The 144179-nt window shown below is 36.6% G+C and overlaps 4 long non-coding RNA genes across 6 annotated transcripts; 2 read left to right on the plus strand and 2 right to left on the minus strand.

The window, feature by feature from the left end:
• Positions 1 to 17907: 17907 nt before the first annotated feature.
• LOC103891007 (uncharacterized) lies at positions 17908 to 30766 on the minus strand. Its single transcript, XR_655282.1, has 3 exons — positions 30498 to 30766; positions 18171 to 18426; positions 17908 to 17962 (listed from the first exon to the last, which is right to left on the minus strand). It is a non-coding gene; the product is annotated as an uncharacterized LOC103891007 (long non-coding RNA).
• Positions 30767 to 51381: 20615 nt separating this feature from the next.
• LOC129060084 (uncharacterized) lies at positions 51382 to 83475 on the minus strand. Of its 2 annotated transcripts, XR_010140360.1 has the most exons (4): positions 83342 to 83475; positions 81247 to 81364; positions 74665 to 74860; positions 51406 to 51592 (listed from the first exon to the last, which is right to left on the minus strand). It is a non-coding gene; the product is annotated as an uncharacterized LOC129060084 (long non-coding RNA). The 2 variants fall into 2 exon arrangements; XR_010140361.1 differs by lacking the exon at positions 81247 to 81364 and having other exon boundaries at positions 51382 to 51592; positions 83342 to 83461.
• LOC129060085 (uncharacterized) lies at positions 83059 to 112227 on the plus strand. 2 transcript variants are annotated; one of them, XR_010140358.1, is made up of 4 exons: positions 83059 to 83591; positions 84158 to 84391; positions 85344 to 85456; positions 111812 to 112227. It is a non-coding gene; the product is annotated as an uncharacterized LOC129060085 (long non-coding RNA). The 2 variants fall into 2 exon arrangements; XR_010140359.1 differs by having other exon boundaries at positions 84197 to 84391.
• A 24867-nt stretch (positions 112228 to 137094) lies between these two features.
• Positions 137095 to 144125, plus strand: LOC103891008 (uncharacterized). Its single transcript, XR_655283.4, has 2 exons — positions 137095 to 137169; positions 143395 to 144125. It is a non-coding gene; the product is annotated as an uncharacterized LOC103891008 (long non-coding RNA).
• Positions 144126 to 144179: the final 54 nt, after the last annotated feature.

Genomic DNA, 144179 nt, shown 5'->3' on the forward strand with positions numbered 1-144179 from the left:
CTTTCAGCTAGAATGATTTGACAATCTTTGCCAGAACATGCAAAAATTTTATGAAGAGCTAAGTGAAATACTAGCCAATTCTTGCATATTTGCATATCTGACAGCTCCCATTTTCAGATTTTATTGATGAAATTAAGTACACTAAACAATAAAGTACTTTGGATTTTTTTTCTTTCTAATTTTCACTTGATTTTTTTTTTTCTCTCAAAGCTCCAGCAACGAGTAGGAAAGCATTTGTTATAATTCTGAGAAAGTATGAAAGTAGGGCTCAGCCAGGCTGGTGCTCTATTACCATATGTCTTGGAGGTCCACCTGTCTCTAGAATACTTAGGGACAAGGAAGATTCTGAACAATGGAATAAAATGGGTAATGTGGAACATTTGTTTTTCCTTAGTCAGACTGCCTCAGGGTGCTTGCATTATTCAGGGTGCGAATTTCTGTTACTTCTCACAGTATTTATGTATCAGTGTTTAGGTATAGTTACCCAAAACATTTCAAAGGCAAATGAGAATTACTTCGAAGGAATTGTACATTAGCCTCACCAATCTATGCTCCATTAATTCAATTGCTTTGTATGAGGGTCTGTGTATTGTAAACCAAACTCCAGTTTCAGATTTTCCTGAAGGAATGCAATCTGTCAAAAATCCTGTTTGTGTTTTACCCAAGGTCAAGAATATGATCTCAAGAGAAGGTATTACAAACAACTGGGGCAGTAATAATGACCTCATGTTATTTTTTTAAACCTAATAAAACCTTATAGATTAATAAAGATTTACAGCTTTCGTGGCATTTCCACATCCATTTTTTAAAAAATTATATAGAAAAGGAAACAGATTTGTAAACACTAAGTGCGTTGCCCAAGGTCACTCAACCATTAAACTGTAGAACACAAGTCTTTTGGCTCCTAGTCCTGTGTTTATTCTAGTACATTAAACAGTAGCTTGAAGAAATAGAGAGACAGAGGGAGAGTGAGAGGAAGGGAGAAGGCAATAAAAGGAAGAGATAAAAGGAAGAAGGATAATATACAAAAATTTCCATTTGCAGTATTAGATCTATTTGGAACAGACTATGCTTTCTTACTCGTCAAATCATTTTAGCATCAAAACAATTCTAGAAGTTAAATCACTTACACAAGAAGAACTGGAGGCTAGGTAAAATAACTAAGCCAGATTATATGGCGAGTAATTGACAGAGCTGAATTAACACTCAGGTCTTTTCATTAAGTCTAATGCTATTAAATGCTGTCTCGTTAGCATAGCCTAGCATAATATGTATGTGTGAGTATATGCATATAAACCCTCCTAGATATCTATAGGTAGGAGAATGATGATAATGAATGTTTATTTGAAGAATTTATAAATGTCTGTGCAAATATTAGAAATAATATCCTAAAAATGTATATATTCTTTTTTAGCATATTACCTAATATTTAGCCTTACAGATGATTAGAATGTCATTTATTCATCTTTTCAGCCCTCATTTAACTCATGTTAGGCTACAATGTACAAGCCCATTAAAAATGATTCATTACAGATTCTTCCCACAAACTTATAGTCTAATAGAGGAGCTGAAATGTCCACAGAAATTAATATAAATACAAAGTACTAATGGTCATAAAAAAGATATGCTTTAGATAATCAGAGATAATAATGCTTGAGTGTTTAGTTAAGTTTGGGGATGATTAGTAAATAACTGACTTTAAAGCCACTCCTGATGTCATGTTCTGTAAACTGAACAATAAGAATAGAGAAAAGAAGACAAACAAGAGACATTTTTGAAGTGGAATCAAGGAGTTCAGATACTGAATATGAGTGACATGGAAGAGGAACTGGTCTAGGATGATGGTAAAGTCCTGAATCTGAGTGCCCAAGAGAATACAGAGAAACACAAAGGAAACATACATTTAGATGGAAGAGTAGGAGGTTTGTTTTGAGACAGATTGTATTGTATACTAATCAGAAAACCAGATGACATTGAATCAATAAACACTTATATTTAATATTAGATGTTTTAAAAACAATTTTCCCAATCTTCCATCAGAGACTCTGACTCAAGACGTCACTGTCATCTTGGAGTTCTTATCATTGTTCTTCTGTTGCTTTTTGAGTTTTTTCCATTCTGTCTCTGCAATGTCTCATATCGGTTCCTTTCTCTTTTTTCCAAATACTCCCAGAGTATATTCTAGGTTGCGGGTACAATGAGGTATAGATATGCATACCTGGGTTTTACTATCTGGCTATTTCTCAGCCATCAGTTTGCAAGGACTCTAGCTCCACCCATCACAATTTCCTCCTTTCTCTGATATCTTGCGGTCTAGTCTGCTTTGTAAGCAGCTCCCAGTGGTATTGCTGTCACTTTGTCGCTGTTTTAGGCTGATGCTGTACTATTCCCCAGGGCCACTGTGATCACTTGGCAAGCTATTCAAGGACACATTCTAGTTACTTTTGCTTTGGCCACTACTTGAAGCAGTGCTGTTACACTCTAAATAGGATTGCTTCTGTAACCGGATCACAACAATCTGGTTCAACTTTTATGTAACAAAGTTGTGAGTTGTTTTTCAGTTGCCATGGACCCTGCAGGTTGAAGGTCACATAACCTGAGCATGCCCAGATGAACCAAGTGTGCAACCACAGGAGCAACGTAAGTGCTCAGACCAAGGAGGGGAGACTGAATTAAGAAGCCCCTTTCTGCCACCCCATGGCAAGATACAGCATCCAATCAGACTGAGTTGTGAAATGACTCCATGGCAGGATCCAGTCAGATCATGCCTCCTAGCATCACCTCATTGTAAGATCCAATCAGATCGCACTTCATTACCTTATGCTTATAAATTCTTTTCAAACCCCAGCTCAGGGAGAAGCATTTGAGCATTTTCTCCTGTCTTCTTGCCAGTTGACTCATAGTAAAGCTTTTCTTTTCTCGATAGCTGGTGCCATGGCATTGGTCTCTATGCACATTGGGCAACAAGCCCATTGATTGCTTGGTAACACTTTACTGTCCCTCTGTAAACAGGTGGGGGCATTGGCTCTGTCTCTGCTATGGTAGGCTCTTTCAAAAGGGTCTCCACTGCAATGCAGCTTGGGCCTCAAAGTGTTATTACTTTTGTTAAACTTTACTCATACTCAGTTTTACACTCCACAGGGCCTTATATAATTCAGGGTGGGCAGCTATTTGTGCTCTGCCTTGCCATCTTCAAACCCCATTCCAGAATCTGACTCAATGTGCTAGACCTCTTTATTTTTCATGAACTTGCTCCCTGGAGCCTCATAGAAACTCCCTTCCCTTTTTCCTCATCTTCCACATTAGGCATTTGGCTTCTGTTAGGTTCCTTGTAGTCAAATAAACAAAACAAGCCCGAACCCCAATTGTTGATACAGTTGAAATTCTTTTCTAAGGATGGTGCTTAACCTTCACAAGAAGAAGTAAGATTGGATTGGAATTAGGTCATGTCTGCTCATCAACGTCCCATATTCAATCTTCTTAGGGTCAATGGGGATAACTTTTTATAACTTACTAACTAAATCTAGAAGAAAAATATCACTTAAAATGCTGCCACCCTGAATTGATTTTTAGCACTTGTTCTCTGTTGTATCTTGTTTCGTGTTTAGAAAAATTGAATTAATTTGTCTGTTTTAAAAATATATTACTCTCTCTCTCTGTGTATATGTATATATATATATGAAATACATTGAGACATGACTGTGTTTTTCAGTTATCTTTGTTGAAAGTCAAAAGGCTATACTAGTCTTCCCTAATGAAGTCCCATTAAAAAGCCAGTAACAGCTATCAGAGTGAAGTCTAAGTACCAGGGAAGAATTAAGAAGCCCTTCTTGAACTTGCTCTAAACCTCATTCCCTTTTCAGTGGCTGAAATAATTAACCTTCTGTTCTATTCAAAGTGTCTCTAACTGGAGGGGTAGAAAATAGACTGGGGCAAAAGCAGAAAGTGAACCTGAGCTAGTCTAAAATTTATTTTAGTTTAAAAACATCTTGTAAGCTTACTCTCTGCCATATAAGTATTTTTAAAAATAAAATAAACAATTTAAATAATATTAAAATACTTCACTTTTATCTCCCAGCAAAGTCTGTGATCCAGGCAACTTGACATATATTGATGCCAAAGCTTCAGACATCTTCTGAGGTCCAGGAACTTTAGTTTGAAAGTAATTTTAGATAACCCATAGGAAAAGGTCCGCCAATGAGGGAGGACTCAGCAATATTTCCACATTTACCTATTTTGATACTTTTCTTCTGGGATATTCTTCCTTTTTTTCTTCTTGTACTTGGCCTTTTTACTTGATTTTCTCTTGCCTTTAACCCTATAGAAATGTATTTTGATCTCTTATTGTATAGCCGCTATTTCTATCCTCAACTTTTGCTACTCCTTAGTCAAAGCTTTTCTTTTCTAATAATTTGAGTTCCCCTTTGCTCCAGCCATTAACTTTTGCTGACTTCTTGGTTTTCAGATTAGACTCCTCTCCACCACTCATGAAACGTATTGTGAGTTAAGTTTGTTTTAATGAAACACTTGTGGCTTTTGTGTCCCGGGATAAATCTAAGGAAATAATGGAAAGCCTAAGAATTCCTTCACTATGACTACTTTAATGATAGTGAAAGCAATTTCTACCTAAGCATTAGGGTCAAGAGAACATATTTTTAAACTGAGTGCTTTCCTACAAGTCACATTTGACATCAAATCATTTGTTGCCTTTCTTGAAGTTGAAGGCCTTGGCTTTATAGACATTTTTTTTTTCTAACAAATATTTAGACATTCCAGCATTCACACTGATGAATTGTCTATGTGGCTGTACTAGTTGAAGAGAGACACCAAATTCAACATTTTAACCCATAAGGGGACTTTGATGTAAGTTCTCTAGTACATTTCAGCAGAAATAACCATATTGAACAGAATCTGTCAATTGACAAGACCTAGCAGAAAGACTGGCTGTAGAAGAGCAGCAAATTGATATCTAAAGAACATTGCTCTTGTTCAGTGTGCAGTGTTTATAAAAATATTATCAGCAGAGCACATTTTTAATCTAGTGAAAATTTGGCAGCACCGCTGAAATCCTTTCTAGCAGAGCATTCAGAATGACTTTAAATAAACAGAGCCAGCAGCCAGGAAATGCAAACTTCAGCAGATTTACTGCAGTAAGTGATAGCTACCAAAAGGCTCTTATCCCTGGTTGGAGTTAAATAATTTACTTTTCACTACCATTAAATGTTTTAAAATTATCTCTGTGCATTTATGTGTGTGTGTTTATTTCAGTATAATTATTCCTTCTTGCCACTCTTGATGTTAAATCCTGAAAATGGATCATGGTTCTCCCTAGGTTATTAGTATACAATTTACCCTGCAGTGAACTGCCCACTTCCAGAGTGTCTTTAACTAATTAGCAACCAGACATCACTAAATACAAATGTTAGAATGGAACCCGTTAACTCGAAGGCTTCTGTAAGCATATATGTAAAGCTTTGTTTTATTACTTTAGGTCAAGTTTAATAGCAAATTCTAACAGCTGGACTGTTCCACATATTTCTCAGTAGCCCATTTTTGTATTTTCTTGTTCATATATTTTTGCTCTTAATTTATTTTTTAATGAAAATTAGAAATGTAAAGTATCCTTTCCCATTTTTCCACCTATACAGAAATTTAACTCTTTTTCTACCTTTTCTTTCCTTATAAAGACACTTAGGTATTTTATCTTACACAGAAACAATGCCAAAATCTTGTATTTCAAATCATATTTCAGTTTTATTTATCCAACTTTTGTTCAACAGACTGAAATCTACTAGGCAATGAAGTATAACTTTCACATGCATTTTGGGTATTTGATGGGTTAATGTATTTGAAACACCTGCAATACTCCCTGGCATGTAGTTCATGCTATACACATGTGTGATGCTATTATTACTGTTCTTGTTATTTCATAAACAAGTCCCAATGAGATGAAATCATTTACCCAATGTGATATGTCCATTAGGAGCATCTAGTTAACATTTGATTCAAAGTTTTTACTTGTGATACTTGCTATTGTATTCTGCTTCTCCTATCTTGTTCTGAGGTTATGGTAAGTAAGTACAATTATATCTGTTTTACAGATGAAGAAATCTGCTCTGAGAAGTTAAGTGACTAGTTTGAATTCTTGAGCTTCTAAATCAACAGGTTTGAACAATAGTTTTGCATTTGAATGTCCAGCCCAGTGCTCTCACTATGATACCAGAAATAGATATATAAAAGCATAAATTTCAACTTGTATAATTGCTGAAATAGAACTGAGTTTTCGGCTTGACACGTGTACATTGGTTATATTTATTATTTTAAAATTCACTGCTTAAAAATGCAAAGCTCAAAGTATAATTAAGTATGGTGGGGATTGTTACCTCTTAGCAATATTGCCCACATTAACAGTGAAGGTTTGTTTCCCATATTCTCTGATCCCAGAAATGCTCATGTGTGAATCAGAGCATACTGGTTAATCTCTTTTATATTGATGGAATGCAATGATACTTGTGCTTAAAGTATAGTAATAGATTTATACTGAATGACAGTTTTAGTTTCAAGAAAGGAGACCAGTTGTTTGTTTAATAATTGAACTCTATAACTGCAAAATTCACCATCTACACATATTGTGTGAAGTACTTAGGATACTGGATTTACTTAGTCTGACTACATAAGAGAGGTACCTGTACACATTAGAAAATGTATACTTCCAGGCCTTAGAATCTTTAATGGTGGAAAATTTAAGATATGGTTTTAATTTTTATGGCTTAAACAATTGATTTCCCTCTTCTGAGAGTTGAAACTCAGGCTTTTTTATCTTCTAGTCAAATTTATTTTCAGGTTTCACATGCTGACAGTATGTTGTAAAAATTTATTATGCCCTATCAATATGATAAACATCCTGATTTTTATTATTTGTTATACCCTCCCTAAAATTCCCATACTGTTCCATTAAAAATAAAACTCCATATTTTGGCATTAAATTAAGTTGTCATAATTCTTCTTTCAAGTGTGAAATCACACTGGGTTGCTTTATCTTTTTAATTAAGTGTTAATCAATAGACTTTTATTCTATTTGAAGTGTTATAGAAGTTTCTCTGAAGATACTAACATAACTGCTTATTTGCATTCCCCAGAAACACTGTTTTTTAATGGTCAACAGTGGCCATATTTTATTGAGCAATGGATTCATATCGATGTCAGCAACAAAATATGTTTTATTAGATCATTTCTAAAGGAAATGGTGATTCAATCTCTTGAAAAAGTAAGAAAAAACTTCTCTCCATAATGCCAAGCAATTGGTGAATGATGCTTTTTCCTCTGATGGCATATTTCTTTCACTGAGTGTGTTAAATTAATGTTTACCTGCTATCATTTAGACATAACCATGTGCTTTTTGAAAAAATGGATTGATTGCTAATGCAAGAATATGCTTTTGCATTATAATTTAGCAACCACAATGCCAAAAAGTAAGATAAAACATGATGTCTGAGTTTTCAGCACTGATTATTACTTCTCTCAATGTTTTCTTCTAGGAACAACTGTCTGATGGTACCAATAAAAATTGCTAAAAAGCTCACAATTCCATACCTTACATAAAGTTATATTGTCTTTACCATATCCTCCTTCTCCTCTATATTGCTTTGTCACCTTTTTCTGGAGCAATTTAAAAAAACTTCAAAGATCCTTGACTCTCTTAAATGCCCACATGAATCATACCGAGCATATTAAATGTTCTTTTTCCCCACGTAATATAAAACTGATACATAACTGCTGTATACTTATAAAATACAGTTGACTAGAGGACATAATTTGTAAACCCTATGTATCTTAAAATTTGGTTTTCCAGTTTTCTTTTCATGTTTGTGTTGAATGCATTTTATGTGCGAACTTCAGATATTCCTAATGACCCTTAAAAAGTTTTAGGGCCCTTGCCCATGGGTCAGTGATGTTAATAATCATCTTTTTTCTTTGCTCTTCTGCCTCTACTTTACATTTTAGACTCATTTTTCTATCATTTCCATAGGTCTTTTTTTCATTGTCATTTTCATGTTCTCCTGCTCCTTCCCACTCCTCCAAAAGTAACCTATTTTTTGACACCTGTATCTTCCCAAATCTCCACTGCTTGTCACTTCTTTGGGGACATACTTCTTTTATCTCTCTTTTCAGTTGTATTTTCTCATTTATCAGTATGTATAAATTATGTACTCTCAGGTATCACTGTACGTGAAGTGCAGTCTATATATTTCCTTGGAGAACCATTGTCCTAATGATAGGGGTTTCTTCTCAGGAAAATATATCGCCAGTAAATATTTTCTAAACTCTTTGTCTATTTCACTTTGGGGTTAATATTTGCTGATATCTTTTCTAACTTTGACTATTTTTTCCCTTCTCATTCAATAAATCAGCAGATAGGCTTTTCGGGCATTATGCATTTTACTAAGTTTGTAAGTATAAATTAAAACTGTTTAAAATAGAGTGTGTATTAGTTTGCTATGGTTGCCAAAACAAAATACCATAGACTGGGTGACTTAAACAGCAGAATTTTTTTCTTATGGTTTTGGAGCCTGGAATTCTGAGATCAAGGTGTCGGCCTGATTGATTTCTTCTGAGGTCTCTTTTTTTGGCTTGCAAATGGCCGTCTTCTTTCTGTATGTTCACATGGTCTTTCCTCTGTGTGTGTTTGTGTCCTAATCTCCTCTTGCTATGAAACCAGTCAAACTGGACTGGGGCCCTCTCCAATAATTTCATTTAACCTTTATGTCCTTAAATAGGTCATTCTAAATACAGTAATATTCTGAAGTATTGGGAGTTAGGACTTCAACATATGAATTTTGGGGGAACACAGCAAGGTCCATTATGGAGGGCAATGAGAAATAAAATAAACATCACAATGCACACAACATTCATAAGATCCTGGCAACTGTCATGAAGAGGTGAGATTATAACTCTTACAATGAACTCACTTTGGTGAGTGGAGTATGTCTGCATTTACCACCTATGTGGGACCAGGCAATGTTCTTTTTCCATTATCACCTGTATCTTGCGAGGGCTCTTGGCCTAGAGTTATATTTATATTAATTTAACAGAAAAATGTATGTTAGCATTAAGTTATTAGCTTATGCTTGAAAAACCTTTTTTTTTTTTTTGCCTTGTCCATTCGTGCCATTCAGTGTCTAAAATCTTGAGATGTCATCTGCTTTGGTGACAGTGGCTAAAGACAACACATCCTCAAGTTTGTACACAACAGCACCTCCCTATTCTTCTCCCTGCTACTCCACTTCTTGTTACTCCAAGTCTGAACCACATAAAATAGATAGTATCCTTATCTTGTGGCTACTATAATCAGTTTGGTAAATTCTGAAGCACCTGAGTCCCGTGATGGTCTCCTTCAGTTACTCTAACACAGGAGAGGTAAAAATTTCCTTTTTCACTCCTTCAAACACAGTACAATACTGGAAATACAGTAGTAAATGAAGGAGTCAGTATTTATTCTCATAGAAATTTATTCTGTTGGGGAGAAAACAAATAGTAAATGGGAATACGTAAGTACTTATGAGAAAGAAAAGTGGCTTTTTGTATGAAAATAACAGGATGCACATCAATGATAGACTGGCTAAAGAAAATGTGGTACATATACCCATGGAATACTATGTGGCCATAAAAATGAATGAGATCATGTCCTTTGCAGAGACATGGATGGAGCTGAAAGCTGTTTTCTCAGCAAAGTAACACAGGAACAGAAAACCAAGTACCGCATGTTCTCACTTATAAGAGGGAGCTGAAAAATGAGAATGCATGGACACAGGGAGGGGAACAACATACACTGGGACCTGTCGGGAGAGGGTGGCGAGGGAGAGCATCAGGAAAAGTAGCTAATGCATACTGAGCTTAATACCTAGGTGATGGGTTGATAGGCGCAGCAAACCACCATGGCACATGTTTACCTATGTAACAAACTTGCACATCTGGCACATGCACCCCAGAACTTAAAATAAAAAAAAAAAACCAGGATGAAAGACCTCTATTGATAATTTGACAAATGCTGCTGATGGCACTGTGGGAACAAGATATGGATTTCAAGAGAGGAATATTCTAGACAGAGAAAACAATAGTAAAAGAGACCTAAAAAGTCAGGAATGGGAGGTTGCTTTACTTGTTCAAGGATGTGAATAGTCATTTATTCATTCAACAAGTATTTAAAGAATTTGTAAGCAGCTGCCATGTGTTAGACAGTACCTTAGGTTCTGATTCAAAAAAGAAAAAAAATAGATGTGGAAAGGGGAAGTAAGTGTACTTTAATCACATAAATATATGTGAAGTTATAATTGTGGTCAGTTTTGTGAAGAGGGATCCAAAAGTAATAAGAACCTCTCACAGGAAAATTTGAATAGTCCAAGCAAATTAGAATGAGCTTCATGGAGGAAATGACACTTAAATTTCTTTCTGAAGAATAAGAAGTTGTCTAGGTGAAGAGGACAAATACTGGCTGATATGGGAGTGTGATCAGACATTAGCGGTGGAGAGCTTTTTTTTTTCCTAAGAGTGGAAAATACTCTGCTGCAAGTATCCCCTTGAACATTCTAGAGACCTTTTTTTTTTTTTTTTTTTTTTTTTGCTGTATCATTCTGATTACTACCTACCCTTTGGGGCAAGCTGAGGTGATTTATCTCACTATGTCATTCATAAATCTGGATCGGGCTATTAACATTGCATTGGGTCTCCTGTAATTATCATAAGAGTTGTTTGAATAAGAGACCAGGTAATGCATTGTGTAGTCAGCATGGGGAAGGGGTTTGTCAGGGAAAGTGTGTCCTGAGCTGAGCCTGAAGAGGAAGAGATTTGATGTTAGGACAAATGATTGCTTTGCTCACTGTGGAAAGAGGCACAGGCTTAGAGGAGAGAGACTAATGGTTTAACATAATTAGCACAAAGCAAACATGTCAGTTAGTTAGTCCTGGTCCTCATCTTTAAAAAAGGTTGTGGTTATGCCTTCTTCTTGAGTTTCTAATACTCAAAATCATCCTGCTCTCTCCTTCCATTTCTTACATCTACTCCCCAAATCTAAATTGTTGCTGTTTCTCAATCTTTTATACATCATGTGGTCCTTCTTCCTTTACAGAGAGATCCCTTTCAATGATGCCTCAGTTATCTGTCACTGTCATTACTATAACTTTAAATTGTCAATTATCTACTCTTTCCAAAAGTTTCACCTGCCTTGGGCTTTTTCTGGATTGATTGTTTCAGTATAATGACTCCGTACCTCACTCCCAATAATATGCAATTTAATTAAAGATTATTTTAGTACTATTTTTGTAGGCTCTCATCTTGAATGTTATCACAAGTTTTTTCAACAAAAAAGCTTATATTCTAAGAAGCAGAATACTTGGCTTTATTTTAACTAGCCATGTGTATTTAAAAAAAAACTTGACAAATGAAAGAACTAATAGTCTAGTTTTCTTTTCTGTTATAGGTTTTTGTTTTCTTTTCCCTTCAAGGTAGAACAAAACCATATATAAATTGCTAATATTTTGAGGGTGAGGGATCTGTTTTATTCAGTGTCCATACTCAGCTTCCAGCCTTTATCTAGGTATAGAAAAAATGTTTAATAAATGAACGCATACATAATAAATGTGGAAAGGACAAATGGAGAAAGGTCTATATTAAATCTCTCAGTAAAGGCTTGTTGTACCATCATGTCACAGATACCATAATATTTTCTGTGGGTTCTATTCAGATTCTTTCTTGAAAAAGTTATTTTAAATCAAGCTTTTGTGTGCATCAATATCATGTAGAAAACTTGTGAAAGCATAGCTTCTGGGCCCCATTGTTGATTCAGTAGGTCTGGGATGATTTTTTTCGAACAAGTTCCCATGTTATGCTGTTGGTCTGGGGACCCCTCTTTGAGAATCTCTGCTTTGAATGAAATGTAACGAAAGAACAGGAAACAAAAAGAGAAGAATGGAAACCCTATTGGTCCTTTAAATAAGAGTACATTTTTCTCTTGCAATTTGGTTCCTCACCCTAGTGTGGTTGCTGCATAAACTCTTTTGATATGATTTACTGATTTCTACATTCTTCTTATTCATGTATTAAGATTTTTGGGGAAAGATTAATATTTAAAGTTTTTTTTTATAATTGAGAATACATAGACATAGATGATGAAAAGCTGCTCAATTTTAACTGCTTCCTGCATAGGTACAATAATTGCGACTCCTGGGTTCTTTAGAGACACATGAAAGAAGTGGTCATAATAATTTTACAGATTCAACTAAATAAAGAATAGTGTGCATATAATAATTTCATGAGGTAGAACATCAAATCGGTGCTATAAAATCAAATCAGCAAATCAAGATGGCTTATTTAACAAATGTATTGAGAAAGTTCGGTAACAACTTATTTTGTTTTATACTATTTATCAACATAAATTATAAATAAATAACGATGCAGATATTATATATTTTAAAAAGATGTATAAAGCTACTTGAAGAAAATAAATGTTCATCTTTTAAATTTTTTGATTTATATAGCTTACTTATTTATATATTACTTATTTAATCTTAGACAGTGACAATTTTCTTAATATTAACTTATGAAAGCAACCAGAAAACAAGATTGATAGGTTCAAGTAAACAAAAACAAATACACAAAAGGTACTCTGTAAAAACGACAATAAACATTGTTGTGGGCAGAAAGGAAAATTATTACAAACATTATAAAGGGCATTTTCACTCTGTTGCAAAGTCTTGGAGTTTTGTTTATTTTATGACACACTTCAAGTAAGTTATGCTAAGGAAATATTTATGGTCACATATAAAAGTACAATGTAAGAGTACATATCACAGAACTATTAATAATAGCAAAGGTTTGGTAACAACAGTGTGGGGCTGGAAAAATAAATAGAGCGCCTTGATGTAACAGAGTATCAAATAGCAATTTAAACGGTGTTATAGAAAAGTATTGTTATGAAAAATGTGCAGAATATGGTATGTATTGAAAAATATTACTACACAAAATTATATATACAAAAAGATTCTATTTTGTTTTTAAAATACCTGTTTCAGGACATATCAGATTGGGAAAATATAAACCAAAATTTTAATAGCACTTATCTCTGCATTATTGGATTATATGTGGTTTATTTTCTCCTTTTGACTTACTCGTATTTTCTCAGCATTTTATAACAAATTTGTCTCATTCCTGAAATTAAACCATGTTAAACATTTTGAATAATTGCATTATTTTTCTCACAAGCATTTAAATAAAATCCCTCTCAGTCCCATCCTGATCCTCAGCTTTGAACTGTTTCACTCTGCAGAGGGGAAAAGTTGAGAATTTATCTCTGGAGTCCTTAGGAATTTTCTCTGTGCAATTCACAACAGATTTGATTGGGTGTCCAGTGTAAACTTGACTCCACAGCCCTCCTTCTTCTCTGTCCTAGTTCTCATGTGAATACATAAAAATGTGACCCTCCAGAATTATTTTACATTTTAGCAGAAAGAAATGGTTTCAGTGGAGCTATCCTAACAGTGCTTTTGTATGTCTTGCTTAATAACTCCCTTTCCCTTAATTGAAAAAGGAAAGAAAAAAAATAAAGAATGGTGCTGGTTTGGAAATACTTTTAGAGATTGCTGTCTCCAACTGTGCTTGTTCTCGCTGTCTGTTATGGTCCATTAGATAAACATGGTGTTCAACAGTCAGGCGGTTGTTGATATATTTGGCAACACTGATAATGTGATCTATGTTTAGGAGGAAGTGGATGCGTCATTCCATGCGGGCATAGGTTTTCTGAAAGTGATTGTTCTTTTTACAAGAAAAAGTTAGATAAGTCATTGAACCTTAAATTCTCACTAAGAGTCTGAACATTTTTAATTTTTGTCATCTGAGGTTTTTTTTTTTTGGTGCTTTTATTGGAATTTCAGATTAATAGTTGGGCTTATTCTCAGAAGCAACCAGTACTAACTGAAAATAAATGCAAACCTGGTTGCTTCTGACTCTTGAGGGTGAAATTAGTATAATGAGAAAAATAGAGGTGCTTGTTATCTCGGTATATTTCTTTATTGTTCATCAATCAGTTTTTAGTGTTTTCATTTGTAACCTGCAAGTTTAAAAACAAACAGAAAAGAACGTCGAATCTTAAGGTTCTTTTTCTGTTTCTCTCCCTTATATCTATTTATCTATCTATTTATCAATTAATCTACCTACCTGCCTATCTACCTCTCTCTCTCTACATGCACATATACACATATGTACTATATTTAGACTATATATGTATAGTACATATGTATATGTATATTTAGTATGTATGTATATGTATATGCATATTTATGTGTATATTTGGACTATACATATATAGTCTAAATATAGTACATATATGTATGAATTTATACTATATATGCGTATTTATAGACATATACAGTCTCTTTATATATGTAGTCCTGAAGAAAGGATTGGAATATATTTCATCAAATAAAATAATAAAATATTTTGGACATAAAAGGGCATAAAGCCTGAGACATGGAATATCTTGTAATGTCCAGCTGAGTCCTAAATATCCTCAGTGATAGGATTTCAAGCATTTCTCTTGGGAAGTGATTCCATTATCTAATAGTTTTCATTGGGAGGAAATTTTTCCCAATAGGCTTAATGTTCCTCTTCTCAACTGGTTCCATTAAACCTAATTACCCCTTCCTAAAGCTGAGCAATTCCTCTCCTATTGGCATTTACCCCATTTTAATAGTGGAAAGCAACAATTAGCTCTTCAGCTGTCACAAAATCAGTATATTTTAAACCCTTTTGGTGTTTCTTTTTAAATGGTATACATACATGCATATGTATATGTGTATCACACATACAACTAGTCACCAAATTTGCTTTAGTGTTTACTTAATGCTGAAATCATATCAGTATTTCAGATGTGCTTACATGATAAGACATTATTGACCTTTCTCTTATAAATTCTTTATGTCCACAGGTGGCCACTAACAATATAGTAGCCTTCATTCACATTTTATAAAAATGGGTTATAGGTGACAAGCCACAGCTTAACAATCTCTAGCCTCTGTGAAAGTTGGCTTATGTCTATAGTTTGGGCTGGTGAAGATTCCAAGAAAAAAATGCCACTGACCCCATTCAGTTCCATCAAGAAAGGGAATTTTGTTTTATGGGGGAGATGGATGTTTTTACTTGTTCTCTAGAGAAGGGTGTTTAAAATCACTTCAGGTTGTTGGAATCTATATCCTGCGCTATCATGGCAGGAAGCTCAGTGATTTTTAAATTATTTACAAGTAAAATCCCCACCCCCTGTAGTTTTTATTTTTAGAGTGTCCATTTCAGGATTTTAATGCTGAGAAAGTGAAACTGCTCGCTCTTGTCATCTTCTTCCCTCTCTCTTCCTTTGACCTTCCCCCTTCGCCACCCCTTCCCTCCTAGTGCTCTGCTCCTTCCCATTTCCTTTCCTACCTCAAATCCCATTACCCACCACCATACCTTTTTTCCTTCTTTCTCTGACTCTGATTTTTCCCAGTTCTCTCTTAATGAGGTTTATTTGTGAGCCTCAAGCTTCATATTATTGTTCAGTCTATGGGTATCCTCCATGCTGGGGGCTCCTTCCTGGGCCCGTGAATGATGAGTTTAAGGTCTGAAAGAAGGATCTTTCTTCTTGCCGTCAAGTCACTTCTGTAGCCTATTGTGGTTTGCATAGTAGATGAATCTGGACTACATGGAAAAGATTTCCTAGAAGTGTCTATGGACTGACTGTGTTCCTCCCAAATTCATATGTTGAAGTCCTAATCCCCATCTTGATGGTATTTTGAGGTGGGGCCTTTGGGAGGTATTTAGGCTTAGATGAGATCATGAGGTTGGGGGCTACGTGATGGGATTAATGTCTTTCAAAGGAAATGAAGAAACACAGGAGCTTTCTCTCTCTCCATGCTCAGGTACTGAGGAAAGACCATGTGAGCACACAGCAAGAAGGTAACTGTCTATCAGGTAGGAAGAATGCCCTCACCAAGAACCCTATCGGCCAGTACCTTGATCTTAGACTTCCCAGCCTCCAGAACTGTGAGAAAATAAATGTCTGTTGTTGAAGCCACCACGTCCATGGTATTTTGTTGTAGCAGCCCAAACTGACTAAGACAAAGTATCTTCTTATCAAAGATCGGACTTTATATTTTTACTTGTGTTAGTATTTCATAATCCCAAAGTTCTACAACTTCCATATAACAAAAATTTTGAATTCGGTACAATGACCTTGTAAGTATTTCATTTATAACAAGCCTCTTTAAAATATATTTAGTTACCTTGCTCTAATTAGAAAGAATTTAAAATATACAATGATATCTTAGGTATGTTTATTTTTAGTGAGAATTGATTTGTTTGTTTTGTTTTGTTTTGAGATAGGGTCTCACTCTGTCACCCAGGCTGCTGGAGTGCAGTGACGGAATGCAGTGGCATGATTTCAGCTCACTGCAACCTCAACCTCCTGGGCTCAGGTGATTCTCCCATCTCAGCCTCCAAAGTAGCTGGGACTACAAGCACACACCACCACACCAACTAATTTTTGTATCTTTTGTAGAGACAAGGTGTCAGTTTACTGCCAGGCTGGTCTCGAACTCCAGGCTTAAGGCGGCCACCCATCTCAGCCACCCAAAGTGCTATGATTATAGGTGTGAGCCACCGTGCCTGGCTGTTGTTGTTTTTAGTCATGAAATATTCAACTTTGTCCAGCCTTCCTGGGCTACTCTAACAACTGTAATTGCTTTATAACTACTTAGTTATGGATTTCTGGAATCTGAAATTGAGGCCATAAGCAGAAATGACTAAAATATAGAATTCTTTCTCCTATCTTTATTTGTTCATCTAGATATTGGAACTGTATCATTAAATTTAAAGAGGGGAACTAGTATTGACAACAAATTAAATTATTTCAACCAAAACCACTTAATAGGTATGTTGACTGTTAGTCATTAACAAATCAGCTAAGAAAAAATAGTTTTATTTCCACTTTGTTGATTCAACAAATAATTTTCATATTTGTAATTCATATTGACATTCACAGATTCCTAGGATCTCTATTATCGGATACCTCATTTGTGCCTGTGATTATTTCTTCATCTATGCCTGACTTTGCCCTTTCCTAGCTGAATGTCCTTGAAAAAATCATTTGGCCTTTTTGTGTCTGTTTCCTCATCATGAGGTGGAAAAATACATAGAGTCAAATGTGTGAGGTTGTTTCCAGAAATTAATTTAAGTAAGCACTTTGAATACTACCAGACCATAGTAAGTTCTATGATGATGACGACAGATGCAGTTGAGAACTCATTTGCTAGCAGCATCCTAAATAACTCTGCTTCATGGAAGAAAAACTCTGTAAATACCAAAGATTAAGATCCTTGGTTTAAGACTCAAGGAATCTGTTTACAAGGTAAGTAAGCAAGAGAACAAAAACAAAACATAATTTATACAAGGCCCATTCAATCACAATCTTATCTTTTCAATTTCAAGTCTATCCCCTTTAAGTTTCCATGACATAAATATCAGCTGACATACACACAAGGTGACTCACCTTCTTCCCATTAAACTAGGTTGAGATTAAAAACAAACAAGCAAACAGCTGGAATGTGGCACGTGGGTCAGACCCTTCTGAGTCCAGTTGGGTAACTCAGCAGAGATCAGAATGATCTTCAAAAACCAACAAGCAATTGGCACGTATCTTCAGGCATGCTTGAAGTCTATGGGGCCAAATGGTAGAGTATCCTGGCAGAGCCAAAAAGTCTTCTTTTATGACACAGAAAAGAAAACTTCTTTCAAAGTAGTTATGCAACCCAGGAGAACACAATGCATCCACTGTGTGTGTCCTGGGACTGTCTATGAACACATTATTTCATATTTTTGTCTTCTGTAAACTTCAGCATTGATGATGAACATCATTTCAAGGAAATATCCCACTACTTTATCTCTGTAAAGACATCCATAGAGAATGTAAGTTATAATTTCCTTATTCATTTTTCTGGTTAGAGAAGGCATTTCTATTTTAATGGTCAATTATTATATTCTGAATTTCCCACAAGTCTCCTTTTCATATTTAAACTCTAGGGTTTTTTTTTTTTAATTCCTAAGATAAATAGAAAAGTCAAGGTTAGAAAATGTTCAAAACAATTGCTCACCTTATAAAATCTTGTTAGGGAAGTAATTTTGCTCATTTCATACTGTTGACATTTCTGAATTTCAGTAATCATTAATTTTTTTAAAGCTGCCAGCAGATATGTACAATACTCCTTTTAGATATTATTCCCATCAAAGACAGATTTCAATTACCTCTTTCACTCTTTGTGTCATTTCTCTATTATTTTGAAAATATTACTAATGCCTTCAAGTTCATTTGTATTCTGTAAGATTCTCCTTGTATCCAAGCAACTCCATCTGAAAAAATAATTTGTTTTTTTCATGAGAGATATATTCAGAACAAAACCCTGCATATATTTATGATTTTTTTGATAATAATTTTCATGATACTAATTTCCTGGAAAGGGATTTGCACTTTACGAACAGTGATTTCCTTTGAAACCTTCTCTGGTCTATGTCACCACAGTTATCTAAACAATTTAGATGTCCCTTTCTTGACTAAACTTTTAAAAAATGTTGATTCTGTTCTGTTTTTAGAAATGATACACATCATCAGATAATTTGTAAAACAGAAAATATATTAAAAAATAAAAACTTCCTTAAATAACCATGGGATAATCAAGGTTGTAGTAGACTGCCAAGTGAGTTATAAAAACTCCAGAATTAAGTCAGAATTAGACAGATAACCAAAGAATCTGTGGGGCACTTTGATGAACTCAAGTGAATCCTTACATTCGTCTTTACTGAGAAAACTGTTGGGAATGATTTCACTTCCATTTTTTTTTTTTAATATAAAGCATATCCTCCAGAGTGGCACATGCAGACATATTTTTTACACATGTGTATTTACTGTTAAGTACACAATACGCCTATGAGAACAACCATAGCTAATAGTTTAAAGAACTGTGCTTGGGGCGAAGGGGAGGAATGTGTGGCTGGAGACTTAGTTTGGCACGACTGAGAAGCACCCAAGCGGAGTAAGGACGGGTGTGTCGGCTGCTGCTAGGCGGCAGTTCTGGTACTTCTCAGTCATGACATTCGGGGTCAGGAAACTGAATTCTCATCAGCAAAAAGGGGATAATAGTAGTACTATATCTCTCATAATATTGTTACAAGAATTGCATATACTTATATTCACAAAATAAGTAAAATGTTTTGAACAGTGTCATGCAGTTATGTCCTATGCAGGTATTTTACTGTAATTGACTTTATTTTTGTTTTAGAGCAGTTTTGGGTCCACAGGAAAGTTGAGTGGAAAGTAGAGAGTTTCCATATCTCCCCTGCTCTCACACATGCACAGCCTCCCCCATGATCAACATTCCCCTCAGACTGGTACATTTGTTTACAATGGGTGAACCTACATTGACACATCATTGTCACCCAGAGTCCAAGTTTACATTAGGCTTTGCTCTTAGGTTGTACCTAATGAGTTTTGACAAATGTTTGATGACCTTTATTTTAATAATGAAAATGGTTTGGTTGCTAGGGACTAGATTGTGACACTTTTGTTACAAATATGAAGAAAGTCGGGAGATTGTTAATGAAATCCCTTTCTAGAGCAAAATTATAGAAAATGTGCCAGGTCTGCAGACTGGTAGGTCCCCCTCCAGTCCCTGAACTGCCCACTGGAGGTTATGATGAAGACACTCACTTGGTGGTTAAACTTGCATGACTTAATGAAGGAAAGAAAATGTGGTTTCTGTAAGAGGACATCCCGTAACTGGACCATGATGGTTCTTTGTAAGGTCACAATAAAGGGAGAAAGAAGTGGAAAAAATTTAAACTTTAGAAAAAGTAAAAAATCCTTATGTAGTAAAGATAAAATTTTGCTGTCATGCTATCTTGTAGGAGGCGCCAGTGGCATTTTGCTGAATTGCTTGTGATGAATTCTAAGAAAAAATAAAAGGTATTACTTTGAAGGAAAGGGGAATGCTGGCATGGAGATCATTGCCTGGAAGGAGAAGAGGCTGAAAATATAAATAGAGAAAAATCAATTTGGGTAAATTCATAAATCATTGATTTAGAATTAATGTATAGAAGACAGCGTTGGTAGGCTGGGAGCAGTGGCTCATGCCTGTTATCCCAGCACTTTGGGAGGATGAGGCGGGTGGATCACTTGTGGTCAGGAATTTGAGACCAGCCTGGCCAACAGGGCGAAAACCTGTCTCTACTAAAAATACAAAAGTTAGCCGGGCATGGTGGTGCGTGCCTGTAGTCCCAGCTACTCAGGAGGCTGAGGCACGAGGAGAATCTCATGAACCCGGGAGGCATAGGTTGCAGCTGAGATTGCATCACTGCATTCCAGCCTGGTTGACAGAAGTGAGACTGTGTCTCAAGGAAAACAAAAGACAGAGTTGGTTATTTGCACAATAGTGTAATACCTGTACAAATATAACCAATGTCTTTATCTTTCATGTAGATACCTCTCCACAGGCTACCACGTGAGTCTACAAAATGTGCCTTGCCCCAGTCAGCTGGAGCAAAGCCATATAAAATAGGCCTAGTTCAGACAGTGTTCTAAAAAGAAAACTACTAACAAAGGGGGCTTGGAACGGTTCCTTGGGATGTCAAAAATCAAATTAGCTTATTCTATTGTAATTGCTTATTTAAAATGGCAGAATCCCCCCTAGAATTGGAAATGTTCATTAATTTATTCAGCAAATATTTATTGAGCACCTACTACATGCCAGGTGGTCACAAGTTTAAAAGTAAGCAATTTAGACAAAGCCCATGCCCTCTTCTAGCTAACAGAAAATAAATACTGGGTGAAAGAATAAAAGAGAATTATGTGCATGTTACGCACTTGACAAGCATAAATGTATGTAACAGCTTTGGAATGTTCTCTGATGAAGTTCTGATATACCTTACCCATTTTTCTCCATTAAGCATGTGGTGAAGACACAGCCTGACTAGTAAAACTGTCTGTGTTCTGATATAATCTAGGTTTCTTTTCTCGTATTGACCAGAAGGTGTGAACATGTGTTGTATGAGTTGTGTATATTTGTGTGTGTGTGCATGTGTGTGTGTGAGAGAGCATGTACACTTTTGTGTCATTCTTCTCAAAATGTAGCACATGAACTGGAATTGAAGAAGAATTAGAGCTTTTGATTACTATTTGGATTATTTTCTTGGTCTTTACATATGCAACTGTTCAAGGCTTAATATAAGTTTGGTCTTTTTAATATAATGTTGTGCAGGAAGCTTTGCTTCCTTGTAATATGTTATGTGACATGAGGCTCATTTGCTTTCCCTATTATCCCAGGAAATGCTAGCATCTTTCTTGTGAGTATTCTGTGTCCTGGGTTTCCTACTGTGCAGCAGTGTAAAGAGAGTAGGGCAATGTAAACTTCTTTGAGAATCACTTCCTGACTGATTGGCGTCTAAGAAGAAACACGATCTGGAGCTTTGCACAGCACCAGGACTCTGCCTGTGAAACACTATTAAATCCACTATTACCCTTCTCCCTTCCACCCTTCCCCCAGGACTCTAAGGTGACGTTCCCACTTAACCCTTTCATGCCCAATAGTATGTAGGGCACACTACCAATGTCTGCAATGAATCATATGGTTTCAGAATAATTATTTTGATCACTTATATCCTTTCTTATTAAAAATGTCTGTGCATTTCTTAAAGAGGAAAGGGGTGAGGGAGGAAAGCTGAAATTTAGAGGAACTGTGTAGTTGTTTTACTTTTTCTTTTATTTAATCATCACATTTAATATTTCCTTATAATTCACATTTTAAAGAAAACAAATCCAAGGCTCAGAAAGGTCAACTAATTTACACACATGGCCTGGCTAAGAAGTGGCAGGGGCTGGATTAGAATCAAGGCATTTCTGACTCAGAGCCAGTGATTTTTCTACTACATACAGTAAGTTCCACCAAGTGGAAAATTAAGGTCTTAATAATACCAGCCAAGAAACACTGCATTAATTATAATGAATGTTTTATGCAGGGTAGTTTTTGGGTCTGAATCATGTGCATCGTTGCCATACATTTTTTATTTTATTTATTTTTTTACTTTGTGTGGAGACATCAGGGTTTATTAACCACTGCATCCAAGACTGAAGATCAGATAGTTAAAAAAAAAAAAAAGATGATATTTGAATGTGTAAATATTTGTTTTAGAATACACGGAGATAGTCTTTTTTTTCTGTCTTTCACCTAACCTTTCTTCCACATCTTAATTACACATTTTTTTTTATTGAGGCAACAAATTCCTTCCTCCTTAGATCCGTGCCCCACAACAACCCAGAGCCCAGAACATAAACAAAGACACATTTGGAAGCTCCTGCAGAGAGACCTATATCCAAGATCAGCAGATCCTGCAATTTGCTACTTCCTCCTCCCCCCTCTCCCCAGATGCAGGCTTATGTAAGTCTCCCTGAGGCATGTATGGTTTTAGGGAAAGGATTGAAAACTGTGGCTGGTGCTGTTAGTATTAGATGGCTGTAAATGAATAAATGGATAACAGGCAGCTCACTGATGGTATTCCAAGTATTAATAAATGAGTGCAATTGACACAGTTTGACACCAACACTTTGGAATTTATGACATGTAAAAAGGGAGAATATGAATCTGCCGCTTTCAACTTTTTAATGTAATTGGGATGCCTGAAGCCATTTTACCATCTGTAAGCTTCCCGTATTAGCCCTGATTTACTCCTGAATGTCCACAAAGCCTGGGACTTCATATAAAATTTTGAAAAGAGTTCAACATTGTAGCTTTTCTTTTAATATCTGAAACTTGTTATAGCATGTGCTGCTACTTCCAGGCAGTTTAGTGTCATTAAAGCAAATGCCATATAAACCTGACTTCCTATTTTTAACATTGTAGAATTCTATATTAAGTGCTATGAACAAAGAAGCACATCAGATGAATACTTTTTCCTTTAAAATGAAAAACTCCCTTAACCAGGATGTTCAGAACCCTCCCAAAATGGACTTGTTTTCAGCTTGTTCATCTTTTCCACCTCCCTACTGCTTTTTAAAAGTTTCATGTCCATTTTTGGTGACAATTTATTATTTGAAGTCATCTTCCAAGGGCAGGAAATATCTTTGTAGAAAAGAGTCCGAAATAAACTTCATGTGCAAAACAAACGTATCACAGAACAGTAGAGACAGTTCCTAAGCAGATTGTGTTCTAAAAGTTTGCCTAAAAGAATGCTGTTTGGAGCCTGGAACATATTTTTCATGGAAACACTATAGATGGCTGTTAAGTTCTAAGGTCAGTGTTTGAGGCCATGTGACCTGTGAAGTAATTGGATCGCAAAACTGCATTTTTTAAATACCACTTTGTGATAATTTAGGATATTATTTTGGTAACATCACACATTGTAACATGGAATCTAGAGCTACTGCATAGCATCATGAGCATGATAGTTTAACTAGGTTCCAGTCACACTGATCTCCTTGTTATTGCTCAACAAGGAGTAAGGACTGTGGTATGGGCATACAAATTGGGAGAGCGTGTGTGTTTAATGATGACTGTAGTCTGTGGAAGGATCAAGTCAATATCAAGTCATGCAGTTTGGAGTACCTCTCCCCTCCCACTTTTTTGATGTACATGTTTAAGTAAGAGTCTCAAAGTGTCAACATTTTTTGTTGGGTCTTTGTTGTGATTCATCACCATGTGATCCTGAGGCAGCGGATGTCTTGATAGGAAAATATTGATAGTGCAGAGCTGATATATTCCTTCCCCACTTTTACTTGAATTGCCCTGTGCTTCTTTAGGGTTCCCTGCACCCTCTTTTTCTCTCCCTCTCTTCCCACTCAGTGGTAGGGTCTAGGGCTGTAGAACACACCAGACAACTAATCTTGATTTAAGCAGACTACTTAGGGGGTTCTGATGCATACTAAAAGGTGACTCACTGGCCTGGAAAGTGTGCCTATAAAAGGTATCCTGGCCCCTATTGCTTCACCAACAATCAGCTAATTTGTTGTTGGCCTATTCCACCTTCTACATTTTCCACTGTCATAAATTCTTCGGCTGCTGCAACTGAACATGCTGGAGAGCCACCTTTCTTCTCTTAGACATCCGTGTAAAGATGTAAGCCTGGTTCAGAGGCAGCTTTGGTCCCACTTCATTACTTGTAGGTTCCTACAATAAAAGACTGTTCTTTCCTATATTTGCCATCTTCACCGTTTATGCTCAAGATGGTGGTTAGAAGCCAGACAATAGATAACGAAAAGAATGATAAATCACTGAGTGGTTGAAAACTAACACAAATATTTTATTAGATTTCTAGCTGTAGTAAATCAGCAAATCTCAATTCCTGAGTAGGTGAAGGTTGAATTGCCCAGGTGAGGAAAAGCAGGCTACTGAGCACTGCTCTGGGAGTCGGATCAGTAGGAGCCTGATCATATCTCAGAACAGGGCAGTATGAGCATCAGAGTTTGTGGAGAAAAGGGCAAAGTGGAAAGACATCTTACTAGTTTTTCAGCCCCTTTGGCTTTTAGAGGCAATTCTGGTGAGGGCTCAGAAAGAAAAGAAGAAAGCTGGGGAGAAAGCTCCATAGTTTTAGAGAGCACATAAATAATCATGTACAGGACGTTAGTAGAAATACGGATGTTCAGGATGATTTTGATGAAGCTTCAGACAGAAATGAGTTTTCCCAGAGGTCTCTTTGAAAGACTCAAGGCTTCTCCCTTTTGATCATGTCTCAGGTAGTCTTAAAGCACTCAGAATCCAGCATGTCAGCAAAGAAAATTTATGGCTATTTTACCAATCATAGAAACAATTTAAGTAAAGAGGAGTCGATTAAGCATTTGTAATATTTGCTTTTTAAACTGTGGCAGCAAAATCATTTTAGTGGATAACAATTCACATTAAAAATAGAACGAAAAAATAGAACATAATAAAATATATGAAAGTGGTGCAACTTAGATTTATTTTATGGATCTTTTATTTCCCTCCCTTCCTCTCTCCCTCCCTTCCTTCCTTCCTCTCTGTCTTTTCTCTTTCTTTTTCTCTTTCTTTCTTTCTTTCTCTTTCTTCTTCTTTCTTTCTTTCTGTTTCTTTCTCTCTCTCTTCCTTCCTTCCTACCTCCCTTCCTACCTTCCCTCCCTCCCTCCTTCGTCTCTCACTCCTCTTTCCTTCCTTCCCTCCTTCCTTTTCTCTCTTTCTGATATAAATTTGTATTCTGGGTCATGACGTGTGATGGTAAATTTTATGCGTCAACTTGACTGGAACACAAGATGTCCAGATATCTGATTAAACATTATGTCTGCATGTGTCTGTGAGAGTGTTTCTGGAAGAGATGGCATTTGAATTGGTAGAATGAGTAGAGCATATGGCCCTCCCCAAGGTATGTGGGCATCATGTAATTTGTTGAGGGCCTGAATAAAACAAAAAGATGAAGAAGGTTTGAGTTAACTCTGTCTGACTGCTTGAGCAGGACATCTGTTTTCTCCTAGTTCTGGTGTTGCTGGTTCCCAGACCTTCAGAATCTATAGCACTGGCTATCTGACTTCCAGGCCTTCAAACTATGCCACTGCTTTTCCTGGGTATCCAGCTTGCAGATAGCAAATCATGGACTTCTCAGTCTCTGTAATCATGTGACCCAATGCCTTATGGTAATTATAATACAGTAGTGCCCACTTATCCACAGGGAAATATGTTCCAAGACCCTTGGTGAATGCCTGAAATTGTGAATAGTACTGAACCCCATTTACACTATGTTTTTCCTATACTTACATACCTATGCTAAGGTTTAGTTTATAAATTAAGAACAGTAAGAAAGTAACAATAATTAATAATAAAATAGGCAAAGGATAACAATATACTATAATAAAAGTTATGTTATTATGGTCTCTATGTCTCCCAAAATCTCTTATTGTACTTTATTCACTCTTGTTCTTGTGATGATGTGGGATGACAAAATGCCTGTTTCTGAGACGAAGTGAGGTGAACGACATTGGTGTTGTGATGCAGCGTTTGGCTACGATTGAAAACTAATTAATAACTTAGAAATGGTTTATTTCTAGATTATTCTACTTAATATTTTTGAATTGCAGTAGGCTGCAGGTAATGAAAATCAAGGAAAGCAAAACCACAGAGGAGAGGGGACTACTGTAATAATATAATGATAATAATAATAATAGATTCTGGAAGAGTTTTGAGGTGCATGCTAGCAAAAGCCAATGTTTTTGTGAAGAGAGTTTTAAAGGCAACTCTAGTAAGACCTCAGAAACAGAAGAGGAAAGCTGAAGAGAGAGGTTCATCTTCTCATGGAACACTTAAATAATAGTGTAAAGAATGTTGGTGGAAATATGGTATTCATCTGCAAACCAGGAGGTTGGCCTCCACCAGAAATTGACTTGGCTGGCACTCTTGAACTTTCCAGCTTCCTGAACTGTGAGAAGTGAATTTCTGTTGTTAAAGCCATCCTGTCTATGGTATTTTTGTTATAGCAGCCCGAACTGACTACGACACAATGTAAAATGCATTTCTTACTAAGGGTCTTGGTCAAAAAGTTAGAAAGCTATTGGTCTGCACTTATGGTTTATTTCAGATATATAAAGTTGGTCATATTTTAGACATGGGTTAGAGAAATAGGGTATACAGATACAGATTATATTCTCTCAGGTTGAATTTCTGCAATAAGGGCTAGCCTCTTTATGGGGACAGTGGCTGGTAGATTTAGGTCATGTAATTAAATGTCTAAACTACCCACAGGCATCCAGAAGATAGAACATTTATCCTGTTATGTCATGCTCTCTCTGTAAAAACAAAACTCTTTGTTAAATCAACAAGCAGCACTATTAAGTAATTAAATCATTATAAAAATAATACCCAATTAGAAAATACTTAAATAAATATACCAGTATAATTAGATACCTTCTCATTAAACTTCAATTATCTTTAGCCTAATCCCAATTTTTTTTTTTTTTTCACAAATCAGAAGCTTTCAATCTGAATCATTTCATTTCCCCTTTGGGCTTGTCTACCATTTTTGTATTTAGCTTTCTTCTTTTATGCCTTTTTTTTTCTCAGAAATCTTTATGGTTTTCTCTTCTGCATGACCTTTTGCTATAATCAGAATAAAAGAAATTTGAATCCCTTGTGATGGCCTTTTCCTAATAATGAGTAATTTGCTTCCATATAACTACTTTTTTTCTCTCAGTCCCCTTTGAAGCCTGAAGCAAGTATAAAAGCTAATTTGAAATTAGCATACAATTGGGTTCCTTATTAGTCTCTATAGTCATTTTTGCAGGTGTATAGTTTGGCCTGGGTCATGGACCCCCGATAGAAAATTGCCTTTTTTTTTTCTTTTAAAGGCCCAAGCTTATATTTCTTTAGAACATATTAGAACATTGCTCAAAGCATGACATGCTGTTTAAGCAGAGATATGAATTGATAACTTCATAGTTAATGCACTTAACACTCTTCCTTTTTATTCTACATGACTTTCAAGGAAATATTAAATTACTCTAAACACATGCCTTTCAAAATTAATGGTAAAATACTTCACGGTAAATATGTCTTGATCAAGTACAGCATTCTATGGGGAAGGCATTTCAAAATAGCATTGGTATATAGAAAATGTCAGTGAATTACACCAAGCTTTTTCTCTAGAAGATTCTTCTTGAATTATCTATATACATATTTTAACGGTGACATTTTTAGCCAACTCAGTCACTAGTTCCTATATCAGGAAATTTTACCCTGGGGTCCACTGACCATCTAAAATTTTATGTGCAATGCATGAGTATTTATCTGGGGAAAGTCGCTACCGTTTTTTATGACTTCTTTTTTTAATGAAGTATAATATATAACAAAATGCATAGACCTTTAAAGGTGATTTCTAAGAGTTGTGTCAATTATATACATTTGTGTAGCTACAACTTAAAACAATACATAAAAGACTTCCATCACCCAAAGTTCTCTTGGGGCCTTTTCTAATCAATTTCCCATCCACCACCCAGTGCAACTGCTTACTGATACTTATCACTATAAATTATTTTTGTCTATTTTTGAACCTCATCTTAATGGAATCCTATAGTATATAATACTCATTAGTGTCTAGTTTCTGATTTTTTGAAATTCATCATAGTATTGCTTCAATCAATAACTTTTCTTCAATGTTGAGCAGTATTCTCCCATATGACTATCACACAATTTGACTATCTTTTTATCTATTCATGGACCTTTGGCTTGCTTTTGCATATTATAAATAAAGTTGCTATGAACACTCTTGTCCATGTCTTTTTGTGGACATTATCTTTTCATTTTGGGGGAGTAAGTAACTAGGAGTAGAATTGCTGGCTCATTAGATAGGTATTTTAACTTTATTAGAAACAGATCTGCAGCTTTTAATAAACCCTTAAAGGGACCTTGCATCCCCAAACTTAAAGTAGCCCTGCTTTTAGGGCATCTATACAAATGTTTTTGTTTATTTAAAAATATTTTCTCATTTCTCTTTAAGCTTCAGTTACAGACTCAATAAGATGAGTACTAGACTCTGCCTTATGCCTATAATGCATTAGGCTATCAGTACAAGTTGAAATTATTTAAAATAGTTTTTGTAGATACTTGGATAGTAGATTAATCACAATAGCTAAATTCCACTAGAATGTAAATTTTATGAGGGTAGAGACATTTCTCTGTTCACTGCTGTAACCCAAGCATCTAAGATGCTATCTGCATGGATCAGTTCAATAAATATGTGCTAAATGGAAGAATGAAGTATCAGCCATATGTTGGGAAACATTCTAATCACTTTATATGTAGTGTTTCACTTAATCCTTACAGCCAATCTTTGAGGTAATTCCTTTTATTACTCCCTTTTAAGTGGAGAAATTAGGCACAGAGAAGTTAGGCAATATGCCCCTTGTCACATAGCAAATAAGCCAGGATTTGAATACAAGTAGTTGTCCTTCCAAAGTCATAACTCTTAGCCAGGGAATTCAAAAAAACTACATTGCTTGTGTGTCTCTTGTTTTGTTTCAAGAAACCAAACAGCCTTTTTCTATTTGTTAATTGTATCACTTTTGAAGGAAAAGTCCTTAGGAGGAAATTCTGTGGATTGGTTTAGGATGGTGATGCTCATTTTCTTTCTCACAATTAACTGGACTTTTTTTCCCATTCTGATTTGTTCCCATAATGAGAGTTAGGGCTCCACTTCACCTGTATTATAAATAAAAGCCATGGAGGTCTATACATACAATCCCTGGATACTTTTCTTTTCTTTGTTTTGTTTCATTTTCACTTACATCAGGTTAAGCTGAAAGTTTTGATGTTTTTTAGAAGTAACTTTGAATCCAAATGCATGATAACTGTTATAAAGCCTGCTTTGTATGGCCCTTCATGGTGTCATACAGCTTAGGACCTGGTGATGGGATGGCATTGTTTTGCCAATTGTTAGCTGTTCCTTATTTGTAAGTTTTTAGTAATGTGAGCTTCCGTCTTAGTCTTGTCATGACCACTGTGGTCCCTTCTAGCTAGCAGAGAGGTTGAGGACAGGCTAGTGTGTTCTAATGAACTGGCTTTGTCAACAGAGCTGGCGTTTGCTTACACTCTAAAACAAATCACCTCTCACTATCTCTGCAATACTTCCTCGGAGCTGAATTTATGCCTCTTTTTATCTTGATAGGAAAATATAAACAAAAGATTCTGATTCATATTTATCTCAATGTAGCCAAACTAGAGCCAAATACATCTCAAAATGGCACTTGTTGATGAAATCACTCCTCCCGGTTATATTTGAAGGAGATTCCCCTTCTAAGACACATGACTTCAAATCTCTCCACTGTATCATGCAATGCTCAGCAGCCTTCTGTGAGTACATTGGTGGCAGTTCTCTTTTTCTAGAATGAGCCAGAGGCAAACAAGCTTTTGAGGTTGGAAAACAGTGACGAGAAATTGGTTCATAAACCTACACTTGACAATCATCCATGCTTTTGCCACCAGTATTGCAAATTCTATGTTACAATTTTATGTTGTCTTACATCTTTTTGGCAGCATGTCTTAACCACATATAAAATAATCTGTAGCAGGAAAAAAGTTATCAGTCCTTATCTTTTTAGCTTTGCTAATAAAGATAGTAGAACCGAGATTCTGTGAAATTATGTCCAATTTTTTCCCCAAGGGTAGAAAACCCAAACAGCCTGAGATAATGAATATGTCTTCCCAAATGGCAATTGTAGCAGGTCTTTCTTAAGCAGCAGTCTCAAATAAAAGATCTATGAATCAAACAAATAATTTGTATTTTAAAAGAAATTTGCTACTCCCTCTTTCCTATAGAATAGTCCTGAAAATAAAATCAGGGCTGTTCATTTTACTTAATACTCTCAAACATCAAGCAAGATTACAATTCCTTGCCTGCCTATGATCCCCTGTAATTCCAACTAGCTCTGTGAAAGCACAGACCTGTTTTGGCATTTCACGTTCTGCTGCTTCATCGAGGCCAGCTCCCTCACTGCAGGCTCTTACGACAGCATATACTTCTCTCAACAGCCATGTTTTCAGTCCTCGTTTCAACAGAAGACTCTAATCTTGTGATTTTTCCGATGCCATACCAAATATAGATTTTGCTGACACTTCCCTGATTTTCTAGGATTTAAAACATTTCAAACAAACTTTTGAAGCAAATGATGACAATGTGTTTTTATGCTTACATAACCCATCTCAGTTATTTCAGACTCAAGATGGAATCCTAGCCCTGTATCAAGTAGAAAACAAAACAAAACAAAAGCCAGTGTGTTGTTTTAGTCATCAGAGTAGTGCTGTTTTCAAGTATTCCGCCTCGTTCTCCTACCACATAGGTAAACAGACTAGCAAAAGTTAATACGGCTGTTTTAAATTAAAGGCATTCAGATGCTGTTTTTTTCTCGAATTTTTGAATGTGTTGTTTAACACACTGAATTTCTGTGCAGTGAAATGGAGAGACTTGATGAGAGGCTGTTGTCAGCTTTAGCCTGGAGATAGAGATGTGACCAAGTACACTTTTCTCAGGTGACTCTCCCCTCACGGGGAGGACTGTGTGTAAGAACTGCTGAGAGCCAGAGGCAGAGATCTGAGCTGGGAGATTTAAGACTATGGTTGACTATACGTGTAACACAAAAACGATAATTCACCAGGCATTTCTTCCCAACAACACAAACTTTAAAATACTTAACAACAACAAAAATCAACATTTACATACTGGATAATTTAACTTTTGATGCGTAGATATCGGTTTTATGTCTAGAATTATTTAAATTTGTGGGATAAATGGTGATACTTTTAGTAGAGTTGTCTTAAGTGCAAATAAAATTGAGCAAAAGTTCAATAAAAGTATTTATACAGCAATTTAAGGTAGTAAGTATTTTTATGTAATTGTCTTTTCTGTTCTTCCCATAAGACATTGAAGTACATCTAAATTATTATCCCCAATTTATACCTGAGACTCCTGAGATTCACTTGCCCAGAATACAGCCAATAGAGGTGATGTCAATTTCTCTAGTTAAACCCATGATTCTCTTGGGGAGGTCATATACTAAACCTCTTTGTCATATCTTCCATTTTCTTTTTTCTTGCTTACTATGTTTCTTCCAGTTCAGAAATATTTTCTTCCAACTCTCCTAAAATTAAAAATTTTAGATCTAGTTCCTAAGAAATTTATGTTATGTGCAGGTGTATATGCTGGTGGTGGTTGCCAGTATGAGACAAAAGTCTTTGTTTTCTGTTTGTAACATGGGCATTTTGAAGAATGGATGCAGTATAAGATGCTACTTTAGCTTTTTATGTAGATATAATGAATTGGAGCATACATGGCTGTCATGGCTATTTATAATCATTCCTTTATAGCCTTGAAAAACAATTGCAAAACAATAACATACCACATATTCAGTGTTTTCTGATGTACTAAGTCAATGTAAGTTTCCTGAAGTCAACTAGTGTGCAATGTAATTAGAGTGCTACCCTATATCTCTAACAGTTAATACAGAAACACAGAGGATATGATCATACAGCATATGCAGAATGTATGATTCTGTACGATATAGGGTGGCACTACAATTAGATTGCACACTAGCTGATTTCAGGAAATTTACATTCAAATTAAGGCCCTGTCTCTTTATGGCCTGAGCCAGAAGGGAGCCAGGCTCTGCCACCTGCCCAGCTGCACTTGCCAGGCACAGGGGACTAACACCATAGTAGGGCAACTTGAGTGGTAGAGCTTGTGGATGAGGTTCAAGTTTGGCACCAGGGACTCCCACTTGGGTTAAATGAAACGCAGAGGGGTAAGCTAGACTTTAATCATGTCTTGAATCTGTCAGGTTGGTCACGTTTCAGGGATTCTTTTGATGGGTATGAAGTGACACACATTTCAATTCTGGAGTGGTACCTAGAGGGCAGGCTCTAGACAGTTTGACTTGCTTTGCATTGTATCCTGGATCATTCATTTACTAGTGATGTGAGCTGGGAAAAGTTACTTACCTTTGGAGCTTCAGTTTCCATTTTAGTAAGTGTCATAGGATTGCTATGAAGATTAAAGCACGTGGATAAGCCATGTAAAGTGCTTGAAACAGTGCCTACAAAAGGGTGAGCACTCAGCAGAGCCTATTTATAATGATGATTATTGTTGTTATATTTAATTTGGAGAGGCATAAATAACTGGCAAAAATTAGCAAAGTAATCAAGAAGGAGTATACGCTTGAGGCAAATTGGTTCTCACCAGGTTTTGAATGCTGAGATTATCTGAAGGACAAGACAGACATCCTATTTACTTCGTTGAGCCAACATTAAGGAACAAAGGGAACAGAAAAATTGGAAATATTAATACATTGACACTGTGGGTGAACCTTAGGGATGCCATTGAACAGGCTCAGAGAGCAGTGTAGAAACTAGGAGGTTGTCTGGGTCTGGGGGCTTTGGTCTGCTGGGGACTTATGCTGGGTCAAGTTGCCTGAGGAATACCATGGTTTCAGCCTTTGTGAGACGTGACAGCCTCTGGACCTCAATTCTAGATTGGTCTGAAAATTGGGATAGAATAAAGTTGCGAGGCCTAGGTGTGTGGGTCTGGGAGAAATAAGGCAGGGTTAGGGGAGAAGAGTTGAAAATGAAGTGCTCAATTCTTTTCTACAAACACTAATCACTGTAAGCCCTCACAGGAGGAAGAATAAATAAAGGCTTGGGTAGTTAACTGTAACTATGGTGGGAGCAGAACTGAATTCTTAAATGATGCATGAGATTTGTGGGATGACTAAGCCCAGGAAAAAGGGAAGGAAAAAGTGGTCAAAATCTCTGAGACTGGGATGAGAATGATGTGTATTTATGAGTTATTGAAACTCTGGTCTGATGAATACAGAATTGAGATGGCATGATCCATGGGTAGGAAAGAGTAGATTATGAGAGTATTTTACCAACCAGGCATTGGAAAGTGGATATGAAGGGGAAGGCAGAGGGAGTCATTAATTATTCTAAACAGAAGAATGACACTGTATTAGTTTGTTTGTACTGCTATAACAGAGTACCATAGACTGGATAATTTATAAAGAACAGAAATTTATTTCTTACAGCTCTGGAGGCTGGGAAGTCCAAGATCAAGACACTAGTAAGATTGGTGTCTGGTAAGGGCCCAGTCCCCAATCCCGACTTGGTGCTTTGAATACTGCATCATATAAAGTAGAGGAAGGCTGTTTCTCACTTGGCAGAACAAAAGACAGAGGGAACCCACTTCTTCAGGTCCTTTTTATAGTGGCATTAGTGAGGGTGGAGCCCTCATGACCTAAAGACCCTCCCATTAGGCCGCATCTTCCAACGCTGTTGTAGTGGGGATTAAGTTTCAACACGAGTTTCAGAGGGAACAAAAACATTCAAATCGCAGCAGACATATGACACAAAAAATCAGGAATAACACATACATAAAATAGTGTTCAACAAAAAATTACTTTGAGAGGCAGAAAGAGAATGGAAAAATCATTTTCAGAATACCTGCTATGGGTCGACATGACATATTTGATGTAATTTCATTTATAATTACAATCTTATGTTTAGGTGTTAATGGGACTTTTTTTGTTGAAAAGGAAACTGAAGCTAAGAAAAGGTAAAGTAATTTGTCCAACTCTTACTAGTGACCACTGGTAAGAGGGTAAGATTGGTTTCAGACCCAGGTGTGCCCGATTCCAAAACATGTCTTTTCTTGTGCCATGCAGTTGCCCACAGTAGTGTAGAGGAGGTGGGGAGAAGTTAGAAAAATCCAGGCAATTAGGAATGCAAGTCCAAATAAAAAATAGCTTCCCCCCGCCCCCTGCCACCCTTTCTAGCATAGTTTATGCCTCTGTTGTTGCTAATCCCATTCATCTTGTACTTTGGAGGTTCTTACACTTGTTTTATTCTTACTCTCCTTACTTCCGCTGTGTTTCTCATAGTTGCATTCCTGGTGCTCTTTGCACAAAGTGACTTAAGACAAATCATCAAAGCGTACTTTTTAAGTTGGATGAATGCACCATCTGTGGAAAGCAAGCAAGGAAAACTCTGGAAGCAGATCAATCTGGTTTTATGCTATAGATTACTCACTTACCAACTTTGTGATTTTGGCCAAGACACACAATTTTTTTTTTTTGGAGTCTCAGTTCCATTGTCAATAAAATGTATGAGAGTCAGACATCATACACTGAATTGTGGTGAGGAATGATGTCATATATGTCAATCAAAGTGCTTGACTCATGTAATGGAATCATACATTTAGTTCTCTTCTCCCTTCCTTTGCACTATTCCTTTGAATTGAACTATTAAACATTTCAGAGAGTATCTCATAGAAGAATATAAGCACATAAAGAAAAATAATAAAAAGTTAACTGCATTAAAAAATTCAAATAAATAAGGAGAATAGTATGATGGATGATCATTCTACAAATCATGGTTAATGATGCTTTGTCCCAAAAGCTATGTTATTAGCTTTTAGGAGAAGCTTCAGTTCATAACCTGTACATTCATTAAACCCCAAAAAGGCAAATGGATTGCACTCAAAAGTCAATAGGCTGAATAAAATCACTTTTTAAGGAACATTTTCTATTTGTTATTGGTCCATTTGGACCTCAAAGATAAAGGATACTAGTTATATAATCATTTATACAACGATGAGAATGATAGGTAATATAATGGATGAGAGAATCAAGATGAAAAATTATTTCAATAGGCTTAAATAATGGACCAAAACTAACAAGATAAAATTTAGCAGGAATCAAAGTTGAGTCCTACATTGAGGTTTATGCTATTAAATTCATATTACAGAAGAAAAGTGATATATGTAGAAAATAATTCATATGAAATCTATAAATCACATCTTAGTATTTTAGTTGACCAACACTAAATGAGCTTACCCTATGAAGTGACTGTGAAAAATAAATAGAGCATGAGATGGAGAGACTAAAAATGAAACTGAGTCTGATGGAAGATTATAAAAAGGGTTTAGACTATTTTTTCTAGTAGGAGTTGTCTTACTAATATCATCCAGTTGAGTACTTACTTATACCAATCAAGTATTTTAATTTTAATGTTTATCAATGTTCCTGAAGTTTTTGAGCTGATAGATGTGCTTCTCTCCGTCCCTGGGCCCAAATCTACTCTCTGTCCACTTGCTGGATTTTAGTTGAATTCTCCGCTTCAGCTGCCCAGTGATGGCACAGAAGTTTGGGTTGTGAGATGCAAAGATAGTTTTTTGCGTGTGTAGGTGTCTAGGGGTGGGAGAGATGCTGTCCAGGTTGCAAGTATGGAAAAAAAATTTCCTATATGAGATTGTCCAAATGTTCCAGTCATCCCTTGACTCAGACATCTCCCTCCCACTCAAGTCCCTGAAATTCTGTGGTTCTCTTTGGTGACTCTTGCATACTCAGCACTCTGGGCCTGGAGAGTCCAGCTGTGAATGTTTTCTGCTTCCACAGTCACTGGCTCTCCCACTGGTTAGATAAGCATTATGAAGCTCTATGTATACCCTTGTGATGGTGAGAGCCATCACTACCTGTTTTGGTGCTCAACATGAGGCACCCTTAATAACTAACTCTGGACCCTACGCCAGTAACATGCTGCCATCTAGAGTTTTGTGGTTTACCATGGAATGTCTACTGGTTGGCTGTAGCCACCTCTCCCCATTGCCCCACCTCATTGCCTGTGGCTTTCAAAGTCAAACACACACAGAAATACATACACAAACAAAACCATTCAACATGACTTCTGTTATTTTTCAGCCTTCAGAAGAGAAATATTAGAATTTGATGAAACTCATTGATTCTTTCCTGCTTTTGGCTATCTTGTAGGGTGCCACATCTTGTGATCAGGGAGAGAAAGCCTTAGTATTATAGTCTTTTTCTCCTACTCTGGTAAAACTATATTAATATTTTTAGAATGCTGGTTGGGAAAGATAATATTGGTATAGAAGTAATTTACAATGAAGTTTTTCTGTTGGATTTGGTGTGATTGTGTTCGTTGGGAGGGAGTGGGAGTACAGAGTAGCACCAAACTCCATGTACAGCACCAGAGTAATCCAGTTCTGTAGATCTTCTTCCAAAATGAAAGTATCTGCTATATTCTTAAAGTCATGCACTTTCCTGGTGAAATGGGCAGTGGTGGTGGAGGTGGTGGTGTGTGTAATCTCTGTTCCTGGACAAGTCTCCTACTAAATTCCTTTGAGAACACTTGGTCAGGATCACTCTTTTCTGCTTTTTCAGCCAGTGGATTTCTGTTGTTCATTAGCAATCCTAAAATCAGGTTAAATAAATATAGATTACATCGGTGGACTTTTTTAAATTAATTTTTTATTGAACTCACTCATGATAATGCACAGGAGTATTTTCTTCCAGGGATTAAAGACAAAGGAGCTGCCATCAAGATTATGGGATGGGGCGAAGGCCAAGCTCTCTGTCAAATATTTGGATGAACTGAGGAGATTTCCCTGGTAGAAGTGAAGAAATGAAGACAAAGTAGACATAATGGCCTACTTTGTCTCCTTTTATCTGTAGTTGTGCTTTCCAAGTTTTTAGTTACCCATAGTCAACTACTGTCTGGAAATAGGTCAGTATTGTACAATAAGATAATTTCAGGATAGAAACAAAGACCACACTTACATAACTTTTATTACAGTATATTGTTATATTGTTCTATAGTATTACTAATTATTGTTGTTAATCTTTTACTTTGCCTAATTTATGAATTTAACTTTACTGTAGGTAGATATGCATAGGAAAAAAAAATAGTGTATATAGGGTTGGGTACCATGCATGGTTTCAGGCATCCACTAAACGTCTTAAGCATATATTGGGGGGATTACTGTACACGAAGAGATGATGTGTGGAGTGGATTTCTGTTTAACTTTACAAGGCCCAACTCAAACCTATAAGTAGAATTTTTAGTAAGGCAGCAAAGCAAGATTGTCATGGCTAAAGCTCTTAAAAATAAATTCAGTTGCTCTTGTGAAGTGGTAGATTCCCGAACTCTGAAACGGTGGAAACAGAATTTTATGGCTACCTAACAGAAATTTGATAATAGCAAAGCTACCAGACGTTTCATGGAAATTTCTTTCAACTTAAAGACTCTCTGATACCCTTTGTAACATTTGATCTAGACCCAGGGATGTTCTTTACAATATCTCTATTTTTCATTCGTTTTTAGAAGATTTGCTCTTCTTTCAACAATTCCTAGCCTTTCTCTCCAACTCTTAGTAGTCCACCTTTAGTGACATGAATAATTTAAATGACAAAGCTGATGATCTAATATTATACCCCAGGGATACACTTCTCAACTAGGCTTGTTTCTTTATTTTTGAAAAATGCAACATTACTTTCAGTAATTACTTTATGACTTGACCTTCTTCCCGGGTAGGAGGATGCTGAATAGGGAAAAGAAGGCATGAAAAATTTGTAAATAACACTAAAATTGTTTTTATGTGTTGATTCATGTATGTAGGGATATGTAAGTTTGCTATTACAACTTGTTAATTAGAAACACTTATCATTTGTAAATGTTTTATTATTTCAGTCACCTTGATTCACAGTTACATGGTAGATAAAGATTGCCAGGGTAGATAAAACACAGGAGTTATTCCTAACATTAAGCGCTTGTTAATGGAATAAGACATTCTGATGATGCAATTCTTGTTTGGAATTTGAGTGACATTTTACTCTTAACCAAGAATTGATCAATAGGAATCAAGCCTCCTAAATCCATTTCAGCCTTAAACATGCACTCAGAACTCAGCAAGTGACTGTAACAGAGGACTGTTTTCTTCCTTTTTACTAGAACAAAATTTTGCTTAGAAGGATGAAAAGAAAGGCAATCTTCCCTATAATATTATATTAAAGATAAATAAGAAAATCTAGAGAAGACAGAGTGGAAAATTGAGTCACTAACTTTTGGTAATATGAAAGAGAATATCATAGCCATTATGGCATATGGTGTTTTCCTATCCTGACATAGCATAAATTTTACGCAGCCATTGAAAACCCCCAGAAGTAGGAGGATATCTGACACTTTGTAGACACTCAATACATTTTGTTGAATGTTGAATAAATAAACCCAACTTTATCTCAGTTAAATTTTAAATTCTTTAGGAAATTTTCACCATTCTTGAAAATTTTAGGGTGACATTCTTTTACACGGGATGCAGAAAACAGACACAGTCGATTTTAAGACAAAAACATAGTATTCAAGTCATCGTAGTAATTGGATTTATTAATTGTCATTAGAGAGTTGGGAGACAATCTTCATAGATTAATCTACCATAGTCCACGTAATTGTGGCTATCTATGTCTTCAGAGTTAAGTTTTATATAGATAAATATTATATAATATTGTAGCATTTGTACTATTGCATAAAATATGAGAATTTTAGGATTCTTAGTTTTTGCTATGTATAAATAACCTAGATGGATATTATACACCATGGTATTTAATATTCCATATACTATGCTTGTATATTTATATATATATTATTTAAATAAAAATCTGAATTAAATAGGTGGCATGCCATATCTATACAAGGTAAGCATTATTTAGAACAAATGGAATCTTTATTTATATCTTTAAATTAGGTAATAATTTCTGATTGATAGTCCAAACCTAGCTTGGACCTCAGCAGTGTTTGAGCTGAATAGATAAGATAGTACAACTCTCCAAATGTGCAGTTGGCAAAGTGCCCTGACCAAATTCAGAAAACATGCACAACTCAGGGATATAAACATGCAGAATTCTAGAAAATGGAACAGAATTGCAATCAGGCAGCATGGATATATAATCTTGTTTTCGTAGATAATTCATGCAGATAATTCAGTGACCTTAGATATAGGATTGACTACAGCATAAAATCATTTTTTTCTATGTCAAAGCCTAATTCAAGGTGCTTGATGACAGAAAACATTCCAAATAAAGGTTTATAAATACAGAAAATAGTATTTTACACACAAACACATCCTCATACACACCTCAATATATTGAGATTGAAGACTTTACAATATTCTTATTTTCTTGTAGTTTTATTTACTACTCGAGTACTTAGAGGTCATTCTGAGAAAATATCTTGGTTGTAGTTAATTTTGATTAATGGATTGTAGACTGAAGACAAGAAAATGCTTGTCTTTGGGATGTCCCATTTGAATCACAAACAAATGTATTCCTTATCATCATTAATGCATATCTTTGCTGCTATTCCCTAGGGCTTTACATTTAGAATAGTTTGGAGCAAATTTAATTTAAAAACATCTATATCATTGCAACAGAAGTAATATATGATTTTCAGGACACATTCAAGGAAGCAGGGAGAAAAAGAGCAAGAGTGAGAAGGAGAATTTAGCAGCAGTTTAATTGCTTTCTCTTGTGTATTAATTCTAGGGTGTGGGGAGAGGGTTGGGGAAAGAGTGCAATTACATCAATGTTATGGGCTGGAAATTCTGCCACATATCCATTGAGAGAAAAATGCCTTACAAATATTTTTCAAATGATTTAGAGTTGGCTAAATCCAATGCATGTTTTTACCATGAATTTTTCATTTAAAAGGTTTTAAAAAATCATAGATTTTAAGAAAGAAAATGTAATCCATATGTTACTGATTCATTCACACTTATCATATTTTGCGTGAGTAAGCTGGTGTCCAAAAACGTTTACTTTTTTAAATCAGGAAGTCACATTTTTAAAGCACCAAAAAGGACCTTGGACCTGGAAAGTTTCAAATTTCTATTTAAACTCAGAACCCAAGGAATTTGAGTGGGTTCTAAACTTGGCAATATGCCTTCATCCTAGTTAACGTATTGATGGAGTTATATATATTCGTGTACATATGAGTTAAAAGTGAAGCTGTTAATTCTGCTTTGATATCAATGCTAGATATATTCATTTAGACTTCCTCATTTGTTTGCCATGAGGAAACAATTCGTGACTTGTTTTATTATTTAAAATATTTTATATATTGACCTATATCTTTAAATATACAATAAGTGTTATCAAACATGTAACAAAGTTGGTGTATGGAAAAATGCATAATTTTCCCTAAGGGCTATTTGCTAATATGGAACACTGGCCTCTAAAATGTGATGAAAGAAGAACTGTGGAACAATGGGTCATGATGGCTAATTTTATAGGGAACACATGCATACAATATAATTTAAAACACATGCCACAGCAGTTATAGTAAAAGAGAATTAGAAAGGAATTCTGCTTCATAAAAAAAGAAAACAGTTCCCTCTTTATCCTGACAGAATTGCATTTCTCTTCTAGGAAAAAGATCCCATTCACTAATGCTTTAACAATTGCAGGGCCCACCCATAAGGTTCACATATATTCTCTCAAATCTCCTCCTCCAGTTTTGGCCTATCTGCTGTGATTTTGCAAAGATGTGATATGAAATTAAAGGCTAATAGTCTAATATGCATCTGGCATCTTTCTAATGTAATATTTATTAATTGCTATTCAAAACTAAATGTTGTGTGTCATCTATTACTCTCTCTCTCTTAAACAATGGACTGCATTAATATAGGAATTTTAAGGGAGAGGAACAGGTCATTTTGTCCATTCTTCTGTTTCCAAGCAGACTTTAGGCTTACAGTAAAAACCTAAAGCAAGTTAGATGTTTGACTGTACTATTTTGAAGAGCTTAGGAGTGGCAAGATAATAAACTTCTAAGCAATTAGTTGCTAAAATTTTGTCAGAAGTTCGTTATTCATACCTCCAAAAAGAAAAGAAAGCAAAGCAAACAAACAAACAAACAAACAAAATCCCTTCTCTCTTTGTGAGGGTTAATTTGATGTATGGCAACTTGACTGGGACACAGGGTACCTAGATATTTGGTTAAACACTTATCCGAGGGTGTCTGTGAGGGTGTTTCTGGGTAAATTACCATTTGAATTGGTGGACTGAGTAAAGCAGATTGCCCTCTCCATGTGGGTGGGCCTCATGGAATCCTTTGGAGGCCCGAACAGAACAAAAGGCTGGGTAAGGCAGAATTTGCCCACCCTGTCTGTTTTTGAGCTGGGCCATTGGACACCCACACACAGATTGGAACTTGCACCATCCGCTCTCCTGGTTCTCAGGCCTTTGCACTCAGACTGGAAGTACACTTTCAGGGAAAGTGTACAGGAACGAAGCTTTCCAGGGTCTCCAGCTTGCCAATGGCAGATCATGGGATATGTCAGCCTCCATAATTAGGGAGCCAACTCCTTATAATAAAAAATCTCTCTCTTTTTAGATAGAAAGATAGATATCTAGATATCAGATTGGTTCTGTTTCTCTGGGGAACTCTGACTAATACATTTTTACTGTGATTTAAACCTATTTCTCCTTCTCTTATTCAATCCTTTATAAAGAAGAAGAACAATTTGCTAGTAACCTCATTATAAAACTCTTCATATTCTTGAAGATAAATTGTGTATATTGTTTTTAAACCACAAGCCTCTAAACCAGAAAAAATATTGTTAAGATAAGATTTTGACTAATATTTAAAGTGTGCCCTGTGGTTAGGATGATGTGATTTGCTTTTAGTTAGAATTAATCATATTGTGCCAATAAATGCCCCTCTTGCTGAGTTAGTTTCCCCAGCATTTGATTCTCATCCATCTGACCTATATTGTTGGTAGCTCTCTGACCAGCACGTGAGTATGAGCCTCCCTTGCTTCCCTTGCTCTCAATATCAATATTGTGTCTTCAAACAGGAAGTGGATTTCATGCTCACTTGCTGCTTTTCAATACTAGTCCTAAAGTCTCAGGGATTTCATTATGACCAGACCTTTTTCTTGCAGATATGAAAGACATTGAATTTTACTATTCTTAATCAACTGCATAACATTATGGAACTATTATTATTGTTTAAGGAAATTCTTGTTAGTATAGAAGATTTGTAATAAGAAAGTAAAAATTACGGAATTACTTATTTGAGATAATTACGGCTAAAATTTTTAATGTATTTCTTTTCAAGATTTTTCTATGTACATGGTTTATCTTAAAGTGATTAATGTTGTTTTAGGCTCCTTCAATATATCAAAGTATTTGTTTTTCCATGCAAATTAAATATTTTAGAAAACATCATTTTTAATGGCAGTGTAATATTTCATTTACTTAAAAATTTCTTTATTGTTAAACTCTTCAATTCCTTTCATTTTTTTGATCATTTATGGAGTTACAGGATTAAAGAATATAAAGCTCTTTTGTCCTCTTTAATATCAACAAATTTGTTTCAAGAAATGTTGCACAATTTATTCTTCCACACAGTGTATACATATATAGAGGCTGTTTTGTCACACCCTTGCCAGCACTTAATAAAAATAAATAATATTTTAAAGATAATTTCTATTTCTAGTTTTAGAAATGAAAATGTTATCTTTCTGTGTATTTCTTTAATTGCTGGAGAGATAGAATAGCTTTTCGAATACTGGTCATTTTTACTATTCTATAAATTTTGGATTCATGTTTTTAGAAAATTTTTCTATTCATGCTTTTATGTTTTGACTTATCTATTTGTTGATTATTTGTGTGCATACATTTATATATCTCATATATACACATATGTAATGTTTATATATATATGTATTAACTCCCTCAACTGTTTTTTTTGTATTTTTATTGCTTTTATTCTTATTATAAAAGTAATACATACTATCTTAAAAAGTTTGAACAGTATCAAAATATACAAATGAGAAAGAGAGTCTCATGTAATCTCACTTGCAGGAGGCAACCACTGATAACAGTTGGGGCACATTGGCCCAAATTTTTATTTCCTAATAGTGTTAAATGTTGATGGCTTCCAGCTTCATCCATGTCCTTGCAAAGGATTTTTCTATTTATGCTTTTATGTTTTGACTTATCTATTTGTTGATTATTTGTGTGCATACATCTACATATCATATATGTACACATATGTAATGTTTACATACATATACGTGTGTGTGCATATATATGTATTAACTCCCTCAACTATTTGTACTGGCATTTTTTTTTGAGAAATTGACGGTCCTCATTTATATGCAGTGCAGTTTATCATCTTTTTCCTTTGTGAGTGTTTCCATTGGTTTCATGTTTAAAAAGGCCTTTCTTGGCAGTTTTTCATTTTACTGGCACACTTGTTATATACTTTTCACTGTTGATCACGGGCTGGACACTCCCCAAGATCAAGGACATTAATTAATTTATTTATGTATTCCCAATACTCATTGGACTAGCAGAATGCCTGGATAAATACTAATATCTAATTACATTTTTGTAAAAAGCCAAAAGCATTGCCATGGCATTTTCCTCTAGTTTTTGAAGAATGGATAGAATTTCATTATTTAATAATTAAATGGCCGGTGCGGTGGCTTACACCTGTAATCCCAGCACTTTGGGAGGCCAAGTCAGGCGGATCATCTGAGGTCAGGAGTTCGAGATCAGCCTGGTCAACATGGCAGAACCCCGTCTCTACTGAAAATACAAAAATTAGCTGCGTGTGGTGGCAGGTGCTTGTAATCCCAGGTACTTGGGATGCTGAGGCAGGAGAAATGCTTGAACCTGGGAGATGGAGGTTGCAGTGAGCCGAGATCGCCATTGCACTCCAGCCTAGGAGACAAAGCAAGACTTTGTCAAAAAAAAAAAAAAAAATTAAATAGGGTCATTGAAAAACTACAATAATCAGAAGAAAAGTAATGGATAGAGGTTTACTAATATTTTGTTGAATGGCTAACTAAAAGATAAACTAAACTGTAGAAAAATCAGAATAAATATACTTTGAGTAAATAGTTTTTATTGTTCTCCGAATTTTAATATAATTAACTGAAAGTGATTTATAAACTGTAAGTATTTACAATATGATTTACAATATGTAGATTTGTATTAGGTAACGTGTTGGGGGCAGAATTCTGAGATGACCTTCAAGACCCATCCCTCTTTACCTCTTGCCTCCTACCTGCCCCCTGCCTCCTTGTCCTGTATCATCTCCCTCTCTTCAGTGTGGAAAAGCCCTGTGAGTATGATAGCTGTCACTCTCATGATTAGATTACATTATATGGCCATGATGAAAGAATTTTTCAGATGGAATCAGGTCCTTAAGCAGTTTAAAAGAAGACAGGCTTTCTTTGAGATCAGACATTCCATCTCCTTTATGCCTTGAAGAAAAAAGCCAATATGAGCTCTAGAGCTGCAAAGAAATGTATCCTACCAACACCATGTCAACTTGGAAGAGGATCCTCCACCTCAGATGGGGCCGCAAGCCTGAACAACACCTAAATTACAGCCACGGGAGATCCTAAGCAGAGGATCCAGATAAGACACGCTCAGACTTCTAGTCCTTGGAAACTGAGATAAGCCAGCCACCAAGTTTCGTAATTCTTATTCAGAAATAGAAAACAAATACAATTGGAAATATCTATCGTGTGCACTAGAAATTTTGTAAACCTTTTATCCAAGAGTTTGACTTCAAATATAACCTAAAGATTTACGATTTCTACTTGGCCATGAGAACGTCGAAGTGTTTGTACAAGTGAGACAAATCAACATGCAAAAAAACAAATAACCACATTAAAATATGAGCAGGCGGGGTGGCTCATGCCTGTAATCCCAGCACTTTGGGAGACTGAGGCAGGTGGATCACCTGAGGTCAGGAATTCTAGACCAGGCTGGCCAACATGGTGAAACCTGGTCTGTATTAAAAATACAAAAATTAGCTGGATGAGGTGGTGCACGCCTATAATCCCAGCTACTTAGGAAGCTAAGGCTGGAGAATTGCTTGAACCCAGGAGATGGAGGTTGCAGTGAGCCCAGATTGCACCACTGCGCTCCAACCTGGGAGACAGAGCAAGACTCCATCTCAAAAAGCAAACAAACAAACAACCACACACACACACACACACACACACACACACACACGCACTAAGATAGCTAGTGTCTCACATCAGTCACAATAGCTCTTATTAAAAAGTTAAAAAACAATAGATGCTGGTGAGGAAAAATGGGAATGCTTATACACTGTGGTGGGAACATAAATTACTCCAGTCACTGTGGAAAGCAGTCCAGAGATTTATCAAAGAACTTAAAACAGAGCTGCCATTCAACCCAGCAATTCTATTACGGAATATATATCCAAGAGAAAACAAATCATTCTACCAAGAAGACACACGCACTTGCATGCTCATCGCTGTGCTATTCACAATAGCAAAAACACGGAATCGACCCAGGTGCCCATCAATGCTAGATAGGATACAGAAAATATTGTACATGTATGCCATGGAATACTATGCAGCCATAAAAAAAGAAGAAAAAATCATGTCCTTTGCAGCAACATGGATAGAGCTGGAGGCCATTATCCTAAGCAAATTAATGTAGAAACAGAAAATCAAATACCCACGTTCTCACTTACAAATGGGAGCTAAACATTGAACACATATGGATATAAACATGCTCAGAAAATTTGAGCACACGTGGATATAAATATGGGAACAATAGACACTGCGGACTACTAGAGGGTGGGGGAAGTAGGTTAAAAAACTACCTTTTGGGTACTATGTTCATTACCAGGGTGATGGGCTGTGCACTTCAAACCTCAGCATCTGCACATATATCCCCTGTATCTAAAATAAAAGTTGACCTTAAAAAAATAATTCAATAGAAGCACAATAGTTAAATACTGGGCTTTAGGACTAGAGATGGTATATTGATATATGTATCTGTTGCCTCTTCTTTCCCAGATTCCACTGCAGAAAATAGATGAAGTTTAACACCGAAAAATAGTAGATAGAATGTCATTGGAAAATAATTGCAAAAAATTTTGGAAAATATAAAACAAAGAAAGCATCTTGAGAGACAACTAAGAGGGTCACAGGTGTCAATGTACTAGGTTCTGAAGAACCCTGGCTTTTCCAGTAGCTTCTCTGGATGCTAGAAGTCAAGCAATTAATACCTTCGATAGTTGAATAAAAGACGTTTTCTACATGGAATTGTATGTTTGACCAAAATACATAGAAAGGCAAAATAAGCAGTTTAGACATCAGATGACCCTTTCTTACATAACAACTGAACAATGTGCTATAGCAAAATGAAGGAGTTAAAAAGAAAAAGCAAGTTATAGTCATTAGAGGACAGTGAACTCCAGGAGAGAGATGAGAAGTAGACTCAAGTAGCAGCTTTGCAAGAGACCTAGAGAGAAACCAGTCCAGACAGAAACCCCAGAATGGAGGGCTGTAGAAGCAAAGCCTGCAGGAGAAAACAAAGGAGTAAGGCTTATTAGAAAAGATAATATTATGGATTATTTGGAATAAAAGAACTATGTATGTGTACCAAATCATGTAAGTGAAAGAAATATAACATTTATTGGTTAGAAGATTGATTACATAAGTTATGGTAAATCCATGACATAGAATACTATGCATCCATGAAGAAAAACGAAACACATCTATATGCATTGATATGGAACATATCCAAAATACATTATTGATTGAAAAGACAAGGTAAGAAACAGTACATATTTTAAGCATCCATTACTGGTTTTTAAAAGATGGATACACAAACTTCCATTATTAACTTCTGTGGGCAAAGACTAACTCTGGAAGGGTATGCAGTAATTTGGTAATAATCGCTGTGGTTAGGGGAAATGGAGAACTGAGGAAGGAGGGATGGGAGGAAGGCTTCATTCACCTGCAGACTTTTAAAAATCATTTGTTTATCATGTACATGTATTGCCTATTCTAAACAACCTGAATTTTTCACCATGCATATATATAATCTATTCAAATTAATGCACCCTCACCCCATCTGGTCCTTTCAATTTCACTTACTCAGCTCCACTTTTTCTTTTTTTTCCGTAGGACTAACATTCTAACTTATTTTATAATTTATTTATGTGTTATATTTTTATTCGTTCCTTATATCCTACTGCTAGAGTATAAATCCCAGAGAGTTTGGACTGCTTTGCTCTTCATCCCAACCACCTAGAGTGGAACTTGGCACACGCGGAGTAATCTGTAAATATTTGCTGAATAAGCATTTAACAAATATTTACAGAAAAAGGAGAGACAACATTGCAATATTGGTATTGTATACACATAGGTAGTGATAATGGTTTTGACAGGAAGAGTTTGGTAACAGTGGGGATGGGAAAGAAGTCTATATTTCCCTATTAGGTATAAAATTTAAAGAGAAAGAGATGCTGTAACTCTCTAGAAACAGAAATAGAGATGTCTTACAAGAGGGAAGTGGTAACTGAGCAGAAAGCCTTCAGCTGGCACTCAAAGCAGACATGAAAGACCCCTATAGCAATGAGCTCCGTGAATGAACTGACAAGAGTAAATGTGAAAAAAATTAATAAGCACACAGTGTATTTTAACATTAAAATGATGCAACAGAAAACGATATTGTTATATAGAAATAGATTCTCTGCAAATTATAAGTAAAAAGCATATAACAAAATAGAATTTCTTGTTGTATTTTTAAATTCAAGTTTTAGAAGTATAGTCATGTATAGATAAAATATAAGGAGATATTCTATACACAAAATAGCAACAGTGGTTATATCCAGGCAATAACATACTTTTAATTTTCCTTATATTACAGTGTTTTCAGTATGAGACAAAGATTGTGAAAATTGATATTTCTTTTCCTATAACATCGATGGAAATAAATGTCTATATTTATTTTAAAAGCAGATTAGTTAAAATGCCTATTTTTGTAACCACCATTTTAGTCTTTGTTTTACAATATTTAAAAATATGTAAGTATACAACATACTTGAAGACCTATGCTTTTAATATTACTAGAATCTTTGAGTACCAAACCATGCATTTACTGTAGTTGAGAACACCAGACAAATGCAAACAATTGCTGAAAACAACATATTAAGTGTATGTGACAGTAGAATAGTATAGATATATCAGATTTTTCAGCAAGGAAAGATCACTGTTGCCTAGAGGAATATAGTAACCTTGAAGAATGGGTAATAATTATAGGAAGAGAAAATAATTTATCAAGTGGGAATATGGCCATGAGTAAAAGAACAGAGTGAGTTAGGGGATCCTTTTACTCTTAGATCAGAGACGTGGATGATAATGGTAGAGTAGTTTTAAATTTTCAGAGTGGTTTTGTGTACATTGTGTCAGATGTAACATAAGCAGGGTGAAGCGATGGAGAGCAAGGGCTTTGGAGACAGATTAGTTTTCAAATCCTGGTTCCACCATGACATGATGTGGCCGAGAGAAAGCCAGCTTTGAAGTCAATTAACCCTACAGGGAGGGTTGCTATGAGACAGTTCAAGGAGGGAACGTGGGGAATCACCCAACCCTGTTTCTGGCACACTGCGGTTGCTGAATAGCAGTCAGTTCCTTGCCTCTTCCCACCTTCCCACTCTCACAACATCCATGTGGAGGAGACAGGAAGAAATATCAGCTTCCTTTTATAAGAGGACAAACCGAGTCCCAAAGATGTTAATTTATTTACAATCACTGACGCTAATAAGCAGTGGACCCAGATCATCTGACTTTTAGCTCAGTGACAGTGACTCTCCATGATGACTAAATCTTTACATGAACACCAAGAGAATCATGATGTGGGATTTTTTTTTTTGGTTGAGATCAATTGTTTCATTCTCACAAGGCTTCATACAATGTGATATGTTATTTTCTTTGATGGATTTACCATGATCCAAAGTCTGTTCTTCAACTTTGTAGGTTCATGAACATGATTTTCAGGGCACACAGAGTATATTAACCTTTCTGGAACAAACTCACATTAACTAATTTCACAAAGGAATTTCCTTGAGAAGACTCTTTCTTAAATATCTCTGCAAACCCAGATAGGACCTAGAATGTTAACCTTTCTGGAACAAACTCACATTAACTAATTTCACAAAGGAATTTCCTTGAGAAGACTCTTTCTTAAATATCTCTGCAAACCCAGATAGGACCTAGAATGAAACAGTCAGTACACTTCATAAAACCAGAATTCTAATTTATTAATTTATCCTACATATACAAATGTCTAAAGTCCTAGATACTTGAGCTCCTTGAAAGAAAAAAAAATCAAACATATAAAACCTAATAGGACTCTGAGCACGCCATGCAGGGCAAAGAACATTGCCTGGAATTTCTGTCCTGCATAGCCCCACACACTTTCTCCTACTTAAGAATGGCTTTGCATATTCACCTTGTCTTCATTTTACGGTTTAACTTTCAAATGGTATCTTTTTTTGGAATATCTATGGTGTGTTGTGCTGTCTGACCTCAGTCTGATGCAGCGATTTCAACCTTTTTACCCCAGAAAGCAAACAGTGGGTGACATTCGCTCACCAGGATCTTATTTATAAAGCCTTCCGTTCTCTTGCACTCAGAAAAGGATATCAGAAAGCAGATAAGTGGGAGTGATAGTTCAGGATAACCTTGACTTCTAACTCACAAACAAAAGTAAATCATTTGCTAACTTTGAACTATTAATAGTAACAAATTACTTGCAACAGAGCTCAGGACAGATTGTGAGGCACCCTTGGATCTTGACCTCTGTGCCTAGTGGAGAAAATAAGTGGTTGTTTGCATCTCTTAAATTTCTCATATTGAAGAGAATAGTAACACACATAGCACATAAGCAATTTGCAATTTGACTTTATGACAGAGAAAGCAAATTTTATACCATGAGGAAGACTTCTGTCCTTAAACTTTTAAAGAAAGCAAGAATTGCATCAACTCTTTGCTAGTGGGCCATTTTGTCTGTGCCTATAAAGGAAGAAGACAGGCATATAGATTATTATTTAAAAAGATCATGAGTCTATTTATCTTAAAAAATAAAAAGAATAAAGAAAAGATAAAAAAAGAAAAGGAAAAAAGAAAATAAATAAGCTCTAAATTCCTAGGTTCCTTAGGCTTTAAGAAGACTAAATATAAACCCATAGCTTACTTTTTTCCATTAAGTAAAGAACTTCTAATTCTAGAACAAGTTTGAGCTATGATGATTTAACTTTGAGCAGCACTTTGTGCTTTCTCATCCTCTTCTTGTATTTGTGGGTCAAAAGAGAAGTCAGTAGGGACTTGTATTTCCTGTCTCATCTTTTCCTTCCTCCTTTCTTAAAACATTGTGGGAAATCAACTTTATAAAACTCTGAGGAGAGCCATGTCCATTAACTTCTGAAATGTCTGCCATAATTCTTATCTATTTCCACGTGGACTTTTCTCCCAGGGCATAGATCAGGATGAATTGTAGTATATATGGGATATATCACTATATGAAATATTTTATTATCTTTCTCTTACTTGAGTGTTACTGTTTATAATATTCTGATCTATTTATAATCATTTCTTTGCTACTGTCTGTTTGCTCTCCATTCCCTAACACATTGATAATTCCTTTGAGAAGAAATTTAAGTGAGACTTGTTTTCTTTCTTTCCTTTCCTTCTTCTTTTTTTTTTTTTTTTGAGATGTATTTGTTTTCTGTCTTTCTTTTCTTTTTTTTTTCTCTGTTGCCCAGGCTGGAGTGCAGTGGCGCGATCTCGGCTCACCACAACCTCCGCCTTCTGGGTTCAAGAGATACTCCTGCCTCAGTCTTCCAACTAGCTGGGACTAGAGATGCGTGCCACCATGCATGGCTAATTTTTGTATTTTTAGTAGAGATGGGGTTTCACTATGTTGGCCAGGCTGGTCTTGAACTCCTGACCTTGTGATCCGCCTGCCTCGGCCTCCCAAAGTGCTGGGCTTACAGCCGTGAGCCACCGCCCGCCTGGCCTGAGATTTGTTTTCTAAACCTCATCACTCTAGGTATCTGCATCTGTACCTTCTGCAGTTTCCTTTTTCTTTTTGAAATGTAAAATATTTTATTTTGAATAAGGAATCTTTTCAGTCAAGAATGCAAACATTAAAATTTCTTTTCATCTCAAGCACACAGTATAAGATTTTTGCCTGTGAAGTAGTGGGGATCCTTGGCCTTTTCAACCCCTTCAAGGTTGATTCTTCGACTCCAGAGTCCGGGCAGATGTGGATGGCTGAGGGGTGCCATTCCCTCATGGATATTTCTAACAGTTGATGGAATAAATTGTGTCTTGCTAGGATTTTCTGGAACAGACACTAAACAATAGGAAGAAATGTTTCATTAGGTAAGACCAATTACATGTTTCTCTTTGATAGAGTAAAAAAGGTAATAATACACAATTGAAAAGGCTGAGGATTTTTTTTTTTTTTTTTTTTTTTTTTTGAGACAGAGTCTCGCTCTTTTGCCTAGGCTGGAGTACAGTGACACGATCTCGGCTCACTGCAAGCTCCGCCTCCCGGATTCACACCATTCTCCTGCCTCTGCCTCCCGAGTAGCTGTGATTACAGGCGCCTGCCACCACGCCCAGCTAATTTTTTGTATTTTTTTTTTAGTAGAGACGGGGTTTCACCATGTTAGCTGGGATAGTCTTGATCTCCTGACCTCATGATCCGCCCGCCTAGGCCTCCCAAAGTGGTGGGATTACAGGCGTGAGCCACCACGCCTGGCCAAGGCTGAGGATTTTAATGACATTTTCCTCTTCATTATATTCTGTATTTTTTCTTTTCTAAATAGGTAAGTGTTCCCTGACATGAATGAATAGAAAATCAAGGAGAAATTAAGAGGAAAAATCATGGAAGGCACATGATGGACCAGGTTCATTTCTGTAAGGCAGGGGGAGAAGGTCTACATCTTCAGATGCTTAGGAGAAATACGACTCCATATGTAGAGTCCACCAAGGTGCTCAGTGAACAAAAGCAGCACCTATTGCTTAAGAAGCAGAAAAGAAGGTAAGAATACTGAGGTTATGAGTTTCTTTTAAGATAGTTATTGTTTTACATGACTTTTTTCTCCTCCGTTTCTAAGATATGCGAAATATATGACCTTAGAGTTCAAAGTAACCAAAGAAATTATTTAACCATTCAACTCAGCACTTGTTACCAGTTTCCTTGATAGAGACATCACCATGACTTTAATTTAGCCTAAGGATGGTTCTAATGAATTTGCACAGATTTGTAGGCAGCATCTGTGAAGACAAAACTTAACACCACACTAACCTTAAGCCATAACTGGTTCTAACACTGTGGCAGTTTTACTAGGAAGGTGGGGACCTTGAGGCCAATCAGTTCTTTCCCTGGCTCTCATCCAAGTCAAGCTCATGCGTTAATCCAAATGTAACATATCTGACTACCAATCCTTGTTTTTCCAGTTATCTTGATCCTCCCTCTTGACTCCTCCTCTTGACTCTGCATGCAACTGCTCCTAAACATTTTTGCCCTCTGCCATCTTAAATCTCTGTTCTTTCATAAATAAATGGATCTCCTACCTCTACTCTTCAGATGGTACTCTCTCCTTACCCATTCTTACAAAACTCTGGCTTTCCCTCAAGGCCGCTGTTTCCATTACAGTTGTTTTCAGGGGCAACTGCTTCTTCTCCCATACTACATACGTTTGTGGCCTCTTTGTGGTGCTTATGACATGAACAAAGCTGATCCAGTTGTAATACAGTAGGAAGTAGTGGAGGATGTGACACACTGGAAAGTATATGCCTCATGTAAATCTAGCAGCTGCCTTGGAGCTAGAGGAGATTTTGTCATTCAAGATTATAAGCAAACTTTTGCTGAGATCTTCCCTCCCTTCCTTCCTTCCTTCCTTCCTTCCTTCCTTCCTTCCTTCCTTCCTTCTTTCCCTCCCTCCTTCCTTCTTCTTTCCTTCCTTCCTTCCTTCTTTCTTTCTTTCTTTCTTTCTTTTTCTTTCTTTCTTTCTTCTCTCTCTTTCTCTCTTTCTCTCTTTCTTTCTTTCTTTCTTTCTTTTTCTTTCTTTCTTTCTTCTCTTTCTCTTTTTTGGAGTCTCACTCTCTCACCCAGGCTGGAGTGCAGTGGTGCAATCTCGGCTCACTGCAACCTCCACCTCCTGGGTTCAAACGATTCTCCTGCCTCAGCCTCCTGAGTAGCTACGACTACAGGTGCATGCCACCATGCCCGGCCAATTTTTTTGTATTTTAAGTAGAGAGGGGGTTTCACTGTGTTAGCCAGGATGGTCTCGATCTCCTGACCTCGTGATCCACCAGCTTCGGCCTCCCAAAGTGCTGGGATTACAGGCTTGAGCCACCATGCCTGGCCCATCTTCCAATATTTCTACAGAAGCCAGAAATTCAAGTTTTATTGGTGATATATCTCTATTTTAAATATTGACAACTAACTTAAAATGAATGAACACTATGGAATAAAGTTATCTTTAGATTAGATATGCTGTGGTGCATGCAAGTTTGTGAACTTTATTCTACTCTTTCTTTAGCAACTCTCAATATATTTTTTTGTCTATATACCAAACCCTTCCTCTTTTGAGAATTATGAAATCTGGCTTTATTAACCTCAACTTTAATCTTGACACATGGAATAGTCATCTAACTACCTGCAGTTTTTGACTCTGTTCATCTCATTCTTCACTTTGCATGCCATTTCCTTCCTTCTATAGCTAGGGTTAGAAAACTTTTTCTGTAAAAGTCCAAGAGTAAATATTTTTGATTTTGTGGTCTATAAGATATATCACAAAAATTCCACTGTGCCATAGTAGCATGAAAACAGTCACTGGCAATATAAAAATTAATGAGTGTAGCTATGTTCCAATAAAACTTTATTTATAAAAACAGGTGGGCTGGATATGTCTGTGGGTTCTACATAGTTTGCTGACTCTTAACCTGAAGGATGAAGAAGGAGTTCCTTAGCATGGAATATAAAAGCTGACATGATTTGTCTCCTGTCTACTTGAAATTTTCAGTTTTATCTTCCATTTCTTTTCCTGTGAGTTAACCAGCCATGATAATAAATCACAATTATCATTTATTTAGCACTTTCTATAATGTAGGTACTGTACTACACTTTTAATCCATGCCATATTAAGTTGTTTAATGAGAACAAAAGATAGGAGCTAGACACCTTAATTTTATAGATGAGCAAATTGAGCCACAGGGAAATTAATTTATTTGTCCAAGATCACACAGACAATAAGTAGGAAAGCTAGAATTTGAACCCAGCCAGTATAGTTTCAGTTTCATGCTCTTAACCGTTATATTGTCCAGTCTCTCTGAGGTCTTCCCCTAATCCTTGTGATGAAGGAAATCACACCATTCCCTTCTGCACATACTGTATACTGTCTCCTATCTTTGATATTCCCCCTTCCATATCTGCCTAGAAAAACTAGATCAACTATTTCTTCTTTTGGCAACTCTTCTGTGGCTTCACATCTCCCCACTGACAATGTTTTGATGCCCCTCGTTCTGTGCATAATAAAGAGTTATTTCTGCATATACTTATTTCTGCACTAAAAAAGTCAGTAGTCGTCTGCTTTTGGAATGAGTGGTCTCTTTAGAGATCAGTTTATGTCTTACCTATCTTTGCATAGTTCCTGACACAGTAGGCACTCAATAATTGCTTGCTGAATTGAATTGAGTGGGGAATTTATCCTAGGGTTTTTACTGTTTCTGATGTATCAATCAGTTCTTTTTTTGGTGGAGATAGGATTAGAGTCTTGATTTGGGTTGTCTCAGAAATCAATCTTGAAACATAGATTCATGTGCAAGTAACTTACTTGAGAAGAGAAGAAAACAGTGGTAGGAGAATGGAGAAGTGAGACAATGAAGGAAAAGCAGCCAACAAAATGTATATTATCAAGGCACCTACCAGTGTGGTCCACTTGAGCTTGATCCTACTGGGCAAGCTCTGAAAGTTAGCTTAGAGCAATACTTCAGAGTTATTCTACCCAAGGGGTAAGGTTGGTGGGGTTTTTATATACCAATTATTTGCATTAATTGGTCAAAGCCTATTCCCAGGGGAAGTTAATATTCAAACATATCCAGAATGCTGCACAGGTGGGCAACAGGTTGGCTAAAGAAAAAGTCCTCAGGCGAAGAAAGCTGGTGCTGGTAGCTGCAAGTCCAGCCAGTGTGCACTGATCAGGTGACGGCTAGTATATATGGGCAGGGTGCCCACAGCATCTGTTTCCAGCTTCCCTCCAAACTTCTGAAACTGACAGTAAGATGGAGAAATTATTTCTCCCTTTTTCCACTTTTGCTAAAATGAGACTTTTAAATGTACCTATAGAGGTAGAATCTTTCATAATTTTTACATTTTGCTCTATTTGAGGATGCATACAAAGAAGTATCATTCATATCATTTTCAGACCAGGTGACCTCTAGTGTACTCTGGCAAGTATAGTCTCTGCTTATCCCTTGGGATTGTTTTCAATCAAAGATTGCCTTCAATCCCAGAACTTTGATTAGAGGAACATTGATCAATTTCCTTGATATTAGGGCTATTGGGTTGCCACTTCTCTAACATCTGTTTCTTTTGTATTAGGTGAAATCTTCTGTTGCCATTTATAGTAGACTTTCAATGGTTTATGCACCATCCTAGGTGTTTCAACAGACGCATAGAAGAATAAATCGTGATTTCCTTTTAGAGTGTACAGAGTAGTACCCAGAGTAAATATTTAGAGTGGAATGTAATAAATGTTGCAATAAAGATAAGAACAAAGTCAAAGGGGATGTGGTAGAAAAATGGACTAATTATTTACGAGAAAATATATAATGGAGGACATCCTAAGATGACCCTCAAATAGAGAGTGTTCTATGTAATTAGAGTATCCTAAAGTCTCTCATGTTTTTAAAATTCAAGTTTTTAATATTTAAATACAGGATTGTTTGAAACAATAATCATTAACTTGAAATGTCCTCTATTCAAGTCTTGAAATAAGGCAATGGCAACTGGCAGAGATTCAAGAAAAGGAATTAAAAAGACTCTTAGAAAGTGCAATACATAAGAATAGAACATTGACTTTGAGAAGAGAGGAAAGAGAGAGAGATGGATGAGTAAACTATGAATCTGAGGTTTTGAGCTTGGAAAATTAAGTGAATGGTGTTGCAGCTAAACAAGACAGAACAGCCAGGCAGGTAACTGCCATGTGGGAAAATGCCGTGAGCTTAATTTGGACAAGAGCTAAGTTTCAAGTGCTTGTGACTCCTCCAGGTAGGGTTGTACAGACATGAAACTTGCACTGCTAAATCTTCTTAGGAATTAATTGGTCTAGCAGGGAATTCAGAAAATTGCAATAATGATAACAGTTGAGGAAATGACAACAATAAATATTCCCTTTCCATAGTAGTGGGAATGCAGGTTATTATTTTAGGAATTTCTCACATAGCTTGGCGGGTTCTGGTACATGCACCAGAAGATATCCATTATTTTGGACAGCCTCATGCTCCTTCATTCTCATCCTTTGCAAGCCCTTTTAGCACAAGAAGATTTAAACTTTAGTAGCAATAATAAAAGTATAAAAAAGATTATGTCTACAGATGGCCTATGAAAGCTGAAACTGTCTGTTAAAAATCACCATTTTTTTTCCTATATATGTCTTCTCATTTATTTTAGCTGGCATGGTAGAGAATGTTTTCTTTTTGCACATTGGGATAATTAGAGACATGATTCATTTATTACCTAATATGTGCTAGGCCCTCCACAGACATTCTCCAATTCTCCCAGCCCTGCTGCTGTTTTGCTGATAAGGAAATGGAAGCTGAGATGAGTTAATTGATGTGGCCTCAGTTGACTTCTTTCTTCCATTCTTCTTGAACATTAGAGTTAGAATCATATCTTAGCAACAGGTGGTCCCGGCAGTTGGCAGAGGACACAGGCAGAACCCAGACCATTCCTCCTTTCTGCTATGGAACCTGGCCTCCATGCAACACAATGCTTAGCACTTGTGTTCTTCATTTCAGGTCTTATATTTTATACTCAGCTTCTACACTCTCTGGCTTTTCCTACTTGTGTTTCAGGTTCTCAGTTTCTCTGATAAGTAAGTTCAACCAGAAAATGTGAAAGCATTAATAAATGAGAGAAAAATAAACAAAGTACTTGATTGCCTTTCTCTTGACGTCATACTTCTTTGTTTTCCTTCTCCTCTTTTGGAATAAAGTTGGGAGAATAAAACTACACTTCTTCTCTCTGTCTCTGTGTCTCTGCCCCTTTCCTCTCTTTCTCTTTGCCTCGTAGTATCTTTCTCACTAGAAATAACCCCTTACATACACACAGATATATGTACTACTTTTTCATCAAACTCTTCTCATTTCCCTTTCAGGTTTGAAATTTGTCCTTATTCCTTCTTGCATTAGTCCATTCTCACACTGCTATAAAGAACTACCTGAGACTGGGTAATTTATGAAGAAAAAAGGTTTAATGGATTCATGGTTCCACAGGCTGTACAGGAAGCATGGCTAGAAGGCCTTAGGAAACTTAAACATGGCAGAAGGTGAAGGGAAAACAAGCACATCTTACCATGGTGGAGCAGGAGAGAGACTGAGAACACTTTCAAACAACCAGATCTCACGAGAACTCACTCACTATCATGAGTTCAGCAAGGGGGAAATCTGCCCTCATAATCTAATCACTTCCCATCAGGACCCTCCCCCAACATTGAGGAATACAATTCAACGTGAGATTTGGGTGGGGACAAAGAGCCAAACCATATCATTCCACCCTTGGCTTCTCCCAAATCTCATGTCTTCCTCACATTTCACAACACAATCATGCCTTCTCAACAGTCACCAAGTTTTAGCTCATTTCAACATTAACTCAAAAGTCCAAGTCCAAAGTCTCCTCTGAGACAAGGCAAGTCCCTTCCACCTATGAGCCTGTAAAATAAAAAACAAGTTGGTTACCTCCAAGATACTATGGGGGTGCAGGCACTGGGTAAATGCTCCTATTCCAAAAGGGAGAAATTGGCCAAGACAAAGGGAGTAAAGGCCCCTTGCAAGTCCAAAATCCAGCAGGGCAGTCATTAAATCTTAAAGTTCCAAAATAATATTTGACTCCATGTCTCACATCCAAGCCACACTGATACAAGTGGTGGGCTCCCAAGGCCTTGGTCAGCTCTGCCCCTGTGGCTCTGCAGGGTACAGCCCTGGGGCTGCTTTCATGGGCTGTTGAGTTCCTGTGGCTTTTCCAGGAGTATGGTGCAAACTGTTAGGGGATCAACCATTCTGGCATCTGGAGGACAGTGGCTCTCTTCTCACAGTTCCACTAGGAAGTACCCCAATGGTGATTCTGTGTCGGGACTCCAACCCCACATTTTCTCTCCACATTGCCTTAGTAGAGGTTCTCCATGAGGGCTTCACCCCTGCAGCAGACTTCTGCTTGGACATACAGCCATTTCCATACATCTTCTGAAATCTAGGCAGAGGCTCCCAAATCTCAACTCTTGCCTTTTGCATACCTGCAGGCCCAACATCACATGGAAGCCACCAAGGGTTGGGGCTTGCACCCTCTGACACTATGGTCTAAGGGGTATCTTGGCCTCCCTTAGCCACAGCTGTAGCTGCATGGATGCAGTAAACCATGTCCCAAGATTGCACAGAACAGTGGGACCCTGGACCTGGCCCATGAAACCATTTTCCCCTCCTAGACCTCCAGGGCTGTGATGGGAGGGGTTGCCATGAAGGTCTCTGAAATGCCCTAGAGGTATTTTCCCCATTGTCTTGGCTATTAATACTCACCTGTTTTTTTTTTACTATGCAGATTTCTGCAGCCTTGAATTCCTTCCCAGAAAATGGGTTTTTCTTTTTTACCACATGGTTGGGCTGCAAATTTTCCAAACTTTTATACTTTGCTTCCCATTTAAATATAAGTTTCAGTTTCAGGTCATTTCTTTGTTTATTCAAATGACTATCGGCTTTCAGAAGCAGCCAGGCCACATCTTGAACACTTTGCTGCTTAGAATTTTCTTCCACCAGATACCCTAAATCATCCCTTCCAAGTTCAAAGTTCCACAGATCTCTAGAGCAGGGACACAATGTCGCCAGTCTCTTTGCTAAAGCATAGCAAGAGTGACCTTTATTTCAGTTCCCAATAAGTTGCTAATCTCTATCTGAGACCATTTCAGCCTGGGCTTCACTGTCCATATCACTAACAGTATTTTGGTCACAACTATTCAACAAGTGTCTAGGAAGTTCCAAACTTTCCCTCATTTTCCTTTCTTCTTCTGTTCCCTCTAAACTGTTCCAACCTCTTCCCATTACTCAGTTCCAATGTTCCTTCTACATTTCCAGGTATCTTTATAGCAATGCTCCACTTCTCTCATACCAATTTTCTATATTAGTCTGTTCTCATACTGCTATAAATAACTACCCAAGACTGGGTAATTTATGAAGAAAAGAGGTTTAATTGACCCACAGTTCCACAGGCTCTACAGGAGGTATGGCTGGGAAGCCTCAGGAAACTTACAATCATGGCAGAAGGCAAAGGGGAAGCAAGCATGTCTTACTATGGCGAAGCAGGAGTAAGACAGCAAAGGGAGAAGTGCTACACACTGTCAAACAACCACATCTTATAAGAACTCACTCACTATTTCAAGAACAGCAGGGGGAAAATCCACCCCATGATCCAAACACCTCTCACCAGGTCCCTCCTCCAACATTGAGAATTACAATTCAACATGAGATTGGTGGTGGGGGGGGACACAAAATCAAACCCTATCACTCCCATTGATGAACTCAGTGGATACTTACAAAGTATCCAACAAAGTTACTCCAATATGTTTGATGTGCTTTATGTTTTATATTGAGTTGTGACATATATTTATCACATATAATTTTCAAAACAACTCCTCATTTACATGAATAACTCACACTTAAGGGAGCCACATTTTTTTTTCTTTTTTTGGTCATTCACAAAAAATTGAAGAACTAGAATTGAAACAAGTTTTTATCTGCCTTCAGAGCCTCTGCAGTTTTCATTACATTATCTTATCTTAAAAAATTATTCTATCTAGTAGTCTCAAAAGTTTTTAGAAGTACTGGAAGAAAGATAATGATAATGACAATTTGTTAAACTTCTTTGTCTTAGGAAGTAGAAATATATTAGCATTCAAATATTGTCAACAGTGACAACACTGGACAATCAGTAATTGTATTCATCTAAAGAATCACTAGGCATTATGGGAATTCTGCCAATCTGTCACTAGATCTTAATTTTTAGAATTAAAAATGTTAAGCTGAGACCAAAAATATTAGTTACTGTGCATATATATATCAATTATATTATATATATATATATACATGTATGCCATCATACAGAATAGGGTGATATTTTGATATTAATCAAGTTGTTTAGGAAATCCCACACTTTTGCCACAGATTGTCTTCATTCTCATTAGTTCAAAAGTATTACTGTTCCGATGGAGAAAGGGTCCAGCCAAGATGCTATACACTTGGCTTTTAAAGACAGAAAGATTGGGGAAGAAAATGTGGTTCCTCAGACCAGGTAAAGAGATTTTGGAGGTTAATCCAGGATTAGAGACAGGATCATCTGTATTTAGATTAGAATGCACCCCTCTCTTAGGCATTTCAACTCCTGGGATTTGGAGTATTGAGAATAGAGTGAGTCTTTGTTTCATTCGTTGAGTGATGTTTGGGAAGACAGAAAGCATTATAGAAAGTTATTTCACACTATTACGACATAGTAAATAGTAGGGTAGAAATTGCAGAGGCATGTCCATCTGGAACTCTGTGTGGAGGAAGATTTTAAATGCACCCCACACAACAGAAGAGTAGGGTTAGTAAACAGAATATTGCATAGGGTTTCAGGGCTAAGAGGTCAGGTTCCCTAGAAGCCAAGGCTGAAATAAGAATTTGGGTGCATATACTTTATTGAAGAATATTCATCAGGAAAACCTACAAGAGCATTATGGATTAAAGGATTGCTCTCCAAAGATGGCAGTATGAAGCATGGGACTGAAGGCCTGTGAGAGAATAGGCATTTCAGCAAATGGGAATATGGAAGGCAGCTGACAGTGATTTTAATGGAATATGGATACATTTCAATGAATCCCAGTACAGTATTGCTACAGAAGGTCTGTCACCCAAATCCCCTCCAAATTGTTGGGATGCTACTAGAGGAAGAATAATCTAACCTGGAAGAAAGTAAGAGGTTCAAAAGAAGGACAATACTAAATTGACTTGCTTTATTAGAGACAGCTTTATTGAAATAAAATTTACATGCCAAAAAATGCCTGTATAAGTGTACAATTCAATGACATTTAATAAATTATTGAGGTGTGAAACCATGTCCACAATCTAGTTTTAGAACATTTTCTTCATCCCCAAAAGTTATTTTGTACCTCACTGTAGTCAATTCCCATTCTAACCTTCTTCCCCAGGCAATCACTAAGCTGTTTGCCTATAGATTCTCTTTTTTTTAAAAAAAGAAAATTTATTTAAGTGGAATGATACAGTATGTAGTCTTTTGCATCTGGATTTTTTCCATTAGCATAATTTTTTAGTTCCTTTCATATTGTAAATGTACTAGTAATTCATTTTTATTGCTGAATAGTATTCATTATACAGATATAATGCATTTCATTTATCCATTAACCAGATGATGGACATTTGGATTGTTTCTAGTTTCCGTGTATTAAGAATAGCATTGCTAAGAACATGCATATGCAATTACTAACATGGACATATGTTTTCATTTCTGTTGGATAGATACCTAGGAGTGGAATTGCTGATTGAAATAGTATGTTTATACTTGACTTTCTCAGAAATTGCTGAACTGTTTTTCAAATTGTCTGTACTATTATATGTTCTACCTGCAATGTATGAGGCTTCTAGTTTCTCCATATCTTTGTTAACACTTGATATTGACAGTAACTTTGATACATTAATTATAGCTATTCTAGTAGGTATATAGTGATATCTCATTATGGTTTTAATTTGCATTCTCATAATGACTTATGGTGTTGACTATCTTTACGTGTGCTTACTAGCTATCCTTTTAATATGCTGTTGGGTCCGGTTTGCAAACATTTTCTCATGGTATTTTTCTGCATCTATGTTCTTGAAAGATATTTATCTGCTGCTTTCTCGTGATTTTTTTTCTGGCTTCATTATCAGGTATTTCTGGCTTAAAGAATGATTCGTGAAGTGTTCATCCCTCTATATTTTTGAAAAGTGTTTGTAGCATTGATAATATACTCTCTTTAGGTATTTGATGGAATTCGTGGTTGAAATCATCTGGGTCTTGGCTTTTCTTTGTGGAAAAACTTTTAATTACCAATTCTATTTCTTACTTGTTATGGGTACATGTATATTATCTGTTTCTTCTTTAGTCAGTTTTGGGGATTAATGTCTTTCTATGGCATTGTTCATTTTATCAGAGTTGTTTAATCTGTTGGCATTGAGTTGTTCATAATAGTCCCTTATATTTCAATTTCTGTAAAGTCAGTATCAGTGTCCCTTCTTTTATTCCCAATTTTGATGATTTGTGATTTATCTTTCTGTCTCTCTCTCGGCCAGTCTAGCTAAAGATTTTACAATATTATGATCTTTTAAAAGAACCGACTTTTGATTTCATCGGTTTTCTCTATTGTTTTTCTCTATTTTGTTGCTTTCTGCTCTGCTTTTTATTATTCTCTCCCTTCTGCTTATTTTTGTATTTAATTTGTTCTTCTTTTTCCAGTTTCTTAAAAAGGAAGTATAAACGATTGAGTTATAATTTCTTCTTTTCTAAAATAGGTATTTAAAGCTATAAATTTCTCTCTGAGCATTGATTTACCTCCATCTTGTTACTTTTGATATGTTGTAATATGTTGTGTTTTTTTCATTCAGTTAAAAATATTTTCTAATTTCCCTTGTGATTTCTTCTTTTAACTATCTGTTAATTTCCAAATATTTGGGGATTTTTCTATGTAATTTTTGTTGTTGCTTCCTAATTGTATTCCATTTTTATAATAATTCTTACATTAAATGATTTGTAATACTTTTAAACATATTAAGACTTGTTTTATGTCGTATAGTATTTGGTCTACCCTGGAGAAAGTTCTATGCGTATTTAAAAGAAAGATTATTTTGCTGTTTTGGGTGGAGTGTTTTGTAAATATCAGTTAAGTCAAGTTGGTTGATATTATTCAAGTCTTCCTCCATGATGATTTTCCAAGTAGTTGTTATATTGATTATTGAGAAGGAGATATTGAAGTCTCTAACAGCAGTTGTTGAAATATCTATTTGTCTTTTCAGTTTTGTTTTGCTACATGTATTATGGTGCTCCTTTTAAGGTGCATATACATTTATAAGTATTGTACAATAAATCTTCACTTAAAGTTGTCCATATGTTCTTGGAAATTGTAATTTTAAATGAAATTATGTACAGCAGGTCCTCCAAATTATGTTGTTTTATTCAACATTGTTTCTTTGTAACATTGATGAAAAAAATTGGTTTGTTACATGTCATTTTGCTCAAAGTCATAGTTTCCAAAAACCTGTCAGTGATGTTGAGGACTTGCTGTATGTACCTAACATATTGACCCTTTTGTTATTACGAAATGTTCCTTTTTATTTCTGCAGATTGATTATTCCTTATTTGAAATGCATGGCACCAGAAGTTGTTTCAGATTTCAGATTTTTCAGATTTGGAATAATTGCATGTATAATGAGATATCTTGAGGATGTGACCCAAATCTCAAAACAAAATTCATTTAAATTTATTTGTGTTTCATATATACTTTATACACATAGCTTGAAGGTAACTTCATATAATTTTAAGATAATTTTGTACAAAAAGGTTATGTTAAGTACTTATGTGTAAAATTTTCCACTTGTGGCATCAAGTTGGCACTCAAAAAGTTTTAAATTTTAGAGCATTTCAAATTTTATATTTTCAGATTGCAGTGATCAACCTGTAGTAATATTTCTTCTCTCAAGCATATATTTTTGCCATTCCAGCTCATTAATAAATAAATATTTAAACTGTAAAATTTACCTAGTATATATTTTGCTATTCCTTTACATTCAATCTATCTGTATCTTCGAATCTGAACTGTTTCTCTTGTAAATGGGACATATGTGGATAATGCTTTTTTCGATCCAATATGATAATCTCTACCCTTTGATTAGAGTGTTTAGACCATTAATATTTAATATATTTACTCACCTGTTTGGAGTTTTGTCTATCTCTAGTTTGTTTTCTATGTCTCTTGTCATTTTTGTTTCTCTCTTCCACCTTTTGTGTTGGCAAATATTCTTAGCATCCTATTTTAATTTTTCTTTTGATTTTTAAAACATATTTTTGAGTTATTTTTTGGTAATTGCCCTAGAGATTACAATATGAATTTTAACTTATCATGTTCTACCCAAGAGGCTTAATTTCAATTAAATATAGCAACTTAATTCCATTACATATAGCACATTTCTTCTAATATTGCTCTATTCACCATCTATTTTCAGATATATGTTATAAACCCCAAATAGAGTGTTAACTATTATAATTATTGCTTGATAAAATATTATGTCTTTAAAGAAAATTAGAAGAAAAGAGAAAATATTTTATGCATTCTTTTATATTTCCTCACATTTTTAACATTTCTGGCCTTCATTTCTCCCTATGGAATCTAGTTACCATCTGGTGTCATTTCTTTTCAGCCAGAGATACTTCTATTAGCATCTTGTAAGACAGGTCTCACAGCATTTATTTCTCTCAGCCTTTGTTTAAATGAGAATGTTATTTTTTTGCCTTCCTTTTGAAGTTGCTGGATATTCTTTGTTGACTGTAATTTTCTTTCAGTACATAGAATATTTCATTTTACCACTTTCTGAGTTCTGTTGTTTCTGTTGAGCAGTTATCCTTTTGTTGTTGTTGTTTTTGCCAAATGGAAATTTAATATGAGAAAGTATTATTTAAAAAATATTCTATATGCAGTCTTCTTAGCCTTATCCAAAAATATTATCATTAAATAAGTGATATTATGACACTGGAAGTAACCATCAATGCATGCTATGTAGACACCAAATTATTCAAGGACAATTTTTTTTAACAGCAATTATTTTGTACAGTGTGTTTGCACATGATTTTTTTTAAACTTTTATTTTACGTTTGGGGACACATGTGAAGGTTTGCTATGTAGGCAAAGTCGTGGTATGGGGGTTTGTTGTTCAAATTATTTAATCCCCTAGGTATTAATCAAGTACCCAATAGTTATTTTTTCTGCTCCTCTCTCTCCTCCCACCCTCTGACCTCAATTACAACCCAGTGTCTGTTGTTCTTCTTTTTGTGTTCATGAGTTCTCATCATTTAGCACTCACTTATAAGTGAGAACATGTACTATTTGGTTTCCTCTTCCTGTGTTAGTTTGCTAAGGATAGTAGCCACCAGCTCCATCCATGTTCCCATAAAAGACATGATATCGTTCTTTGTTAATGGCTGCATAGTATGCCATGGTATGTATGTAGCATATTTTCTTTATCCAATTTGTCATTGATGGGCATTTAGGTTGATTCCATGTCTTTCCTATTGTGAATAGGGCTGCAATGAACATTTGTGCACATATGTCTTTATGGTAGAATGAGTTATACTCCTTTGGCTATAACGGGATTGTTGAGTGGAATAGATAGTTCAGCTTTCAACTCTTTGAGGAATTGCCACACTGCTTTCCACAATGGTTGCACTAATTTACACTCCCACCAACAGTGTATACATGTTCCCTTTTCTTTGCAACCTCTCCAGCATCTGTTATTTTTTGACGTTTTAATAATAGCCATTCTGACTGGTGTGAGATGGTATCTCATTTTGGTTTTGATTTGCATTTCTCTAATGATCAGTGATATTAAGCTTTTTTTTAATATGCTTGTTGGTCACATGCATGTCTTCTTTTGAAAGTGTCTGTTCATGTTCTTTGCCCACTTTTTGATGAGGTTGTTTGTTTTTCTCTTGTAAATTTGTTTAAGTTTCTTATAGATGCTGGATATTAGACATTTGTCAGATGCATAGTTTGCAAATAATTTCTCCCATTCTGTAGGTTGTCTGTTTACTCTGTTGAGAATTTCTTTTGTGGTGCAGAAGCTCTTAAGTTTAATTAGATCCCACTGGTCAATTTTTTCTTTTGTTGTGATTACTTTTGGTGTCTTTGTCATGAAGTCTTTGCCCATTCCTATGTCCAGGATGATATTGCCTAGGTTGTCTTCCAGGATGTTTATAATTTGGGGTTTTACATTTAAATCTTTAATTCATCTTGAGTTAATTTTTGTATATGGTGTAAGAAAGAGTTCCAATTTCAATCTTCTGCATATGGCTAGTCAGTTATCCCAGCACTATTTATTGAATAGGGAGTCTGTATCCCATTGCTTGTTTTTGTCAGCTTTGTTGAAGATTAGATGGTTGTAGGTGTGCAGCCTTATTTATGAGCTCTCTGTTCTGTTCCACTGGTCTATGTGCCTGTTTTTGTACCAGTACCATGCTGTTTTTGTTACTGTAGCCCCATAGTATAGTTTGAAGTTGGGTAACAAGATGCCTCCAGCTTTGTTCCTTTTGCTTAAGATTACCTTAGGTATTTGGGCTCTATTTTCCTTCCATATGAATTTTTAAATAGTTTTTCTAGTTCTGTGAATAATGTTGTTGGTAGTTTGATTGGAATAGCATTGAATGTGTAAATCGCTTTGGGCAGTATAGCCATTTTAATGGCATTGATTCCTCCTATTTGTGAGCATGGGATGTTTTCTATTCATTTGTGTCTTCTCTGATTTCTTGGAGCACTGCTTTGTAATTCTCATTGTGGAGCTCTTTCACCTTCCTGATTAGCTGTTTTCCTAGGTATTTTATTCTTTTTGTAGCAATTGTGAATGGGATTGCCTTTCTGATTTCACTCTTGGCTTGGCTGTTGGTGGTGTATAGGAATGCTAGTGATATTTGTGCATTGATTTTGTATCCTGAAACTTTGCTGAAGTTGATTACCAACTGAAGCAGCTTTTGGGCTGAGACTATGGTCTTTTCTAGATATGGAATCATGCCATCTGCAAACAAGGATAGTTTGACTTCCTCTCTTCCTATTCGGATGCCCTTTATTTCTTTTTCTTGCCTGATGAGCAGTTATCTATTAATCATGTATTGTTTCCTGTGTGTGATAAGTTGCTTTTTTCCTGCTGCTTTTGATATTTTATTTCCTTCTTTGGGTTTGAACAGTTTGAATATCATGATGTGTCTAGGTGTGGATCTCTTTGTGCTTTTTAAAATTGGGCATCCTTGAGCTTCTTGAATCTATGTATTAACATTTTTAAATAAAATTTAGGAAATCCACGTTTATTATTTCTTCAAGTATTTTCCCTACCCTTTTTCTCTCTCTGCTAGCCTTCTGGGAATTCTGCTACAAATATTTGGTATGCTGAGTGTTGTCCCTCAGGTCTCTGAGGCTCTTTTAAATTTTCTTCAATCTTTTCTTTCTCTGTTCTTTGGGGTGGATAATTCCTAATCATCCATAATCAAGTTTACTGATTTTTTTCTTATTATGTCAACTCTTTCTTTTAAAAATAATTTTGATTTTTTAATTGAAATTTATTATTGCAGAATTATTGTCATTATATCTTCCTTTAAATCTTTAAACAGGGCTTCCTTTAATCCTTTGAATATATTTATAATAGGTGTTTTGACAACTCTGCCAAATCCAACATCTGGGTTCACTCAGAGTTCATTTCTTTCAACTACATTTTTTCCCCTGCATATGGGTCACATTTTCTTGTTTCTTTGCATGTCTCATTTTCCTTTGTTTAAAATTAGACGTTTTGGGTAATACATTTAAGAAATTTTGGATTCTGTTTTTCCTCTATGAGAATTGTTATTGCTTTTTGTTTGTTCCGATTTTCTGAACTTAAAAGGGCTTTTAGCATTTACTGATGGATCTTCGTGTAGGTTGTTGAGTGTATTCAAAACTTATACATTTTTCTAGTTTATTCTTGCTTTTCTTTCATTAGGCCTTCCCAAATCTTTCACGCATTAGATGCACAGCGTTTCTTTCAACGAAGGATGTATGAAGAGCTTAAGCTTTCTCAGGTCTTTCCTGTGTGTTCACACAGACTCCAAATCAGCCAAGAATGTGTGGTGAGATTGGTTTTTTGGGGGGTTTCTTCACATTTATGTGTCACCCTAGCTAGAGTTATATGCAGAAATTACCTTGTCCGTGTATGGTTCTCTTATTTCCAGGATCTCCTTGTTAAATTCCAGGCTACTCTTTGGTTCTGCCATCTTCCATTAAGAGCAATCACAACTCAGAATAGCAGGGCTGTGTGCTTTTCTTGTTCATTTTCTACCAATTTTACCATTTTTACTAACAGTCCAGATAGAAGTGGATTTTTTGGCCTCAGTTCAAAAATAACACAGCCCCATCCAGCAGTGAAGTTGCTGGTTTTGATAACCAGCTCTGCCTTGGTATCACCATCCTACCACATAAGCTGTCAAAAGGGGATAGGACCAACAGATTCCCACTCTTCTTAGCTAATGGTCTACAGTTTTCCATAAATAAATACTTCTTAATTTGTTTTTAATCTTGCTTGATGTTCTGAGCTCTTAGATGATTGTTCTTAAGAATTCTGTTTAGTTTTATAGTTTTGTTTTTGATACAGGATTTGCTGACTTCTTTACCATCATTAAAAGATCTGCCCATCTGACTTGTTTTTAGAGTAATACACTGCAAAAGTCCCAGCTTAATTTAACTTGAAATTACTAAATTAAGTATGATTGATTAGAGATGGACATAGATTTTTCTGTACTTCACCTATCAAGAGGTGGCATCTGCATTCCTCTTCCCTTTCCCCTCCTCCTTTGGATTTAGGAGGCTCAGTGAAAACTTTGACTTGAAGAATATAGCAAAATAACTTTTAGCCAATTTCTAGCTCAGGACTTACAAGATTGATCGCTTTTACTCTCTTTTACTTTTTAAATTGAAACATAGCTACTGTGCTGTGAGGTAGAAGCGACTGTGGAAAATCCTTGTGGAAAGGCACGAGACATCTTTTGGTATCTAAGGTACCAAGATACCTGGGCAATAGACTCAGCTGAGCACCACCTTGCTAGCCATGTAAGTAAGCCATGTTGGCAGTGCCTCTTCCAGACCTAGTTGAGCTATCACAATTAATTCAGTCTGTAGCAGAGATGAGACTTTCCTGCCCAAATTGTAAATCTGTGAGCAAAATAAATGATGATTGTTATTTTAAATCACTAAGTGTCTGGGTGGTTTGTTACATAGCCATAAATAACTGGAACATTAATTTTCTGCCTTCTTGAGGAATGGGAGTTGGGGATTAAAGCTAAGAACAGTTATTATAAAATCCATTTATCATGTACCTAGCAAGTAAGATTTTCATAGCCACAAAATTGAATTGCAAAAATTTAACTTATAAAAAGAAAGTTGTGTACATAAAGCTTGTTATCTTTTGTAGAAGGTGACTATGATATTGAGAAATGCAGGAGTTCATCCAGGGTATTGTGGAGTAAAAGGGGAGGACATAATGAGAGAGGAAGGAAAGGAATACAATCAGGTATTTGTCCCAATTTCGCTTGCCTGGTTTAGCTTAGTGACAGCTGTAGTAGCTGTAAGCACAGGGGTGAGAATTCTTGCTCTGACATTGGTTTGATACCGTATGAGGAGGGCCCTGGATGGAACATTTCACACTAGTACTGGGGCTTAACTAGCAGGGTTAAGAGGCAAACAATAATAAAAGGCATAATAAAGGAGAAAAAGAGGCTCTAATTTTCACTTAAATGTCACCTCCTTTTTTTTTTTTTTTTTTGAGACAGAGTTTAGCTCTTGTTGCCCAGGCTAGAGTGCAATGGCGTGATCTTGACTCACTGCAACCTCCACCTCCCGGGTATAAGCAATTCTCCTGCCTCAGCCTCTGGTGTAGCTGGGACCACAGGTATGCACCACCACGCCTGGCTAATTTTGTATTTTTAGTAGAGATGGGGTTTCTCCATGTTGGTCCGGCTGGTCTCGAACTCCTGACTTCAGGTGATCTGCCTGCCTCGGCCTCCCAAAGTGCTGGGATTGCAGGGGTGAGCCACCAGGTCCGGCTGTCACCTCCTTTTTTTCTGCATGACCTGACCACTGAGATGAGAATGAGTAGGTCTCCTCCTAGTCCACAGAAAGACAATACCAGAGGAGAAGTATGAGTGGCCCACCTAGGCCAAAGACTTGATGAAAAATATGGTAAAGTTTTAGCAGGGCTGAAAAAGCCCTGGAGACCATGGTATCCAGAAAGTTGCCTCTGGGCTATGACCAAGCTGAGAGAGAGAGACACCATGAGTGGCTCTTGCTCAAGAGGTCACAGGAAAATTCACACATGGGGCCAGTAACATTTCAAAGGTCATAGGTGCTGAATGACAAGCACAGGGAAAAGCCAGGGGATTCCAAGCCCTCCATAGTATGAGGTTCTATAAGCTACTTGCCCATTATAATAATTATTTAAACCGTAATGTAGTTGACAAAATTTAATTTATACCCTCCATTTTAGAAAGGACTCAAAGAGGGAGAGTTCAAAAATAAGATAATTTGGGTAATTAACCCAATAGATTGTGCACAACTTGGGTGTTTAAATTATTAAATCAAATTAAGTTGACAACTACTTTGGATTTTGGTAACATTCCCATCACATTATCAAGCAAGATGGAGCTTACATAGAAGACCAGAACACTTAAAGATGAAAATATAGAGAATACATTTTTTTGGCCAGGCACGGTGGCTCACACCTGTAATCCCAGCACTTTGGGAGGCCGAGGCGGGTGGATCGCAAGGTCAGGAGACTGAGACCATCCTGGCTAACATGGTGAAACCCCGTCTCTACTAAAAATACAAAAAAATTAGCCAGGTGTGGTGGTGGGCGTCTGTAGTCCCAGCTACTCAGGAGGCTGAGGCAGGAGAATGGCGTGAACCCAGGAGGCAGAGCTTGCAGTGAGCTGAGATAGAGCCACTGCACTCCAGCCTGGGCTACAGAGTGAGACTCCATCTCAAAAAAAAAAAAAAAAGAAAATACATTTTCATTGCATATCCCAGTTATAATGGGAGCATATTTGAGGCCCTACAACATGTATACGGAAAAATTATCTAGCTGACAATTTAACAGTATTTTATATTCTCCTGGAGATGTTTCATGAAAAATTAAGTATGGGAAGTATTTTCCTTCACACATTCTTTCCCCAACCACAGTTACCACTCCATAAAATCAAGCCTCAATAGATTGAAGACGTAGATAACTTATTTTACTTAGGAAAAGATTAATAGGGCTTCATCATACTGAGAGGCAGTAAAATGTCGTAGCTAAGAGTATAAGCTCTGAGGCCAGAATGTATCAATTAGAATTCTGGCTCTGTCACTTATTGACTAAATGACAAGTCACTTAACCTCTCTGTGTCTCAGTATTCCTCATCTGCAAAATGGATACAATAAAAGTAGGTCTTAATGTTGTGATTATTAAGTTAAAACATTTGAAGTGCCACATACAGTAAGCACTAATTAAGCTTTGCTGTTACTATTATTTATTGATTGATTGATTTAAAAACCTGTGCTCATTGAAATTGCAGCCTGACTTTTCCAACTCTGAAAGATGATGGAAAGATTTGACTATGGAGAACATGACCAACTTGTGGGTCCCTGAGACTGAGCAGAGCAGAGGGTAGGGAATACATAAGTGGTAGCCTTTTCATTTCTCCTTGGTGCTGCCAGTTTGATGGCAGGACGCTGCTGTGGATGCAGCAATGGCCTGGGGTCAAATGTTTTGGGACCTAGGCAAAGGTTCTAGGGTTGAGATGCCTATGGCGAGAGCAGAGAATGTGAGCAGCAGAGCTGCCTGCGGAGCCCTAGATTATAATGGCTTAAATTGGAGAGACTGATATAGGAGTCTTCCAAACATGAACTGCTTTCTGTTATCCAGGCTGTAGATCTTAGAGGTAGATATAATTTGATTTTATAAACAAGAATATGTAGTTTTTTAAACCTTAATATCCGTGAGAAAATTAATAACCATTGCTTATAATAATGACTTAAACCATAATGTAGTTGACAAAATTTAATGACGCTTTTAAGAGACCACTGAACTGTGTTCTATGTACTCCTATTTTTAGGCAGATCTCTTAAATATTGTTAATTAACGTTTTCTTCAAAGTAGTTGAGAATATAGGTTAAAACATACTGTGACTTAATATTCTCTTAAAATCAGTTCAGCAGGAAAAAGAAAGAATAAATATTTCCCTCCTTAAGACTGTAAGTGCAGCCCCTGTGCTAAGTCTCTAGAAGATGTCTAAGTCTGAAACCAAAATTACATTTGTGAAGTTGAATAAAAAATCTAACTCAAGAGCTACAGAGAAAATATCATGAGGTAGGAAAAAATTCATGTAAATTTGCAAATTCTTAGTGCTAATAGTCTATACTATCGGAAAAGTTCAACCACATGCACATTATACTGCCCTACGCTTTCATTTCCTGGCTGGGAGTGGAAATTATTCTCATCAAACTAAGTCATATGGGGAACACAGTTCCAGGGAATACAAATCCTTATTCTTATAGCAGAAATTTATTCTTAATGTGAGAAAAATATAAGAGAAACAAATTGAGTAAGACATGCTCCCAGAGGACATTGGGAGCACTATGATAACAAGTTAATACTTGCTCTGTTAAACTCTAAGAAAATAGTGTACTTCTCTTGAAAGATAGAAGAAAAGCCACTAGTTTCTGGAATAAAAATGGCCATTTTTAAGTTAATGAAAGTATAAGCTCAATCATTACATTAGTGATGTTGACAATATCCATTTGCAGTTACGTGATAAGTTGGAAATCCCAATTATGTGCACACACACATACATACACACCCACCATACACAAGTGAAAGTTCTCAGAAACTTGGTAATAGTCATGATATCAGCAATCATTCACCAGGAGCCTAATGTAAGGACGTTCAAAGTGCCCTTATGAGCCCAGTTTGCACAAAGTAATTGAGATATTTTTAAAAGGAAAAATAGAATCCATGTAGGAATGAATGAGGGCTATTAGAGCATGTCTATCAAAGATTAATATTAACTGAAGATCAAGAGGATAAAGTTTAGTGGGGAAATGTAATGTCACAGAACTTCAGACTGGGTTCTACACTCATGAACATCAAAAAGAGTTTTGTTTGCGTTGCATAATTGGGCATCTAAGAGCAACACTCATATAAATGAAAACTTTGAAAAGAGTATCTGCATTAAGAAAGATGTCTTTATATCCAATTGGGAGAAATGATCCTCATATAAAGTTATATAAAATTTGGGATGAACTCTCATTCTTTTTCATCAAAAAATTAGATGAGAAATAATTATTAATGAATTAAGTTTGGTGAGAAAGATGTCAAATGGTTTTATATAAAATGGTAAACAGGCAAGTTATTGATAATGTCATACTGTATATATCATTCTTTATACGTACACTTATTCTTGTGGGACATGAAATTAATATATAGTATCTACAAATTGATATTCAGTTATGCTAATAAATACTTTTTTAATAGAGATGTGAAAATAAGTAGAATCCTGTCATTGATACATTTTTATTTGTTTGGTTCAAAAAATGCTTTGGCCTATAATGCGGATGCTTCTAACTATCTGTTGAAAGGTACAGTTAGTGCCTAGAAGAAAACAAGTGGCCTGATATAAACCTAAATATTGAAAATTTCAGCAAATATCATAGCAATAAACACTACTACAAAGAAACATTCAATACAACAATGCCTGTTTTTTTCGTCTTAAAAGTTGATATGAGAACAATGTTTCGTTACCTTGGTTACAGCAAATTCTGCACAATGTGCTGTTTGTCTCTGAAGGAAATTTGTGTATATATGTTATTGTGGGAGGTAGTAGCAAAGAGAAATTGATATATTTTTTACAGATTTTTCTTCTATTATTAAGTAATTTTTGTGTAAACCTGCTTTCATCGATTAACTAAAAATATACTTATGCAAACATCACTCTTCTACCTAAAACTATCCTTAGGCATACCTCTGCATACTTCTTATTTACCCACCAGACACACAGACTTTTGCCTAAGGAAAGGAAATAAGGAGTTTGATGGTCAGCATAAATTTTAAAAGTGGCAGTATATGATTTTATCCCCAGATGTGGAATATGAGAATTACAAAAGTTGAGCTAGAGAGTTATTTTATCCTTATATTTCTTCTTGGCCTTGGAAACTGGGAGAAGTGAGTTATTCTTGTAAGACAATGAGGAAATGGAAGTGACGAAATATAAAAACAAAACAAAAACCCCCAAAAAACCCTCAGAGTCTAGAATTCTCTTTCTTCTACCACAGCTACTTCTGTCGGTGAAGGAAAACTTACATTCTGGCTGCATTTGTCAAGAGTGGCTCCATATTGAGGAAGTAGCTAATCAATGCAATGAAAGCATGAGCAGTCAACAGTCTTGTTTCCTTGTGCAAGTGATACTCTGGGTTCAATTCTCTTCACTATAGAAGAAAGCAGGAAATCTGGTTCCTTTCTTCTGCTGCTTCTCCTATCTCCTCATCTTACAGGTAGCCTGGTGCAGAAAAATAAAGAGCAGGAATAATTAGCTGTCTTATACAGTAACCAGTCTCCTATTTTTTCTTTAATTACAGAATTTTGAATCTTACTGAATTATTATTGCATAATTGGCCAGTCTGTAAAAGGACTATATTCTCCAGCCTCCCTTGCAGCTAGATGTGGCTACATAACCAAGTTTTGAACTATGGGATTTGAACAGCTGAGATGAGTGTAACTTCTGGGTCACATAGTTAAAGGAAATAATTGTGCCTTCTCTGGCTGTTTTCCCTCTTTATCCTGATGAGAACAAAGGCATGATGGCAAGATCTGAAACAATGAACTTGGACCAGCAAATGGAAGCCATGCATTAAAGATGGCAGAGCAACAAGTTAGAAGAATCCTGTGTTCCTGGAGGTTGTCAGATCTCCTTCCTTGTCTCAGACTGTAATGTTCAAACTTTTCACGAGGGAGAAATAAACTTCTAACTTACCTAATGCACTGTTACAGTGGGTCTCTCTGTTATAACAGTGTAACTTTGATGTTGCCAAAACTTATAAACAGCAAAATCAGAGCTTCTCAAAATTTAAGGGATACACGAATCACCTAGGGATCATGTTAAGATGCTGATTCTGATTCAGTAGAGGTGATAGATACATTTTATTTATCAGCTTGGCTAAGCTATTGTGCCCAGTGTTTTCGTCAAACATTAGTCTGGATGTTGCTATGAAGGATTGTAGAAGTGACTAACATAATCAGTTGACTTTAAGTAAGGGAGTTTGCCATCAGAGATGTGGATGGACCGTTAATGGACCATGATGCACTGTCAATTGAATGCCTAAAAAGTAAAAAAGTTTCCCAGAGAAGATAGAGTCCTTTGTCAATACTGCTACATAGAAATCCTGCCTGAGTTTCCAGCCTGCTGGCCTTTTCTGTAAATTTTAGGTTTGCCAGCTCCCACAATTGCATGTGCCTGTTCTTTAAAATAAGTCTCTTCACACACACACACACACACACACACTCTCTCTCTCTCTCTCTCTATATATATATATATAGATAGATAGATAGATAGATCTATATACATGTATGTATACACACATAGGTATATGTACATATATTTTATTGATTTTGTTTCTCTGTTTTTATACCTACTGTTTAATACAGTAGGTATAAAGCAAATCTTGAGAGTTTGCATTTCTAATTAGTTCCCAATGCTGCTGCTCTGAGCACTATGCTTTGCATAGTAAGATTCTAGAAAACTGTTTTTCAGGAATCATACGTTTCAGTCCAGACTTTGACAGAAATTTTCTGTGAAAACTCAGGAATGCCATGCAGTATGTAGCTCTCATTTCCTCATATATGAGATGAGAATGTTGGATTACATGATCCCTGTGACCCTCTCAGGCTCTAATATATGGTAACTTTGTGACCTCTTGCCAAGAGGTCCAGGTGGGAAGGCAACATGGGGATAGAGCTTGTGGCACGGCAGACCCCAGAGCTGTATCAAAGTGTGTGGTCATCATGCATGGCTTCTTGGTGCTGTGGCACTGATTTCCTGTGTTGTTACACCCATTGGATATTTGTAAGTTGTATGGGCAGCCATTGAGCCGGTGACATCTTACATCCAGCAACTTGATGCATGAGAAAAGAGACTCAATTCTAGCATGTTAGATCTGGAAGAGAAATCTAAGAGCTTGATTTTCTTTCTTCCTCAGGAAACACATTTCCCAGCGCAAAGGACAGAGCAGGTCCAATGACATGAAACAACCTCTTTGTGTTATTACCTTATATTTTATGCATATGTGTGTTATAATGACTGTAGAATAATCTTACAAATTAGAGAAATATGTCAATGAACTTACTTGTTTACTTCCCAAATCTGGACTAGGATTTGGAAAATTTTAATAATAGCATCACTATTTCATTTATTCTTTAAGAGTAATAACAAAGAGTCTTAAAATTACAATCTGTCAGTTGTGCTTCTGTTAGAAGCTTTCAGGTGCTGTAAACAAGGCTGTGCTGTAGAATACAGATATGCCTTCTGACAGTATGATCCATACCTATTTGTCAGCTTTACTTTCTAAAATCCTAAATTGAAAAAGGGCTTTGTTGTTATCCTTTGGCGCCACAACCGAATGGAGCTGTAATCATTCTTGAATGGTGAGAATCTGTTTTCACCCATAATACAGAACTTTTAGTCTTAAAACAGATATATTCAAATGTACAATATGGTCCAGTAGCCACCAGGCAATCTTTACATAGGGGTTGCAATTCCTTCACTCCCCTACTGTCTTAAAGCCCAATCATAATATGGCATGAAAAATGGGCTTACTGCATTGTACAAATGCTAATAGATTGTTTACTGATGGGGCTTTGGGTGGCCTTATATCAACAGAATAGCAAAGGCTACTCTAGGAACATATCTGTTCTGGGAACATATATCTATTCATTCAAAGTAAGATTGTATATGTATATATCCCACATATCTGAGATAAATAGATTTCTTAATTTTTACCTGAAATGCTGCAGGAGGTTTGTGTTCATTTCAGTGTGACTACATATATGTAAGTGTGCTTTTGCTATGTGTGTGTACGTGTGCATGTGTAATATGTGCACATGGGTTAAGATTGGGAGTGGAAAGAACAGTCAATTTCTTTTTCTTAGCATGTGAATTTGAATGCAAACAAGAACTTTAATTTATTTTCTTATTTTCTCAGTGTCAAGCACTTCTTCTGTCTCCCTCCCTTAAAAAATTGCCTCAGGAGAGTCTTCTAATAGATGCTACTCTTTTTTTTTTTTTTATGCCTAAAGGACATGGTTGCTTAAACAACAACAACAACAACAACAACAAAAAAAAAAAAAAAAAAAAAGAGCTAGAAAGCAGCAAAGGGATGGAAGACATTTGACCAGAAATAGGAACCTATTGCTGCCTTGGGTGGAAGTATTCTTTCTCAACATTTGGGGTTGAGGACAGAAAAAGAAATGAGGATATGAGAAAAAAAAGAAAAAATATCTGAGTGGACACAAACCGACACTTATCTTTATTTAAGCCCATTTATTTCTATTTTAAATTGTCCCTGGAAAGAAAAACAGGATGGAAAGCTTAAAAGGGATAGAACCTGGTATCTGTGTATTCTATCCTTCACCTACCATATTAAAATAGACCCACTTGCTCTAAAGGAGGTTGACATAACCTTTTATGAACTATCAATGCTATATCAACAAGCCTGACATTCTTCGTTCTACAGAATACAAACAGTACCTTTCATATTGTGACAGCAAAGCACCGTGGTAGTCTGATTTGTGGTTGTTTGGATGTTTGGTTTTTAAAATTATTTTCATTAATTTTATAAAGTGTTAGGAGTTGCATGACCGAAAGAACAAATACATCTAGTTTATCTTTGTTGCATTTCTTCTGGCCTATTTTCATTTGTCAAGGAATGACAATATTCAGGAGCTAGTGGCAATTGAAATCGGACTTTGAGAATTTTGGCTCAGCTTGAGATAGCTTATTGTAAAACATCAGAGTTAGTTGTGTTGTTTTAAACTGGTCAGATCATTGCTAACTGATTTGCACAAGGAATTAACTTCATTTTATGGAAGAATTTGTATTCATCTACTGTTGACTGCCTTATTCCTATCTCAGCATTAGTCTATTCAGAATGTGGGATCAGCTGCATATCTCTGGCCCTCTATCGAACCCTGACAATATAATGGACCTATTCTGTAGTTAATTCACGGTGTCTGGTATGGCTCCAGCAGTTTAACAGATGGATCTCTAGTCAGTCTCTTCTCAAACTCTTTATTAAATATTTATAGAGCCAGATTGAAAATAGGCCCAGCTTTGCTCCTGGAGGTATGTGTACAGACCTCTGGACCACGGAAGATCAACCTGGTCAGTTCAGGGAGGAGAGACAAATGTTTTCTTCAGAAAGTTTCAGAAGCACATTGAGTAATTGCCTTACCCATAGTGAGATCACAAGTACTTCAGCAGCATTCTATATAGTAAACAGAATGTTACCTTGAAAATAGGAAGCTGCTGTTAATGTGGGAAGATAAAGATGCCCACCAGGTTCACGAGTAAATCTGAATATTTGAAGCCAGGATTTATCCCGCCATGAGAAAATGTGGAAATGAATAATGGCACCTTTTACTTAAGTAGTATATATATACATATATGAGGAGTTGCCAGGAGAAAGTGTTAACGAGAAGAGTTCGTAAAAAATGAGTAGACTTGGGGATTTAGAAACACTTAAAATATCATTCATTGGACATGTAGAAGAAGGTGTTAAAATGAAAATGCCAAAGTTGTTCCAGTCTTTTACTAAATTGGGGGATGGAGGAGGCATGGAAAGGGGTGCTGAACTGAGGATATTCCCTTAGGCAGAGAAGAGCCCTGATGCTCTTAGAGGGGGCAACCTCTCCAGGTCAAATGCTGCTTGAGATAAGAGCAAAGGTGGTTGTTGTTGGTTTGTAGATCTATGAAGGACTCTTGCTTTCCAAGATGTGCTGTAGTGCTTCTAGAATAAATGCCAAGACCACAACACTCACACTGTCTTTATGTGTTACATAATCATCAGGTTAGAGAAGGCTGCAGGCTTTTGGTCCATCTCCTCGCCTTTGGACAGTTTCCTTTGAAATTGTCCCAAAGACTTAGAGACTTATCCAGGGAAATGTCATTGTGCCAGATCATAACCACATACTTAATTTTAGTGCCACAAGATAAATTACTAGCTCCAGATTTTAAAGGTATTTATTTCAGTAGTTCCAGGAGAATTTTCAAGACCCTTTTACTTAAAGTTTCAAAGGACAGTGCTGATTTGGCAGTATATGAAACCATGAATATCATTTTCATTTGGCTAACTTCTTGAGTTAATCAAGTTAGAACAATAAATGGACTTATGGCAAATACTCTTTACTATTATAAATACTGAACCTTATGCCTCTCCTTGAGCCAAGAAAGCTAGCAACTATTCTTCCATGCTAAAAGGAATCTTCTTTTGTTTCCAGTTCTGTTGACTTAGCTGTTTGTCATCAAGAATCTGATATGTCCAGGGCACTGTATTAGGAGCCGTAGAAAGATTATAAAGAAAAATAGATTCTTGAACAGCCCTTGCATTTGGGAGAGTTCATAATCTAGTAGTGCAGGGGGTAGGGGTTAGAGAAGAAGAATCATACATGAAAAGCCTTAAGAACATTTTCATAGAAAACTGAGTTTGGTGTGGCCAAGGGCATATACATAATGAATGAATGATTAGGGGCAGATAGAGTTAATCAAGGTTTTTCCTACATGTGTTGATTTTCCTAAAGTACTATAAATGTGGGCTGAATTTAGTGTCTGGCATAAGGCAGGAACAAATGAGTATTTACTGTTGATGATGTGTAAGGTAAGATCCCTGAAAATATTCTCTTGGGGTACAATGTTAGCAACCCAGCTCTGGGGCATTGTGGGTCAGAGTAGGTGTTAACTCTGGCTGTTGCTACGGAAATGGTTTAAGCAGCTGCATGTGCAAGGTTAAGAGCCTCATTCAAGCACACCTACAGGAAATGTTATACTTTGGGGGAAGGTCTGGGTCAAACATAAGCAATGCAGCACTATACCTCAATTGACAGCATAGACTTCAGAAGGCCCAGGAACAAGGTTGCTCTAGGGACATTTGCAGGTTTTCAGGTTGTCTCACTCTAGGGGTGAGAGTGAGGAGATAGATGCTGCTCTCTCTCTGACTCCCAGAGTGGAAATTACAGCAAGACCAGCTGCATCATGTAGCATCAGGTACACCCTTTCCTTCTATTAAATAGAAGCCATCTCTGAGGATTCCTAGCCATATTGATTAATCAGAAGAAATGATTGTTTTTGATAACCCAACAATAAGGGTGCTATGAGGGACTGATGCTGAGCCTTGTTTGAAGTCTATTCTTCCAGTCTCTCAAAGGACATCAAATAGCAAATGAAGCTGTATTATATGGCATTTGTATAATTTCATGTAAATTCTCAGAGGTGGAAGAAATAAAAATAATCACATCTGCCCACACTTGAGATGTGTAAAAAGAGAATGTAAAGATACAGAGTATCTCTTAAAGTCTTTAGAAAGAAAAGCAATAGAAACTACGGTCATATTTTGGTATTTGTTCTGGGATTACTTTGGATTTTTATTTGTCTTTTTACAAACATAGCCTTATTATGGAGGAAGTTTTTGGACCTGGTTTTGAAACAGAGGTAATATTTGTCTGTTATATAGTAAGAAGACTACTCAACTTTATTGTCCACAAAATCAAAATAATAAAATTTAAAAGGTGTTTTCTTTTCTTGAGCTGTTAAAACTCTTAACTTTTTTTAAAAAGCTCATTTTTTATTATTTGTGTTTCAGAGTTCACCAACTAAAACAGACTGAGCTGGGTCATTACCGTTCTCATCAGTTTAGATTTATATGATGCATGCATTGAAATGAACATCTGGACAGTTAGAGAATGCATTTCAATTGAAGGCCCTTGTAGCATATTTTTTCCCATATTTAGAGCATTCCTGTGGAAAACAACACAAGTAGGAAAACAACATTAGTAAAAGAGAAATATTTTTAAAAGCAAGAATTATTAGAAATAGGATTATTGAGAATTTTTATTGCACACAATAAAGGTATAAGTGGGATCATAAAGCACCATGCAGAAATAAAACCCATTGACTATTTGGGCTTTATTTTGAATCCAGAGAGCCAATGAACTTGAACTCATATGTGACTTCCAAGGCAACTAGCTGTAACCACAGTTACTACTGTCTCCAAGGCCCAAGAGGAGATTTTCAGCCTGGATAAGTATTTCATAGAGACATTTGAGCCAGGTGCTTTATGTAGTAGGATTGGTGATTCAGTGTGTGGCATTTAACAATGTGAGTCAGAATTAAATGAATGTCTTAGTATTATAGTTGGGGAGTTAATGGAAGGGCCATCTCTTGGATGAGTCATTGAACATAGATCCTGCTCTGAGCCACTTGCTAAAAATTGTGCAATCATTTTCACAAGCAGATAAGATGATAACCTTGATGTTCTGCCCTTTCTAAGTTCACATGATCAAGCTGTTCATCTCTGTTTCCCCAAAATAGATTTGAGCTATAAAACCACCTTTCATCTTTATTCATTATTTTTTTCCACATGTGTTCTGTACCTTATTCATTACATGTAAATAATGCAATTATGATATTTTAACTCTTACAGTATTATATTAGAGGTAAACTGCATTTGTTATTTATAGTCTTTCTTTTCTCCAAAAATATTTGAGGCAGCTTATAAAAGACACAGATATGCTAAAACTATTCAAGCAAGGGCAAATGAATGTGATTATGGGCTATGCTAGGTCAAGAGAGAATTTATAGGCTAAAGATAGCTTCTGAAACTGAGCATCAAATTTAGCTTTGAGCTTCCTGAAAATTATTTTCAACATGCATCATTTTGCCTTTTTAATAAATGTCAATGTCTGCATTAGTATCTTCTATTCTAGAATATAAGCTTAAGAGGGAAACGGTACTACCATTTAGTGTGGTTTGTCAATCAGATGGCAAGTTTATTGAGGACGAGTCAGAACTATAATGTGAGACTGAGTAAGTAGGGTGAGAATTCAAAGAAAAGGAGAACCAATCACTTGTTCCTGTCTTCAGTGAGGTAACTGGTCAGTTGAATAAAACCAGTCATACATTTGAGATGTCTCTCACCATAGAACATATAAGCCAATGAATGTTCACAGAATCCTAACTGGGGATACAATTGTGGGAAAATATTACCCTTAAGTAACATATAGTCTGATATTTGAGCAGTTATAGATTCGAGGCAGAAGGCTAGCTTTCAAGGGGAGACTTTCACTCCCATACCTGACTGCTGTATGACTGCCCTAGGGCAGCAATCACAGAGACACCACAGGGCAGCCTCTGTTAGGATTAGGATGACTGAGGCATGGTCTAGTTGGATGTTAGGACTGGGCTCTATTTAGCCTATACAATCCTGTATAATCTTAGAATTAAAGAAAAAAAGAAAGAAACAAAGGAAGGGAGGGAGGGAGGAAGGGAAGGATGGAAGGAAGGAAGGAAGGAAGAAAGGAAGGAAGGGGGAGGGAGGGGAGGAAGGAAGGAGGGAGGAAGGGAAGGAAGGAAGAAAGGAGAAAAGAAAGGAGGGGAGGAAAAGGGAAAAGGTCTGTTGGTCAATTTCATGGACCTCTTATTATGCCAATGTGAAAATCATTTAGCTAAATCTTTTGTGTCATTTTTTATCTTTTCTTAAACCCTTTTAAGGAGTGATAATTACATACATCTTTCCTGTGTTTTAGGAAGAAATTTTTGAAAGTAGATTAAAAAGTCAGATTGAGATAAATTATTAGGTTTATTGCTATCAAAACTGGAATAAAGAGTGGCATAAATATATAGTCATACTAGGCTTTCTATCATTTCTCCCAAGCCAGATGGATTTGAAAGGCCTAGCTGAAGGCCTATTTGAGTCTGTGAAGAAGACATACTTACTCAGATTTGCTGCCTTATCTACCTGCCATGTTTGGGACAGAGAGAGACATGAGTCTTCAGATCCATCTCTAGAAGACAGGCCTGACCCTGATCCAAATGTTCCTGCAGTGTGGAAGCAGGAATTCCAGAAGATACGACTTCATAAGAGGACAAATCCAAAAATAGGGAAAGGGAGTGGCTATACCACATGTGTTCTTACAGACCAATCCCAGATTAGTCATGCTTCCGACTAGGGTGAGGGGTGAATAAGGTGAGCATGAGCCCCAGTGATACGCCACAGGCAGTGGGGTGTTCTCATCTTTCACTGCCAAGTGGGATTACCTGGGGAGCTAAACACACACCACACACACACACACATGCACACACTCACACATACACACCAACACACAGGGACACATACGCACATGCATGCATATGCACACCATAGCACACACCCCCCACACACACATGAACAGATGCACACACACACCACATACAAATGCACATACACAACACACAAGTGCACTCACACAAACACACTCTTGCCTTGGTTTCATATGTGTAGCTAAAGTGACAAACAGAACAGGAAAAGGAAGCTCCCCCCAAACAGAGGCCTTTATTAAATTTATAACAATTGGGTTGGTATAGAATAGAGGTTCAGTTAATATTTCTTGAATGAATTACTGTAGAATGTATTGAATATTATCCATAGGTGAGGTTTTCCATATTTAACTCTGCCACAATATAAGAAAAATGACATTCTCTTCACCTTGACCTGAGAATTCTTCATTACCAGATCCCATTTTTGAAAGCACGGGCCTTGTTTGATCTCCTCAGGACTTGATGAGGCTGACAAGTGGTCTCCTATGTTTAAAGGGATTTGCTCTACCTAAAGACTGGGGATCTATGGGAAAGGGAGAAAGAAAGGCACAAGGTCCAGCAAGAGAAGAAAATGCTTTGTGTTGTAAGATGTGACTTTCCATCCTGGAATCATCCAGATCTTCACTGAAGTCTACAATGCCCCGGATTACTTCTGTATGAGTAAATTTATCATGGAAGTTAGTAAAAGGGGTAAGTTCTGCATTCTGGGGTCAAGGGACTAAAACAGCCTTACTTCATCTAGGCAGCTGTGGCTGAAATTAGGTTGTGTAAAGATCCTGAATGCAACAGTCAGCACCCCTATTGATATGTAACCACAGAATCTATCAACTCTTCTAAAAGCAAATTTTTCAACAGAGATTGCTGATAATGTAACCAAAAGATAATGTAACTATCTACCCTACTCAAAACTAGGCTAATTCCTCAAAGGAATTATGGCATTACATAATATGCCTGGTTAGTATGGCATTACATCAGCAATGCAATAATAAGGTAATAAAGTTATCAGAACTTCCCTTCCAAAATATGGCATTTTAATCCCTGAAGCATGAATAGAAATTAAATAATACTCAAACTTTTTATTAATTTTTACAAGTTATAATGGATATTCCAATTATTTTGTGTAAATTACATTACCAATTCTAAAAGTTGCATAAATTTTTAAATTTTTGGAAGGAAGAGTGTTATGATTTGACTTGCAAATATTTTTAGCAAACAAAACAAGCTTTAGAAGTTGACAAAAATGGGTACAGAATGTATACAAATATAAAGTGTTAGTTAGCATACTGGGATAGCTAAATCTTCTGTGAAGCTGAGAGATTTGTGCATGCAAGAAAATACCAATTTAGCTGCTATTGTTTGCAAACTTTAAAAATGTGTCTCTTCCCTTCTATCTGTGCTCCCATCAGCTTAGAATGCCTTCATTTTATCCATCTTTCATTATTAAAAACAAATTCTCTCTGGTACTCAAACTCAACTCAGTCTCAGTCTTTTAAAATACTCTTCTATTTAAAAAATAACAAAATCTTTAAAGTGGATTCTAATGGCTTATTGTAGTTTTCCTAAGCATAAATCACTCAGATACCGCGTTCTCTGAGTTCTTATATGATTCTGAATGTCCTTTTTATTATCTTTGTTCTTTCAGACTTGGTTGGATAAACAATTCATGTGACACATTTTCTTTCTCCAGAACTTTGTAGGATTTAACTTCAAATATTGCTGTGAAGAAGTTTCAGGGGATCCTGATTTTGTCTTCTGGTATGTGACATGGGTTTCCTGGAGGTAGCTTGAAAAAGTCTTTATCTTTGAAGTTCAATAGTGGACCAAGATATGTTTTGGCTTTAAGTGTTTTGTAATAATTTTGCCTGGATTAGAGTGTGTTCTTTTTATTTTTAGTTATTTTTCCCAAATATCTCAGCAAAATTTTCTTGTTTTATATTCTTTAATATGTTTTTGGTTTCATGGTTGGCTTTGTTTTCACAGGAATTCAGTTATTTTAAGTGGGCTTATTTCTCTTGAACGTGGTCACATTTTTCCCTCCCTCCCTCCCGCCCTTCCTCCCTTCCTTCCTTCCTTCCTTCCTTCCTCCCTTCCCTGTATCCTGTTAGAGGTAAACTGCTGCACTTTTTATTTACAATCCCTCTTTCCTCCAAAATATTTGAGGCAGCTTATAAAAGACAGATATTCTAAAACTATTTAAGCAAGGGCAAATGATGTGATTATGAGCTTTGAGTGTTTTGTATTTATTTATTCCTTTTCTCCTTCTTTTGTATGTTTTACTTCATTCTCTATATTTATCATGATTATAAAAAACAATTTAGAGCAGCAATTTTATTTTAGCTTTGTCTATTGTATTCCTTCTTCCTTAAAATTGATTAATATGTTTCATAATATTCTTGCTTTGGACATCAATTTTACTTAATGCTTGATGCTCTTATTAAAACATATTTCCATTTTCTTTTTTTAAATTGAAATGATCTTCTTCTTACCTATTTCTATATAATAATGCAATGCATTTATGGAGATGCTTTTTCCTTCCTGTGCTACGCTTTTTTCATACATGTTTTTTCTTGACTTTTGCATATTTTATGCTATTTTTTACTTACCAGTTATTTAGTGATTTTTTTCCCCCTATAATGTCTTTCAATTGTTGGCACTCAGATTGTTTTAGCATTGCTTATACTTAATGTGAATTATTTGGTGCAGGTAATCTGATTTGCTAATTTTGCTGATAAAATGAAAAAAAAGTTTTTATTTCTTTTCCACCATGATTGCTATCAACTTTTGTTGCTTTGAGCTACAAGTTGAGAGTATGGGAGATGAAAAGCTGATAAGCTAAGGTTGTGTTGAACATCTTAAATCATGATTTTCTGTAGACATTAGGGTTTACATATTGTTCCCATAGTGAACCCCTGCAAACTTAACTATCTGCATTTTTTCTTAATTTCCTCCTTTCCACTCTCCCTCCCAGGAACTAGTTTCACTTTTTTCAGTTAGAAGAAAAAAAAATACAAGAGTACAATTTCAATTTGCTTCTTCAAAGTTTGGCAGTCAGTGAAAATCATTCGTATATTATCAACTCAGCATTATTACTTTTAGGATGCTGGTGAAAGTTTAGAAGCCAGTTATGTTGCCCACACTGCTCTGCTCTATTCTAGAATCTTCTGTTGCTTCATTTTGGTTTCTTTGCTTGTTAATAATGTTTTATAGTTTCAGTTGTGCAGCACTCCTTTTTCATTGCTGCTGATCATGATTTATTTTATTCCGAGATTTCTTTATTTGTTCATTTGTGAAGGCATAATGGAAAATGGAAATGATGCAATCTGATGTGGCTTCATTCTTCCATTTGCTATCTTTACCCAAACTTTCAACAATCAGGTTTTACTTTATTATTTACAAACTTATCTAAGGATGTATTTATTTTAAAAATTTCACTTAAGAGCCCTTAGACAAGTCCTATAATTTATTACCTGCTGAATAAAGTAATTTTTCTTTTTTATCTCATATGACAGTGTTTAATGTAAACTACATTTTTATATTCAGAGAGTATTGTGTGTGTGTTCGTTCTGTCTATGTTTTTTTGTTTTGCTGAATTTGATCATGGACCCTCCTATTTCTGTTTTAATAGCTACCCCTTTTCATTTGCTATTTTCATATGCTGATTTCATATCATGCTTCATATTCTTGTGTTGTAAAGGTTTTTCCATTATCAGTGAAGTAATGGAAATTAAAATGTTGTATAGAGACAAGAGATGAGGTTTTATTTAATTAAGCAAAAGTAACAATCCAGACTACATATTGAAAGGCAGAGGGTAGGGAAGAATATTATGGGAAGCCCTAATAGATAAGAGGAATGCTAAGGGTTGATTTAAGAGGGAAAAATAAACAAAGTTAAAGTCAGAATGTTTATTTTGAATGGCATTAGTAAATGGAGAAAATTGGTGGAATCGATTCTTTTTTATTACGTGACTCATAAAAAATATTAGGTTGCCTTGATTTCTGCTTCTTACCTTGTGGCCCTGGTTTGATTTACACACCCTCATTGTCAGCACTGGCTCTCTATAATAAGCATAACCATTACAGGTGGCCATAGTTGGGATCTGAGCTTTTCTATAGCATCTTTAGTTCTGCACAGCAAGGGCCACTAGGGAAAGGGCAGAGAAGGGTAGAGAGGATGTCTATAGTTAGCAAATATACTTTGAGTTTGGAGAATAATAATTATGGAATTGTGGCATGTACGTTACTTGTGCTTTTTCCTTTGTCTTTCTGATGCCTAAGATGGTTGAACACAAGTTTTTCCTGTTGCGTAGCTGGTTACATTTTCCACTGAGCCTCGTAGCTCTTGTTTTTGAGAGAAAAAAGCACTAGGAAATATGCAAAATCTCCTTGAGTGAATAATGTGAATTGTAGAAAGGATCCACTGACTTCTTTCTCAGCAGTGATTTTCCATCTGAGTGGCTCCTGGGTAGTTAGTGCATAAAGCTATGTTGATGCTGGCTGGGTGCAAATTGCCTTCATCTGAAGATGCCTGCTTTGTACCATTACCTGCCTACAGCAAAACAGAGCCCCTCCAGTAGAGAAGTCTCTTTAACCAAATATCAAACAAATTAACCTTTTAGTGTGCTCCTAGGAGCCTCTCAAGAGAAGGAACACTTCAGTGACATCACTGATGGCAAAGGTTAGCCTAAAAGTAAAATGAAATCATCTGGCCAGGCAGGCCCTGCGGGAGAATCAAGCTTTGTAATTAGATCGAAGGCTCCTAGGAAACGAAGCTCTGTTGCAGGAAGAGCATTTGCAGAAGCTAATTGGGGTAAGCTTTTGCATCAGTGTCGGTGCAACGCATCACTTACAGCCTTGAAAATAGCTGTAATGGTGTATGATGATTGAGTCATTCCCTAATTTTAGCAACCTAGGCTGAACATGAATTACATGACGAATATGCGCTTGAGTTTGTCCTATCTGAGACTTCGGACTCCGGGAAGATTCCCGTACGCGTACTGGCTAATGTGACGACTGTTTCTGGGAGTTGCAGGATTGCGACAGCTCTGTGCAAGCAGAGCCTGAGAGTTTTGCTCTGTTGGTTCTGCCCATTTACCTTCATTCTAACCTCCATTCTTACCTTGTCATCTGGTGGGTGTCTCCCTGCTTTTACCCTACTTTTTTTTTTTTTCCCAAAGTGTGGAATCTGTAACTGAACTCAGTAATTGTTCTAAATTATTTCTGTGGTGAATTAGCAAAACAAGAAATCTAGTTACTAAGCAGATAAGGTGAGGTCACCATTCTCCTTGCTGTAGTGACTCAAACCAGATATCAACTGAGGTTGGAGGAGTAAAAAGGTGAGCAGAGAAGTAATATTATCTGGTCTTACATGTGTCTAACCTTCTCCCTAGATAATCACCTTAACTTTGATACATAGTGGAGTTCTCTTCTGGAACTTTCAAGGATACACCAACCTGAACACTTTATCTTTCACGATTTCCTTAAGTTTTATGTGGTTTTCAGTCTTTGAGTGACAACAGAATGTCAAGGCAAGTCAGCTCCCGGGACCCACTATCTATGTGACAAAGGCATAGTACTTAAACTCTCTGAGCCTCCCATTCCTCATGCATAAATGAGAATAGTGGAAGAGCTAGTAAGAGTATGAAGCATGGTATGAAATCATGCATGAAGCTTTATGTTGTAAAGCTGTGTTGTACGTGGCAAAAATTTTTCCATTATCAGTGCAGTAATAGATACTAAAATGTTGTATAGAGGCAAGAGATGAGGTTTTATCTAATTAAGCACAAATGATCTAGACTATATATTAAAAGGCAGAGGGTGGGGGAGAGTATTATGGGAAGCCCTAATCGATAAGAGGAATGCTAACGGTTGATTTAAGAAGGAAAAATAAACAAAGTTAAGGTCAGACTGTTTATTTGAATGCTATTAGTAAGTAAAGAAATTGATGGAATCAGATAGAAGCGCATAATCAGCTTTCATAAGCATTAGCTAGGATTTTTGGCCAAAACATAAGGGTGAAGGTATGTGAGAATTGTTCTTTATTTTGGTAGTCGTAACTAACAAAAACAGCTAAGATTTTTGAACGTTTACTGTACGTCAAGTACTACACGGAGCACATGATGTGGTGATGACATTAAAAACTCACCCCAACCTGCTCTATGCTCATTGCACAGATTAGGAAACGGAAGCATCTGAGTAACATAGTGAAGATACTAATGCAATAAATAATTGTTCATCAAAGAATCACGGAAAGAAGCACTTGGAGCTGGCTCATCTCAGGGAAATGTGCGTAGCGATAATGAGTCATCCATTTTCAATGCATCACTATAGCTCTCCCAAACCAAAACCCTCCTCTTGAGCTCACATTAAATCTGTTTATTTCTCATATCTGGATTGCTTTTACATTCTGCACCAGCTAATCTCTGGTCCTATTTCAAATCAGAATCTGGATATTATTTACCATCTGCCTCTAAGGGATGCACTTGCCAAGTCCCTTAATTTGCTATAATTGGCAGGTTTTCAGTGTACATAATTTATATCAAAAAAAGCTACCCTGAAAAAGAAGATTAATTAAACCATTTCTTCTGGGTCCCTAAAAGTGCAGTGGTTTCCAGGAGGATGACTTTAAGGCCTTAAGGTCTTCTGTGTGTATATGCTGTCACAGCTGAGCACATTAAAAATGTATGTTGGGTTGCTCCCTGGTGCCTCTGAGCTGGTCAGAAAGATGTCGTTGGCACCTGGGTAACATCACAAATACTCACTGAATTAAGCAGCTCACATTTGCATTTGAGTCTTTTGTTCCAAGCTTTGCAGACACTGGAAACTACTAGACTGCAGTATAATTTATGGATACCTCTGTGTTGGCAATTCTGTCACTGATATGATAGGAAACACTAGAAAAAAATACACCCAGATGTACAGAATTCTACATAGAGTAAGTGAGAGACCGTAACCTGATTCAGACAAGCAGCACACGTGGCTAGGAAATAGACCACTTACAGTTTTTTCCCCCTTTTTGCCCTTTTTCAGTCATTCGCTAGGCTCATGGTCCAATGTGGAACATCCCCTAGGCTTTGTGGAGGCATTCTGGTCCTTCACAGCTTCTGGATAATATAATGCTTCCTTGTGAGTTTATTTCTTAATCCATGCCTATCTAAACTTGGCAGATTCATTCTCCATTCTAAAAATGGGAACTTCTGTGTTTTCTATCTTTCTCTAGAGGTTTTTTTTTTTTTTTTGAATTACCAGCCTTCAGGGGAATTACACAGCTTAGCACAGGAATGAATGTGAAGTTGCCACATATTTTTCTTTATTTTCCTAGAATGCCCATCTTCACATCCATAGCCAGTTTTTCCTACTTAGCTTCCAAATCTTAGCTCAAATGCTGCCATGCTTGCCTTGCCCCATCCTGACCTCAAGGTGGCCTCCTCTGTGTTTCAGAAACTATATCTGAAGCTTAAGATATAAGTAAAAAATGTGGACAGCCTCCATTCATTGTCTTTTTGAAAGAAGGCCACCTACAGATTAACTAATATACTTAGGTTACCTCACTGTTTACTATTAATTACAAATTCCAGACTTTGTAGCCTTCGCTGTTGACTTGTAGCTTTTTGCATGGTGAAGCTGCAAATAATTTCTGCCAGGTGGAGCAGATAACTCCAAAGGTTTAGGGTCCTGTTGGACATGAGCCACTTTTTAAATCTACCCATCAATCTCATTCTAAGACGGTCTCTGTCCAGCTTATAAAACAACTTTTGATCTGGTCATAACATCTTATTAATTAATGAGTTAAATAAAACATGTTCATATTATGTGAGGGTGGGAATCACAGGTTTGAACTCCAGTAGGGTATAGCACTCTCCACATTCTCCCAGATTGAGTTGTCTCCCTTTGCCACTAAATAAAAGCCCCATGAAGACAGGGACCTTGCCTGGCATGACTTTGGACACTCAGTACGTAGTACCATGTCTGATGCCTGCGTCACTCAATAAGAATGTGTACTATGACTAAATGATTATGTAATTTAATTCTAACCCAATTGGTCTCTGCATCAGTGTTCCAGGTCAGTGCAAGGACGCTCTATTGCTCAAAGAACAGCTTCTATTTTAGGATAACTTAGATGTGGAGTCAGAAATGTTATGATAGTCTTTTCTACGACTTGATGACTCTATGTAGTGGCCTTAGTCTTAATCCTTCTTTATTAGTCTTTTGCTTTGCACTGCCTTTGGATTAAGAATAGACAAAGTTATTCAATATTCAATATCCACCTAAGCCAGGACACTTTGCAAGGGCAAATAGAAGTTTGAAAGACAGTTTCACTTGTCTTTTTTTTTTTTTTTCAATGTTGGGCCTAGTTGCTGTGGCTAGCTGAAAACATAAGGGAAATCTTTCTCTTTTATTAAGGATACTTTGACCCTTTCAGAGAAAAACAAATTCTAAGTAAAGCAGTTCCACGTCTAAACTGATGTTATCAGCCGCTACTGTATGACATTATGCTGTAAAAGTATTTACCTAAAAAAGTCAATAAACATGCAATTCACTATTATTTGTGTTGAATTATAGACCTGGAGGATCAAACCAGAATCAAAAGGAGTATACAAATTATCTATAAGATTATATGTATGTATATGCATATATATCTTTATACGTATAACCTCAAATATCTAAAGGCAATTTCTGTGCATCACCTTCTTGTCCTTTTCTTTTTCTTATACACACTACTACAATAATGCATTTCCCATCAAAGTATTATTTTAAAAGTCTGCTTTTCATTTTGTCTATATTTGAAAATGTACTCAAAGAGTTCTGAAGAAGAATAATGTGTAGGATGGTAGTTTTCAGAAACTTATTTGGAAATCATATCATCTAATAGAGAATTAAATATACTTCTAGTGGGTATTCAACAAAAATTAAGATAACTTCTCATATTTAAGAATATAAAAATAATCAGATTGTTTAAGCTTAAATTCCATCTGCTGTCCAGGGATTGTCAACCAGTGAAAATTTGTGGAAGGCCACAGACATTGGTCTTCAAATTGTTAGGGCTGTGCTCCTGACCAGGATTTGGCAAATGTTTTCTGTAAAGGGCCATAGTAAGTATTGATGATTTTGTGGAGAATAAGTATCTGTATATTTAAAACTCTGCCATCTTAGTGTGAAAGCAACCTTAGACAATACATAAACAAATTAACCTGGCTATGTTTCAGTCAATAATACTTTATGTATGAAAACAGGCATTGAACCAGATTTGGCCCATGGGTTATAGTTTGCCTACTCCTGCTCCAGACTGTCCTCATCGTTGTTTTCCTCAGTTAGTCCACAAAATTAAAAAGTCACTATTCTTGTATTTACTGTATTTTGCAGAGTTGTGAGAAAACAAATCTATATAAGTTGCTGTGGCCAGTGGAAGATAAGACATAAATTGTATGTCCAGGTTCATTTACTGAAGAATCTAAATGCTCTTTTGGGAAAAGTAGGCATCGAAATGCTTTGAAAATACGTATTTCAAAATAAGTATTGCATGCGTGGAAGTGTCACAATATTGAGGACCGACTATGATGCTAAGAAAGAGGGAATAAAATGTCTAACGCTCCAAAGGTCTCATTAATTCATAAAAGCTTATGGTAGGTTTGCGTAGGATTTTAGGCTGTAAACCTATTGTATGGCTACATGATTTTTTTTTTTTTTTTTTTTTTTTTTTTGGAGACTGAGTCTCTCTCTGTTGCCCAGGCTGGAGTGCAGTGGTGAGATCTTGGCTCACTGCAAGCTCTGCCTCCAGGGTTCATGCCATTCTCCTGCTCAGCCTCCTGAGTAGCTGGGACTACAGGGGCCTGCCACCACACCTGGCTAATTTTTTATATTTTTTAGTAGAGACGAGGTTTCACCGTGTTAGCCAGGATGGTCTCCATCTCCTGACCTTGTGATCTGCCCACCTCAGCCTCCCAAAGTGCTGGGATTACAGGCGTGAGCCACTGTGCCCGGCCTACGGTTATGTAATTGTATCCTTTAGTTCATGGTAGTAATATCTAAGACATAGAAACTACTCACCTATTCATTCCAGGCTAGGAGATAACTTGACTGATACTTTCTTCATACTACAAGGAGGGTGAAAACCTTCGATCATTTGCTGTAGGACATACCAAAACTTGCCACTCCTCTCTTGCGATTGAAACTCAGTACTAAGCTCATTATCGATGGAGTATATTGGGGATGTCCTTTATCTCAGGGGTATTTAATGCATGTCCTTTATGCCAGGGACATTTAATGCAGGAATTTGGTTGCACATTTCATGTCCAATTCATAATGGAAAATTAAACAAACAAATGAAAATAATAAAACACAAACAAACTGGCTGTCCAAAGCCTCTGTCCCTGTCCCAGAAACTGAAATGATGGAAAACTGCCAATGAGTATGCTCTGAAATATGGTAGTTTGGACAGGAGAAATACATAATTTTTTTCTTACATTGATCCTTTGTTTGATATTAACCAAAAAGTGTTTGCTTGCCAATTTAAAGACCGTTTTAATGGAGAGATTCTTTTCTTCCCCCTTCCTAAGCTGTTCCCCAAAGTGAAAAAATTCAGGACCTTCAGTTAATTTAAACGGTCTTGCCTTTATCCTTATCTCAGCCTTTACATTTACCCATGGGGTTGCAGCTAAGAATTTGGGACAAACTCCACAATTATGGCCTGTGTTAGCAGTGCAAGAATTGCATGGGCACCTGGCACCACTAAGGATCTCAGAGCAGTCTTTTTTTTTTCATAGAAATGATACACTTTTGGCATATGTTTTTAATGCCATTTATTAAATACCATGTACTCATGTTATGGACACTTTTCATACACTACTATTAATCCAGAGAATTCTGGAAAGTATAAATTATTATTTCCTTTTGATAAATGCAAGGCTCAGAGAGGTCACATTACTTGACCTAGGCCACATAGGTAGCACATAGTGACTGGGAATTCAAGCTAAGATCTATCCAATAGGAAGTCCCCTCCAGACATATTCACTGTTGTCCTATATCACCGTGCAAATGGAAGACATGCACGACATATTATTTAAGGAACATGGTGAAATCCTAATTATCACCTGAATGATATTCCCAGGTCCAGGTTACGACCTCTTCCAAGGGGGCTGGCCACAGCCATCAGAAGACTTTTATGAAGATGCTTTCATGTGAACTGGCAAAATCCTCCCAGCACTCTCTCAGTAGCCCAAGATAGTCCAGCAGATTACGTGACATTTAAGAGGAGAAAAGAACAACGGAGGGTATATGCGGACACAATGTCTGTAAACTAGGAAGGAGGAGGATCCAGTGGTTGCAAGTGGAGTGTGCTGGGAAGGCATCACTGAGCTGAAAAGTCCAGGACAGTATTTCTCCCTCTGAGGTTTTAGATCTTCTGCAGCAAAGTCATCTGGAGTGTTTTTCAAAAATGCAAATTTTTTGGCCTTATCCCTCAAGAATCTGATTTCAGTAATGTTTGATGGAGGTCCAGGCATCTTTGCAGCTGCCATTAAAATTTAAAAACCACTGACTGGGGATAGTTGGACAAATCTGGGAGTTTCTAAAGAAGAAGAAAATTTGCAGAAAGGGGAACTAAAGGACAACTGCTAAAGACGAATGCTCCTAAGAATAAAAGTGTCAATGGGTGTCCTGTGTCACCGGAGTGGGAGTCTGGGGAGCATGTGAAAGACCTTGAGAATTGCTTGTACTAGAATTATTGTAAGGTCAGCATAGCATCTTTAAACATGTCCAGCTTTCTCTTTTATCTGGTTTCTGCTTTCTTTTTCCTTGCAAATTTAATTAATATTCATGGGCAACAATATTAATTTGATCAAACTAAGGTCTTTTTTAAATTATTTAATGATCACAACATGAACTCACACAAATTAAGAGGATAGAAGATATAAATCAATCTGAATTAGGAAAAATTTTGTAATTTAACCAGGTAACATTTTCATGGATGTAAACAAATATATTACAGATAATGAGATGAAGGAATTGGTATGAAATTGAATTTAAAACCTTAATTTAAACAAAGTATGTTCTCTAGTTTATACACAATCAATACACATGGCATATGAAATTTCATAAAATATGATACAGTACCTTGCTTCTTCTATATACCATTCACTATTTTTATAAGCACAGAATATTATTGGATGATAAATATAATTAAACAGAGCAAAATCGTATGAATTAAAGCCATGAAGATTTTTTTATGGAATTACAGGCTTGCTACAGGGCTTGTGGGCATTACTACTATGCTGTCAGAGAAATGTATTAGTCCCTGAGGGATAGATTCTTATTATCAGCTATGGATTTTGTGGTCTTTAAATTAGAAAGTGAAATGCTATAATATTTGTCTTTGAAAGCAAAAGAAGGAAAGTACTGAAAAATTTAAGCAAACAATTAATGTTAACTTCAAATACAAGGGTGCTTGAGTTTGTACACAGCTTGCTCACTAGTTAAAGCCAAGATCTACATTGCATGCACAATTGCATGCAAATTGGACCTAATTTACTGCATGCGCTGCCTCTTCAATTAAATAAAATGAGAAGATGATTTTTACTTTAGAAGAGTAAAATTTCAATGTGTTAAAATGTTTTACCTCCAAATTTTTCATAAATAGCTTACACACCAAAGTGTTTATTTGAAAGACCTCATTTAGCCAGTATATTTTGAGTTTGGCTTGGCATGGAAGGCGTGGGTTCTGCCCTCAAGGAGCATATGGATCTACTGGGAACAGGAAATATATTAACATGGCTAAATTTCTAGATTTATCTTCCTAAGACACCTTTTTATATATGTCTGCTTGTTCAACTTCTACCTTCCAACTCATCCGTGTTCAAAGTCTGCATCATTGCATGTAATAGGCACTCCAAATCTTTTTTTTTGAGACAAAGTCTCACTTTGTCACCCAGGCTGGAGTGCAATGGTGTGGTCTTGGCTCACTGCAACCTCCCCCTCCCTCCCGGGTTCAAGCAATTCTTCTGCCTCAGCCTCCCAAGTAGCTAGGTCTACAGGCATGCGCTACTACACCCAGCTAATTTTTGTATTTTTAGTAGAGATGGGTTTCACCATGTTGACCAGGCTGGTCTCGAGCTTCTGACCTCATGATCCTCCCATCTCAGCCTCCCAAAGTGCTGGGATTACAGGCATGAGCCACCGTGCCCAGCCTCCAAATCCTTTTATGAGATGTATTCGCTTCCTAGGTCTGCTGTAAAAAGTATTATAGAGTGACTTAAGACAAGATAAATTTATTGTCTCACAGTACTTGAGGCTAGTAGTCCAAAATCAAGGTATGGACGGAGGCATGCTCCCTCTGAAACCCATAGAGGAGAATCCTTCTTTACCTCTTCATAGCTTCTTGTGGCTTGTCAACAATCTTTGGCATTCCTTGGCTTGCAGCTACAGCACTCCAATTGCTGTCTCTATCGCAACATAATGTTCTTCCTTCCTGTGTCTGTGTTCAAATCTACCTGTTCTCAACAGGGCATCAGTCATATTGGATTGAATGTCCATTCTGTTCCAATATGATCTTATCTTAACATAGCTGATTACGTCTGCAATAACCCTATTTCCAAATAAGGTCACATTCTGATGTACTAGGAGTTAGGATTTCAACATATATATTTTGGGAATACAATTCATCACATGACAGGAAGCATTCAGGTTCATCCACTGTTTTGCTTGCTCAGGCTGCCTTCATTCCTCATTTACTATGGGAGAAAAAACCTGCCAGTTGTTGAATTCCTTCTCTGTAGCAGGTACTTTACATGTGCTAACTAATTAATTCTTGGCAGAACTCTAAAGAGAAGGCATTTTTGTCTCATTTTATTGGTGAGGGATCTGAGGCTTAGGGAGTTAAAGTGCATTTCTCAAGATTTACTCATCCTTTAGGTCTTAGTTCCAATCTCGTTCCATCAAGAAAGGCTTCCTGAACACCCAGGCAAAATTTGGTTTCCGTAATATGTATTCTCATGGCACCTTCTATTTTTCCTTTGTAAAATTCATATCATTTAATAATTATTTATGATTCAATATTTGTTTAGTGTTTGCTTCTTCATCTTGATCAAAGCTCCATGAGGTGGGGCCCATGTATATTTCCATCACTTGGGCACACAGGCACTGGGTAATATTTGTGGAACAAATGTTTGAATGAGTAACTCCCATAATTAGTAGAATAAATATTTGAACATTTTACCCCAAATCTCAGAGTTAGTCCACCCATAATGATTAACCAGTTTCTACTAGACATCTGTAATGTAGTAGACATTTAACTTTGCAAGATGAATAAGGCCTAGTCCCTGTCCTCAGGGAGTTTACAGTTTAGTAAAGAAGACACAGAAGAGGAGGGAATGACTAGCTACCTGAAGATGGTGATGGGATCAGAGAAGCTTACTACAGATACCAAAATCATCTTATAGGGAGGAAGACTGGTTGGAATAATTGGAAAATGGGGTTAAGGGACGCCTAGGCAGAGAAGCAGGTGTAAATGAGACAAGTCCTTGGCAGAGGATAATATTTTTCCCCAAAGGCAGACAATTTGGTAGATGGAGGAGGGGTTTTGTTGAGTTAGATGAGCCTCATCTAAAAGAACTTTTGCCTGAGCCAAACGGATCTACTCATGAGCTCATCAATATATCCCACACATTTGTGACTCAGCTCAATGAAAAGCAGATATTTCCAAAACTGGAAAAAGCTCTCTTTGGAGGTAATGAGTTCCCAGTCTTTCGGTGTTGTTGAAACATCATGTGAGCAACTATTTTAATGCTGTGTTTTAGCAGTGCTTCTCTTCCTATCCTTCTTGCTGCTATGGTACACATGGAAAATATTTCAATGGCACATTGAGATACAAGCAGAAGCAAACTCTTCCAAGGGCTGAAGAGGTCAATACACCATCTCCCCTCTAACTCCTTTGTGATACATGCACAGTGTTCTAGAATAGGGAATTTAATCCTTCTGGAGTTTTCATTATAGAAAAAATTAAGATATCCTCTAATTTTGAGGTTCTTTAAACTGAAACACTCCTTTTCCATATTCTTCATACAGAATCCCAGAGTAATGTATTAATAGTGTAAATCAGATGATGTCACTTCACTGCATAAAACCCTTCACTTCTTAAAACATTTCAAAGAAAATCCAGAATGCTTACCTTGAACTAACAGGCTCTGCACAGTTTGGTTTCTACTTGCCTCTCTCAATTAATTTTCTACATCCTTCTCCTCTGCTCACTATAAGCCAGCCCTAGGCATTTTTCTCAAGTTTTCAAATAAGCCAAACTTACTTCTGCCTCAGGGCCTTTGCACAGGCTGGTATCTCCAAAGGCAAAAATATGAGGATAGCTTTCTTATACTTTAATCAACAGTTTAAATATCATACCTTCGTAAGGCTTTTCCCTGACTGCTGTATCTAAAGAGTTTCTACTTATAGTTTATTGCACCATCTGTTTGTTTCCTCAAATGGTGTATTTCTTAAAAAAAAAGAAACTACTCATTTATTATTGTCCCCCTGTACACACACACTCCCTCTACCATCCACCTCTTCCCTGACCTGTGAGTTTGACAGAAGGAAAGTGCTTGCTCTGCTCAGAACTCTAGTAGTTCTCAATGAATACAACAATGCCAGGCACATTATAGGGGCTCAATGCTTATAAGTTGATTGAATTAATTTGAACATTTCAAGGACAATTTGACAAATAGATCAATGTAAATATTGTAAGCCCGGAAAGGAAGGATGTTTAATGAATAAGATGGAGACAGAGGATGGGTTTAAAGGAGTGACCATATTGGTATGCAGAAATTGAGAAAGGTTTCATGGAGGAAGCTCTAGATGTCCCCTGAAATATTAACATGTAAAACTAAGGAGTGTGTGGGGAAGGGGGATTATGGTAATATTTTAGAAGAAATTATTATCCATAAATATGTATTGTTAAGTAGAAGAACTACATGGTTTAGGAACAATAAATAATGCAATTTGATTTTATTATAGCAGTGTTTCTCAATCAGGTATGATTTTGCCACCTAGGGGACACTGCAAAATGTCCAAAGACAATTTTGGTTGCTGCAACTTAGAAATGCTACTAACTTTTATTGGGTAAAGGCCAGGAATGATGCTAAACATTCTTCAAAGCCCAGGACAGTACCTCTCAACAAATAATTATCTGCATCAAATGCCAATAGTGACAAGATTGAGAAATACTGGATTCTGGGAATATGTAGGAACATTGTAGAAAATAAAGCTAAAATAACAAGGCAAGGCAAAACTTTGGAAATACTTAAATATCAAGGTCAGGTGTTTACTTAGTAGGGAGAGGGGAACTAATGTTGGTTTTATGCAGAGTTGTGATAGGAACTCTTGGAGGCTTAACCCAGTACTCACATTAAGGCAGCCTGGAGCAAAATGGGAAAAGGCCTACGTAGAAGCTACTTTAGTGGTCTAGATAAGAATAGGAGGCCTTGCACTAGAAGAATGCTGAGGGAGATGGAATGGAATAGACAGATTTATGTTATTTCAGAGTTACAATATTAATGGATTGTCAATGACAGAATGCATTCATTCTGTTTCAGAAGTTTTTAAGTATACATTCTTATGTCTCTTTGATTCAGTTCACATGGATTTTGAAGGAAAATACCACAAGTCATGACTTTTTGTCCATAAATGCTTGGAATGCCCCTGAGGTTTCTTCAGTATTTCATATCACATGTTTTCATCAGTGAGGGGAGAATTTAAAAACATGTATGGTAATAACTAAAAACTCTGCTGCTTTAGTGAAGGAATTTGTTATTGCACCATATTTGGGTGTGGGATGAGTAGAAAAGAAAAAAGAAAGGGGGAGGGGAAAGAGAGAGAGAGGCAAACACAACAAACCACACAGTTTTAATATTTCTCCTGTAGAATACTTGGAAAATGAAGATATTTGAAAAATAGAGTCATGGAATCTTCGGGTTAGAAGGTTATCTGGTCCAGTCTTTTTTTTATTCAAGCACAAAATCAAAACATTAAGTGGATGGCTGACTACTCTTGTCTTAAAGATCTTCAGTGCTTGGCCAGCTGCCCAGGTTATTCAAAGTCTGTGCTCACATTTGCAGTGAGTTTTTAAGATTTCAAGATATTGGCAATCTGACAAAAGCCTAATTCAAAAGTAACTGGTATCTTTATTAAGGTATAGCAAATGAGATATGAATAAAAACTGTGTGAAAGAGCCAAGGCAGAAATACAAGGTAATTATTTTCTGGACTTCACCCTTTGTTGGGTGTTTCAGAGACCTCAGCAAAAAAAGAAGCCTCTCTGGCTGTATTTTAATCCTGGCTTCCTCTAGCCTAGGAACAGCCAATTACTGTGGTAAACAGAAGTCATCTGAACATCAGCAGTATCCCTATCATCATCCTGATGCCAGCCTTGGGAATTTTGACCTCTATGTTTCATGGCATGTTCCACCCCTCAGTGGTCAAAAAGCCAAGCCAGATACTGTTCTTCCAACTCGTTGATATGAGGGAAGGAACTGAGCTCTGTAGCCTACTGGCTTGGTTAAGGGCTTCAAGGCACATTTGGCTCATTTATGCTATCACACATTCTTGATAATGTGTATTTTAAATTACCCATGCACTTTCATCATGGAAGTCAAGAGCATGTAAGATCCTTGCCTTTTCTGGAAGGAACATTAGACATGGAAGCGTTAACACTCCTAAGAGAACAGATGTCTGGTCAAACTGATGCAATTCATGATAAATAAAGCCCAGGAGAAGGAATTGCTAATGAGGGCTGGGAATGAGTGAGGAGGGGAAAATATTCTGTTAGTTATTAGGGTAGAGAGTTGATTTAGAAGAAGCGTGATTAGTAATGTATGTTGAACTCTGGGTTTCTAGATATGGCCACATATGACTAAGGATCATAGATATGGGTAGAAAGTGAAAAATATCTCCGTATACCATGATTCTAATAGATGTAAAAATGCTAAGTTAAGTCGTTCTCCTTATGTTCTCATTCTTGGGCCTGCCTTCTCTGACATTTATCCCAGTATTTCCATAATACTTTTGGAATAGGCAATAACAACACCATAATTTGCTCTAATTTTGCATATTTGTACTAACTCTTTATAAGAAGCATCCCATGGGAGATTCTAGTAGGTAAACATAGAAAATTTTTTCACATGTCTAATAAAACCAATAAAATGTAAAACAAAGAAAGTAACCAAAGATACTTTATTGAAAAAAACTATCTCACAAATCAAAGATTTTCTGATCTGCCAAAATTCTCTGAGAGGGACAAATAGACTTGCTGGAGTCTGATTTTTTTTGTTTTTGTTTTTAAATATTCAGTGATGACATCACAGTCTCTTGTCAAAAGTTCACTGATAATAATGTCAAAAACAGACTACCAGACAGAGCAAAACATATGAGACTCTTATAAACTTTTTAAGTGTTCTGTTTTCTCCCTTTAAACTCTATGTGCTGCTAAATATATGCACAGAAAGAATTTCTTATTGAATTATTTTCCAAATATGCAATGCTCACTACTGTCATCATTTTCATGTTGTATGTATACCTCTAAACTATTATTTATCTAGGTGGTTTTAGATATATTTATCTAGGTGGTTTTCTTTGCCTAATCAAAGTTATCTGATCAGGGAAGCAACACTACATAAAAAAACATGGAATATATATGATATATATATTCCATCTATATTTTCCATATATATATGGAAAGCATTTAGCTTTCCTCAGTAAAAGAGGATGTGTTGATAACTCTTTATCGTGTGTGTGTGTATGTAAAGTTCAGTGCTTAATATCATTGTGAAATATAGACTTCTAGTTGTTAGTACATGTAACAACAGCAGAAATGGCAAAATCATTACAATAAAGCTGTGAAGGATGTGTTCTTGCAGCACAGCACACAGGGGATCTTGGTTCCTAGCAGAAAAACACCACTGCTGCTATTTACTTCATCAGTGAGTGACTCTGTGAGAGCAAAGGCCACAAGACAGCACTGAAAAGAGAACAGGCAGTGGCCCTGCCTGCCCGCTGATCAGATTGTGCTTGTCTTTTCAAAAAGAAAGAAATTCATCCTTTTAATAATTCCCGGCTGGGCACGGTAGCTCATGCCTACAATCCCAGCACTTTGGGAGGGTGAGGAAGGTGGATCATGAGGTCAGGAGATCAAGACCATCCTGGCCAACGTGGTGAAACCCCGTCTCTACTAAAAATACAAAAATTAGCCGGGCGTGGTGGCACGTGCCTGTAATCCCAGCTACTCCGGAAGCTGAAGCAGAGGAATCGCTTGAACCCAGGAGGCAGAGGTTGCAGTGAGCTGAGATCACGCCACTGCACTCCACCCTGGATGACAGAGCGAGACTCCATCTCTAATAATAATAATAATAATTCCCTCAGCACAGCTAAGCCAAGTTAGCTCTCCAGCCAGCTCTTGTTTGTGAAGTGTAATTCTGTGGTAATGAGCTGGTGACAACGTGAGGAAACAGTCTAAACATTCTGAAAATCAATCCAAACATGACTAAAGACAGGAAGAAAGGGAAGGGAAGGGATAGGAAGGGAAAAGAGAGAGAGAGGAACCAGAGGGAAGAAAGAAATTTTAATGACCATTTCAAGGGAATCAAGAGCACCATGGACATGAACTATTATTTACCAATACAGTGGGGTTAAGGAATAAACTCTATTGGGATTCCCGTTCATTTCTATTTCACACTCAGAAAGGTGCGGTTTTGCATTCTATTGCCTCTTCCTTCCCCCAGAAATGTTCCATTCTGTTGTAAATGAATGAGCTTCAATCGTTCTCAAAAGACTTCAATGTATTCACATCTTTCATCAAATTTAGTATCTTCTGAATTGTTTACAGATCTCTTCCTACATATAAAACATGACCATGACCAAGAATATGCAATTTTCATTTTTAAGGTACACAAAACTCAGTAACTGCGGGAAAAACACAGGCCTACTAAGTGATGTCTCTCTTGCCCCTTTCCAATTGTCAACAGATGAACCTCTAACTGCTGGGAAGTAGCTGTGACACAGTGTTGGTTTCTGAATGCGTTTGCCACAAGGAAAGAACTGAATTTTTTTTTTTTTTTGGGTTGTAGAAAACAGGCATGGAATATTGAGTTTTCTAGGAGAGAAAAAAAAAATGTGATCAAGATGTGTAATGAGGCTGGGGATACTGGCTCACACTTGTAATCACAGAACTTTGGGGAGCTGAGGCAGGAGGATTACTTGAGCCATGGAGTTTGAGACCAGCCTGGACAGGCTATCTCAGCTCAGCATAGTGAGACCTCATCTCTACAAAAATAAAAATAAAAATAAAAATGAAAACTGTGTGTAATCATAGGAGGACAAAGGCAAAATGTGTTGGTCAGGTAACTCAGAAAAAAGAAGGCAAGACTTTGTGTTGTTGGTGCTTAAGAATAGAAAGGGAGTAAAAAGTTGATCTTTCGGGGGAGGAGCCAAGATGGCCGAATAGGAACAGCTCCGGTCTACAGCTCCCAGCGCGAGCGACGCAGAAGACGGGAGATTTCTGCATTTCCATCTGAGGTACCGTGTTCATCTCACTAGGGAGTGCCAGACAGTGGGCGCAGGTCAGTGGGTGAGCGCACCGTGCGCCAGCCGAAGCCGGGGCGAGGCATTGCCTCACTCGGGAAGCGCAAGGGGTCAGGGAGTTCCCCTTCCAGGGGTGACAGACGGCACCTGGAAAATCGGGCCACTCCCACCCGAATACTGTGCTTTTCCGACGGGCTTAGGAAACGGTGCCCCAGGAGAGTATAGCCCGCACCTGGCTCAGAGGGTCCTACGCCCACGGAGTCTCGCTGATTGCTAGCACAGCAGTCTGAGATCAAACAGCAAGTCGGCAGCGAGGCTGGGGGAGGGGCGCCCGCCATTGCCCAGGCTCGCTTAGGTAAACAAAGCAGCCTGGAAGCTTGAACTGGGTGGAGCCCACCACAGCTCAAGGAGGCCTGCCTGCCTCTGTAGGCTCCACCTCTGGGGGCAGGACACAGACAAACAAAAAGACAGCAGTAACCTCTGCAGACTTAAATGTCCCTGTCTGACAGCTGTGAGGAGAGCAGTGGTTCTCCCAGCACGCAGCTGGAGATCTGAGAACGGGCTGACTGCCTCCTCAAGTGGGTCCCTGACCCCTGACCCCCGAGCAGCCTAACTGGGAGGCACCCCCCAGCAGGGGCAGACTGACACCTCACACGGCCGGACAGGTACTCCAACAGACCTGCAGCTGAGGGTTCTGTCTGTTAGAAGGAAAACTAACAGAAAGGACATCCACACCAAAAACCCATCTGTACATCACCATCATCAAAGACCAAAAGTAGATAAAACCACAAAGATGGGGAAAAAACAGAGCAGAAAAACTGGAAACTCTAAAAACCAGAGTACCTCTCCTCCTCCAAAGGAACGCAGTTCCTCACCAGCAACGGAACAAAGCTGGACGGAGAATGACTTTGACGAGCTGAGAGAAGAAGGCTTCAGACGATCAAATTACTCCGAGCTACGGGAGGATATTCAAACCAAAGGCAAAGAAGTTGAAAACTTTGAAAAAAATTTAGAAGAATGTATAACTAGAATAACCAATACAGAGAAGTGCTTAAAGGAGCTGATGGAGCTGAAAACCAAGGCTCGAGAACTACGTGAAGAATGCAGAAGCCTCAGGAGCCGATGCGATCAAATGGAAGAAAGGGTATCAGCCCTGGAAGATGAAATGAATGAAATGAAGCGAGAAGGGAAGTTTAGAGAAAAAAGAATAAAAAGAAACGAGCAAAGCCTCCAAGAAATGTGGGACTATGTGAAAAGACCAAATCTACGTCTGATTGGTGTACCTGAAAGTGACGGGGAGAATGGAAACAAGTTGGAAAACACTCTGCAGGATATTATCCAGGAGAACTTCCCCAATCTAGCAAGGCAGGCCAACATTCAGATTCAGGAAATACAGAGAACGCCACAAAGATACTCCTCGAGAAGAGCAACTCCAAGACACATAATTGTCAGATTCACCAAAGTTGAAATGAAGGAAAAAATGTTAAGGGCAGCCAGAGAGAAAGGTCGGGTTACCATCAAAGGGAAGCCCATCAGACTCACAGCGGATCTCTCGGCAGAAACCCTACAAGCCAGAAGAGAGTGGGGGCCAATATTCAACATTCTTAAAGAAAAGAATTTTCAACCCAGAATTTCATATCCTGCCAAACTAAGCTTCATAAGTGAAGGAGAAATAAAATACTTTACAGACAAGCAAATGCTGAGAGATTTTGTCACCACCAGGCCTGCCCTAAAAGAGCTCCTGAAGGAAGCGCTAAACATGGAAAGGCACAACCGGTACCAGCCACTGCAAAATCATACTGAAATGTAAAGAACATCGAGACTAGGAAGAGACTGCATCAACTAACGAGCAAAATATCCAGCTAACATCATAATGACAGGATCAAATTCACACATAACAATATTAACTTTAAATGTAAATGGACTAAATGCTCCAATTAAAAGACACAGACTGGCAAACTGGATAAAGACTCAAGACCCATCAGTGTGCTGTATTCAGGAAACCCATCTCACGTGCAGAGACACACATAGGCTCAAAATAAAAGGATGGAGGAAGATCTACCAAGCAAATGGAAAACAAAAAAAGGCAGGGGTTGCAATCCTAGTCTCTGATAAAACAGACTTTAAACCAACAAAGATCAAAAGAGACAAAGAAGGCCATTACATAATGGTAAAGGGATTAATTCAACAAGAAGAGCTAACTATCCTAAATATATATGCACCCAATACAGGAGCACCCAGATTCATAAAGCAAGTCCTGAGTGACCTACAAAGAGACTTAGACTCCCACACATTAATAATGGGAGACTTTAACACCCCACTATCAACATTAGACAGATCAACGAGACAGAAAGTCAACAAGGATACCCAGGAATTGAACTCAGCTCTGCACCAATCAGACCTAATAGACATCTACAGAACTCTCCACCCCAAATCAACAGAATATACATTTTTTTCAGCACCACACCACACCTATTCCAAAATTGACCATATACTTGGAAGCAAAGCTCTCCTCAATAAATGTAAAAGAACAGAAATTGTAACAAACTGTCTCTCAGATCACAGTGCAATCAAGCTAGAACTCAGGATTAAGAATCTCACTCAAAACCGCTCAACTACGTGGAAACTGAACAACCTGCTCCTGAATGACTACTGGGTACATAACGAAATGAAGGCAGAAATAAAGATGTTCTTTGAAACCAACGAGAACCAAGACACAACATACCAGAATCTCTGGGATGCATTCAAAGCAGTGTGTAGAGGGAAATTTATAGCACTAAATGCCCACAAGAGAAAGCAGGAAAGATCCAAAATTGACACCCTAACATCACAATTAAAAGAACTAGAAAAGCAAGAGCAAACACATTCAAAAGCTAGCAGAAGGCAAGAAATAACTAAAATCAGAGCAGAACTGAAGGAAATAGAGACACAAAAAACCCTTCAAAAAATAAATGAATCCAGGAGCTGGTTTTTTGAAAGGATCAACAAAATTGATAGACCGCTAGCAAGATTAATAAAGAAAAAAAGTGAGAAGAATCAAATAGATGCAATAAAAAATGATAAAGGGGATATCACCACCGATCCCACAGAAATAAAAACTACCATCAGAGAATATTACAAACACCTCTATGCAAATAAACTAGAAAATCTAGAAGAAATGGATAAATTCCTCAACACATACACCCTCCCAAGACTAAACCAGGAAGAAGTTGAATCTCTGAATAGACCAATAACAGGAGCTGAAATTGTGGCAATAATCAATAGCTTACCAACCAAAAAAAGTCCAGGTCCAGATGGATTCACAGCCGAATTCTACCAGAGGTACAAGGAGGAGCTGGTACCATTCCTTCTGAAACTATTCCAATCAATAGAAAAAGAGGGAATCCTCCCTAACTCATTTTATGAGGCCAGCATCATCCTGATACCAAAGCCTGGCAGAGACACAACAAAAAAAGAGAATTTTAGACCAATATCCTTGATGAACATTGATGCAAAAATCCTCAATAAAATATTGGCGAATCGAATCCAGCAGCACATCAAAAAGCTTATCCACCATGATCAAGTGGGCTTCATCCCTGGGATGCAAGGCTGGTTCAATATACGCAAATCAATAAATGTAATCCAGCATATAAACAGAACCAAAGACAAAAACCACATGATTATCTCAATAGATGCAGAAAAGGCCTTTGACAAAATTCAACAACCCTTCATGCTAAAAACTCTCAATAAATTAGGAATTGATGGGATGTATCTCAAAATAATAAGAGCTATTTATGACAAACCCACAGCCAATATCATACTGAATGGGCAAAAACTGGAAGCATTCCCTTTGAAAACTGGCACAAGACAGGGATGCCCTCTCTCACCACTTCTATTCAACATAGTGTTGGAAGTTCTGGCCAGGGCAATTAGGCAGGAGAAGGAAATCAAGGGTATTCAATTAGGAAAAGAGGAAGTCAAATTGTCCCTGTTTGCAGATGACATGATAGTATATCTAGAAAACCCCATTGTCTCAGCCCAAAATCTCCTTAAGCTGATAAGCAACTTCAGCAAAGTCTCAGGATACAAAATCAATGTGCAAAAATCACAAGCATTCTTATACATCAATAACAGACAAACAGAGAGCCAAATCATGAGTGAACTCCCATTCACAATTGCTTCAAAGAGAATAAAATACTAGGAATCCAACTTACAAGGGATGTGAAAAACCTCTTCAAGGAGAACTACAAACCACTGCTCAAGGAAATAAAAGAGGATACAAACAAATGGAAGAACATTCCATGCTCATGGGTAGGAAGAATCAATATCGTGAAAATGGCCATCCTTCCCAAGGTAATTTACAGATTCAATGCCATCCCCATCAAGCTACCAATGACTTTCTTCACAGAATAGGAAAAAACTACTTTAAAGTTCATATGGAACCAAAAAAGAGCCCGCATCGCCAAGTCAATCCTAAGCCAAAAGAACAAAGCTGGAGGCATCACACTACCTGACTTCAAACTATACTACAAGGCTACAGTAACCAAAACAGCATGGTACTGGTACCAAAACAGAGATATAGATCAATGGAACAGAACAGAGCCGTCAGAAATAATGCCACATATCTACAAGTATCTGATCTTTGAGAAACCTGACAAAAACAAGAAATGGGGAAAGGATTCCCTATTTAATAAATGGTGCTGGGAAAACTGGCTAGCCATATGTAGAAAGCTGAAACTGGATCCCTTCCTTACACCTTATACAAAAATCAATTCAAGATGGATTAAAGACTTAAATGTTAGACCTAAAACCATAAAAACCCTAGAAGAAAACCTAGGCATTACCATTCAGGACATAGGCATGGGCAAGGACTTCATGTCTAAAACACCAAAAGCAATGGCAACAAAAGCCAAAATTGACAAATGGGATCTAATTAAACTCAAGAGCTTCTGCACAGCAAAAGAAACTACCATCAGAGTGAACAGGCAACCTACAAAATGGGAGAAAATTTTCGCAACCTACTCATCTGACAAAGGGCTAATATCCAGAATCTACAATGAACTCCAACAAATTTACAAGAAAAAAACAAACAACCCCATCAAAAAGTGGGCGAAGGACATGAACAGACACTTCTCAAAAGAAGACATTGATGCAGCCAAAAAACACATGAAAAAATGCTCACCATCACTGGCTATCAGAGAAATGCAAATCAAAACCACAATGAGATACCATCTCACACCAGTTAGAATGGCAATCATTAAAAAGTCAGGAAACAACAGGTGCTGGAGAGGATGTGGAGAAATAGGAACACTTTTACACTGTTGGTGGGACTGTAAACTAGTTCAACCCTTGTGGAAGTCAGTGTGGCGATTCCTCAGGGATCTAGAACTAGAAATTCCATTCGACCCAGCCATCCCATTACTGGGTATATACCCAAAGGACTATAAATCATGCTGCTATAAAGACACATGCACACGTATGTTTATTGCGGCATTATTCACAATAGCAAAGACTTGGAACCAACCCAAATGTCCAACAATGATAGACTGGATTAAGAAAATGTGGCACATATACACCATGGAATACTATGCAGCCATAAAAAATGATGAGTTCACGTCCTTTGTAGGGACATGGATGAAATTGGAAATCATCATTCTCAGTAAACTATCGCAAGAACAAAAAACCAAACACCGCATATTCTCACTCATAGGTGGGAATTGAACAATGAGAACACATGGACACAGGAAGGGGAACATCACACTCTGGGGACTGTTGTGGGGTGGGGGGAGGGGGGAGGGATAGCATTGGGAGATATACCTAATGCTAGATGACGAGTTGGTGGGTGCAGCGCACCAGCATGGCACATGTATACATATGTAACTTACCTGCACATTGCGCACATGTACCATAAAACCTAAAGTATAATAATAATAATAATAATAATAAAGGAAAAAAAAAAAAAAATATTATCTTTTGCTGCTATCCTTGACAGATGTTATATATCTGCAGACTGACTTTATAGCTCCTTTCCCCTTTGTTTAACAATACCATACATATTTTGATTTTTCATCATAGGCTGATCCTGCCACTTCATCATCATTCCTGTTGCTATGCTCTGATTTTCCTCTGTACCGTTTTGTTATTCTAGAAAGAAATGATTCTAAAGAGAATAAATTCTGCCTTCCAGAAGAAAAAAAAAAAAAAAAGTTGATCTTTCATTTTATGGTATATTTTATCTTGCACCAAATGACATGTACTATTTTGGGATACTTGTCATTCTTATTAATTTTCATATAAAGCTGTGTGAATTCTTTTTTTCTATTCTTTCTGAGGTAAAGCAGGCAAAATACTTGCAAAACATGCCAAGTTGAAAAAGAGATTTCAGGACATTTGATCTTTGCATTAAGAAAAATAAACTACTTGCTGCTGCTGGCTTTTTCTATGAGTTCCAATTGGAACCCTTTAATTTGTTAGTGAAACTGTCAAAATTTAAACATGGATATTTGTAATTCTATCAGGGCATAGTTGGTTAATAGGTAGGTTCAGGAAAAAGGATTAAGTTTTTCCCTGCTTATCCTTCTCCCTATCAATCATTTTCAATTTCCTTGGTCTTCTCTACTTTAGTGTATTGGGTAAATGAAGAACCAAGATCTCAGTTTGTGATGTTTATTGGGGATCTCGGAAAATGATGGTTTTTTTGTTAAAGCTTTTAAGAGAGAAGTGCCATTTTCCTTTTATTGGTTGGACTACAAAACTGAGATGTGTGTTCACACTCAATGCCAAACTTTTTGTTTACAGAGGGCACCTAGTTCTTTAGTATATTTTGCTGTTTGGAAGCTCTAAACTACCAGCTCTCTAGTGCATATTACTGATGACATTTTTCTTGTGGGCATTGATTTAAATCCTGTATTTCAAAAAGAATCCAACTGATCCATATTTCAGATGCTTCCTTTTGACTAAAGGTTGATCTGCAACTCTTGGGGACTGTTCCTGAGGTGACAGTCAACCACTGTTTGTATTCAATCTTCTCTTTCCTCAGAGCAGGCTCAGAAGACTAGGAGCTTGTTTTGCAAATCCACGGCACCAACCATTTACTATCTATGTCACATTTCTGGGAAACTTTCAAAGTCTTTCACCCTAAGTTCAATATTTAAATTGTATCTATTAGAATATTAGTTTTTTGTATATGACCTTTTAATTTTTTTCTGTTTTTGTGAATTGTGAGCAAACCACACAATTAAAACATAACTCCAGAACCAGTTAGCAGAAACTCTCTCAATTCTTAGTATGTAAGCTTTTTCTTACAACAAAGTTAGTTCAAATGTTTTAAACATAAAGCTGACTCTGTGTCTTCATTTATAGACTCTTATTTTAGCTTGGATACCACAGTTGGGTTTTCTACATAGGATAAATTAGGAACTAAAGATCAGGCTACTTAGAAACTATAGAATTATATAATGATATCCAACAATCCTGAGAAAGTCTTTTATGTTTCAAAATTCATTTCTTGGGAATTGTTTTTTAAAGTATAATTGAGGAAGCTTTGGAAGTACGAATACCAACATATCTGTTTTTGCTCTAGGGGCCTTTTAGAAAATCTCACGTCACTTCCTAGTTGGAGCAATTAAACAACAGAGAAGATGGGTATTCTGGAGCAGAATTTAATGAAACAGAGCTCCACCATCTATGGCAAGTTTGACTGCTTGAGTCTCCAGAGGATAATAGTTGGAGGCCACTGAGGCCCAAATTCATCAGTCCGGCCATTGAAGGTCACAAGTGAACAAAGGAAGATGGCAAAGACAGAACTGTGATATTCAAACACTCGATAGCTCACAGTGTGGGGGTTCATTATGACACTTACTAAGCACATGCCATATTTCTGAAACTGTGCTAAGAGTTTCATGAACATTAACTAAATTAACCTCATAAAAATGCCATTAGAAAGATGCAGTTTTGTACCCCCTTACACAGATGAAGAAAATAAAGTATAGAGACTTTAAGAAATTGCCAGAAGTCTTATAACTGGTGGGTAAACTTTAGCTACTTGATCAGACCTCAACCAGGTGATCAGAACCCAGAACCAATATGGCTCAACCAATACTTTAATTTACTTCTCAAAGTCTAAGGTAAGTACACAGGACCAAGCCAGAAAGCCAGGATACAAGGCAGAGGGCTAGAAGACCAGGTTTTCCTAAAGCATCAGAGTTTTGTTGTTGTTTGTTTGTTTGTTTAAAGACAGAGACTTGCTATGTTGCCCAGGCTGAACTTGAACTCCTGGGCTCAAGTGATCCTCCTGCCTCAAGCATACCAAGTAGCTGGGACTATAGGCGCATGTGACTGTGCCTGTCTTTTTTTTTTTTTTCTTCTTCAATTTTAAGAACAGTTACTATGATAATGCATGAGACTTTCTGCTCGTGTTTTAGACTGAAGTAGTAGATTAGGTTTCCCCTTGCCTATTTGGAGGTCCTGGTTATATAGGAACCACCTGATGTTGGGAGAACACACACCAATCGTTGGTGTAAGAGGCACAATTGTGTCTTTGAAGAAGTTTGCACTGTCTGGAGCCTCAGCAGTTTTGATTTAAAAGGCCCAGACGTGGTGCTCAGAGCTCAGTCCTTATTCTTTCTTCCTCTTAGGCTTGGCTGGACAGGGATCTTGCCGAGGCAACTCCAAAGATAATACGTTAATTGTCTAACTTCTCATTAACCCCAGGTTCTGGAATATTTAAGTGGTCTACGTTACAAAGTAAGTTAGCAGCACCATGGTAGTGTGATTCCCTGAAAATCCAAAACCTTGGGAGTACTTTTGCACCACATCTCACTCAGGAATCCAGCAATCCATCCAATATCTTTAGTAGAGTGTTACTGCAGTGTGAATCTCAAGACACCTACCCTATTTTTGTATTTTTTCCATTATAAAATGGAACCAGTGTTCACATGGAGACAAAGTGCAAGAAACATAGCAATCAGCTATGTTTTAGGGGAAAGAGGCTAAATCGGTGGTGTAATGGCATGCAAGACATTAGTGTTTGCAAACTATGCTTGCTAGACATTATAGTCTCCCATAGAGTTTTAATTTACTTTTGAAGATATTTCAGCAGTATTTTTCTTTCTTCCCAACCCTGATTTCATTCCTTGGAAATTTTCCATATTTAAATATTCTTTATTGCTACATATAGCTCATGGAATGTTGGGGTTTTTTTTCTCTTATTTCTTTAACTACTGACATATTCCAAAGAGTTCAGTTTTTTCCAATACAGAATTTGATTCTATTGCATTTATAAAGTGCTAATACAGCTGGATTGAAACAGTGACCCATTCTAGCAGATACTACATTAAATAGCAGTGAACATTGAGAAACTTTGTACATGCAGGACAATTAATATGAGCAATTTCCATTCCAGGTTTCTAATATAAGGGTAGCATGAATTGACAATAAAATACATCCAGGAATAAGTATAAATCCAGAATCTGAGTCTCAAAATAAATTATAAACCAATATAATTTATTTGAGTATTTATTTCCATGGATAAAAAGTTGTATCTCCATGAAGCTGGACATTTGAACATAGAATTTGGCAACTTCAAGACAGCTAGAAAGAGTAAAATATGACATATAGAGGAACGATCAGCAAGATTTTTACCCATCTTTTTTAATCTGGATGTTTTGTTGTTACTTAGAGCAATAATAATAGTCTCACTTTTATCTTCAAATATGGTTTCTGTTTTCTATTTTACTTTTTTTTATCCACATGCCCTAAAACTAAAAGTATTACAAGAAAATATCACCAAAGCATTAAAATAATGTGAAGACTCATAAAAAGGAAACTTTACAGTATTTAAAATCCAAAAAAAAAAATTTCTTAATTTGCTTCTTTCCTTGGCAGGAATTATTGCACACAGAAAAACAATCTGGTTCTCATTTTTTTTTTGCCTTATCACCACATAAACCTCCACTTAATAGACTAAATTTATAAATAAATCTTTTAAAAGAGTTCTTTCTTGTGTGATTTTGGATAGGGAAAAAGCAGAGTCATGTGTAAGTGACAGAATAGAGTATCCCCCCTTTCCTCAGTTTCAGTTACTTGTGGCCAACTGGGATTCAAAATTAGGTGAGTACAGTACAATAAGATACTTTGAGAGTGAGCAAGAGAGAGAGATCACACTCACATAACTTTTATTATAGTATATTGTTACGATCATTCGATTTTGTTATTAGTTACTGTTGACAATCTCTTACTTTTCCTAATTTATAAATTAAACTTTATCATAGGTATGTATGTATAGAAAACAACATAGTGTATATAGGGTTCAATACTATCTGCAGGTTCAGGTATCCACTGGGGGTCTTGGAACGTATCCTCTGAGGATAAGGGGGGACTACTGTAGTATAAGTTTAATGGATGTCAGAAGACAATGGCAGCTTGGCACAAACTCTCAATTCTGCATATACTTCATATTTGGGTGATCTCCTGTGAAACCCATGTAATTGGTCAGCGATAGAGGTCCTAAAGGCAGTCCCCCCTTGCTTTCTAATCCTTTCTCCAGACTTTACTTTCTCTCTGTTGCCTTATTCTTTTCTATGCGTAAGGCAGTTGGTTTTAAGATATAGGTATTATCTATAAAGGTAATAAATCCTGAAAATCAGTTATTTATGTCTTGCTTAACTTAGCTGAAAGCCATTTCTTACCTCTCAAGGAATAACAAAGTCACATCAACTCATAAATGGATTCTAAAAATAGACACTATACACTTGCAGCCAAATTGTGTGTGTGTGTCTGAGTGTGTGTGTGTGTGTGTGTGTGTGTGTGTAAACCTGGCACCTACCCACATCTATTCAGGAACACTTATAGAACCTTCTTTATTTGTGTCAACACTCTTCTCTCCTAAGAAGTTATTCCATAGAACCCCCTTTCCTGTGAAATGACTACTTAAATTCCAGTGGTTCCCCTATATATCTCTATCTCATTCAAAACATTGCTTCAAATTCTTGATCTTCACCGGTCTATTCTAGCTTAGCCCACCTGGCTTGGCCACTGCAAGCCCTCCAATGACCCATCACAATGCACTAGTGCACATTTCTTCTGTTTTTCCTTTTTTTTGGACATTGATGTCATTTTAGTTATTTTAAGTTTATTTTACTGAAAGACAAGCAGTATGTTTTCTGTGTGCTACATGCTAACCAGATGTCCTTGACCAAACAAAAATTCTTGCCAGGAGAAAGGAGAAGAAAATGTGTAGGAATCTTTTCCCAAAATGGACAGTGTGATTTTCCATACTGGCCACAGTAATACATGGAAATTCTTTCTGATGATCTTGGAGTTCCTGACTAGATATCTTGGTAAAGTCTCTGGCAGTTGTCTTTTCAGTTAAAGTGGCTTTTAAGATAGGACCAAATTTGGCATTAGAATTGCAGATACACATGAGAACTTGTATGTGTAGCACAAACAATTTCTTGCTGCCTATTGCTTGTGGGATGCTTGCCAAGAAAAAACAATTTGCTTTGCTGCAAGAACCCAGTTAGCCATTACTGGAGAATGTTTTTCTAAGATTACTTATCGGTAATTTTAATAGGGCTCAGAGGTTTATGTGGTTTGCACAAAATGTTAGTTACTTTTTTAAGGCCCAAATTTCTCCCCATTTTCTTCCACGAATCTGAACTCTGTTCTAATTGTAAAATAATCAATGAGAACAGCACCTCCCTAAATGAGTAGATAGGAATGGATAATTAAATGCTTATGGTGAAATGGATTTAACTATTATATTGCTGTTTCAGAGAGAAGGACATTCCCAAAGAGGCTGCTTTGGTTTTATACAGGAGTTCAAGTTGTTAGCTACTATTTTGGTTTTGTAATTGTGCACTGTGGTCATGAGAGGCTTTCTGTGGGGGAAGATATGTCCTCAGTGCCTCTTCATTGATTGATTCATTCATTGAACAAGCATTTGCTGGCAGCAGTTATTCATTTAACAAGCGTTATTGGGCCACATTGAGCCGCAGAGAGAGAAATCAGTAAGGCGCTATTCTTGTCCTCAGTGAAGTCAAGTCCAGGTGTAGGTGACTAACATGCAGAGAAAGAGCTACTATGTGGCTTAATAAATAATATCATAGTAATAATATCATCACAATGATACACCAACTTCAGTGTTTCTACTTGAATCAAAACCTCGTGTAAACACTTTGGTGTGAACCCTAAATTTGGCTTATGTAAATATTTATACATTTAAGGCTTGATAAAAGAGAACATAGAAATCTGGGAAGCTTAGCTTAGTTGTTTAATCATGTTATGAGGCCAAAAATCATGATTTGATTTCTAAAACTAGAACACCTGCTTTGACTAGTAAAACATTCTATTGGAATTTTAGGATGATCCTATAATTCTACTCAGTGGTCAAGAGTGACATGGCTTGAAATTGTGTGAGTACTTACCAGAATAAATATTAATCCAATAACTGAAAATAATTTTTTTATCAATGGAATTTGGATAGCAGTTTCTCCCTCTCATCCTAAAGATGCATGATATATAGAATTCTGCTTAAATAAAAATGAAAATTCATAAGTTATATGTATGTCATTAAAATATCAGTTACTTGCTATTAGTTAGGTATTCCTTAAGGAACCCATTACTGATCCAGGACTCATCCCATATCAAAGAATTTGGAAGTGATAATATAGATGAAGCAGTCAGAAAAGATTTAAATCCTTAGTTCTAGGAAGCTTTCGAGGGAGTGTTCAATATAAAGGCAACTTGCCTTACTGGCATTTTAGAATCACCTCTATTTCTTATAGTAAATTATACTGGGAAGGTCTCCCCCTTTGGGTTGCAGGCTACCCAAGCCAATTTCAGGATGGCTATAGCTGGCTTGGAGTATTGGAGCTACATAATGACTCTGCCCAAACTCACCTCTCAGACTAGGAGTGGTAGGCAGTGTAATACTTGCCTTTTCTTTATTAATCTGTGTTTCTTAAGTAAAGATGCCCTAGGTTAGTGGAAAATACTTTGCCCTTACTTTCACCTTCAGATGTCGGAAGTTAGGCATTAATTAGACTAAAACGCAGGCATTGCTTGTAAGTTCATCTGCGTTTTCTGGTCTCGTTAGTGCTATTCTGGACTACATGATAATAAGCATAACATAATGAAAGAGTAAACACTAGGCAACTACAGCCAGAGTCGGTGCTTTAGAATATTGGATGGTAACAATCAGAGAATGAGTAATTTCTGCTCGGTGAGGGTGGTCTTTCTTCAATTTGAACTCAGCTTATTCTCTTTTTGCCCACAGCCAGAGACGTATGTAAAAATCCCCTTACAAATAGTTTGAGTGTATTAGAGAAATCATAGTACTGAGAAGACTGGTACAGATATGTGGTGAGTGAATATTAGTACCCTAAGGAGAAAGCTGAAATACTAAGCAGATAGAAAAGACCTTGCCAGGATAGAACTGGCAGCTGCCATTTTCAGTGAAGGAAAAACTGACTCAGAAAGGCAAAAAGTGATGACTCTGTATTTAAAGCATCAGACTAATCATTTGGAGACTGAGAGAATAAGGAACTAAAAATTCTCCTCAGTGAAAATTTGACACTATGGCAAAAGCAAATATCTATTTCATGGAATACTCTGGTGGGTAAAGGTTGCACAGGACACCGTTATATATGAAGACCTAGATGAGATGCCTCCATCAGCTGCCAGTTTCCCCAGTTCTCCAGTGAGCATAGAGACAAGAAGTTTAAAAAAAGCAAGTTTACACAAAGTGTTTAATAATCTGTATAAAGTAGACTGTTGACTGGGATTTACAAATTCAACATGTATTTGTTTCTTCCTAAGAAATAAGACATCCATAGTTGACAGTACTTGAGATTATTTGCATTTTGCTAAGGCATGAATGTGCTCTCATTGGTGATGTAATCAGAACACACTTCACAAAGCCTGTCCAACCAAACAGCCTTGGCTCTCAGCAGGCATCCTCTCTTCTTCCATATTTTTGGGTGCATTGTAGTAACTGGTCTGAAGTGTTGGGTACTAGGATTCCCTGTTGAAATTTACCCAAATGGGAGATGGAAGTGGGAATAGAAAGACAATGTCAGAAATTAAAGAGAATAGAAAGTGAGAAAAAAAACCCTTTATGATTGTTTTTAGTTAGAAAAAACTTTATGTATATTATTAGCTGTATATTCTTAGACTCATTAAGAGCTTTGAAGAGCTTGCTTAAATTTTTCAATTGTACTTTATTGCATTTTAGGAGAAGATTAGTTATAAAAGTAGTAATTGCGAATTTGGGAAATCATGGATGCTTCAAAATATATCCATCATAAATGGCAAAGGGCTACCATGCATCTCTTTTTCTGTAATTGAGGTTCCCTGATTGGACAGACAAGCTGAACAATCCTCCCCCTATCATCAAATGGCACATTATGGGGCTGGTTCTATGAAAAATTATCAAGTGAATAAGGGATGTTCCCTGTCCCTAACCCCCACACTCATGTCCTGTTCCATTCACAGGTGTCCCCAACTACACCTGACACCCTCACCCTTGCCTCTGGCTCTGCCGGGGTAATTATCATTGCCCGCCTATGCCCTCATTACTTCTGTCTCCAATCAACATTTCCTTGCTTTGTAATTTTTGTTCTTGGGGCCAGTATTGATTGAACCAAAGTGAAAATTAGTAAATTTCTCACACTGGTCTACATTTTTAATGGGATAAAGCTAGAAGAGACTTCTAGAGATTTTATTCCACTCCAGGTAGTGAGAGACATTTTTATATGGCCATAATAGACTCCCTGACAATTCTGTTTAACCCAAAGGAGTGCTTGTGCACGTGATGGTTGTGATAAACAGGAAAGATATTTTTGAGAAGGTGGAGGGAGATCACAATTCTTTCTAATCAAAGTATCATGTAAATGAATAGCCAATTTTGTCTGAAGGACTTGCTCTTTTCCTTAGTTTCAAATCATACTGTGCTAGAAAGCACAGGAAGATCATGCCAGTTTGTTTTCCTTGGCACCCACTGTGTCTGGATATCAGTGAAACGCAATGGAAGGCAATAAGCAACTACTGACTCTTTGCCTTTGCATCTTCAAGGTGACTGATGGCAAACGGAAGAAATCTAGAATTCATTATTTTCAACCATTTGTGATCTAAGTGAATTTTAAGACCATGTTGTGAAACTATTATGATTCACCATCAGAGGAAAAGGGCAATTTATTCTGACCTGTGAAGATGCAGCGGATATGATCTATGTTGAAATGATTTTTTAAAAAAGATATTATTTCTAGATTAAACTTCCTTGAGTCACAGCCTAACCTTTTAAGAAATATTTTCCAATTATGCCTTGCTGACCATATATTGAGTTTTCACAATTTGTACTTCTGTCATTTTAACTAATAATATTTAATGTTACTCCCTGCCATCATATTTCTACTAATTATTCTCTAGCTGCTGCCTGTAGTTGCCCCCTGACAGGCAAAGAAGCAAATGTTTGTAATTCCAAGTTTCTAGAATATTTGAATCTGATCAGTAGCAAAAATATGTTTCTCATTCATAAACATTATGCCTCTCAAACTAATCATAGTATAGGAATATGTACGACTTTGATTGCCACCTGTCTTTTTCAGAGCTGTTTGTTCTGTTTTTTATTCTTCAGATATTATTTGTTTGCTTATTTTGAGACTCTTTTACAGAAGAGGAAATGAAACACTTACTTGTCAGCACTATTTTTTTTAAAAGTATATAGTAGAACAGTATTAATTTAATCAAAACTTAAAGATTAAGCATGACAACCTTTTAAAAAGCACTCTCATGTCCTCATTTTGAGTTTGTACGGTAGCAGACAGAAACCCTGATAGACGTGAGAGGGTTTTTGCCAAAACCCTGATAGACATTAGAACTTGTCCTGCTTTCCTGTTTGGCGTTTTTGTAAATGTGCTAAAGCCAAAGTTTATTTTAGAAGAAAAATTGGACAAATATAATCAAAGTATGAAAAGCAATGAGAAAAATCGTACAAATTTGAAATTTTGTATGAATAACTAGAGTTAACTTTTATTAAAAAAATAAGTATTTAAAAATATTTTCTTCAAGTTTAGCTTTTGTTGCTAAGGCTAAAAAAGGGGGAAATGACCTAAACTTGCTACTTTGCATGTTGAAGAATTTCCCAACTCAAGAGCAGGAAATAATCATGCAAAATTTCTATGATCTATAAAACAAGAAGCATCCTGGTTTTTGAAGGGTGTGATGGCAATTCCCTTCTCTTTATAAGAATGAGATGTAAAGAAACTACTTGTAAAGGGTTTTTCTTAATAGGACGCATGTGACTTTGTTGAGAGAGATGATCTTCTCATAAGTGTTTGGAAACTGTCTATATGGTAGGGGTTTGCATATTTTATTACCTCGCCTTACTGCTTTGAAGTTATTATAGCATCTCTAAAATGTACAAAGAACTCATTTGAAGCTCATATACTTAAAAATCTACATATGTAAGCTGAGTATGTAGTTATGAAGTCTTTATTATAGGAAAAGATATATTAGCTTTGTTATCATTGATTTTTCCTCTTCTATTTAAAAAATTTATGCTAAGTTCACAAAGCTGCTAAATGGTAAAAAAAAATATTTGCAGAACTTATTTGCAAGGAATTACACATAAATGAGAAGTTAATCTTTTGGAAAATTTTCTCAGGATTTCAGTATAAAGAGCCAGTTTATGAGAATAATATAATACATTTCTGTTTACAAAGCACTGTTAAATGCAGGCTCTTATTGACTCACAACCAATCCTGTGATGCTGCTACTATCATCATCTTTGTTTAAAAATGAGGCAACAGAGACTCAGATGCACAGTACTTAGGCTTCTGTTCTTTATCCTGTGTTGCGTAATCTCCACACTATACCATACTTTTTCCCTTTGCCTTGTTTGGCCATTTCCAAGACAGCCATGGATCTGCACATTTTCAAGGTAGAATGCCAATATCAGCTTCTTGATTTTACATAGTGTGATTTATTTTATTCAGATGTTTATTTTAAAGAAGTTGATTGGGATAAGTTATAACCACTTTAGACACTGTTTATAATAATGTCTGGCACATAGTAGGGACTCACATATTTATGGAATGAATGAGTAAACTATATAAGATATATGGGGACCCTTTTAAAGGGAGGATTCCATTTTTGACTGCACACAGAGGAAAAAGTCATTTGGAGGGCGGAGGAAACAATAATGGAAGTTTGAGTCATATGGCGCCTTGTTACTTGAAGTGTGATCTGTGGATCAGCAGTATCAGCATCACCTGGGAAATTGTTAGTTACGTGAATGATGGGCCCCATCCCAGACCTACTATATCAGACTGCCATTTTACAAGATGGTGTGGTATGATGTTTACCATTTTACCAGGTCACATAGTATCGGGATCACTGTACAGGGCAGTGGTTCTTAAACCTGAACACACATTAGAATTACTTGGGGAGGTAAAAATAAAATAAAATGACCAGTCCTCACTCTGCATCAATTAAATATAGTCCCTGGATAAGGGTATTAAGTATAATTTTTTTTTCTAAAACTCCACTAATGATTTTAGCATGCAGCCAAGATTGGAAATTACTGCTGTAATGTAAAGTCCTCAGTGGGTATCAGAACACCTCAGGCTGTTGCTGATAAGGCACTGGATTTAGTATAAGATGTTTCATCACAGTGGAACCCAGTTATCTGGTTTAGAATAAGATGAGGAGTCATTTGAAGTTTTCTAATGCCTATTACATTCCTGACATTGGGCAATTCAAAGAACACGGCCCTCTACCTATAGTCTTTCTAACTATGTTTATGGCTCTTCATCTGTGTGGCTTCATAGTTGGTGCTTGTACTAAATGACTGTCAACCATTCAAAAAAATCCCTCCATACTGTGAAAAACTGTCTGGGTCCATGTTTTTCACTATACATCCATGCCTCTTTCAATTCTGACAGTGAGTCAAACCCAATTTTTCTTTTCTTTTTTTTTTTTTTGAGATGGGGTTCTCGCTCTCTTGCCCAGGCTGGAGTGCAGTGGTGCGATCTCAGCTCACTGCAACCTCTGCCTCCAGGGTTCAAGCAATTCTCCTGCCTCAGCCTCCCGAGTAGCTGGGATTAAAGGCGTGCGCCACCATGCCCAGCTAATTTTTGTATTTTTAGTAGAGATGAGGTTTCACCATGTTGGCCAGGCTGGTCACAAACTCCTGACCTCAGGTGATCCACCCATCTCGGCCTCCCAAAGTGCCGGGATTACAGGCATGAGCCACCATGCCCAGCCAGCCAATCATTTTTTAAGATAAATTTTGGCTCCAGGAGGAAGAGCCTGAGTGTCTGCCCTGCAAAGGCTTTGACTCAACACCAGCTCAGATTCTGCTGCTGGAGACAGACTCTCACCTAGAGGCATGTCCTTGTTTTAGTGGATTGCCTTGGGTTTTTCCTCCTGAACTTTTATCTGGAGTATAGCCTCATACAGAACAATAGTGGGAGATAAGAAAAATGGGAGTTTGAGGTTCCCATTAAGGACAATGGAAAGGTTCATTAAGGGCAATGTGAAGAGAATTGCCTTGTTTTGGAGGCAGTGGGAGCCACTGAAATTTTTGCAATGAACCTATTGTCTGAGACACTGAAATATTTTTTGAATGAATGAATGCATAAGAGGCGATTTAGAGAGAGAGAGATACCTGGATTGGTTGGTTAAAGAAGAAGACGGCTATTAGCTTATTTCCTAAAAGGGAAACATTAATTAGATATGAAGGTGGAAAAGGACGTAGAAAAGAAGGAATGATGGGAGACAAAGTGGCACCTAATTGAACTCAGTAGATATATATTACCTTAGAGTAGTGCTTCCCAAGCTTTAACATATGTAAGAATTATCAACAGAACTTGCAAACACACTGATTCCTTGGCCCCTACCCCCAGAGATTCTCATTTGGAGGTCTGAGGCAAGCCCCAAGCATTTGTATTTTACTAAGCCAGCTCCCAAGATGATGCTGATGCTGCTGGTCTGAGGACCACATTTGTAATAATGTTGTATTTGGGCTTGGAAACCTGGAGCTAGAATACTTTGTTTTCAATTTTGGTTCTTCCACTTACTGCCCGTGATATCTTAAGCAAATCTATTACCTTTTCCAAGTAATAGATTAATACTTAAAACACCATAATGTATCATTTACTCAGGGATCTTGTTAAATTGCAGATTCTGATTCAGTTGGTCTGGGATGGAGGCTGAGCTTCTGTATTTCTGAAAGTCTCCCAGGTGACAGCCATGCTACTGGTTCATGAACTGGACTACTATTAGCAAGTACCTAGGCATTATTTCCCCATACTTCACATATTTATTACAATTAAATAAAAATATATAGATAGAAACAGTTTGAAAATTGTGGAGCAAAATGTAAATGTAAGGTGATAGTAGTGAATTGATGGAGACAGGAAATGGAAAAAGATGACTGAATTTTAAGCTGACTAGGAGGATTTTGGCACATACATAGAAATAAAGAAGTGAGGAAGGACATCTGGTTTAACAGAATGTGGATTTTGGGGGGAAAGTAGCAGGCAGTTGAAAACGTAAGACAGGAATAAGCTTGAGAAATAATTTAATCTTGAAATAAGAATTTTGGAGTTGTACACATATGATTGAAAAATATTTCTGTATATATGGGTATATAGAAAAAAAGAGAATAAGTAGAGAATCTGGGAAGAGATACCAGTTGGAAGATGTGAGAAGGAAGAGGTACTATTGGAAGATAGAGCATAGTTTATTTAGCACCTTGTCATAGAGACATTACTTGTCTAACCCCGGGCTGTATCAACAAATTGTACATCCTCATGATTGAGGATAATAGTCTATTGCGTTTCCTAGGCATTCTCCCACTTAGGAATTATTGAAGCATCCCATTTGTGTATGATTTTTATGGGCAGCTATTCCAAGAATGGTGGAAGATATGTATCTAAGACTTATGAGTTCCTTGGACCAGGTCATAAGCATTTAGAAAATAGAGTAATTGAGGGAGATCATGAATTGTATAGAAGTGAGGGATTTTGCAATTGAATATCCTTGCCTCATCAATCAATTCAGATACTTGGACATCTATGAACCTCAAGACAAAATGTAGTTCAATACCTTACTAGGAGGAGCATTTTCACAGAGATAAATTATCCACTAGGGAGAATAATAAGTAGAATTACATGCCTATTTATCATTGCATAATTTTAAAAGAAAAGAGCATGATTTGTTTAAGACACCAGTGTGTTTGACTGTGTCATGGTGGTGTTTTGGTCATTTTCTTAAGGATGCTTCCAAATAATGGCCTCAGATACTAAAAAAGGTTAGTAAGAATTCTGGCTGGATGTGGTGGCTCACACGTATAATCCCAACACTTTGGGAGGCTGAGGTAGGAGGCTCTCTTGAGGCCAGAAATTCAAGACACACCAGGGCAACATAGTGAGACCCCATCTCTATGTAAAAACAAAAACAAAAACAAAACAACAACAACAACAAAAACAATAAAACCAATTAGGCGTGGTCTTGCATGCCTGTAGTCCCAGCTGCTGAGGTGGGAGGACAGATTGAGCCTAGGAGTGCAAGGCTGCAGAGAGCTGGGATTGTACTACTGCACTCTAGCCTGGGTGACAAAGCAAGACACTGTCTGAAAAAAAGAAAAAAAAAATTTTTCTTTTTTTCTTTCCCATAATTCACTGGCTTGTTTGCTTTTTGGGTACTTTTAATTTTCCCTCTAAATTTCAAAGTACTAGGTGTTAAAATCTGGACATTTGAAAGTTTGATTTGCAATCATCTAAACTCCTAATCAACAGAGGTCTCTTTCTAACATTGATTTACTCTCAGAGGGTCATTCATAAACATATTCAGTACAGGCACACTCCACGAATATTCAATAATACATCAATCACTGAGCTGTTTATGTTAAGAGACACAATTGAAATTGAACAATATAACTCAATAAAATTACTGGTCTTCTTATTTATTCATCCAAATCCTAGTTGCTCAGTCACTGTAAACAGATCCATTGGAAACGATTCACTTTTCTATTGTTTCAGGATTGATCTTCTCAAACACATGATTATTCTTAATTCAGACAAAATATTTCATTTCTTTAAGTACACGAGAAGGAATTAGAGCCAGCTGAATGCAATAAGAGATGAGGAAGGAAGACGCTCAATAAAAGGAAATCAAACCTGTTTACAAGTCTGGATCTAAACACTTGTGAGGTTTGTGGTTTTGGAAACTATGTTCATATGTTAGAGGAGAAAATGATGAATACTGGATAAACATGAGTTTAAATGGCCTAGGCCAGATTCTTATTCCTCTTTGCACCCTAAGTATTTCTTTTAAACAAAGAGTTTCACTTAATTTCAAAAAAGACCACATGCAGACAAAAGATCAATGAACAGCAGAGTGACAGAGAAATTCAATTTTTCTGAGAATGGTAAGGTATATCTACTATCCAGAAGACAATTTAAAATATGGAAGCACTCATAAAAACAATTAATGTATGTAGTAATCATGAGACACACCAAATTATCATCTCATACTAGTGGTAAATCTTGGTTTCCTAAATCTGTTTTTTGTTTCCAGTTCTTCTACTTTGAATATATGATACTGCAAATATGCTAAACAGGGCCCTTGGGCAAATTAGAAACAGAGGTTGGTAAAAATATTAGGAATTTTTTTATTTCAATTTAAAATGTGTTTTTTAAGAACGTAAAAAACTTAATATAAGTGTATTCTGGAATCATAAGGATGAACATCAACTAAACGAGTCCTGTCCTGGAGCTCTAGTGCCCTTTGGCATATGTATTTATTTATCTACATTTTAAACTTAATAATTTTTTAAAAGTATGAGAACAGTTCGGTTGAAGCTATTCAATATGCAGTCATTTTGGATCAATGTGACTTCGAGTGATGGGTTACCAGAAAAGATGCTGGACTGTAAGAGTTTTTGAATTTGTGGGCTTTGGAATTTTGATGACTAAAAAAAAAAAAAAAAAGGCTAAAGGGAATTGGCATTTTAATTCCATGTGGCTGAGCTTTTTAGTTGCATTCAGACACTTCTATTTTTATTTCTTCAAGCTGGGCCTGTTTCCAAGGAGGAAGCTGTGGAATTATTGCTCTTACTCCCACATTTAGTGCAATCCCTTACAATACTAAGGATAGGTCAGATTTTTGCCTGTCCCCTGCATTAAACCTACAAGTAGATCAGATTTCAGAATAAGCAACAAGCAAAAAAGGACAAAAAAATTTCAAGTGAAACATTTGAACCAGCTTGACTTGAATTAGGGTCGAATCAACTGCATAATCTAATGTTCACAGAGTGCTTTGGCCTTAGAACCTGGCTGGTTTTACCCTATAACATTTAAGTTATTCTTTCATTTATTCTTTTTCTTCTTCTCTTCTTCCTTTTATTTTTATTACCCTGCTGTGTTCCTATACATTTAAAAGGTTAGCTGTTTGTGTTTTATACAATGGAAAAACTGTTGAAGTTTTAGCCTTGAAAAGCACTGACTGTACCTAAAAACGGAAAGAAAGCACTCCTTTGCCTTGCCTCCCATTGGTTGTTTGGAAACAGCTGTTTGATGCCAAGTTTGTACTTCACTCTTATCAGCTCATTTGGTGAGATCAGAATGTGCCTGAATAACTCTGAAGGTTAAAATATGTTGACTGAATTTTCTGCTGCCACCATTCAGCAGCAGCTAGGCTATGCCTCTCATGATCGTGACACGTAGTGGAAATTTTCCTGGCTTCTATACATCATCATCTCTGCCTGGTGAGTGTCATACTGAGGATGAGCACAGCAGGATGGCCTGCCAATGGGCCTGACAGAGCTGGCCTACGAACATATGGAATTGTGCTTCCAATAGAAAGCACACTATTTGCATTGACTTGTCATCATTCAGGGACCAAATTTTTTATTTTTGCCTTTTTATCAACCATTGGTGTCTTGTTTAGGGCATCTATAACTTTTTTTTTTTCCAGAGAAAATTGGGCATTACTATTTTCTTACTCAATCTCATAATCATTTTAAGCATTCCACAAATTATACTCCACTGGTCCTGACTGCTACTTAAATTGTATGTGTTCTTTCCAGTCCTTATTTACAACGTAACTCCAAATCCTTCATAGTACAAACAGAAGAGTCTTTGATTTTGATTTTTTTAATCATTCAATCTTACAGAATTGAATCATGCCATATTGTTATTTTTGCTCAGCAATTAGAAAATACTCACTGTCCAACAGTCCAAGAACTTTTAAGTATTACAAAATCCTTTTCTGTAATCTCATGTTAACAATACAGCCTTAGTTTAGAAGCATTTTCTAAAAGATGTTAAGCATTAACCTTGCAATTTGTGGTGTGCTTATATTTATCGCCAAATAATTTGCAGCATTTTGTCAGTTATTTATCTAGTTGTTTATATGTTTATCTGATGCCTATGCTGAAATATTCAAGGGCTTTGACAAGTGTGCTGTGTTAGCAGAAAATACTATTCAAGGGAGAAAAAAATATTCTTTTTCACTTGACTACTTCAGTACAGCAACTACAGTAGTTACTATATGACTTACTGAAAAACCATTAGAAGGAAAGAGATGAAATAGATCAGCCAATCCCCTAAGTCATAGATACTGAATATCTACTTTGTGTGGGTTTATGTCTAAGATATCATGGGAGCTCCACAAAATATATAACCGTTACCCAAATGGCAAAATAATGAACTTAGAATAAACATAAATTTTAAAAGGCTTGTACCTAATTTTTATTCTTTTTTGTTCCTCAAGTTTTTTTAAACTTAGAGCTTCCCTGGGCCTCAACCAGTGCCATCTGGGCAAAAATTCAATAACCTATGTGGAGATCATTATTGACCAAACATATTATCAGATTTAGATGGTTTGATATGCAATTATTCTGAAGACCAATTAAATATCACACACAATGGTCATTAATAGACAAAATTGTATTCTTATATGAATGATATGTCTTAGTTTCCCATATCTGTTTTCTCTTTCCAGTATATATTTTTTGAATAAATATTAAAAACCTGCCATATGGACAAACCATGCCAGTGTTTCCTTTTCATCATATACAGTTATTTGAAGAGGTTGGCATTAATCTGTGAATTCTCCATCTAGCTCATCAGGAAATAGCTGCAAAGAAGGAATTGTCAAATAGTTACCTTGGTCCCTGTGGGAAGAGTGGGGCTCCTTATGGGGAAGATGGGAGAGACAAATTTAGGAAGAAGAACTGAGAATTGTCTGTTCTTCCTAATTCTTGCCTAAATTCAGATAACTTATTACGGATGCTATTTTCATCTTCTGAAATATCTAACCACTTTTTCAAAGACTAGGTTTAACTGGGGAGGATTTTCCCTTCTACAAGGCTTGCTTCAATTCCAGACTCATTAAGATGTTGAAATATCTATTCTGGTAGTTCTTCCCTTAATGGTATCAGGTTGAATTCTGTCTAAAGTTTCACAGGTTCAGATGTTGAATCTTGTTAAGATGCAGATGTGTTCCAGGATCTCCACCTAGAACAGCCATTCAAAAACCCCAGAGTAGAGCTAAACTTTGTGTGCATGTGAAGTATGATGCACACACAAAACTACAGTGTAGTTGAGAAATGATTGCGAAGATAAAACCATGCCTCGTGTACAAAACCCCACACATATAAAAATAATCATCTTCAACTTTATGTAATTGTTCATAAAAGATTATTTAATATTAGTTTTTTTCTAAACACAATATGAAAGTAAAATTTTAAAAGTGTAATTATTTGAAATGCACAAGAGTGCTTTACATTAAAAAATTGCAACTATATGCCCCTAAGCAAATCAATTAACTTCTCTGGTTGTGGTTTCCTCTTCTGCAAAACCAGAGGATTGGACCAGCTATTTCTCAGGTTTCTCTCAGGTCCAGTATTTAATAATTCTGTGACTCATTTTATGAAATTCATCACACCTTAATTTATGAACTTCTAATTACATATTTGTATGTAGCCTTTTCTTAAAATGGTTTCATACATTTGTTATATTAATACTTGCTTAACATTTAAAGAGAAATTAAAGATAGAAGAGAATGAACAAGAGACAGGAATAAGAAATAGTTCCTAAAGCCCAAAGTACTAAAAGGCATTATGGGCAATACAATTTTGTGGGTAATTTGAAGAAAAGGAAAGTCACTGTAAACTTTAGTTTCTATTTTGTGCCATATATGTTATGGCTGCTAGTTACTTAATCTCACAACTACTCTAAAACAGATATTAATGTCCAGTGTATACTGCTAAGTAAACTATGGCTCAGAAAAATCCAAATCCATTGAATTAGGAAGTAACACAGTTGAGGTCTTTGGGTTTGAGTGATTCTGTACATGCTCTTACCAGATCATGATGCAGTCTCTGTTTATCAGGATAAAATAGCAAAAGAGAACTGCACACAGAAGGATTAAGTAGCACATGAAATGTCTAGGCTCCTAAATGCAAAAATCCTCAATAAAATACTGGCAAACAGAATCCAGCAGCACATCAAAAAGCTTATCCACCATGATCAAGTGGGCTTCATCCCTGGGATGCAAGGCTGGTTCAATATACGCAAATCAATAAATGTAATCCAGCATATAAACAGAACCAAAGACAAAAACCACATGATTATCTCAATAGATGCAGAAAAGGCCTTTGACAAAATTCTACAACCCTTCATGCTAAAAACTCTCAATAAATTAGGAATTGATGGGACGTATCTCAAAATAATAAGAGCTATTTATGACAAACCCACAGCCAATATCATACTGAATGGGCAAAAACTGGAAGCATTCCCTTTGAAAACCGGCACAAGACAGGGATGCCCTCTCTCACCACTTCTATTCAACATAGTGTTGGAAGTTCTGGCCAGGGCAATTAGGCAGGAGAAGGAAATCAAGGGTATTCAATTAGGAAAAGAGGAAGTCAAATTGTCCCTGTTTGCAGATGACATGATAGTATATCTAGAAAACCCCATTGTCTCAGCCCAAAATCTCCTTAAGCTGATAAGCAACTTCAGCAAAGTCTCAGGATACAAAATCAATGTGCAAAAATCACAAGCATTCTTATACATCAATAACAGACAAACAGAGAGCCAAATCATGAGTGAACTCCCATTCACAATTGCTTCAAAGAGAATAAAATACCTAGGAATCCAACTTACAAGGAATGTGAAAGACCTCTTCAAGGAGAACTACAAACCACTGCTCAAGGAAATAAAAGAGGATACAAACAAATGGAAGAACATTCCATGCTCATGGGTAGGAAGAATCAATATCATGAAAATGGCCATCCTTCCCAAGGTAATTTACAGATTCAATGCCATCCCCATCAAGCTACCAATGACTTTCTTCACAGAATTGGAAAAAACTACTTTAAAGTTCATATGGAACCAAAAAAGAGCCCGCATCGCCAAGTCAATCCTAAGCCAAAAGAACAAAGCTGGAGGCATCACACTACCTGACTTCAAACTATACTACAAGGCTACAGTAACCAAAACAGCATGGTACTGGTACCAAAACAGAGATATAGATCAATGGAACAGAACAGAGCCCTCAGAAATAATGCCACATATCTACAAGTATCTGATCTTTGACAAACCTGAGAAAAACAAGAAATGGGGACAGGATTCCCTATTTAATAAATGGTGCTGGGAAAACTGGCTAGCCATATGTAGAAAGCTGAAACTGGATCCCTTCCTTACACCTTATACAAAAATCAATTCAAGATGGATTAAAGACTTACATGTTAGACCTAAAACCATAAAAACCCTAGAAGAAAACCTAGGCATTACCATTCAGGACATAGGCATGGGCAAGGACTTCATGTCTAAAACACCAAAAGCAATGGCAACAAAAGCCAAAATTGACAAATGGGATCTAATTAAACTAAAGAGCTTCTGCACAGCAAAGGAAACTACCATCAGAGTGAACAGGCAACCTACAGAATGGGAGAAAATTTTCGCAACCTACTCATCTGACAAAGGGCTAATATCCAGAATCTACAATGAACTCAAACAAATTTACAAGAAAAAAACAAACAACCCCATCAAAAAGTGGGCAAAGGACATGAACAGACACTTCTCAAAAGAAGACATTTATACAGCCAAAAAACACATGAAAAAATGCTCACCATCACTGGCCATCAGAGAAATGCAAATCAAAACCACAATGAGATACCATCTCACACCAGTTAGAATGGCAATCATTAAAAAGTCAGGAAACAACAGGTGCTGGAGAGGATGTGGAGAAATAGGAACACTTTTACACTGTTGGTGGGACTGTAAACTAGTTCAACCCTTGTGGAAGTCAGTGTGGCGATTCCTCAGGGATCTAGAACTAGAAATTCCATTCGACCCAGCCATCCCATTACTGGGTATATACCCAAAGGACTATAAATCATGCTGCTATAAAGACACATGCACACGTATGTTTATTGCCGCATTATTCACAATAGCAAAGACTTGGAACCAACCCAAATGTCCAACAATGATAGACTGGATTAAGAAAATGTGGCACATATACACCATGGAATACTATGCAGCCATAAAAAATGATGAGTTCATGTCCTTTGTAGGGACATGGATGAAATTGGAAATCATCATTCTCAGTAAACTATCGCAAGAACAAAAAACCAAACACCGCATATTCTCACTCATAGGTGGGAATTGAACAATGAGAACACATGGACAAAGGAAGGGGAACATCACACTTTGGGGACTGTTGTGGGGTGGTGGAGGGGGGAGGGATAGCATTGGGAGATATACCTAATGCTAGATGACGGGTTGGTGGGTGCAGCGCACCAGCATGGCACATGTATACATATGTAACTTACCTGCACATTGCGCACATGTACCATAAAACCTAAAGTATAATAATAATAATAATAATAATAATAATAATAATAAAGAAAAAACAAACAAAAAAACCAAACAAACAAAAAAAAATGAGATCACCAAAAAGGAGGTACTGTAATACTGTGACAGCCTTCATATTTTCATATTTATAAATAAAGGCTATACTAATCCAACATATTAGTTAAGAAATAAAAAATAAAAAATGCAGAGTCAATGATAGCAAAGGCGATCCTACTGCTATATACAACATGGATAAATCCCACAATTATGATGCCAAGGGAAAGAAGCCAGCTACAAGAATCCACCGTGTATCATCTCATTTCATAAACACTGAAAAACAAGTGAGACAAATTTATTTTAATGAAAATCAAAACAGTGGTTATCTTTGTGGTTGCAATATTTGAGGCGGGTGCTAGGGAGTTTTCTGTGGTGTTAGAAATGGCTACATCTTGATCTGAGGGTGTTCATTTTATACAGACTCAATTTGGCTGAATACTCATGATTTTTGTATGTGGGTATGCATGTTGTACTATAATAAAATCTGTGTAGAGTTAAGAAAAAAAAAAAAAAAAAAAAAAAAGAAAAAAAAAAAGAGTTTCAAAATAATATCTTTTATCAACATTTGAATTTTTATTAAAAAATTCTTACCCAGAATAAATTGAAATACAGTATAAAAGACCACATATGGTGCTAACAAAGACTTATGTCTACTGATGCTATGCTAGTCAGTGATATAATAATGCTAATCATAGCAATAACATATTTACTAAATAAATATGGATTGAAGCTTTGAGCAAAGGCCATCATTGTTTTTCTCATAACATGGAACTACTTTCACGAGAATGATATGTGCATAAAATTTGCCCTCTACAAGAGATTACCTAAAGAATTATTGTTATTTTGTAGAAGGTTTGTATTGCACTTCAAATCCAATAATGAATATTGAGGGCTTTCTGTTCAGATCTATGAAATAAAAGATAATTTATGCTTATTCATATAATAACTAAGAAGCTATCAAATATTTATTATTGGATTGAAGCAATGGAAATGGTGAGAAGAAGGGAGAATGAATCTATTTTTAAAAGAAGAAAAATGCAATTAAGTCTTTTTGGGGTATAAGAATTTGCAGAACTATTATAAATAGAAGGGCCCATCTCAGCTTGATTACTTCAAAACAGCTTCCTGCAACCTCCCACCAAGTAGATGAGCAATTAGTATAATCACAGCAATAAGTCAAAGACACTTGCTGTTAAAAATTGTGTTGCAACTTTTCCTTTTGGCATTGCTCCTAGCCTATTCCACTTCCACACACACACACACAAATGCACATATTTAATAAAATTTTATTTGGTAAAAGGCAAATGCCTAGGCTTGACTTCTTTTTTTGCATCAAGGTTAAGTAAAGGGCACTGAACAAGTGAAGCTGTGCTGAAAACAACAGTGGCCAAGACAGAGATATTCTTATACCTCAACCCGTTGTGCAGATGGAAGTCTGGCCAAAAAACCATAAAGCATCAAGTCTGACTGTGAGTCAATCTGTCAGCATAAGTACAAGGTGACTCAGGAAAACACTGCATTTTGTTTTCTGGGAAATACTCAGGGGTTCTAGTACATTTATGAGTGTTGGATATTGTTTTCAGGAAAGGATAAAAACGACTTCATAAATAGAAAAAATGAACTTTTAATAATTGAGTCTCTGCTAAAAAAACAAAGTGTAAGAGTAACCCAAGCGAATTCATTTTTTAAAGAAATTTTCAATAGGCAGATATTAAACCTACACTTCAGTTTGAGATACTTCCATATTTGTAAATCTTATGCTACTAAGTTGACTCAGTACACAATAAATTGTTTCTAAGAAGAAGCAGCACAGTAAAACAGGCTTTGCAACGCCAGTCATGTGACCTTTTAAACTATGTTTTTAGTGTGTTTAATTTTAAGGTTTGCTTTAGGTTTAATCTACACAATTAATTAATTGTTACAAGTTGCCAAATTATTGGTTTGTCTGGATCTTCTATGTTAATAGGAATTTAAAGGAATGTTTAATGTTGTTGAATAATAGGGAGAAGAGAGAGCTTTAGATCTTTGATTTTTCAGTCTTCCCGGTATTGCTAGGTATTTTAAATACCCAGCATTTGTCTATTCCATTGTGTCAATTATGACAGCCTTGATTTTTCACTAGTTTGGGAGTTCTTTTATGAGTGTTTCCAAATGCTTTCCTTCTTTTTTCCCTAATTAAAGAAATTCACCAACTTATAGGGGAAAACATCAATTTCAACTTTTTATGAAATTCTGCTGAGAGGTTACAGAAGGTATACAGCAAAATACATTTAAAACATTTCAACTATTAAAGGACAACTATTTTTTTTTTATTGAGGATAAGCATTTTTTTATGGTCAAAAAGAATCTGACTTTTCTGTTGAAATGTTATATAGAAACACCTGAACACACATAGATACTAAGGCTGAGTTCTTAGGGAATAGTATTCTACCTCCTCAAAAAACTTTGCTTACTGAACACATTATTTTAAGAAGAGAGATTATTAGTAACAGTGATAAGTATCAAGGCATAAGGTCAAAATAGAAAAAGAGAAAGGACAGAAGATTGGTTTCTAATAGTGTAAATTATCCTGAAACTGGATACATGGAAAGTTTAGAATAACAGGAAGAAAGGAGAAACTTTAGAGGCAGAAATTCAAGGTCAAAGGTCATCACCATATAGGAATTTGAATCAGCTAAGAAAGATAATTGCAAACCTTGACTTTGTCTTTAAATGTCACAAAAGGAAAAGAACAGTACAAGTATTTCAATACACAATTTACCATAGATGCCATACCATGATGATACAGATGACTGAAATAATGCAGTTGAAATATATCAATGTAAATATATGATTATTTGAAATATAAAGGTAAATACCTCATAATGTTGTGGAATTTGTCTTATTTTTAAAGAATAACTCAGTTTTAAGTAACGTGCATATTACGGGCTGAGTTTTGTTCTCCCAAATTCATGTGTTGAAGTCCTAAGCTTCAGTACCTCAGAATGTGACTGACTGTATTTGAAGATAAGGTCTTTAAAGGGGTAATTAAGTTAAAATAAGGTCTTTAGGGTGGACATTGATCCAGTATGGCTGGTGCTCGTATAAGAAACAGAAAGTTGGACGCAGACATGGACAAAGACCATGTGAAGACACAGGAAGAAGAGGGCTATGTACAAGCCCAGAAGAGAGCCCTCTGAAGACACCAATCCTGCCAACATCTTAATCTTGGACTTCCGTCCTCCAGCACTTCAAGGAAATACATTTCAGTTGGTTAAGGCATCCACTCTATCCTGCTTTGTTATGGCAACCCCTAGATAACTAATTCGGTTGGAAAGCATTTTATTCAAAGGAAATTAGAAGAGGGAAGTTTCTACAGAACAGGAAACACTGATGATTCTTTTGGAAGACATGAAGAACCTCTTAGATTTCATCTGGCCCAAGTGCCCTTGCGATGAATAAGCTTCATGAGGGTCCACATTTGATTTTCCTCATTTTGGAAATGAGTAGTAATTACCCAGAGTGACATGTTGAGAAAAAACTGAAAAACCACAAGGCCTTTAGGTGAGGGTGGGTGTGGAGGGAAGGGGAGAGCTCTAAATGAAGCATGTTCTATATTGATCAGTGATGTCTTCCCTGGGTGAGGGGTAGTGAGTGACCACACACATGCATGTGTTGACCCAGAATTATATGGTAATTTTTAAATTCAAATGTTTCTGTATATGAATCCGTTTGTTCGTGGATCACTACTCTGGTCACCTTGGAATTAGGGTTATTTCATGTATTCCCTCATTCTTTATTTGACCAAATAGAAAAGTTTAGATATAAATAAAAACTATGAGACAAATTAAAAATATATAATGTGTTGAATAGTATTTTTTTTTGAGTGAGACAAGGAAAGCCATCCTATAGTTAACTGTTTTCTAGCAGGTGAGCTCTTTCACAAAATGATTAAGCTAGAGAAGGTTACTATGATACTTAGATAGCACAGCTACTTATAGGGTTGATATCCACATTTTCCAGATCTTACAGTTTTTAAATATTTAATGCATAGCAAAATATGATGGTTATTACAGTAATCATCTTTTCTGGATGCTGAGGGAGGGAAGATAGTAATATTTTTGCTTTACTTGCCTATTACCTCATATTACCTGCATTCTCAGAGGTTATAGGGTTCTTCCCCCTTGCTTTTGAAAATGTGATGCAAAGACATGGCATTCTCGTCATTTTTTTTTTCCATTTTGATGTACTTTAGTGGCTGGAGTTAACTCTGCAATATTGAGCCCCAAATGGCTTCAACTTTGTCACTGAGGAAAGACTCTAAATCTGAAAAGATCTTTCCCATTCTGGTCTGCCTGACAGTTGCTCCTCCTCCCCTTGGGCAGGGAACCCAGAGAATCAGAAGCAGATCTTCTTGCTCTGGGGTCACTCTGTCAGCTTTGATGTTGACCAGCAAGGGATACTCAGCTACTGTTAGAGAAATTTTTTGAGGGGAGGAAGGAAGCTGCATAACCTGATTAAGTATCAGTACATCATTTTTAAAGGGATGCTATGTTCGATTCAGAACCATGCTCCTTTCTAGGAACATGCCAATTATTGGCTAATCAATATTCTAAGTACCACCCTCCAAATCTCTACAATGTTAATGCTATTTTTAACATTGGATCTACAACAGGAGACCTATTATTCTGCTGAATATTCTGAAATTAGAGGCATAAAGATGACAGAAAAAGCAATTCAGAGATGGATCAAAAATATTATAAAATATCAGGGAGACTATTTCCATATAGTCTCTATTATATGTTATTTTTAATTTTTCAAATTTAGTTCCTTGTTTTTGAAAACTAAGCTACCTATGTTTTGTACTTTTTAAGCATGTATTCTTTTCTATCCTGAGGTTATTAGTCACAAATTAATCTTTTACATTAATTTATCAATATGACTTTTCTTCTGTGAATTTCAGATTGGTTTGCCATGGCTCTTTGAAACAGTTACTCTTGTCCTCATTGTAGAGATGGTGATACTAAGGCAGAAAATGGTAAGGTAATTTATTCATAATTTCTGAGAACTCTATACCCTGTCAACTTCAAATTACAAATCATAGTGCACGCTGGGGCATATTTTGGGCTTCCCTTTGATTAACAGGGAGGAGGTTGGGCTTGATGACCTCTGCAGGAGGCTTCCAGCTCTGTAATACTAGGATCTTAATTCTGATGAATGGTCCTGATGGTAACTAGAACCAAGCTACTCCCCCACCCTTTAGTTCAAAACTTAAGACAAATCACTCATGCAAAATATTTTTTCTCCCTACTAATTCATAGGGTAAAATATCAATTTCTGCTAAGCATTGTTATGTTCTGATTTAGTCATGAGTGTGAGTTGATGAAAGGACCTATCTTATTTACACTGTTGTTTGGAAACTCTATGGGGATTTTGAACTGGGGGAAGGACACAGCGAGAAGTTTGGTTCCAGCTCAGTGAATGACATGTTTGTACTGGACAATGTAGCATAGTTTCTCCTAAGCTTCCAATCTGGGCATCAGCTGACTACACTCACAAAATAAGCTGATGATATTTAGATTTTACCAAGACTAATTAAGCAAGATGCATATTTCCCAGTAGATACCTGTGACTGAGGTGTGAATTTAATTTTTTTTTAATTAACAAAGTGATTTTGTGTAGTCTCTTTTGTTAAATTAGTTTTTATTTTCATTCCAATGCCTTGATTATTGGTTCATAGGAAGAACAATAACATCATTTGATTGTAATTAAATAAGGGGGAAAACATTTTACTTTTTTTAAATTATTGCTTCTGAACTCCGAAGGAAGGAAATGACATACTTTAAATAAGGACAGAAGATTCTCTCAGTGGAACTATGATAGCAGTTATTGTGTATCAGATTTTCTTGAGCATTAAGATCTTCTTTTAGAAGTATGTTTATTACCCTACAAACCTTTCTGGAGGTTTCATCTAAACTTGGAGTAGCTGGTAGAGGTGTTGGGATTTGAACAAGGTTTCTGTTCCTTTACTATTGCCTTAGTTTCTCTTGCTCATCAGACCAAAGTTTGGAATCTAGTCTCATCTTTGTGTATTTTGAAAATCTAACAAATCTAGAAGATGGTGTGAATGTGCATATATTTAGACAATTTAAAATTTTGTCAAGGACATGAAAGAAAGACATGTTTTCTAACAAAACAGAAAAAAACAAAAATAAGAACAGAATGCTTTTAACATTGCTTAAAGAACTACAGAACTATGGTGGCAAAGTGAGTATGTCATACAAGGTAGGCTATGTAAATCTATGTGTGATAATTGTGTACAATTCATTGATAGGGGATGTACTTTCTACTTAACACATGTTCTCCTCCTAGATACCTTGCCTATAGGTACAGAAGTATCTATTATATTGGTTTAGGCTGATTCTAAGGGATATTTCTCTTAATGTAAGCTGAAGCAGAGAGAAACTCTATTGGCAGATGCAAGTGACCTTTTCATCACAATGAGTTACTGAAGGATGGACTCTTAAGCTATGGAATATTGCTGAAATCAAGGCTGCTATAATGCAGTTATACTTTCGTAAGTCTGAATAGAAAAAAAAGTCACATCATGGAAAAGAGAACTCAATCAAATATTGGACTTCCACACTATTTATGTGTACTATGTGTTCTTAATAAATATTCTCATAAATACCTGCAAAATTCATGGGGTTTTTTTTTGCTTCCAGTGTTCGGCAATCTTGGAGATATGTGATACCTTGGTTTAGGAGCTGTAGAGCTCTGACAGAAGACCCATATTATAATTCCTGCATAACTAAGAAAAAGAAAGTGGACGATACCAATTAAAAAAAAGACTTAGAACCAGAAAGCTGACCTGAAAAGCCATAGATAGTGTGTTGATATTTTCAGAAATTGAAATTTATTTGAAAGTTTCTGGTACTTCATAGCAAAATATGATGGAAACTGACAAAAATATAAAGTGAAAGTTTTCCTAATGATAGCTCATTCTCCAAAAGTTTATTCTACAAAGATGAATGAAGACAAAATTTTAAATATCACAACCACCCTCTTATTTGATGTTCATTGAGAAAGGAGATAGTTTTTTCTCTTAAATTATCCCCAGATTGTAATAATAATGTGTATTAACATGATTAATATTATTTATTGATAATTTTAATAACTTTTAAATCCATTTTGTAGGTTTCAGTTTTTCAAAATCTTTGTTTTAAAATTAAAAGCCCAAGCCCATATGAAAAGATACAAATTTTAACAGATTTTATCTGGCATTTAAAAGGCATTGCCACAGTTTGGCTAACTTAGACAAATATGTCTATCTGGACATTGTAAGTGATTTGGTAGAAATAAAGGCATTACACATGTGGATGCAAACCCACTTACACAGTATCACTGGTAAAACCTTTAAAGATTAGCTTGAACAGCAAAACCTTATGAGAATATGAAGCTGCCACCTTAATAGCATTCATTATGTTTATTTTTAATAAAGAAATAGCTTTATTTTGGCATAACCAGTATAGGAAATCAAGTTGAATTTGTGTCACATTGTACTGAATAGGTTAGGCATAGGACATTTAGAACCTAAGGTTTTTTAATGTAAGTCAATGTTTTACTTTAATATAAGTAATTAATCAGTATCTAATGTGGTTTTGGGGCCATAGGGTAACTTAGTTTTCATATCCTAAACAAACCTACCTTTTTAGTTACTTTCAGACAATAGGGAAATGCTTCAAAGAAATGACCAACAACCAAGTTCAGATGGGCAAGATCTTACCAGTTATTATAAAAAGAAGCCTCAAATGCTGTTAACTTGCATATGGACAACCAGATTTACACCATAAAATAGGAAACACTTCTATTATTGCATACAAAACTTAAAAAAGGTTTAATTTTAAACATATAAATCATACTTAATCTAACAATATGCACATTATGTGAAAATGTCATCTAACTCTTTGCCTTTCAAGTTCGTATATTATAGAAAACTCAGATATTTTCTTTATCTTTCTTTTTTAAAAACAGATTCATTACCCTGTAGGTTTCAGTTAGTTAATATTGAACAGGGATTCAGGGAAGGATTCTTTTTTAAATTATTGAAGAGATCTGAATATGTTTATAAACTGAAACAGATATCCCAGTGGAGGAATAATGAAACCAAAAACTGATGAAATCTGTTCACAGTCCTGGAGGAGATGAACAATGGAGACAGGGGAATTGGAGGTTAAAATTATATCATCTGCAAGTGGGTGAAGACATTTGCTCTTTCAATGCTGTGAGCACATTGCTTCTCCAATATAATCCTGGACATGACCAATTATCCTATTATTTGTGATGTTTATAGATATATATATATATATAATTGGTGAGATGCATTTCTGAGTTTGAAATAGCTTTGAATACTGATTATTTTATTTTATTGATACCTAATATTTTATATATTTGTGGGGTACATATGAGTGTTTGTTGATATATTATTATTTGTGCTTACTTTTATGCATGACTTTTCTCTTTTCACATTGGCTCCAGGAGAATTAGGAAGAAAACAAAGAGCAAGTTTTGGTCATTGGTTGGCTGGTGGTTGGTTTTCTTTTCTTTTGTTTTCAAACTTCCAAAGAGGATCTTGAAGCATTTATCAGAAATAATTGGAGGTGGCCAGGCGTGGTGGCTCACGCCTGTAATCCCAGCACTTTGGGAGGCTGAGCTCAGTGGATCACTTGAGGCCAGGAGTTCAAGACCAGCCTGGCCAACATGGCAAAACCCCGTCTCCACTAAAAATACAAAAATTAGCTAGCATACTAGTGAGCTCCTGTAGTCCCATCTACTAGGAGGCTGAGGCAGGAGAATCACTTGAACCTGGGAGGCAGAGGTTGCAGTGAGCCGAGATCCTGCCACTGCACTCCAGCCTGGGTGACAGAGCCAGATTTTGTCTCAAAAAAAAAAAAAAAGAAAGGAAAAAAAAGAAAAAAAGAAAGAAAGAAAAAGAAATAATAATTGGAGGTGTAGAGGAGCAATGTCTTAATTGACAGGCTGTGGAGCAGCTATTATTGCTAGAAGCAAAAAACAATGAGGGAATGGAACCAATGCCTCAGACCACCTACTGGCCACCAGGTGAGCACCATGTCACAGCAGGGCTGGGTATTTGCACTGGCTCTTCTCTTTAGACCTGAGAAGAGTTGTCCAATGGGAGCTCCTTGACTATTGCTTGTTGGTCATCCTAAAATATTGATGGCTGCTTGCGTCCTGAGATATCCTCAGCCCTGTTTGTATATTTCCCTTTCCAATGTGTACCCTAGAACACTTACCACTTCCCCTGGGTTCTGAAGTGGGGTCGAAGATGAGCCAAGATGAGCACTTGTCCTTCAAGAGATTGGAAAGCAGTGACGTCTCAGCTGTTTTACACAGTTAGACACTGGGGATCCATTCATCGCTTTTTGGAAAGGAAACATAAACATGGCAAGATTTCATGCTTAGGTAGCAAATTACAATTTCCAAAGTCTTTTTATACCTTCAATATTAAATTCAGTGTTCTAATTATGGTAAATGTTCTAATTATGGTAAACCACCAAGGTTATAGCCTGAGTTTTTGAGGCTTGAAATTTATACTGTTTAGACAGCTTTTGTTAGGAAAAATAATTAAAAGATATAAATTCAAAATTAGGTTGCAATGTAACTATTTCTTTTTTTCTTTTTCTTTTTTTCCTTTTTTTTTTTTTTTTTTTTGAGACAGAGTCTCACTTCATCACCCAGGCTGGAGTGCAGTGGCAAGAACTCAGCTCACTGCAACCTCCGTCTCCCAGGTTCAAGCAAGTCTCCTGCCTCAGCCTCCCAAGTAGCTGGGATTCCAGGCACCCACCACTATGCACGTCCAATTTTTTTGTGTGTGTTTTTGTATTTTTAGTGGAGACAGGGTTTCACCATGTTGGCCAGCCTGGTCTCGAACTCCCGACCTCAGGTGATCCACTTGCCTCAGCCTCCCAAAGTGAGGGGATTACAGGTGTTAGCCACCACGCCCAGCCTAACTATTTCTTTAAAATGAGACATCACAACAATAAATTACAAAATTTTAAAAGCTGAAAAATTGCAAAATCAGAAAATCCAGAAAATAACATAATATTTGAAAGAATCAACTGCCTCAAACATGTCTGTACATTTTTTTTCTATTTTTGGCCACACATTTCTGCTCACTTCTCCATATTACACAATTTATGATATTTTCTATAGAAACAATAAAATGATATTCATTCTTGCCTCTAGCATAATCCTTTCTTTAAAAAATTAACAATAAAAATAAACTAAAATAAATTTAAATACTTGACAGTTTAGAAAGTTTACTTCAGCTTCAGACTAGTCATTGATGATGTCATTAAAATTTTCAAAATTGTTGTCATATTTAGAAGCTGTGGTCTCATAGAAAAAATATCTACAAAGTGTTTGTTGAGCATGATCCTTCTCAAATATACTTACTTTATGTTCTCTGATATAGGTTTGTGCCCAAGAAGCACACATTTCTGGTAAATTTCATTGTGTGTAAGTCTTATACAAATTACATGGCAAATTGATAATTTGTATATTTTTAATAACTTCCATTTTGATCAATCATTGATAAGAACCTATCTTTCACTTAGAATTTTACACAGCTAATTCTGGGAAGAATTTTCCTCATATTTTTTCTGGCCCTGTACATTTCGGTATTGTTTTTCATCCAATGCTCACACACTTTGGGTGCCAGTCATCATGGGACAGATTCATTTTGCTGTAGCATTTCTGGCCTTGTACATTGGTGTCATGATGCCAGGACAGTCAGCACAATGGGAGGCATGACTATTGCTGTAGCCCAGTCCCACACATGGAGAGAAGGCGACAACATAACCATATATTAAAGTGACTACAAACCACATCAATACATTCTAATGAAATCAAGCTAAATTATCCTCTACCAGTTATCTACAGCTATGAAAGAAAAAAAAGTCCCACATTATGGTGGTTTAAAACAGTAAACATTTTATTGCTTACAGTTTTGTTGGTTGGATATTTGGGGCTCAGTGGGGATGGCTTGTCTCTACTCCATGTGATGTCAGCTGGGGTGACTTGATTAGGGCTAAGAGATCAAAGATTGCTTCATTCTCCATAAATGGAGCTTTGCTGTTACTGTCAAACTGGGGCAATGTGGTTCTCTTCCATGTGGCTTTACTCTCCATATGGTGGTTCATTCACTATGATCTTTCTCTCCACATGTTCCCTGTCTCCGCAGACTAGCCTGGACTTCTTTTTGTGGAGACTGGATTCCAAGATTGAAAGTAGAAGCTACATGCTTTCTCCAAGCAGGGCTTTAAGACTTCACTTCTGCAACATTTTATTGATGAAAGCAAGTCACAAGACCAGACTGATTCAAGGGGTGGAGAAATAGACCCTACTTCTTGATGGAGGGAGCAGTAGAGTTACATTGCAAAGGGATCTGGACAAAAAAAGGAGTGATTTATTAGGAATCATGTTTAACAATTTACCACAATCCCCAGCGCAACTGCCTGTTAGCTGGATCCAGAAATGTCTACAACTACTGCAATGCCATTTGACCTTAGGGGTGATGTGACCCAGTGTAAAGAGATGGTGGTCTTAACCAATCACAGTTAAGATAGTTTAGTTTTGGAAGGTATAAAAAATATGTAACAACATGAATGCACTTTTAGGGTCAGACAAGAGACTTAGAAAGAGCCTGCAAAAGGGAGGAGCCCTGAGGCCTAAGCCCCATGAGTGTCAATGCTTACCTGTATCTAGACACTGGCATCCCCCTTTTGATAAGGCCAAGATTGATTGTTTTCCTTTCCTACCTACCCTATATCTAATCGATGTGCAAACACTGTTGACACACAAAAGAACCCTAAATTCAACAATTTGTGAAGAATTTTTGCACTAACATGTTAGTTCAAAAACTCAACATTGCTTGCTAAGACTATTGCAATAAACTTTTCTATGATCCCCTAATTTGATTCTTGCTCCTCTTATTTTTTACACAGTCATCAGAGTAAATCTTTTCAA

Source organism: Pongo abelii, chromosome 5, assembly GCF_028885655.2.
Source record: "Pongo abelii isolate AG06213 chromosome 5, NHGRI_mPonAbe1-v2.0_pri, whole genome shotgun sequence".
Classification (NCBI taxonomy): domain Eukaryota; kingdom Metazoa; phylum Chordata; class Mammalia; order Primates; family Hominidae; genus Pongo; species Pongo abelii.